General features: G+C 38.6%; 1 protein-coding gene across 1 annotated transcript; it reads right to left on the bottom strand.

Annotated features, from left to right (window-relative positions):
* Positions 1-34433: 34433 nt before the first annotated feature.
* On the bottom strand, positions 34434-132986 carry MDFIC2 (MyoD family inhibitor domain containing 2). The gene is made up of 4 exons (XM_065885892.1): positions 132899-132986; positions 77345-77383; positions 47266-47487; positions 34434-34693 (listed from the first exon to the last, which is right to left on the bottom strand). Exons 1-4 carry the CDS (start codon positions 132984-132986, stop codon positions 34434-34436), a joined length of 609 nt encoding a protein of 202 aa, XP_065741964.1.
* Positions 132987-144179: the final 11193 nt, after the last annotated feature.

Here is a 144179-nt window from a genome sequence, read left to right as displayed (position 1 = left end):
GTGTACTTCACAGGGGAGTAATGCGAGCAGAGCTTGTTTTAAGAACCTTCATCTGGTAGAGTTCTTGGTTGCCGGTTATCTTTCTGTTTGTTTGTTTGTTTCTGCGGTACGCGGGCCTCTCACTGTTGTGGCCCCTCCCGTTGCGGAGCACAGGCTCCGGATGCGCAGGCCCAGCGGCCAGGGCTCACGGGCCCAGCCGCTGCGTGCCATGTGGGATCCTCCCGGACCGGGGCACGAACCCGTGTTCCCTGCATCGGCAGGCGGACTCTTAGCCACTGCGCCACCAGGGAAGCTCGCTTGCCTTTTAGCACCCGATGGTAAGTCGTGCTGCTGTTCTTAACTTTGGCTTCAGTTTAGGTTCTTGGAGAGGGAGCACCCCAAAGGGGGAAAGTTCACACTGAAAAAGGAGTTTTTAAATACAGGCTGGAAGGAACCATGCATTGAAGAGACTGTATCCAAAGACTAGGGCTCACACCTGAGCCAGAATGGTGCTTTGGAATAGTCAAGGAGGTAATAGAAAGTAGGCGGCATGGACCCATCGGATCAGTTGATGGAATTCATTGATTAATTTTTAAAACTTTATTTTTATATAATTTTAGTGCTCAAACACGTTCTGGTGACTGTCTTGTATTAGCTTTCTTTTCTCTCAAGAAATGCTATACTACGTATCGGTATCTATAATCTCAGACATGTCACCTATCAGGGCCTCTTTTTCCTCATTTGCAAAGTGTAAAGTTTCAAGGACCTCTAAGGGCCTTTCATCATTGACTTTATGACTCTGGGGTTTGGGGTCTAGTCCTCTGGGTTGTGAAATCCCTTAGCTTGATGCGGAGCTCCAGAGGGGCCAACGGCTTGAGGAAGGAAGCTTTTTCCGGAAGATAATGTTAGCACATTAGAATCGGACAATAATGGAAGACGGAATCCTCATTCCTCTTCTTGTTGAGACAGGCCCTGGTGATCCATCTTTTGCCTCTGTCACCCTAATTTAGGTCATTCCTATTGTGAGGCTTCTCAAATAGTACCTGTCTTGGTATAAAATTTATGTTGAAGAAGCATTAATGCAAGCTCTTAATAAGATGAAGAACTTAACAGTATGCTTTTATCTGGGGATGATATATTTTATATACTCAAGACATGTTTAATTAGCTTTGCAAGAGTCAAATTGGTCTGGGCCGTAATGAAGCTTTCTTTTTACTCCTTTATCCCATACTCTGTTATAATAACAGACAAGTTATTCAAAAAATCGCATTTTGGGCTTCCCTGGTGGCGCAGTGGTTGAGAGTCTGCCTGCCCATGCAGGGGACACGGTTTCGTGGCCGGGTCCGGGAAGATCCCACATGCCGCGGAGCGGCTGGGCCCGTGAGCCATGGCCGCTGAGCCTGCGCGTCCGGAGCCTGTGCTCCGCAACGGGAGAGGCCACAACAGTGAGAGGCCCGGGTACCGCAAAAAAAATAATAAATTGCATTTTGGGTTGTGGGGGAGGGATAAATTGGGGGATTGGGACTGACATATCCACACTACTATATATAAAATAGATAACTAATAAGAACCTGCTGTGTAGCACGGGGAGCTCAACTCAATACTCTGTAATGGCCTATATGGGAAAAGAATCTGAAAAAAAAAAAGAGTGGATATATGTATTGATATATGTATAACTGATTCACTTTGCTGTACACCTGAAACTAACACAACATTGTAAATCAACTATACTCCAATAAAAAGTAAAAAAAAAAAGAAAAAAGAAATCACATTTCAATTTTGGTGTATTTGTAAATTTCTCTGTGTTCCTGCAAAACTAATCTGTTTTGAAAATTCACTTCTTGCTCAGAATAGAGCGCAGGGGAAAGCTTATTGAGAACTACACAGTGGAACAAACAATAAAGCTGATAGGTGTTAGAGCTCCTTAAATATTGAACATGCATCTTTTTGAAATAGTTACTAAATATTTAATAAGCATTTACATCTGAGTATCACTCAAGGGTTTTATGACCTTTGATACTCACTCCCGTTTTGCAGATGAGGGCGTTGACCAAAGTTCCAGTGATTTGCTCACAGCTTTAAGTATTGGATCCAAGATTCAAAATAAACACTTTGTCCCAAATCTATGCCTCCTTCCAAACAGAAAGATCCAAGTTTATGAATGCTGTTCCCCTACTTTTTTTTTATAGAATGTTTTTTTCCCCTACTTAATGAATAAAAGAAAAGATGAGATCTACTAACTCAGCAGTTCCTTTGAATTTCAGGGGACAGCTGGGGGTTTGTCTTTGGTGGGTCCACCCATTCAGAGCCAAGGAAGAAATGTAAGGAGCTTAATGATGATTTTGAATTTTATCCCAAATCACTGAAGTGTTTTCACACTTGTGGTCTCACTTATTTGCTCCACATGCCTTTGAGGTAAGTGGGTTAGGTATTTTGATCTCCACGTGTTTTTGAGAGGCTCTCACCTCAGGTCACACTCATGGTCAGTGTTGATGCAAGGCCAGGAGGCTGCTCCCAACCTCCAACTAATGCAACCAGGAAGTTTCACCAAAAATTTCAATAAGTGATATTTTGATAGAGACAAGACTAACAAATGAAGCAGAAAAGAGAAGATCCCATCAAAAGTGACAAAAAATGGAATGATGTAGGTTGTTATCTGTTCTAATGTATTTTTAAAAAAGGAAGGGGGCAATTTAGAAATCGTCTGAAGAATAAAAATCTTAGCAAGAGCTGTTATTTCCTTTGATAAAGACAGGTCTTTTGGTTGAAATTCTGATGTCTAAATTCCTGGAAAATGTCTGATTTTTTTTGTTTCAAAGAATATAGGAGGTAAAATAAGGGGAAAATTTTCTACAATGTATGTTTCTATTTTCGGAAATCAAGAGTTGCTAAGTTGTTAATAAGGGAGACCAATTGTGATGACAGTCATGCATTGCTTCATTCATAAAAGTGCTGCTGAATATTTGCAGTATATTGAGGGAGTTTGAGAACAGGGTGCTTGGCACTTCTTTATAAGTTAGGTATTTGACACACCTAAACTCCTGTGCTTGCCTGTTCCTACTGAGTTCATTTCTTGGGTGTTGAACATTTTAGAAAGCAGGGTAGGAAGAAAGAGGCTTGGGTCTCTGTCTAGCAGCCAAAGAAGATAGAACCATAACCTAGTTAAATTTTTGGAATGTATTTTGTAGGACTTTTATCTTTTGTTAAATGTATTTATTTATTCTGCAATCATTGAGCATTTCTTGGTGCAAATGTATTCTCGTAAAGATTTAATCGAGATGCAACGATAGGAAATAATATCAGACAGCATTCCACTCTGGCTATCTGGAATGGTGGTAAAGAAGGATTGACATTACATCTCAACTTGCCAGGCAAGAGTCCCATGATTTGATCATCTCCATGGCCTCAGGCAGCGGGGGAGTATGGTAGCACAGGAGTGAAATTATACACTCAAGAAAAGGTGGGTGGCAACCATGTGATTGTGTGCTTCTGAATCACGTGAGTGATATGTACATAGTAATATAGACAGGAGATACATATATATATATAAAGAGAGAGGAGTTTAAGAGAGAAGCATCCCTAGTGGAATGGAATGCTCTACAGGGATTAGTGGAGCTAGAAGAATAGGTACTTTTGGGGGGCAGGGGGGTTAGCGACCTTTGGTGAAGAAAATGATAATAGTGCAATATGCCAAATTAGGAATGCGTAGGGACAGTTCCTTAACCATTGGAGCTTGAAGCCAAGATCATTTTGGAAGAGCCTGGAAGTAATTTGGAGAGGTAGCTAATAATTCTAGCTAACAATCGGTGAGCACTTATTCTGTGCCTAACTTTGCTCAGTGCTTTGCATGCCTTGCCTCTAATGGTCACCATGATCTCACAGGGAGACACCATTATTAATTCTGTTTTATAGACGAAAAGTGTAAGTCTCAGAGAGGTGAAATCGCTCACTCAAGTCACACAGCTGGTAAGTGGTAGAGTCAGATTTGAAGCATATCAGGTAGTTCACCTTTTTCCAGGGTACTATTCCAAAAATTTTTAGTAAAATTGTGCAACCATCACTGTTCTAAACCAGGTTTACAACATGTTTTAGTATCCCTGTATGGTCACTCATGTGCATTTACTGTTAATTCCTCCTCTCTGCTCCCCCTCACATCCCTAGGGACCACTAATCTACTTTCTGTTTTTATACTTCTGTCTTTTCTGAGCATTTCACATAAATGACATCATATAATTTAATCATATCCTATAATATGTGGCCTTTTGTAGCAGATTTCTTTGATTGAGCATGTTTTTGAGGTTTGTCTGTGTTGTGACTTGTTTCCATGGTTCGTTCCTTTCTATTGCTGAATCGTTTTCCATTGTAAGGATAAACCACATTTTGCTTATTTATTTACCAGTTGATGAACATTTAGGTTATTTCTAAGTTTTGCCTATTAGGAATAATGCTGCTGAGAACTTTCATGTATAAGCTTTTGTGTGGGTATATGTTGTTGTCATTTCTCTTGGGTATATACTTAGGAGTGGAATTGCTGGGTTATCGGGTAACTCTATGTTGCCACATTGAGGAAGTTCTAAACTGTTTTCCAAAGTGACTGTACCATTTTACATTTATGTCAGCAGTGTATGAGGGTTCCAGCTTCTCCACACTTTTGCCAGTGTTTATTATTGTCTTTTTTTTTTTTTTTTTTTTTTTGCGGTACGCGGGCCTCTCACTGTTGTGGCCTCTCCCGTTGTGGAGCACAGGCTCCGGACGCGCAGGCTTAGCGGCCATGGCTCACGGGCCCAGCCGCTCTACGGCATGTGGGATCTTCCCGGACCGGGGCACGAACCCGTGTCCCCTGCATCGGCAGGAGGACTCTCAACCACTGTGCCACCAGGGAAGCCCTATTGTCTATTTTTATTATGGCCATTCTAGTGAGTATCTAGAATTGTATCTCATTATGGTTTCTATTTGTGTTTTTCTAATGACTAATAATGTTGAGCATTTTTTCATGTGCTTATTAGCCATCTGTATATCTTCTTTGGTGAAATGCCTATTTAAATCTTTTGCCCACTTTTGATAGAATTGTTTGTCTTATTTTTGAGTTCAAGAGTTCTTTGTATAAATATGTTCCGGATATAAGTCCTTGGTCAGATACGTATTTTGCAAATATTTTATCCCAGTCTGTTGCTTGTCTTTTCATTTTCTTAATGAAATCTCATGAAATGCAAACATTTTGAATTTTGGTGAAGTCCAATGTATCATTTTCTTTCTTTTACAGATTATGCTTCTGATGTCGTATCTAAGAATTTTTGCCTAATTCAAGGTCTTGAAGATATTCTCTTTTCTTCTAAAAATTATATTGTTTTAGCTCTTAAAGTTTCTGATACATTTGGACATTTCAAGTTAATTTTTGTATATGTCATGAAATAAAAGGTCTGCATTCTCTGCCCCCCCCCACCTTTTTTTTTGTAGGTGGATAGTTTATTGTACTAGCACCATTTGTTAAAAAGGCTATTATTTCTCCAGTGCACTTCCTTGGTATGTTTGATGAGTATCCATTATCCATAAATATAAAGATTCATTTCTGGATTCAACTGTGTTACTTTGATCTGTATGTCCATCCTTATGCCAGTTCCATACTGTCTTGATAACTGTAGTTATCAAGTTATAGTAAACTTCCAAATTGTGAAGTGAAAGCCCTCCAACTTTGTTTTTCTATTTCAAAATTGCTTTGGCTATTCTAGATCTTTCCCATTTCCATATAGATTTTAGTATCAGCTTGTCGATTTTGGAAATCTGATGATAATTTGAGAGTGATTGCATTGAATCTATAGATCACTTGGTGGATAATTTCCATCTTAACAGTGTTGAGTATCCTAGTCCATGAACATGGAATGTCCTTCCATTTATTTAGATTTTCTTCGATTTCTCTCAGCAGTATTTTGTAATTTTTAGTGTACAACTGTGGAACTTATTTTTGTTAAATTTATTCCTAAGCATTTTATTCTTTTTCATGCTGCAAAAAGAATAAAATTTATTGTGAAAGGTATTCTTAATTTTATTTTTGGATTGTTCATTGTATATGGAAATGTAATTAAGTTTTGTATATTGATCTTATATCTTGTGACCTTGCTGTATCTGTTTGTTAGCTCTAAAAGTATTGTTTTTGTGTGTGGATTCCTTCAGATTTTCTGTATGCAGGGCATATCATCTGCAAATACAGACATTTTACTTCTTCTTTCTAATCTGGAGGGCTTTAATTTCTTTTTCTTGACTGATTACACTGGCTAGAACGTCTAGTCAAAGAAGTGATGAGAAGGCATTTGAACCTTGTTCTCAGTCTTAGGGCACTTCCTTCATTCGTTCACAGTCAGGTATGATATCCATTGTAAGTTTTTCATACATGTCCTTTATCATGTTAAGGAAGTTTCCTTCCATTCCAAACTTGTCAAAATCAGCTGTGGCAATTTAAGAAGTGGCAATTTTCTTTTTGAATCTTCAACACTGAATATTCACCTAGAGCAAAAATTTAGTAAATTCTGGATCATTGAGGTCCAAAGGTTGTACAATAAATGTCTTAACAGATTTTCTCTTCCTTTTCCTCCAGGGAAAGAGAATATTGGAAATAAGTAAGGCTAGAAATTATTGTGTTTTATGGATATTACTTGCTTTAGTTGATCTCTAACCTAGCCTTATCTTCTATATAAACCCTGTCCAACAGAAATACAGGGTGAGTCTCAAGTGTGAACTATATATGTAGTGTAAAATTTTCTAGTAGTTACATTATAAAGGTGAAAAAAGTGCAGATAAAATTATTTTTAATAATGTATTTTATTTAACCCAATATATCCAAAATATTATCAAATTTACATGTAAAAAAAATTCTTTGTTTTTGTATTTAGTCTTTGAAATCTGGTGTGTATTTTACACTTACAGCATATCTCAAGTTGGAACCGCCACATTTCAAGTGCTCTGTAGTTACATGCGGCTATTGGCTACGGTATTGGAGAGTGCAGTTCTATATACTTGCATATAAAACTGTAGTTAGGTAACAATGTTAAATAAGAATATTGGTGGAAACATAAATGGCTTGTTATTTGCTACAGAGTAATAGGTATGGAATATATACTTGTTGATTTTTGCATTTAAATAACACTTGAGCAGAATTTTAGCATCATCTAATAGATAACCTTGTGACATGTTATACCTGAAAATAAAGACCATGCCTTAATACAGGATTTTCCAAAATGCATTTGAGTCTATATTTTCACAGTGTTTGGACATGGTGAGCAATACACTGTCTTTTGAACAATATAAATCTAGTAAGATTCCTATAAGAACCTGGTGACCGAGAGATTGACCTGAGAAAAATATGGCCAGTGTACTCCCTTCAACTTCCTCTTAGGAAACTCTGGATTTTCTCCTACTAGGAGATCTATATCTCTTGGATATTTGGTCAACGAAATGTATCAGCTTTCTTGCCAGCATAAAGAGCATCAGAGGAACAAATGGGCATCACAAAACCAGATGAACATCAGCACTGACTGCATTATGACACTCTAGCTGCTAAATCTTTCATGGTAATGGGTCATGCTGGAGATGGCTGCAGTGATAGACTTCATACTGGAAGAAGCCTGTGGTCATTGTAGGTGGTGCTAATGTCATCTTATCACTGAATTCAAAGGATCACTTGCATGGCTTGTAATGAGTATGGCTAAAGCTATTGATTTTGAACTCCATATGAATGTGAAAAAGACAATGGCTTTTGCCCTCCTGGGGAACAGTACCACCTTCACAGAGGCAGATTTAAGTAGTAAAAAATAAAGCTTTGTTTCTGTGCTCAAAGCTATGTTCCATGACAGACTCATATATTCTGAACTGAGGACAAAGAGTATTCTCATGCTTCCCTGTTCCATCTTTGGGTATCGTGGTTAGACCATTCGATACCAGGCTTAAAAAGTTCAAGGGCACAGGTTCAATCATCATACAGACTAGTGAACTTCAATATTTCCCAGCCACAGATCACCATCCTTCCTCTAGCTGCTGTCTTGAATGAGTGTGTACTTGGTCCCAAGGGAATTGGTCTAGTAATGGAAACTTTATAACAACAAGGTGGAGATTATCAAGGCCCCGTCCAGAAAGAGCTCAGCATCTAGCTGGGGAGAAAGATTCATTAAATAACTAAAATATAAAAGGAAAATTGCTATCACGAAAAGGGTTTTTGCACACATGTGTTTAATGTCACAGATCTGGGGGAGAAAAGAAAATTTAGATAAACTTTTGGTTTTGCTTATGTTGCTACCTATGAATAATCTTTCAAGGCAAAAATCCTTCTCACTTTTTAAGATGGAAAATATCATTTGAAGAAGCTTAAAATAAACATGAGTATCGGATACACTATGAAGTCATTGAGTGAAGGCTATTCAGCCACAGCTTACAGGATATCAAAAAAAAACATATGATGTTTTATACAAGGAGAATTTGTGGCTTAGACTTCAAAACTTCGTGGATTTAGGAAAATGTTTGTATTCTTATTTGGTTTGATTTAGGGAAATATTTCTTTAACATCTCCTTTTCATATTGTGCAATTCACAGTAGAGACATGTCTGTGAAATATTTACACATGATTTTTATTTGAAAAGAAGTAGCTGCTTGCTGCATGAAAGCTTCATGGCGAAGATTCCTTGCTCTCAAAAGAAAATTGAAGCAACATAAAAAGATTTCAAGGAGAGTTTAGAGAGGTCTTTTCTTTCTTTCTTTTTTTTCCTTTTCAAGAGGTAATTGATTTGCTCCCCAAAAGGGTCTTTCTAGAAGTCTAGGTAGACAATGCTCTAACCTTGTCAGAAGAGGATAATAAATTTAACGTTAGACTGGTTTGGAAGGAAAGACTTAGCATGAACTACATTTTATAGGAACAGAGCACTGAGGGTCTGTTGTTAGTTTATAGGGCCTTGATTAGATAGGTTATTGATTTTGGCTGCTGGTGATATGGTTCATGTTCAGAAGGTATCAAACTCATGCTGAATAAAATAGAAGCAAACGCTTAAAAAAAAAAAAAACAACAGAAAGTAGTGAGACACTGGCTAGCAGTCTAGTTTTTCTTCAGATGGAATGGGCAGCTGTGCCTTATTGCCTTTAGCCCCTCTGGAAGCAGTTATGTGTATTAAATACTGGAATAACTTGATATTTTAAAAGCTTATATGCTCATCCAAGTAAAATGGTTTTAGAAGACTACCGGGAGTTTCATGAGTTTATAGTTAAATCAATACCCAGATTTATGCCTTTTGGACAGAGAAACTTGAATTTAATTGAAAAAATGGATCTAATGAGGATAGACATATTTTGTACAGATGTAGGAGAGGTTTTTTCTCCCCCTTATTATCTGAAAAATGAAACAGGTACTTTTGGTATGATAGATGAATATAGCTTTATAGGAAAATGACAAATGTTCAGAAACTTTAAAAGAAGATTTGTGATATTATGTAGAGGTTCCTGAATGTATGGAATCTGGTGGAATAATGTTTTGCCTCTTTTAAATTCTTGAATTTAAGATTCATTAATTATACAGAAAAGCACATAATATTTTACTTTATACCGCACAGTTAACGGCCATTTGGTATTAAATTGGCAGCCATACTCTGAAAAATAACAATTTTAAGCAGAATCCCTTGCAGTCTAGATTTTCCTTTTTCTTGTTTTGCATTGACGATGCTTTACATAGAAATTTGTATTTTATTCACTAGCTAAATGGAGATAAAAACATTTTTAGAGAAAATTGTAAGGGACATTGTTAATTTTTTTTAGAGATACCTATAAATAAAAATTCTCTAGATATTCCTTTCTGTGTTCTCAGACGTCTTCCTGGCATTTTCCAAGTAAAAGGAGAAATCTTGTAAGAAAAACTAGCCAGTTCAGAGATGTTTTGATGATCCGCAGTTGATTTTCTACTAACCCTAATTCTTCACAGTCTTTGCCCACATCTTGCTTCGGGAAATATTCAAATACACTGTTCTTACACAAACAGAAATTCAATTTCATGGAGATTCTGTCTGTGTAATAACAGCAAGGTTAGACCTTGAAATGCAATGAAGCAAATTCAGCTTTTAGAAACATATGGACTCAAGTAAGTTTAAGAAAAATCATTTGAGGGCAGAATTTGGCTCTGTGATATTTTAATGCAGTGAAAGAGTTCCAGAAATAACTGCTTGCTTGCCTGCTGTCCAGAAAACACATGTTAAAAAAAATTCCCTTGTTACCTTTTCTCTCTTCTCTACTTCTCAGAAATGAAGAAATCTATTCTTACAGGCAGCTCTATGAACATCGTAATTTTAAAAGTGGAATTTGTATATCAAAGTGTCAAAGACTATCCTAAGTTTTTCACAAGTGTGCAGAATTGATCACTAGTAAATCTGGGAGTACCTAAGAGTTATGTCTAGAAGGTTAGCTGGAGTTTAACTTCATTGCCATATATTTCTCCTGGAAGATATTGTGAATATACGTTAAAAAAAAACCTTCAGACATATCAAACCCATACTGTTCAGAGCATTTATAGGTTTTATGTATAATGCTATAAATAAAAATACATTTTCAAAATGTGCCCTGTGGAAAATGGAAAATCTGAGTATTATTTTTGGCTAAAATAATTTTGAAAAAGTACCAAGAAACCGGACATTGGTGTAGGTTAAAAGGCACAGTCTTTTGGAAGAGTTTTACTCCCAGGTTTTTACTCAAATATGAATGATCTTCATTAAAAAAAAAAAAAAAAAAACATGAGGTACGTTTATATTCTTCTACTGTAACCTCATGTGGTGTGTTTAGAAATTTGTTCCGTTGTCCTTTAAACTTTCTCTACTTTTTTCAAAGTACATAATCATTATCCCAGAAAATCAAAATAATAATGAATGGATATTCAAAATGAACAAATCCTCTAATGCCCACCATGGATTCAGGAAGACACCTGGCAGATTAGACAAAGAGAGATACAGAATTAAGTTGAAGAAGCTTCAAGTTGCAGGTTTCTGTATTTTAAGGCTGTGTTGGAAGTGATTTAGTTGTGCTCATAAGTGATTTGAAAAGAAAGCAGTGACTTAGTTATTTTGTCGCTGGAATGTCATCAGACAAGGAGATACTATCTAAATGACAATAATTTAATCTAGACAGCTGATCTAATCCATTAGACATACGCTTCCCATTACAGAAAACTTTCTATTAAGCTTTGTTCAATTGTTTCATTTTTAAACATATTTTGCCTTTATCCAATAAGTAACCACAGGCCAGGTAAAATATTTTTAAATTCCCTACAGGCTGGTTAGTTATTGGAACCCAGACATATACCCCACCTCCCCAAGTTGTTAGTTTGCTTCATGTGTAGTCTTTTTTTTTTTTTTTTTTTTTTTTTAGGTGATAGTCTTGTTTTGGCTAGGGGAGTTCTCTGCATCAGACTAGAAAGAGTTTATGGTTCCACCTGCATCCGTGAGAAAGAGAAAACAAAGCTTCATTTTTAAGTCCTTGGAAATTCTGTGTCATTAAGATACTGCTACTGCCAGTTTTTTCGTGTTATTTAAAGGGGTAAAAAGTTTATTGCACTAGTTTGCTTATATGTGCTGGTTTATTTTCATGTAATTTGAAGAGACATCCTATTTCATAATAATAAATTACTTTTAAGATGTCAGAACCCTGTTTGGGTTTGGGATGGCTCTTGGCTGCAGGTAAGAAAACTCAAAAAAGAGTGGCTTGAACACAGTGGAGGGTTCAGGGCAAAGGCAGTACCTGTAAGACCTGCTCCTTTTAAAGATAACCATATTTTCCCCAAAAGCTCATTGAACAGAACGATTTCTCATGGCCCATTACAGCTAAATGTGAGGCTGGGAAATTCAGGATTTTAGCTGGGCACAAAATCTGAGTTCTTGATTTCAAATGGGAACCATATTAGGGAGATATATTTTCCAAAATAGTTATTTGTTTAATAAACATCAGTTCAGTTCACATCTGAGATTTACAACTAAATTTTTTCTTTATTAGAAATTTTATTCTCTATGAATGTTCTACCTTAGTTAAGTGTGTCTCATAGCATCTTTATAAATTAATGTCATATTGGTCCTTTCCTACCTAAGATGTTGAAACCGTCCCCATAAGATGATCCAGTTCTTTTCAGGGATTAGGAATACATATGAATTATTGCTTGCAAACTTAACCACCAACAGCCTACTGCATTTTTTTTCTCAGATAAATATAAGAGGCCTAAATTTATACTGATAGACATATTATTACCCTATCGTATTAATGCATTTAATAGATTGTAATACATGTTACTGTTTCTTCAACTGTTTATTTTTCAGCATGAATTACCTTTCAAATAGCCTCTGTTCTCTTTGTTACCTGGCCTGTGTAGTGCTGCATTGATCAATTCAGTTTATTCACTTTAATTCTTAGAAACATTTATTGAATGCCTACTCTTTGCTGTGGTTTTTCAAAATCCATTTTTAAAAATGGCTTTTGAGTATTTTGAGAAATGGTGTAAAATTTGCCCCAATTTTTCACAGCAGTAAAAAGCAAAATCTACTTTAACTAAAAAAGCAAGTATGTGTCATAACTTGTAAGTCACCTGTTCAGGCGTTATATTATCCTTGACACTCCTCCCTCCACCACTACTGTTATGTGTGCTTTTAATAAATACTAACATTTGTGTATGCTCACACTGGTTTATTCTTGCAAAAACTTTAAAAAATACTTTTCTCTGAAATGATTACTTGCAGTGACCATCCATCAAGATGACAAAACTTGATACTTCTTAAAATTTTGCCTACTTTGTTTTTACTATCTTGTTAATCACATTAGCCAGGTTAAAAACTGTCTCTCTTTAATTTTGTTCTCTGAGGATAATAAAAGGTGCGTTTCCCCCCCCCCCCCCCCCACCCAATACTCGTAAAATTTTCTCCTGGAAATGGTATTTTCTTTTCAGTATAAAAATAATTTTATACATTGAAATTTATAGGGGAATGATCCAGCTGTATCGTAACATGTTGTCAAGTTTCACATTTCTGTATCTGGGGAATGCAGAATGACTGGCAATCAGAATGGCTGATTAAAAAAAAAAAAGACAAAAAGTACAAAACAAAAACAAACTGCCCAGGAAAGTGACTCAGTGTGGGGACTTCTAAATTATACCTTCTCCTTAGTTATTTGGGTGTCTTTTTGAAGAGGCATCCTGTCCAGTTTAATTTCTTACACCTTAACTAGGTGCTGAATAAGGTGCTCTTTTTTTGACTGATTTTCCTATTCTTTGGATGATTGTATTGGTTTGTATTTGTTCTCAGGCTTAAACCCAGGACCCCTACACCCAAGTGTTTAATAAGATGGTTTGGTGCACGGTGAGAATAGCAATTGTTTATGCTAGGAAACTGCTGTTTCACCTTTTGGAAAAACTCTAAATGGTACATGTAATCGTGTTTTGATCTCTTTTTAACTCTGTTTTAAAGAGCTTAAGTAGCTGAGTAGACAAAGAAAGGTGTCAGTTGCTTTATGAAGTGGTTGTATCTGAAACTCAGGCTCAGAGTTGAGGCCAAAATAGAATAAACATGAAGGCATGTAGAGGCGAGGCGCTGAACAAGATATAATAGTGGAGATAGAGGATCCTGGAAGTGGCCAAGATATTTATTAAGTCTAGATTTAGGTAAATAGCCATTAATTATAAGAACAATTATGTGAGTTAGAGGTATTCATGATATCTAAAAAGAATTTTCTTTTCAACTCTTCTCAGTAGTCTATTTTTCTTGAAGGACCTAGTTTTATTGTGTTCATATGCCTACAAATGAAAAATCTAGAAAAGGTTAATCTTCTGTCCTTTCAATTATCTACTCAATTCATATCAGCAAGGTCTAAGAGTTTTTAGGCTGCTGTCTATGAAAGGGTAGCCACTGGCCTGAAACCACTTCTGATTATAGACCATAAATCCTAAGTGGACATTCTAATTTCAGAATCATGAATCAAGCCAATTCCAACGTATTTTTGTCTTATAGCTTGTCTCCAAAATTTTAATAAGTACTGCCCCTCACACTCCCATATACATTTTAATGTTTTCAAATTGAACTACATCTTAAAATCAATATGGACAGTTAATGCAGTAGTTCTTCTTTTATATCACAAAAGCGGGTATTTAAATGGCTTAAGTATAAGGAAATTTATCATACTTAACAGAAGGTCTAGAGTTGAACAGGTTTGCTTTTTAATTGTCATAGTGGGTTAACACTATTACGGAGCTTAGTTCTTTTCATCTCTTCTCTGCCAATGATATGAATGTAGATATGGCATTGATTTAATCATGGCCATCAGTTGGCCATCAATAGCAACCAAGACACTTTAGTTCCTTATTTATGCCAAATGAAAATGACAAAGGGCACCTCTCCCCTTAGCCTAATATTTAAGTCCTTCCTTTCAATCAGACTGGGTCAGTTTAGGTCACCTGGCCATCCTCGGACCAGTCAGATTCGTTTATTCTCATCAGGCTCTACCCGTGAAGCTTCACCTGTGTCCCATGAATTACATGAGCTATACGAGAGACAGGAGGTACATGACTAAAATTAGAGGGGTTTTTTTGGTGAGAGAAAGAAGAGATCTGGGTAGACAATTCATAGTGTCCATCTTAGGGAAGTGGATATGTATGAGCTGAGCCCAGTCCAGAAATCTGTGCTAAAAAAAAGAAAATAATGATGTTGATCTGTATTGAGACTTCATAGATATCATCCAGGGATCTGGATTTATCCTTCCCGTTCCCTCTGCAATCTCCTCCAGAAACTCTGCCGAATGACTGGATAATAAATTCCTGATGAGGTGATAATGGCTTAGAATAACTTCATTTGGTCAGCTTCTCAGGAGTATTGCATTATAACAAGGAACTCTTAGAATAAAACTCTTTCGATGATGGTAAAAAGTTGGGCTCTGTGACTCCCTAAGAGAAAGCTAGTGGAAAGGTGGGGTATCCTGACCATTCATGGTTGCTCTTTCCACTGGGCCACCAAAACACCTTTCCACATAGTCATTACACTTAATTTTTTATTGTTTGCCATTCAGGAGCACATTTCATCCAGAGATATTTCTGTCCATGCTCCAAGACTTAAATTTACCATACACATAGTATCTCCATGTGTTCGGTATTCACAGGTTAGATAAGGATTTGAATTCACCAAATTTACTAAGATACAAGATATAATGTCTGGAAGAGTTCTTCACATAGGTTTTTAAAAAGAGTCTCTGTGATCTTTGCTTTAAGATCTAAGGCTGAAATTTTAGGCTGTGCATTAAAGAGGTGGTATATGCAAGAAAAATGATGCAGGTCTTTATCAAACATCCACTTGTCCTTTGGCGTTATCCGAAAAGATGAGAGAAAATATGTACATTCATATATTCTCAGTGAAAGAAAATATCTGAAGAAAATAGTCTTTTTTTGAAAACACTCCTTTGCTTTATCTGGCCTTCTTTGTTTAAGAGATCAGCTTTTACTGTGATAATTTACATTTTACATCTCCCTGATGGGCTGAATCTGGCACTTCCCAGTTGCAGATCTTTCTGCATAGGATGTGTCATCTGTGAATAGTAGTTTGTTCAATCAGTATTTATTGAGCACCTACCATGAACTGGTTTCTGATCCACAGGCTGAGAAAACAAAGATGAAAAACCACACGGTTCCTGATTTCAAGATGGCCATAGGCTAGTGAGGGGAGAGAGCTGCCATAGGGTAAGTACAATGACAGACGCGTGCCTGGGATATAGTGAGAAACAGACAAGAGACGTCAAGCTGTTGAAGGCCCTAGATGGGCACTGTATAATATCTTGACATTTGTTTTGACTTCTCTTGATTCTGAAAGAAGTTTGGTGAGCACAACCTGGCTTGGTATCTAGAAGTAATACTGCCGACCTTTGTTGAGAATTTACCTTATGCTGGATGATGCGCTAAGTGTTTTACATGCATCAGCTCGAGTAGTTCTTACAGTTATCCTATGAGGAAGATCCCAGTATTATTCCCATTTTATAGAAGAGGTCAGGTCACATACCTGGCAAAGGTCAGGTTGGAGTTCAAGTCCACTTTTTTCGTCTTCAAAATACATGCTCCAAAGTGTTCACCGTGGTACCTTTTGCAACTTTTTGTGTAAAGAGATCTTTATTTGTTCATGATATAGCTTAAAAATTGTTTGAACATATGGACAATATATGTGCGTGTTTGTATGTCTGCAAAATATACAGTTGGATGGTCTCTATATGTACTTGCTGTGAAAAATGTATGGTGTATGTATATATCTATAAACACTCCCGCCCCATATGCTGAGCGTTATAGTTAGCAAGATGAACCAGTTGGCCGTTACACATGCTGGCAGGGCCATCCTAGGAGCAGTTGCTGGGGATGGATAGCACCCCATTCTCCAGGCCGCTTGTCTTATTGTCTTACGAGGGCTCTTCAAAACGGTTCCAGCCTCTTCTCCAATGCCAGCATTTCTGTAGCCAGTGGATATTTTCTGCTCCTCTCTTATGCTGGAGACGTGTGGAGGGGAGGCAGGGGCATTAAAATAATTCTCTGCTCGAGGCTCTGATACACTTAAGACAGCCCTCTTCCTGGAATATATAAATGCCTGCAAATCAGCGTTTCTTAAGATGCAGCATCCTTCCTGGAAATCCTGTTAAAGGACATACCCTGGCTACTTGTCTCAGCCTGAATGAGAATATAGTGAGGCTCATGATTTTCACTGCTGAGATATTAGCATAAATCTCCCACTAATGCACCTCTGCCTGTTAGTGGACAAGTTGCTGCAAGAAAATACGTTAAACTGAGAAGGGATGAATGTTTTGCAACTGGGGTGTGGTAGTGGGAAGCCAGCATGTGTGGGGCGTTTGCAGCTCGGCAAATACCGCTGGGGAGGCACTGAGGATCTTCCCGTGTGGGTTATGAGAAAGGATGCGATGCTTCATGAGGAAAAAGGATTTTTTTGTGGCTCATGGAGCAATCATAGGACCTTTATAATGGATAGAGCAGTTTCGTATTATGTTTTTTTCTCTGACATCATACAGCACAACTATCTCATGAAGCCTGAGGCAGGGTAGCTGTCCCCGTTTTAAAGATGGGGAAATTGAGCCACAAGAGGTTAAGGGAGTGTGAAACTTAGAATGTCGGGGCTGGAAGGCCTGCTGTGGTGCTCTGGCTTGCGGGAGCTCTCTGCCTTTTTTCCTTGTTCTTTCTCCTCCCCCCTTCTGAAGCGCCTGCTCCTCCACTTTTTAGAAGTGAAATTTGTAGCCACGTAAACATTGCCTAGAGCATAGTGCTCAATGAATGTTTGTTTTTGTTTTGTTTTGTTTTGTTTTTTTGCGGTACGCGGGCCTCTCACCGCTGTGGCCTCTCCCGTTGCGGAGCACAGGCTCTGGACACGCAGGCTCAGCGGCCATGGCTCACGGGTCCAGTCGCTCTGCGGCATGTGGGATCCTCCCGGACTGGGGCACGAACCCATGTACCTGCATCGGCAGACGGACTCTCAACCACTGCGCCACCAGGGAAGCCCAATAAATGTATTTTTGGTGTGTGTTGAATGAATGTTAGATGGGTGTCAGTGACATCATATGTAGGACCAAAATACCTAAGAGTTACAGTGGCTGCAGGGCAAGAGCAGGCCAGCATCTTGTCCAGTCATCTTCTCTTAGCAGCCACCCTGTCTCCATTGACCCCCCAAAGCAACATATCGAATATACTCCTAATGGTGTCCAATATCTCGTTTTACTGCGAGTCTTACTTGCTGAAGGCCAGTATCACTAGGATCTTTGTTGACAAGCCCCGAGCTTTGCTTCTAAGCCGGTCTTTACTTGTTGATGAGAATGCCTGTGTCTAGGGGTTGGAAGAAAACTTAGAGTTTACTTAAGCGCCTACTGCATGCTAGGATCCTTCCTGTTATAGCTGAATGGAGCCAGTAAACTTCTATGGGAGATCTTGGATTATAATGTCAGGCTTGCTATGTCCAGAAGTCTTTAGGGAAAAGTTCAGCTCAAAAGGAAGATGTCAAAAAAAAAAAAGTTGAGCAGGTGGATGGATGTGGTAGCAGGTTGTTCATGCAGTTTCAACTGTCCTGTGGGCTTCGTTTTCCTGCTCTGTTTCTTCTTTTCTCTTATCATGCGATGAGTTTTTGTTGTTCACTTAAGCTTGGGGGATGTGTGCTTGTGTGTGTGTGAAAAAAGAGAAAAATGGATAAAAGGGAGGGAGTTCTGATTTTTTTTTCTTTGAGTTTTTGAGTGATGGAATTATGAACTGGAAGTCAATTGTCCTTGAGGATAAATGGCTTTGAATAAACTTAGCTTTTAATCTTAGCTCTAAAAGATTCTTGGTCAGATGTCTTAACTGTTCTAAGCCCTAATTCTTCATATGTAAAATGAAGGTATTAATACCTTTTTATGGGTTTTTTTAATGAAGCTTGAACTAAATAATACATATAAATTGTTTAGGCCAGTATCTACCACATAGCAAGTTGTCGGGCCAGTGGGAGCTACTCTAATAATAACAAAATTATAATAATGACAAAATAGTAATCATGTTGATAGTTACTAATAAACCTGTATATTATATGTAATATACATACAGTATATATAACACCCATATACATACTAGCATATACGTGTATGGGTGTAATATATATTTACATATAACACCTAGACCTTAGAAAGTAGATATCTAAGACCTGAAACCTTTTTACAAAGCCAGGGTCTCTTTTATATACCTACGTAGTCAAGAATCTCCTTTAATTGCGTCAGTGTCCAATCAAGCACATGTTCAAGTCCTTGGCTGAACTTTCAGCGGTGCTTTTCCTTATAGAACAGTCAGGGAGTACCAAGGTAGATTGTGCTACCCTGTATCCATTCATTCTTCCACAAAATATTAAATCCGTGCCAACCGTGTACCAGGGAACAAACTAGTTATGGGGTGTACAGGGGTTTATAAAAGACATACTCCTGTTCTTACTGCGGAGTTACAAATTTAATTACGTAGCATGAAGGAAAAGAAAAGTGCTAAGGGATGATGAAACAAAGGCCTCCTAATTTAAATCTAGGTTTCAGAGGGAAAGAGTAAAAATCTGTGACCTGGAGGGCTAATTGAAGCTAGTCAGATGAAGGAACAGCCCACGCAAGTGGCCTGAGGTAGAAAAGAACACCTTAAGTTGGGAAACTGACTGTTTTTCCGCTAAGGCTGGAAGCTTTGTGCACGGATCGTGGTGGGGAGCTTGGAATTAATCAGAGAACAGTGGGAGATCACTGGAGGAGCAAGGAAGTGACAAGTTTTAGTTCCCATTCCATTTTTCAGAGACTTCTCCTCACCGTCTCCCTACCAGCAGCTGTTCTCTTCTTGCTCCTTTCCCATCTACAGCAGCCCAGTGATGTTTCTGCCCCTCTCTACCTAGTAAAACACGCCCAGAGAAAAGGATCTAATTTTCTCACTCCTGATAAGTTCAAGTGGCTGATGAAGCTGTATATTTTGTCTTGAGAGAACACTTACATCTTAACAGAGATCCAAGTTTAAGCCAAAGGAATGAATCTCTATGTGTGATCTTCTTTGCATCAACAACTCGATAAGCTGAAAGGGCTTCTTTTTCAGAAGAATGTGGCCTGCCTAACAGTGAGAGCTCAGAGGTAAAGAGACCAGGGATCAAGTCCAAGCCCTGCTTCCTAGGAGTGTGACGGGTGACTAAATCTTCTAACCCTCTGTTTCCTTAACTGTAAATGGGGAAAATAATTCATAGGGTTGTTGAATGAACTGAAAAAATGCATGGGAATCAATACACCATTGTGGAACTTTTTATCTTTAACACTACTGTGCAGGGTCCGAGAAGCACCTCCCTTCCCCTGAATTCTCCTTCTTTTGAAAACATTATCACAACGTTTCAGGATAATTTCAAATTGACTTTCTCATGATCTGTATCATGTCATCTATGTTTAGACATTTTCACACTTTCATCCGAAAACATTTTGGGTGTTCTTCCTTTAAGAAACATATACTTTCTTCCACACACATTTTTGCATATTACAAACTGTCTCAACGTGTAAATTATTTCCTTGAAATAATTGGCAATTTGGTGTCGGTGATGGGCAGGGGTGATTCAACTGAGAGCTCAAGAGAGAGATTTCAGGGAGGGGGCTGGGGAGGAGGTGGTCTTCGGAGTCCATGGTGATATATGATAGGATGAAATAAATGTCAAGTAGGCTCAAATGCTCAGAATTCCAGTACTAAGATTGGCTGGAGGTCCTCATTTTGCCTTCAGAGAAGGGACTGGGCAGGAAACAAGTATCCAATGGTGGTAACAAGTTTTTCAATTCCCATGGCATATGCCCTCCGAAAGCTTGCTTATCTCCCCAACCCCGCCCCATTCCACCAGCCCCCCTTCCAAAGAAAGGGGTAGGGGAGCTGCAAAACACTTGGCACAGGTGCAAGAAAGCTGAAAACGCCTGGCAGAGCTCTCAGGCGTCTTTTTCCACTCCGCACCAAATGTTTTACAGTCTTCGTGAGCCCATATAGATCCTGGCTTCTGCCCAGTCGTTTGTTTGAAACTGTAGGCTCCGAGAAAAGGCTCCACACTGCAGCTGGCCTTTAAACTGTATTTAATGGGGGAGAGCGTTCAGGGTACAGTTGGAATGAGGAGAGCTCGCCTTTGACGTTGGACATAAAACTAACAGATTGGAGTGGGGTGGAGCTAATGCCCAGGAACCTTTGGTCTGTTCATTTTCCCAGAGAAGACGAAGCTTTGGGAAATTTCACCTCAATCACAGGGATTTCACGGGCTAATTTATAGGGAGGCCCCCCAAATGTGACTTGAGCCCAGTTTAGCTCAATTTTACCCAAACATGAATCTAATAGTTCCAAGTAATGGAGATGGCAGAATCGTTCTTAGGGATGTAAATTTCTCACTAATTTAGGGCAACTGTGGCTTCGCTCCCACCTACATACAAGTTCATTATGAATGAACATTTACTAGTTAACGATTCGTCTTTCTCCTTCTCTGTAGCCTTTTTTGCCTCCTTACCACGCTTATGGCTCATGATTTCAAAGGATTAATGACTAATTAGATTTTTTGGTCACTATATATTAATGATGCAAAAGAAAAAGACTCCAACAGGAGGGTTAATCCAGAGTGAAATTTGAACATAAAAAGTCCCTCTTACTTAACAATTTAGGGAAAAGTAGGCATTTGCTTCCTCCTCAGACCTTTGGATTTACGTTAACTATTCTTTGTTGAATACTTGCTGTGTCAACCACTCTCCTAAAGACAGGTAATGTACTTTTTCACTATATCTTCACTCTGAGGTCTGAGTTTGATCTCCCTGTTCTAGGTGAGGAAACTGAGGCATAGGAACTTTAAGTGACTTGCCCAAAGAAATGACTATGAATGTACATTATGGACTTATTTGTCTGGTCCTTTTAAAAAGTTTTCAGTAACTATGACGAACAAAATATTCCCAGAGTAAATGTTGCACCCACTTCGCTATTGTCAATGGCTTGTGTGAAATGACTTACCCTGGCATGGAGTTAAAGAAAAATCCAATACTGCAGGAGCAGGGAGTTTCTCAGAGGTCAAGACATTTCTTTCTCAAACAGAGCAATCATGGAGTATGCAGCTGAATCTCCGAGTTAACTAATTAGTTAATCTGGAAGTTATAGTTTCTTTATTATTTTGGGAGCAGCTTTCTCTAAAAGCCAGCAGATACCCAATGTCCCCTGGGGTGCCAGAATTGTGACAAAAAGGTAGACCCTTCTTGAAATAAGCTAGTCATCACATACATGGCCTAATGTGAATCAGGGCCCCCGATGTGATTCTATCCTGTTCTTACGAACGACATCAATAAATAAAGGAGTGTTTTCCCAGTTATCAAACTGAGAGCAGGTGAAGAAAAAAAAATAATAAGAGCATGGATATCTATTTAGAGGGATGGTTAGACAGAGAAGGAGAGAGCACATCGCATACCGTGAAACAAAGAGAAAGATAAGAAGAGAGTGTGTCACTGCTTCCCCGTGGCAGAATCAAAATCTTCTTTTGGATGTCATGTTGAAAAGAATCCCAAATCTCAGTTCTGTAAAGCAGATGGATATTCCATGTTGGTGCAGATTCCTGTTTGAAGCAGTGTGGTTACAAAGATGGGGTGGGTCATTTGATTTTCTCTGAAGAACTGTCTTGTGCAGCTATCTAAAAGAATTATAATACCCCATGAAGTGCACCATCCATGATGCTTTTAAAAGTGTTAAATAAAGCCTTCAACCAATGGCTCAAATCTATTTGCCCTTATTAATAGACATGATTCTTTGGCTAATATATGTTTGGGAAATGCTGAGTTCAACACATATGTATAGGTGTTTTAACTGCAGGACTTCTCAGAGCCTTTAATCTGCCCTATGAGTCTCCAAGAAGGAGTAATATTATACCTCTTGATCTTAGAATGCTTATTCCACAAAGTATCTGCTTGAAACTACTGTGGTGCCCAACAACCTTAGGGAAATGCTGGGATACTGTCCCTTCGCTAAAGAAGGGTCTGACTTTTTCATTTTTAGGGTAATTGCGGCTAAGCCCCCATCTACCTAGACATTCATTGTGAATGAGTTTTCCACAGTTAAGTCTTCTTTCTCCCTCTCTTTAGTCCTTTTTGGTTTCTTATCATGCTTGGAGCACATAATTCCTAAGGATTAATAACTAATTAGATTTTCGACAACCATAAATTGAAGATGTAAAAGAAGAAGTGAAAGCAGTAGGGTAAGTCAGAACTGAAATTTGGAGTCTTGGCTGTCACTGAATAATTTAGCTGTAAGCCCTTGCTGGAATAACTGTGTGTTTATGTCACCTTTATGGGGAATCCTTGGGAAGAATCCTGAAATGGAGCCCTGGGTACCTCTTGGCACACTGTATTTTACTTCTCAAGCTGTCAGGTGAGACTAATGCATTGTGTACTGAGCTGAAGCATGATGGGCAGTTTGCTTTTCCCTTTTCCTGTAAGAAAGGACTGTCTACACCCAAAGAGAATGCTAGCGTATGTACATCCCCTGCTGAGGCCCTTTCCCATTAGGTGTGAAGTTGCTTGCCCTGTTGGTGTCTAGACCTCTGTCGTAGATTGCAGAAACGCTTATTCTGTTGGATCCCAAACAGAAGCAATTTTTATCTTGAAGCTAATGAAACATACGCTTCCAGGGTCCTCTCTTGCGCGGAGCCCCTTTTAACACATGACTGTGTTTTTATAACATTGCCCAAGTAAGATATGTTTGCAGTCTTGAGTCTTAAAATGATTCTCCCTAGTATTGAGCACCAAGCCCCAGAAAACGTGAATTTGCCTCCATTCCAAAGAAAACCTTAATTGGATTTTCCCACACAAGGAAGCGCCGTATTAAAATTTCATCCACGGTCACATCTAACCTCAGGCATCATAATAAAAAGGCTCGGAACACCCCTTCCTTGTGCTGGAGTGTTCACCTGAAGCTTCCGTACAGGTGCTCAGCTGTAGCTGTGAGTGTCCATTCTGTCTTTTCTCCCCCCAGTTATCAGACCATAGCAGCTTCAGGGCCTAGAACTCTTCAGTGATCGAAGTTTCCCACCAACCTCTGGGCAGAGTGTTGAAAACTTTGCAGAGAATATCCAGACATCGTATAAACGTTACAGGACAGCAGAGAGCATGACTAACCCTTGAGTTGCCTCTGATACTTTTGGAAACTCCTTTTCACGATGAGTAAAAGAATCCAGTTTGCCAGATCCAGAACATACCACCTAAAGTCATCTAACTTCTATTTTAAACTCTTCTGTGGACATTCAAATAGGTCATGCCATAGTCCTGACCCAGCGCTGCCAGGAGCTTGCAGTGTGACCTGCAAGACCCCTTCACTCCATCAGCATCTCAATACTCCCACCTGAAACACAGAAAGATCTTTTCCTCATCACATTGTATATTACCTAGAGCATCATAGGCTCTAATAACCAGAGGATTTCTTAAAAGTAGTTTCCCCTACCTTGTGTGACCATATATTCATCCATTGGAAGAGAAAATCAAACCCTGAAAATGTTCTCATATCCAATGGTGGAATTTTTATTTTGGAAAATAATTAACAGTTTTGTAATAGTGGAAAGGGGTTTGATTGCAATAGCGAGTTGGAGGGTGGTTATGCAGAGGATCAGAAACCAACCGTGTAGACCTTTCTTGGGTGAAATATGACATGATCAACACAGAAGAGCCCCCAAGAAGCTTTCATGTTGTGACTCTATTCCATGGGGTGATGAGAAATAAATGTTAACAGTATGTGTTGACCAAGCAGTACTCATGGAGTGTAGTCATAAAGGCAACTTTATATTTGTCTCTTACCATCTTTATATTTATTCAGCAAATGGAGTCCTTCCCTGGCCCTTGGATGTGAACTTAGGGAGGCCCCACGACATTCTGTTTAGTCTTCAGCAATAGACAGTCTTTAAGTCATAAACACAGCCTCAGTTCATAACTTAGCTTGAGCAATAATAGCCATAGTTCTGAATTTTATTCGGTCAATGTCTTCTTCTGCTCTAGTTGGTGACTGCCCTGTGGACTGGCTGCTGGAGGAGAGGGTGTGTGGGTCTTTTCTCTTTCTCCAGGCGCCACTTTTCCTTCTCGACTCGCTTACTCGCTCTGGTTTCTGATTCTACCAAGGTTGAACAGGTTGAGGGGAGAGAAGAAGGGTTGGGAGGGTAGAAAACAACTAATTTGATTGATACCCTCATAAGATGGTGTCACCTTTTCTGAAACTGTCATATGTATAAGATGCCAACTTCATTAATGGTGCCTTTTGTGGGTTCTTCAGAGAACCCATCATGGAGAACGTTCTCCCACTTGCAGTTCCTTTGACCTGGGAAAGTGAGCCCTATTTCCCCAGGTCTTGGTGCTATACACCTAATTGCCTTTCTGCCGACGTCTCATAGACACTTTGGGTGGCCCTGCGACACAGGATGTAAGGCAGTTCTTGAACCAACTCTTTCCCAGGTACCTCACCCATACGTAGTCCACCCACACAACTCCTTGCCCACACTCACTCATGTGGGGGGCTTTCTCGGGGTGATGGCCACTCTCTTTCACTCTGTTGACAAAGCAGCTCACCCTTCTGATTTCCTGGGTGGGAGTCGACACTGTTCACCTCCTCCCAGTAAAACAAGGGGAACACATCAAGCTCTCTGAGTGGTGACATTGAAGTCCCTCTCACCAGATTAAGAAGGAGGACAGACCCTCCCACTGCCTACCTTTTGAAATTGGCCAACCTGGACTTCAGCCATGGTCTTCTTACAGCTTAAGTGGCTAACAGCATGAGCTTTGGATTCAAACAGACTCCTGAGTTCAAATCTCCACTCTGCCATCATGTTCCCTTGGCATGAGAGAGTTATTTAAATACTGCAAGCCTCACTTTCCTCTTCAGTAAAATTCCTCAGAGTTTGTTGAGGAGATTCAATGAGAGAATACATGAAAGGCCATTCATACGGTGCTTGGCACATAATAAGCGCTTATTAAAGTTATCTGTTGTAATGAGTAGTATCCTAATCTTGGGAGAAAAGGGTACTGTATCATAGGAGAAGGGAAAATAAAGAGATATGGGAATTAGATACTGTGTTCGTTTCCTGGATAAGTAACAAGGGAATAATGAAAAAGATGGCATATGGCTAAGTCTCAAAAGATTGGTGTGATGTGGGCTATTACAGAAATAGAGCATAAACATCTCTCGTGTTATGGGAACAAATGAGCTGGGTAGTGCTGCTAATAATAATTAGAGCTGAAAATTTTAATGAATGTACTACATGTAGTAATCTACACTAAAGATGTTGCTGAATGATCTCTTTTTACCCCTTACAATGACCTATGGGGTAGGTGTTTATAGCCGCATTTTACTGATGTGAGACTCAGAGAGGTTTAGTTACTGATTTAATACATTTAGCCAGTAAGCAGTGGAGACAGAGCTGGTACCCACATCTATCTTTAGACCTCAACCTTCTTATCTACTGTTACATGGCTACTTGAAGTCATTTAATAGAAGATACTTGCATTATAATTGGGCATTCTGGAGCAGGGGTGTCCTGACAGCCCAAACACCCAGGGACCAGAAGGGAGGGCCCTTGGGACGGTGAACCTTTGGGATGCTCCTCTAACTGAGTGCCTAGGTAATATTCTGACCCCACCTACAGAAAAGGATCTAAGATCGCTTTAAACCAAAGGATGTCCTCCATCCTCCCAACTCCCTCATCCCCTAGAAGGAGACTTGAATTACTCATAATTGCTATGTTGGCAACAGATAACACCAGAAAAACTGACAGGGATTTTTTTTCTGCATCAGTGGTATTAGTTATAAAATTTCTGCTCCCTCTGGGCTTTCTTTCACAGGGCATCCTGATCATGGCATAGCTGTCTCCCTCATGCAGAAAGCCCCAGTGAGGGCAGAGAGAACTAGATTTCAAGCCTGACTAATAATAGAGACCCTGGGTTCTAAGCCAGTGCAAATGTGCTGAAAGTTCATCAGATGAGTTTTCACTGATTATTCCTACAGGACCAATCCAGCTATTGAGAAGTCACTTTCCATTATCCTTCCCCATGCGGCAGAACTTGCCAGGGGCCTGGAATACAGTTTAGGCTCTAGTCAGATGGGACTTGCACTTCGTCTAACCCTGAAAAGTCACTCCTTGGCTATTATTTTTCACTCTATTGTAAATAGAAAGAGGCAGACGAAAAAGTAAAAAATATGTTGGTTGGAAGATACTTATTCTCGCCTACCTAGGGCAATCAAAGAGGAGACATCAGCTCCAGATTTGGTAAGTAATAACTCACATTTGACTTTAATACACTGTGATAAACTTTGAGGAATATATCTTTTAAAACATAAAATGCTTTACCTCTGATTTAAAGTTTGGGGGATTGGTCCTGTGCCGTCAGCAGGTTAGATTTAGCATCTCTGGAAATTCCAGAGCAATTTTAAACTACTCTTTTTGATCACTTGCTGCAGCTCCAGCTTTCAAAGAGAATGAGATGTTTTGGGAATGAATTGTGATGGACTTATATGAAAATTTATATGACCAAGAATTGGATTTGTTCCCCTGGAATATTATAGATTATGTTTTATGTTGGAATGACATCAGTGTGCCGAGCAGCAGAAGGCTGGCTTAATGTAGCTAAAAATATACCTTGACTTTCCACTTGGAATAAAACTCTCCCCTCCCCGACCGGTTCCTTCCCTAATGAAAATAATGGCTTCATGACTCATAGACATGATAGACAGTAGGGAATATTTGAGTCTCAAACTGAGAAGAGTTTGAGAAAGGACTAATGGTCCTTTTCTAATTTCTTTCCCATCCATCTCTTCCATCTTGTTTTTCCTGTCACCATCCTATTTCGGGCCTTCAGCACCCCATGCCTCATTGCGATGGCTCCTTTGTCAGTCTCTAGTGTCTCCTTGCTTTAATTTGTCCTGTACATTGTGTCATGGTCCATCTTCCTCCTACACCACTTTAATCATGTAACTCCCTGCCATTCTTCAGTGGCTTTTCATTTGCCCCTAAGTACATCACAAAGTAACATCCAGCGCCCTTTCTAGATATGAACCTTGCCTCTTCCTCCTTTCCAAGCACTCACTTCCCAACCACCCACCTAGTACAGGCCTCTACTAAGTCTTACCTGGAGCTGGGCAATAACCTCCCAACTGGTCACCAAATTTCTCTCATTCTTGCTTTCATTGAACCTACTGTTGCCCAGTGTAAGTACCATTGGTGGCATGCAGGATGACTTTTGGTGCTACAGACACTTTTGTTCTCAAAATTATTTCTAATACCTGGCTAGTACATTATTGTAAAAGTGTTACTAGTAGATCAAGACCGTGAATTTATGCATATTATTGCTTAGAATGAGAGTCATCAAAAAAGTGAGCTAGGAGGTAACTTCATGAGGTCTGTGGATCTGTTGAGGCCCTTAGAACCCTATCTCTGCCTCATCTCTCCAAGAGCAGCTCCCCAGACTTGTCCCCTGAGCTAGGTGGTTTACTGCGTTGGCCACGTGAGCAGGTATTTGACTGTAACAATGGCGAAGTGACAGCACTGGCACAATCCTCCCTTCTTACCTTCCTGCCCCCTTGCAGGGGCCTGCACCTCATATTACAGAGCTGTACAGCCGTGATTTGAAACATTCGTGCAGCTTTCTGAAGAGCCTCAATTACAAATGATGAGTAGCTTATCTGCTGGGAGAATCTTGTTCAATATTATTATTATTTTTTAATATTTACGGGAACTTGATGTTCAGTGAAGACCCTTAGGCAGAAAGTGCTGAAAGAGGAAACAAAGAGGATGTTGGAGAGGGCTGAACCTAGTGAAAGCTCAGAATCCACAAAGTAAGTTGTGGCATTGTAAATTCACTGTAAGTGCATTTGAGGAACTATAAACCATAAAAGAGGTTACCGTGACCTTGGTTTCTGCATAGCTTTTGAGATAAAAGGTCTCAGAATCAGAATGCATTTGGTTGACATAGTGTTGTTGACTGATTAAAAACAATTCATGCTCTCATGGAATACTGATGAGGGCTGGCCTGGGTATGTGTACAGGATATGGACTCTGGAGGTAGAGATCAAAGTTGCTTTGCTAAAATGGAGCACTAAAATGTAAGGCTTCGTAACCAGAGATGATTGGGGCACAGCTACTGGCATAAAGATTAAATTGCAATACATTCATTTATTACTTATTGGGTACATATCTTAAAAGCATGTTAAAAAAAAGCATATTGAAGATGTTTCAGATTCTCACCATTGCACAGGATAACAGCTTGGAAAACATTTACTATCAGCGAATGGGTTTCTTTGAATAGTGTCGTATTTTTCTGATTGCTTTTGCTTTAGAAGTGAATACTTGAACTTTATTTTGATTTGGTCATTTTTCATATGGACAACTTTTAGGCTTAGTGATTAAAAGCATAAACTTTGGAATGAACAGACCTGGGTTCAAGCCTTGTGACAGTTGCTTATTTGGTATGGACCTTGGGCATGTTACTTAATTTCTTTAGGTCTCTGTTTTCCCTAGGAAAATACGGATGCTAGTAGGACCCGTGTCATAGGGCTGTTGAGAGAGTTGCGATAATGTATATAAAGCACTTAATCAAATATTTTTAACAGTAGGTCCTTGTTGGTTATCTATTTTAAATATAGCAGTGTGTCAATCTCAAACTCCCAGTCTATCCTTCTTCCCTTCCCCCCCCCAAATATTTTCTATTTGATATTTTTCTCATCCGTAAAATAAATAAGAATAATGTAGTAAAGGGAACACTTTCAGGCTCTCTGGTCTCCTCCTAACTATATACTAAGAGTGCATGGTGAAGTTCAGGTGTTAGTAGATGGTATTGCAATCCAGGTTTAAGAAATGCCTCAATTTTACCCTCCCACTCACCCTTTTTCCCTTACTGAATTTTGGCAGAGGGAGCTGTTGATCTAGAGATGCAAGCACTACTCAGGGCAGGTCTTTCTATCCAAGACTGAATCAGAAAATATGGTTTAGATTTGAAGGTGTAAGTGAAGGCCTCTGCTTACTACTTCTTGAATCAAGATAGCTCTTGGCTAAGGTGCTTCCTCAGTTGCCAACAGAGATGTGACATGACCAGCTTAGTCCAAGACAGGAACCTTAGACAGGAGGGAAAATGAGAGTGTGCTGTTTTAGAGGTGATCTTTAAACCAGGTTCCCCGACCTAAATTACACCACCAGGTAAAATGTGGCCCAGTGAATGTCCTGGCTTCTGACCAAAGCGGTCAACAATCATTCCTCGCTTGGAGTCAGGGAGGGAGCTGAAGGATCACCATTTCCCTACATTCCTTCTCAAAATGTGGAGTCTGTTGAACTAGGGCCGCTAGACTTAGCAAATAGAAATATAGGAAAACCACTTAAATTTGAATTTCAGATAAATGAGGAATCATTTCATAGTATAAGTGTGTCACATGCAATGTTTGGGACATGCTTATACTAAAATGTTCTTGTTATTTATCTGAAGTTTAAAGTTAACTGGGCATCCTGTCTTTTACCTGGCAAGTCTGTTTCCAACAGTTTTTTTTTTGTTTGTTTTTTGTTTTTTTGTGGTACGTGGGCCTCTCACTGTTGTGGCCTCTCCCGTTGTGGAGCACAGGCTCCGGACGCGCAGGCTCAGCGGCCATGGCTCACGGGCCTAGCCGTTCCGCGGCATGTGGGATCTTCCCGGACCGGGGCACGAACCCGTGTCCCCTGCATCGGCAGGCGGACTCTCAACCACTGCGCCATCAGGGAAGCCCCTCCAACAGTTTTTTTAAGGTCAGTTTGGTGATGGTTCATTGAGACTGATAGAAAGGCTCGCAGAGCTCTTTGGGGAGGTTATCCTGTGTGTTGTAGGATGTTTATTAGCATTCCTAGCCTCTAATCACTAAAGGCTAATCACATCCTTCCTCTTTCCATTGTGACAACCAAATATGTCTCCAGACATTGCCAAATGATTGCCAAATCACCCCTAATTGAGAACCACTGCTTTAGAGGTAGTGGCAAAAGTGAGGCTGTGAAGCATATCAAGATGGTAGACCTGGATAAAGGTGGTACTTTCATCCAATCAAGATGGTAGAGCAGAAGGTGGCACTTTTATCCAATCCAGATGGTAGGCCAGAAGGAGGCACTTTTATCCAATGCTGATACATGTCCTGTCCCTTCCTCCATTTTCATCCCTCCCCACATTCTGGACTTCTTCACAGTAATGTAAGGAGCTGTCTAGACATACGTAGAGGATCTCACTAATACAGTTTTGGTCCAGTGTTGATTATGATCACTGGAAAATTATGCTTTATTCACTCTGCCTTTCTAAACGGCTCACGTGAGGCTCTATATGGCAACTCTTCAGGTTTTAACTCAGATATATTTTTCAGAGAACATCCAACAAACTATTAAACCAAATACTTAAATTTTATAATTTTATCACAGGTCATCGGTTTCTGTACCCTTGGTGAACTTAGCATTTGATGGGCAAAATTCTTATAGTCAAAAGTGCCTCTCTTAAGTGTATGTATTATTCTTTTGCTTCATTTTGTAGAGGGAGAAATTTAGAGGCATTGGATAATGAATTCTGTCCTTCAAACGTTTCCACCTTCACATTTATCCTTGAAAAAATGCTGATATGCCTTCATGTGATGTTTCCTATTTGTAAAGGTTCCCTGACTGTGTTGTCTTACTTCTTTGGAAAAAACGGAAGCGACTTTTGCTTTATTAACTTTGATTGTCCAGCATTGATAATTAATTTTGTAGGCCTATCAGCTTATGTAGTGGGAAAATTTCATCAGCAAGTTAAATGTAACTTCTTTTTTTAATGGCTTTCCATGTTTTGTAGGCTTTTAGAGAAGCAATGGTTTTATAAAAATCCATTGAGCAAAGCAAAGACAATGTACTTATCTGGTTATATTGCTGTGGGAAAAAAAATTTCTCTTCTGGAATCCCTATAAAGGTTGTATGTTCTCACATCTCTCTTACCTAGTGTGCTTCCTTTCTGGAATCCCTATAAAGGTTGTATGTTCTCAGATCTCTCTTACCTAGTGTGCTTCCTTAAATCAGAATATTCTTTTCCCTTAAAAGCCCACCTTAAAGAACAACATTATCTTTATTTGTGATCACCGGCCTTCATCATTGCAGAGAAAAAAACCTGAGCCTTCTCAGATTCTGATATTTGTATTTAATCAATAACCACATTCCTTTTTCATCTGTCTTACCTCTGCAATTGTATTTTCCCAGCTGCGTATATTTTATTGTGCAAGAATTCAATTGAAAGAGCCATTCATGTTTGCAAGAAGGATGATGTTTTATTATTGGTGATAAAGAAAAGAAATTGCACACTTTGTATAACCGATCCTTTTTGTTAGAGCATGGAGCATGGTGAATTCTGAAAGTGAGGAATAAGTTAACAAACCGTGGTAAGAGAGGCCACAGAAAGATCTTGTAGTATTCTGACCACAGTATAAAATAAGACCTGACAATTCTTTTTTTTTTTTTGCGGTATGTGGGCCTCTCACTGTTGTGGCCTCTCCCGTTGCGGAGCACAGGCTCCGGACGCGCAGGCTTAACGGCCATGGCTCACGGGCCCAACCACTCCGTGGCATGTGGGATCCTCCCAGACCGGGGCACGAACCCGTGTCCCCTGCATCGGCAGGCGGACTCTCAACCACTGCGCCACCAGGGAAGCCCAAGACCTGACAATTCTTAACGTCTCTAATTGACAAGCGTTCAATTCACATTCGAAGTGGACCATCTTTGCCCAATTTGAGGGTATGTAGACTAGAAAGAATAAGGAGATGATGGTCAAACAAAATAACACCGGATATGACATGGCCTGATCAATGACACCAGGTACCATATTATTGGGACAGGATCCCAGAAACCCCCTGCAGGTCCAGGTGTTCTTCCTTGAGTGGCTGGATTGGGGGGAGGTGGGTGGGTGCTTGGAGAGGGGCCAGGTGGCTGGGGGTACAGGGAGAAGCCCTAAGGAGGTTCACGGTAGCAACTGTTTATGAGCCAGTCTAGTAGTAGTTTAATATTTGAACAGTTGGAGTAGCTGTATCACTGTGTAAAGCTGGACTAAGAAGTGGAGAATCCTGGGGTGGTACAGTGTCATTAGAAAATTAGACCACCGGTTTGAGTTCCCGACACTGCCATTAAATCACTGTATGGTCTTGGATAAGTCAGTTCTTGGGGTCCTCTATTTTCTCTTAAGAAAAATGGAAATACTGGGTAAGAACAGCTCCAAGTCCCCTTCTTAAGGGTTTCCAGTTTTCCCTCATAAAGATCTACAAGTTCTATGCGTAGAGAATAGAGTTGTCTCTGAGCTTCCGAAAAGCACTGAGACCAAAGTGTTCCGTAAGGGGTGGGCAATCACATGCTCTGTACTTTGTGGAAAACATGATGGTCAAACAGGGATGAAGCCTGCATTAACCATGCATGCTCTGTGCTATCAGGAACAAGACAAGAGCAGTTCAGTACCTTTTGATGGGAAGCTTAAAAATATTTTCAAAAGATTAAGAGTTTTCAGCGTTTTGAGGAAATTACTGCAGAGTAGAAGAATGTGCTAGTTGACTACAGAAACAAAACAACCGTAGCTTTTGTTCAAAATTACCTAAGTCAGGCAAAGGCAGGTATTTTGGAATTTGTTGTTGTTGTTTGCCTAAATCATAAAAAGTTCCTTCGACTCTCCATTTTACTTTTGTGTTCTTTGTACGGTTATTGATATAGTGTGCTTTTTTATATTCAGTGAAGTTGTCCATGGGAATATTTAAGCACATGTTTGTGAACAACGCCATGCCTACAGAAAGTAAAGAAAATTCCAAAGTAACTTCAACCTGCACAAATTGTTTTAATTCGTTGGAGTTGGAAGTCACTTTCTACGTTTGTATCACATCTTTAAAAAAATTTTTGTACGTGTGAGGAAGTGCTCAACATAATTATGAATCACTTGAATTATCAGAAAAAGAAAAAAAACATGGTTTGTGAAGCACGTGCTGTATTAGGAAACTTAGTGCTGAATAAGTGCCTACACATGTATTTCTTTCAGGTGCCTACACAACTCATCGTTCAGTAAAATGAAATGGTTCTGTTTTAATATCCTGCTGCTTATTGTACCTGACAAACAGGAATGAGGAAAATGGCAAGTTGATGATCTGGGGTCATTTTCTTGAAACTTGCACGTAATTCCCATTTCTGCTCATTAGAATAAAGAAAAGCCTTTCTGTAACAAATTAAGAACATGCATAACCTGTTATGACATAGTCATAGACATAATAATAATACGGTCTAGAATTACAGCACTCTCTCGAAGTACATCATATTCAAAATTCACTGGATATGTCTTGGAGACATCTGTAGTAATTATAGGAACGCGGTTTCTAATTCATTTAATTCCCTTTCCTACCTAAACTGAACATATAAGTGAATTTTAAGAGACTGTACAAATAAATTTTTAATTACAAAATGATGTTATGCAATGCATTATTAATAATAACCAACAATGCATAATGTTTATACATGAGTCCATTAGAAGGACAAGCTAATGTATGTCAGTTCTAAAAGAATGTGCTAATTTGTCCTGAATTTGTGAATGAAGTTGAATCCATGATGCAAGCCAGTGAGTGCAATAACAGAATGGTTTCACATGCTGTTTTACAGTTAAGAAACATCTTGTACCTATGGCATTTAAGAGGTATTTAAGATTTGTTCATCACATGTGATCAAGATCTGATTTTTCAGTGAGCCATGCGGTTGGGAAATTTGGAATAAGGCCATTGAGTTGACAATGCTAGCTTTTTCCCAGACAGGTGCAGAATAAAATGGTCTGGAGCATCCAAGAAATGTATACAGTCCTTACATTTCAGCGCATAGAAATCACAGTCTCATTGTAATGGAGTTTCCCCCTGGGGGCCAAAGGGTCTGCCGGCATGTGGTTCCTTTGTCGCGCTAGTGGTAACAGATTTCTGAAATCTCCATGGCCAGCTCCAGACACTCACTGGTCTCCTGGCAAGATTCAAAAAGGCTGCAGTCTATGTCACAGTTGCAGTTGCAGTCATTCCGGGAGTGGCTTTCATCTGAGGTGTGGCGATACCTGTGAGAGGGGCAGCACAAACTGGTGCACACCGTTTCACACGTATCCGGGAGCATCAGGAGACAGTCCAAAAACTGGCAAAACAGACAGGTGAGGATGAGGGAGGCACAGTCCTCTGTTTAAAGAAGAAGAAAGACAATTACAGGTGGCCCCTCTGGGGGCGCATATGAAGAGGAGGCATGTGCAGTGGTGTGCTTGATAACTTTATAGCCCGCTCTTAATTATTTATCCGTATTAGGGGCGATGTACACCAGTTTTCCTCTCAAGCTCCCCCTCCCCCATCCACTCTACTTAATTAATTGCTTCATTAACTTCCTGAGCATTTCCTATTGATTCCACGTAATCTGGTTATTTAAAGTGCTGTCACTTATCTAAAGTCCTTTATTTACGTTGCCTGCAGAGGTGCTGGGAAGCCGCACAATTAGCTGCCTATCTGGAAACCTTGCAGTGGTCTGAAAAACAGCAAGTCCTCCCCAAGCGCAGGGAGCTTGCAGCAGCAATTAGATCGGGGACAATGAGCGATCATACACATTTCTGGCTTCTGGTCACAAGGCTTTCTTGTTTGTTTGATGTGGACTCCAGTAAATCTGCAACACCCATATTCAAATGTGAGTGAAAAGCACATTTCAAAACCTAACATAAATGATTTTTTAAATAATCATAGTTGTTTCGGGTTGTCTTTTATTTTTAATCCCTGTCTTCTTTTTCCTCCATTTATGTAAAGCCTTGATTTTATATCAACTTAAATATGTCATCGTGTACACCTAAAATGGTGTAAATCTTATCAATCCTCTTTAAGAAAATTGGTTTAAAAATTTACCATGCAGACTTGTAAAAGTGTGAAAAGTATCTCTAAGGCATTGAAGGTAATTGGTAATTCTAGCCAAACAGCTGTGATGGGTTATAGATTATTGTATTTTTTGTTTCCATAAAGGGAATTAGTTAGAAGATGTAGCAGTTCTCTTGTTAAAATTATAACTTCTTAACATCTTCCTTCCTTCCTCCCTCCCTCCCTCCCTTCCTTCCTTTCTTTTTTTTAACATCTTTATTGGAGTATAATTGCTTTACATTGTGGTGTTAGTTTCTGCTATATAACAAAATGAATCAGCTATACGTATACATATATCCCCATATCCCCTCCCTTTTTCGTCCCCTCCCACCCTCCCTATCCCACCCCTCTAGGTGGTCACAAAGCACCGAGCTGATCTCCCTGTGCCATGTGGCTACTTCCCACTAGCTATCTATTTTACATTTGGTAGTGTATACATGTCCATGCCACTCTCTCACTTCGTCCCAGCTTACCCTTCCCCCTCCCTGTGTCCTCAAATCCATTATGTACATTTGTGTCTTTATTCCTCTCCTGCCCCTAGGTTCTTCAGGACTATTTTTTTTTCCTTTTAGATTCCATATATGTGTTACCATACAGTATTTGTTTTTCTCCTTCTGACTTACTTCACTCTGTGTGACAGATTCTAGGTCCATCCACCTCACTACAAATAACTCAATTTGGTTTCCTTTTACGGCTGAGTAATATTCCATTGTATATATGTGCCATATCTTCTTTATCCATTCATCTGTCGATGGACACTTAGGTTGCTTCCACGTCCTGTCTATTGTAAATAGTGCTGCAATGAACATTGTGGTACGTGACGTTTTTTTTTTTTTTTTTTTTTCCGGTATGCGGGCCTCTCACTGTTGTGGCCTCCTCCATTGCGGAGCACAGGCTCCGGACGCACAGGCTCAGCGGCCATGGCTCACAGGCTTAGCCGCTCCGCGGCATGTGGGATCTTCCCGGACCGGGGAACAAACCTATGTCCCCTGCATCGGCAGGCGGACTCTCAACCACTGCGCCACCAGGGAAGCCCACGTGACGCTTTTTGAATTACGGTTTCCTCAGGGTATATGCCCAATAGTGAGACTGCTGGGTCATGTGGTAGCTCTATTTTTAGTTTTTTAGGGAGCCTCCATACTGTTCTCCATAGTGGCTGTATCAATTTACATTCCGCCAACAGTGCAAGAGGGTTCCTTTTTCTCCACACCCTCTTCAGCATTTATCGTTTGTAGACCTTTTGAAGATGGCCATTCTGACTGGTGTGAGGTGATACCTCATTGTAGTTTAGATTTGCATTTCTCTAATGAATAATGATGTTGGAGCATCCTTTCATGTGTTTGTTGGCAATCTGTATATCTTCTTTGGAGAAATGTCTATTTAGGTCTTCTGCTCATTTCTGGATTGGGTTGTTTGTTTTTATGATATTGAGCTGCATGAGCTGCTTGTATATTTTGGAGATTAATCCTTTGTCAGTTGCTTCATTTGCAAATATTTTCTCCCATACTGAGGGTTGTCTTTTGGTCTTGTTTATAGTTTCCTTTGCTGTGCAAAAGCTTTGAAATTTCATTAGGTCCCATTTGTTTGTTTTTGTTTTTATTTCCATTTCTCTAGGAGGTGAGTCAAAAAGGATCTTGCTGTGATTTATGTCATAGAGTGTTCTGCTTATGCTTTCCTCTAGGAATTTGATAGTGTCTGGCCTTACATTTAGGTCGTTAATCCCTTTTGAGTTTATTTTTGTGTATGGTGTTAGGGAGTTTTCTACTTTCATTCTTTTACATGTAGCTGTCCAGTTTTTCCAGCACCACTTATTGAAGACACTGTCTTGTATATTCTTGCCTCCTTTATCAAAGATAAGGTGACCGGGCTTCCCTGGTGGCGCAGTGGTTGAGAGTCCGCCTGCTGATGCAGGGGACATGGGTTCGTGGCCCAGTCTGGGAAGATCCCACATGACGCGGAGTGGCTGGGCCTGTGAGCTATGGCCGCTGAGCCTGCACGTCCGGAGCCTGTGCTCTGCAACGGGAGAGGCCACAGCAGTGAGAGGCTCGCGTACCGCAAAAAAAAAAAAAAAAAAGATAAGGTGACCACAGGTGCGTGGGTTTCTCTCTGGGCTTTCTATCCTGTTGCATTGATCTATACTTCTGTTTTTGTGCCAGTAGCATACTGTCTTGATTACTGTAGCTTTCTAGTATAGTCTGAAGTCAGGGAGCCTGATTCCTCCAGCTCCATTTTTCTTTCTCAAGATTGCTTTGGCTATTAGTGGCCTTTTGTGTTTCCATACAAATTGTGAAATATTTTGTTCTAGTTCTGTGAAAAATGCCATTGGTAGTTTGATAGGGATTGCATTGAATCTGTAGATTGCTTTGGGTAGTATAGTCATTTTCACAATGTTGATTCTTCCAATCCAAGAACATGGTGTATCTCTCCGTTTGTATTATCTTTAATTTCTTTCATCAGTGCCTTACAGTTTTCTGCATACAGGTGTTTTGTCTCCTTAGGTAGGTTTATTCCTAGGTATTTTATTCTTTTTGTTGCAGTGGTAAATGGGAGTGTTTCCTTAATTTCTCTTTTAGATTTTTCATAATAAGTGTATAGGAATGCAAGAGATTTCTGTGCATTAATTTTGTATCCTGCTACTTTACCAGATTCATTGATTAGCTCTAGTAGTTTTCTGGTAGCATCTTTAGGATTCTCTATGTGTGGTATCACGTCATCTGCAAAAAATGACACTTTTACTACTTCTTTGACGATTTGGATTCTTTTTATTTCCTTTTCTTCTCTGATTGCTGTGGCTAAAACTTCCAAAACTATGTTGAGTAACAGTGGTGAGATTGGGCAAACTTGTCTTGTTCCTGATCTTAGTGGAAATGGTTTCAGTTTATCACCATTGAGAACGATGTTGGCTGTGGGTTTGTCATATATGGCCTTTATTATTATGTTGAGGTAAGTTCCCTCTATGCCTACTTTCTGGAGAGTTTTTATCATAAGTGGGTGTTGAAGTTTGTCAGAAGCTTTTTCTGCATCTGTTGAGATGATCCTATGGTTTTTCTCCTTCAGTTTGTTAACATGGTGTATCACATTGACTGATTTGCATTTACTGAAGAATCCTTGCATTCTGGGATAAACCCCACTTGATCATGGTGTTTGATCCTTTTAATGTGTTGCTGGATTCTGTTTGCTAGTTTCTGTTTCCTTCCTTTCTTTTTCTTTCTTTTTCCTTCCTTCCCTTCCTCCCTCCCTCCTTTCTTTCTTTGTCTGCCTCCCTCCCTCCCTCCCTCCCTTCCTTCCTTCCTTCCTTCCTTTCTTCCTTTTTTTAGTTAAGAAAGTCTCAACAACATGTGAGGGTTTTGAAAAAGGATAGGTAAGTGTTCATGTGATACAGCATCTAATTAATTAAAATCAGCGTCCTGAAGACTTGATGGTTGAAAGTAGCATTCCAGCATGAATTGGAGAAAAATTCATTCCTCCTGATGGGCTTATCTATCAGTTAACATTAGACTTTTTGTAATCTATTTTTCCCCCATTAACAATGTTAATAACCTTTGGTTTTCAGACTTCAGTTGACTGTAACTGTACAAGTCTGCAGGAGAGATTTCGCTCTTTGCCTCACCTGTCAGAGCGATCTAAGTGTTCCTAGAGCTCCCTTCATTGAATTCAAACAGTGTTTTCCAGAAAACTTTTTTCTTTTCTTATTCATGTACTTCTTAGTGTTTAAGAGAAGGGAGAACATGGAAACTTGCTCTGAGAGGGAACAAATATTTTAAAGAAAACCATTCTTATTTCTTTTAAAAACATCTATAAAGGTCTAAAGTGAGTTCTGCATACAGGTAAACAGAAATCTCCCTTCATCCCTGTGTTCCTTCCCCTCCTCCCGCCTCTCACCGTCCATTTCTTTCTTCCCCATAAGACAGTGGTAAAGAACCACACCATGACTTTTATGACCACTTTAATTGCCATATATTGTTGCAGGTGCTGTGGCCATTACTCAATATTTGTAGTTTAGGTGGACTATTCCATAGTATGTCTGTGGTGTGTGTACTCATCTCTTTGCCAGACTGGGAGTATTTTTGTTCACTCAGAGCCAGTTTCTAGCATGTGGCCAACTCACCCGTAACTCATAAGTCACTATAAATCTCCCGCAGAAATTCAGGAGTGAGTGAGTGCCGTACATAGACTCTGTTCTGTGTATACATTTCTGAAGAGGGCGTGTTGGTGGTCAAAGATTTCAGGCATAAAACCTCGTCACGTTTTTGCAATTCCAAGACTGCTGCTATAGCAGCCCCTGGCAAAGAAGAAGTTCTCAGGAGAAAATATTCCAAGCAAATGCTCCCTGATCTTTTAGGCTAGAGACTCAGGTCCATGACCATATACAAATGATTTTCCCACTAGGTCCTGTCCTTTGTAGGTGCGAAACTGAAAGTTTGGCTTGGAAGTAAGTCAGGTTGGGTGTAGGGTGTTCTGTGGGGATGGGAGCTGGTGTTTCCTATCAGAGTGTGAAAACCTGTTTGTAAAATGGCCTTATAATTTCCTGTGGGCGTATAACCGTTTGGTTCAAATCCTCTTGCCAACGTCTCCTCAAATTGGCAGACTCCAGAGGTCTCCGCTTCTGATGTATACTATAGATTTTATTTATAAAAAATATATGTTGGCCTAATCCTTTGGTCAAGTTGGCATTTGTTTCCTTCCATCTCTCTATTTTGCACTTGAGAATAGAGCCCATTTTTTTCTGTTTATAAGTCAGTCCTTTTTATTTGGTTGTAAAGGGCAGAGCCTCTTGTCTAGAGAAACACGGCAACATTAATGAATTGAAAACAGATTGTTCCCTACTTTCAAGTGTGTTCCACACTGTTCCTAAAAGACATATTAAATAATTATACACGAGCAGGCAAACCTGTTTCGCATATGGCCAGTTTATGTTTGTACAAAGGTAGCGTAAGCAGTTCGGAGGAAAACTGAAAATGGCACTGTTTGAAAAGTGAGTTGGACTTTCCGTTCTCCTGAATGGGTATATTTTCCTTTGCCTGCGGTATTCCTTGGGACTTTAATGTTTAATAAACTTGATGTTCAGAGTCATAGCCTATGATTAGTTCTCCTCTCGGCCCATCCAAAACATCATCCCTGAATCCAGCTACCTGCTTCCCATCTCTTCTGCTCTGTGCTCAGAACATCTCACACTTACCAAGGCCGCATTACATCATGGGTGTCCCTCTTTCCCGCATCCCACAAACCTGTCTCTCCCCTCGTTTTCTCTTGTGAATGGCTCCCGAACACGCAGATGAATTGGCACAAATCTGGGACTCATTCTTGTCACTTTCCCTTTCCTCATCATACCCTTCCCAGCCAGTTCTTTCCTGAGTTCTGCTGATTCTCTCTCAAATTCCTGTTTGAAACCCATCAGCCTCTATCCACCATCCTAGCTGTAGCCACCGTCAGCCATCATCAGGTCAACAGAAACAGCCTCCTGTCCTGACACTGCTTCCACATGAGCCCACCTCAAATTCATCAGCCCCTGTGATACTGTTAATCATTAATTAGAACGTCTCACTCTCCCTTTAGAGTCAAGTCCTAAATCCTTGGCATAGCCTGCAAGCTCCTGTGTGATCAGATTCCTGCCTATTTCTCTGCCTTCCAGTTCTAGTGTCCTCCTTACTCACTGCACTCCAGCCACACTGGTTAAATTTCAGTTCCTGGGATGCACCTAGCTCAGGGCCTTTGTACATGCTCTGTCTCTGGCCTGTGTTGCACACTTTCCCCTCACAACTTTACCCAACTCGTACTCAACCTTTGGGTCTTTAGCTTAAAACACCTTCCCTGTAAATCACATCCTTGCAGAAACTCTCGAAGCACCCTGCTTTGTTGTTTTCTTCATAGCACTGACCACAGGATAGTATACTAATTCGTTTATTGATTAATTCCCCCCCTACTAAAACCTAAGTCACAAGAATGGCTTATCTCTTGTTGAATGAATGAATAAATGAACAATAAGAGATAAACAACATGGTCCCCACTTTTTAGATGTAAGGGCTAATGCTTAGGGATTGTCACTGACTGTCCTAGAACTTTCACCTGTATGGTGGTGGAGCAAGGAAATAATCTAACTCTGGATCCAAAATCTGTGCTCTCTTTCTCACTGTTAGATGTGTCAGCTGGTTCGTGTAAAGCAAATTTGCAGTCCTGTACACTTTACAGACATCTCACATGGGTCTTGAGATAACTCTCAATTGAGTACTACTACCGTTCTATAGATGAGGAAACTGTGGCTCAGAGAATTGAAGAAATACAGGGAGTGGTGGGGCTGTCATGTGAACCTAGATTGTCTCCTCCAGAGCCCTTAACTCTGAAGCTGACCTGCCCTTCATAACACACACGCTTGCTTCTGTCACGTTCAAGCCTGGCACCAGATGCTCTAGGCCTCCTGGTGACCTGTTCTCCCTTCCATTCCCCTCTCACCCTACTCCCCTCTGTATTCCCAAGACTGGTAAGGTGTGTTTTGCACGTTCTGCCAGGTGGCTTCTGGCTAGCTCCAGCCAATAGGAGGCAGCTATAGGAAATGGGAGGGTGGGAGAAAGGAAAGCCTGGGGTATATCTCCTTTCTCTCTGCTTTGTATCTTCCCTTTGGTTTTATCTTTTTCCGAATGCCCTTCTCTTTGTGACTTCTGCTAATGCCACTTACTAGTGGTCTGTCTAGTAATAGTTAGTCGCTAGTGGCCAATGAGCTAATGCCAGTAGTAGTGATTTACTAGTGCCCTAGAGAGACCAAGGGAGGAGGTGGCAGAGCTTTCCTGTTGTCGGTAATTTCCTCACGTAGCTTTTCACCTCTCCCTATACCTTTGTAACACATTCCCAAGTATTAAATTTCTTTTATTGGACTACCTGGCATCATGGCATAGGCTCTAGTTGCTGCTGTCATAGTACCCATCTCATTTCCTACTTCTTCCTTCCTTAAACCTGGATTAAAGGAGGTTTAAGATGTATCCAAGACCTGCAGGCCATTCAGCTGGAAGTGGTATTTGCCTTTGAGCAAGAAGCCATGATAAAAACCCTCTCTTAAGTTGGTTCCATTTCCTCTTTACACCCCTAGGGTACATTGAGGATGTGGAGGCTATAACATGCTAAGTGATATCCTCACGACCCTGAAGGACTACTGCAGCTTCTAAAGGTGCTAAATGTTAACTGGATAGTGGCTACTTATATAGTGTTTGTCTTTCTCTGTCTGATTTACTTCACTAAGCAGAATATTCTCTAGGATACTCCACGCTGCTGCAAGTGGAAGTGTTTCGTTCTTTTTTATGGCTGAGTAATATTCCCTTGTATATGTATACCACATCTTAATGTGGTTACCAAAGGGGTGATGGAAGGGGGCCACAAATTAGAGGTATAGGCTTCACAGATACAAACTACTACGTATAAAATAGATAACAAGAATATACTGTACAGCATAGAGAATTATACCCATTAACTTGTAATAACCTATAATGGGATATAATCTACAAAAATACTGAATCACTATGCCGTACACCTGAAAGTAACACAATATTGTAAATCAAGTATACGTCAATTTAAAAAAGAACAAAAAAGAGGGTAATAAAGAGAGGAAGAATCTGCCTCATAAGAATGGATCATGTTTAATCATGGTGGAAAAGGTAACAGTGCGAAGGAGTTTCCACTCATATACCTGAGGTCGGCCCCACGTTCACGGTCCTGTAATCTCTGAGTTTGTCTTTCCAGCTTTCAGTGTTCTTGCCACCATGATTCCCCAGGATCAGGAGGAGGGAGGAACAAGAGGTAGCTGTAGCTGCCCTCTGCAGTCCCTGGTGCATTCCTCAACTCCAGAAACATGCTTCCTGCATCTTTGGGAATCATTTTCCGAAGTGGCAAGAACATGATTCTTCCAGAAGTGACCCCAGATAAACAACAGTCTCCCTTCCTCTCCCCCCAAAACAAAGTAAGAAAAAAAAAGACAAGATACCCCCAGTATTCTCATACGTTAATGGTTAATGTGCTGTCTCTGAGAGAATTTGGCATAATAACAAGATTCATGACACCTGTCTCCAACTGATCACTAAAAGTTTTTGGTCAAAGAGTATCAAAATTGGGACTTCCCTGGTGGTGCAGTGATTAAGAATCCGCCTGCCAATGCAGGGGACACGGGTCCGAGCCCTGGTCTGGGAAGATCCCACATGCCGCGGAGCAACTAAGCCCATGAGCCACGACTACTGAGCCTGCGCTCTAGAGCCCGTGAGCTGCAACTACTGAGCCCGCGTTCTGCAACTACTGAAGCCCGTGCACCTAGAGCCCATGCTCCGCAACGAGAGAAGCCGCCACAATGAGAAGCCCGCGCACCGCAAGGAAGAGTAGCCCCGCTGTCCGCAACTAGAGAAAGCCCGCACGCAGCAACAAAGACCCAATGCAGCCAGATAAATAAATAAATAAATAAATAAACCAAAAAGGTATAAAAATTGGTTCCCACCCCCCCAACATTTAGTTCTTTAAAAAAATGTAATACAGAATGGGAATAAATAAAGTGTGACTGCCTTTCTCTAGCTGGGGTATCATTCCTGATGTTATCAATTTTAATAGCTACTTAAATATGTCAAGATCTATTTAAGTTCAGACAAGCACAACTAACATTCAAGTCAGTTCTTTAGAACTAGAATGACTAGATTTGGGTGATACTTAGTAAATTTTTGCTTATGTTTTTTTCTGAGCAAATGAACTGAAATAATTATAAAATTGAAACATTTTATAAGATGACACTATTGCATTTAATTGTATGAAATTTACAGTGTAGAAAATGTAATCATTTTTTTCAGTAGTCCATGGTGTAATTAAGACTGTTCTTTTGAGGTATCTTGTATTTATGATTTTCCCCTTCCACCTGGATGAGACATCTCAAATTCAAAACTATACATCAATTAGGTTTATTCTCAAGATCCTTTTTAAGGAGCCTGTTTTCTCATATCATGTGTATCCCTGGTTTTATCATCCACGGAGATGCTTTTGCAATCTGAACATAGAAGCAGAAGCAGAGACACAGATAGTGCTCTGTACTTGTTCCATTTCCTTCAGGAAAGGGACCACACAGGATGAGGCACAATTTAATAATCATGTTGCAGCACATAGTGTGTGGTGCGCAGTAAAGATCATTTTAAATTCCCATCAGAGCACACACCATGAACTGTGCTAATGGATGTAACACATTTTACAGAATCTGCATGTGTGAGGCTTCTCCATCCTGTTTTAAGTGGGGCAATGTATATAAATAATAGATATTAGCAATTAAGCATCCATTCCTATGCACTCATTTATATATTTGAAAATAAATTAACCACAAACTACATAAAAGTGGATGCAATCTTCTCTTTTCCCTTCTGTTTCCCCTGCTGTTCCTGAAAGATATTTCTGTATTTATCTCAGTATGAACAGTGACCCCAGCTCTCAATTTCTGCATCCTTAAATTAATTACTATCAAAATTTTCCTAAAATGCAATGAGTCTGACTTAACTCTTTATTTCCTTGATGTTTGCTATCTAGGATAATGAGAGGTTCTTAGCACTATTTGTGGGCCCTAGTCTAGGTGTTTTACTCTCTTTTTTAACCAGGTACCAAAAACTCTTACCTCAGTGGGGGGATTTTTTTTTTTTTTTTTTTTTTTTTGCAGTGTGAGAAATGAGGATGAGCTATTACCTGTGTTGTCAGCTTAATACTGGAATTTTCTGGGTCATAATAGCCTCTCTCCAGGGCCTAAGAAACCAGTCTAATTCAATGGTCTTCATGAATCTCCTTTGCGCTTTTGAAGAAAGAGTAGTTGGTTCTTTTCCTACATGAGGCTCCTGAGTATGTGTTGCCATTTTAATGGAGTAGTCATTTTGGTCTTCCCTGAGAATACAGGGGTTCAGGTATCACGCTAGCTGCATTGGTCCTTCTCATTCTGCCAAGATACCTGATAAGACAGATCAGAGTGGTTCCGGAGGGGCACTCTCCTGTATTGTGTGGATACATATAATGGTAATTCGTAATTCTGGGATCATTACAACCAAGATCCATTACAAGTAAAAATCCATGCATCCCTTACATGATCTGATAAAATTCTCTATTGTCAAAATGTAGAGAACTCTCCTCTGTTGCCTGTTTTCTTTTTTTTTTTTTTTTTTTTTGTTGCGGTACGCGGGCCTCTCACTGTTGTGGCCTCTCCCGTTGCGGAGCACAGGCTCCGGATGCGCAGGCTCAGCGGCCATGGCTCACGGGCCCAGCCGCTCCGTGGCATGTGGGATCTTCCCGGACCAGGGCACGAACCCGTGTCCCCTACATTGGCAGGCGGACTCTCAACCACTGCACCACCAGGGAAGCCCTTGCCTGTTTTCTTGATTAGCATCAAGCTCTAACAAAACCAGAAACTTGGACATCATCTTGGACTCAAGGTCATACCTGGCAGCCTATTGGCCAAAGTTAGCTGAAAGCTGTGTATTGTTAGGAGTGTCTGGGGCTTCATAGAAGAAATAGAACTATTGCCAACACTTAAAAATTGGGAGATTTCCTGTAACACTCTAGTTCTGGCAGGTCTGAACCTCTTTTTCCTTCTGGCAACAATTAGTTGGAGCTGAGTAGAGGCAGTGTTCTTCTCCTTGCCACAGTCCTCACCCATCCCTATCATACATCTGGAGGTACTTCTTATTCGCGCTGTCTCCTGGCAACTGCAGGCAATTGTGTCTTCTAGTCTAAAGCCTCCATGGCAATGTTTTCACGAGATCATATATAACGTGTGTTAGAAATCTCTCCCCTTACTTTTTAAAACCATAATCATAATAAAAGCAGAAGTCGAACATCTGTTCTGTGAGAAGTTGTCTACTGGATGTTTTACCCATGTTATTTCATTTGATCTTCAAAACACCCTATTGCGTGTTACTAGCTCCATTATATAACAGAGTCTGAGATTTAGAGATGGTAAAAAACTTAATCCAGTCTTACAGTGAATAAATTTCAGAGCCAGGAATTAAACTGATGTGATTTCAAAGTTCCTGTTATGCAAAGTTTATTTCACTTTTTTATCTTATTTTAAAAAAGTAAATATGAATTTAAATATGGACCAGAAACTGTACCTTTTTATGTTTTCCTTTGAGAAACTTCAAGGTTTCTTTAAATGCAATTGTCAAAATGGAACATTACACAATTCCTGAGTGGTTTATGTCTCCTATGAAGGTCAGTGCAAAGTTAACATGAGTAAAATTCCATATGTCTTGGTGTGGAGTCCATGACCTTGAACTTGACTGTGCTGATCATTTAGCATAAATTCAATTTGCAATTGGTTTTGCAAATGCAACAGGCCTCTTATGTCATATATAGAGGTGGTTTGGTGTAGCTTTGCACTGATTCGAATGCCTAGGAGGTGATGTTACCTAGAGGAACCAACCCTTTTCCACAGGCTGCTGGTGTAAGCATCCTTGTATTTTGCTGCAGTCTATATTTATACTTTTCCAGCTTTGCAATGCTATTCCACCCTATCTTCTTCTCCTCTCAGCCTAGAGTCGCGGGTTGAATAGTCCCAGATGCAAGAAGAGAAAAAAATTGGCCATTTTTTAGTCTACTTCATAGCTCCATAGCGAGAATGATTTTACCTCACTCTAGCTATTTAAAACACTTTGCCTCAAACTCCCAGCTTTGAGAGCAAACAACCTGCCAAGCACCTCATAATTGCCAGGTGACCTTGACATGTGTCATTCATCAGAGTTTTCAAATTGAAGCCTTCCTGTTTAATATTCATGAAGACTTTTTTTTTTCTAACAGCATATATGATGGTTTTCCAGGGGCTGGGGTTTGGGGAGCTTTATTTAGAGATGGGTTGATTGTGAGAAACATACCATCAGTGTCTCTTGGATGAACTGAAGGATGAGTTTGGAGGTAGGAAAATTTCGTTTGGCATTCTTCAAGGGAGGTCAGTGATATGCTGGATTCTGACAGTTTTTTCTCACTGGGGGTTTCCTTGGCTGGTCCATCTGTGATTTTGAATTCGGATACTGAGTTTATAACGATGGTATTAATGGCTTTCTCGTCTGCCTGCTTTCCGTTTGTGAGTTGCGTATCTAGAGGAAAAAAGAAAACACACATACACAGACCCGCTTATAGTTGACGTGACCTCCCGATCCAAGAAGGGACGTTGGCAGAAAAATTCACATTCTAGGCTTTTATAAGATTAAAATCTTATTTAGAAGCATGAAGCATTATTGGACAGGATTATCTTGAATGAAAATATATGTAAGAATAAAAGTTCAGTAATTATAAAATCTTACCCATATTACAAGTTTCACCTATCACAGTAATTTGTACCACTTATTTCAGAAACACAGTGGTTTTTATAGTGATGGGTGGGGAGAATCAAGGCATTCATTCACTAGGATTAACAAAACCTCATAGAATGTTGTCAGCTTATTGTCATAATGTTTTATGGATCTCAGAAGTATTAAAAGTGTCCTAAATGCTGTTAAGTAATGTATGTGATCTCAATCAAGTTGTTTTATTTCTTTGTGTCTTCAAACCTCAGTTTCCTGCCCTGTATAAGAAAAGTGGTCACACATAACCATCCTATAAGCCCATTTCTACATCTGCCCTTAAAGACTCTTACTTTGCCAGTCTTTTCTCTGCCTTGCCATTTGTTAGGTGTCTATGAAGGTGATAGTCTTTGTGGCTTTGGGGGTGTACTTCTTGGGAACAGGCTTTTATTTCCATGTAACCACCTGGCAGGGAACCTAGAGCAAAGTCCTTGACTGAGATTCTGGTTTGGAGAGGCACAGAGAAGACTGAAAAGACCTAGGTGCTTCATGTATTTCAGAACTCCCATACTCATTTACTGGTTCCCGCAGAATAATTGAGGGTCTGTTACATAACAAGCACTGGTCTCGAAACTGAGGATTAAGTGCTGACTAAGACAGGCATGGTCCCTGGCTTTCAGAAACATCCAGACGGGGTAGTGATGCAGGCAGTGTATAGCTTCATCCTAAGATGGAGAGAAGAGTTAACAGAAGGTATTCTCAGACCTGCGTCCAGGATGACACCCGGGGACTTCTTCAGACCTAAACAAGCGTCAGTCCTGGTGATTTGGCAGCACTATTGGGAGATAGTGAAGATGCCTTCTAGAGAATTGCCTTTTCCGTCACTAGCCCAATGCCTGATTCAGTGATGCTCACAGAGTGACTGAAATCAATAAAGCAGTTGGCAACCTGGTTTAATTTTACTGTGCTTAGGCAGCTCTGTGCAAGAAATACATTCTTGCCAAGTCCGTTTTCATTGTCCTTCCAGAAGTTGCTTCTTAGTCTGAGGTAGATGGAAATCTCTGCTTGATCCTGCCTCCTAGGACAGTGGTAGATGTGTCTACAGGGTAGAATCATCTAGGAAACCTTCTAAAAATTTGGAATTTTTTTAAAGCTCAGGCAATCCCTCCTCCCCCTCAACAGATTAGATCACATTTCCTGAGGGATTTTCAAAGCTCCCTGAGTGATTCCAACATGCAGAAAAGTTTGGGAACCACTGCCACAGGGGCCTTCTGCTTTTGAGAGTGGAGAAAGGAGAGGACAGCCACTGATACATACATCAGTGATTTTCAGAAGCTAATCACGAGGCAGTTGCTCTCCAAAGGCTCCTAACTGGCACGAGAGCTGACAGTATTGCACGCACAATTGTCTTAGGCCATTTTTGTTGCTTTCTGAGCCTCCAAACAGCTTTGGCTTTCAACAGTGTTTAATTTTTATTCCCTACCTCTTAGGCTGCTAGCTTTAAATCTCTTGGTTGCAGAAATAGGGGTTCAGAAAAACATCTGTTGTTGATAGCAGTTAGTGTAATATTGAATAGATAGAATTAGTTCAACAGATTGGGAAGCTCTTGGGTTCCTTTAACCCAAGAGAGATTCACCAAATTAATGGTATAGTGATGATAACGATGACGATGACGATGATGACAAAAATCATAGTTTATTTTTCTTGCTTGGATATCAAAGTGTCAAGTAACCAGCTTTAATCACAAATAGTCATTCAAATTATGCCTTCAGTACTTAGAGAAGCACCGATATTTGGGGCCAGATAATTCTTTGTCACAGGGAGATTGTAGGATGTTTAGCAGCATCCCTGTCTTCTACCTACTTGATGCCAGTAACACCAGTTGCCCTAGGACATGGCAAACAAAAGGCCTGTGGATATTGCCACATTTGCTCCATGGGACAAAACCACCAATTTTGAATATCAAACCACTGCTTTATACACGCACACGCACACACACACACACACACACACACACACACACACACACACAGCACACAGAATTGTATACCTTGTATGTCAAGTTCTGTGTTACCACTATGTACCTTATTTAATTTAAGCATCACAAAGACTCTAGGAGGTAATACTGGCAGCCTCCCAGGACAGATGGGAAATGTATAAATTGGTACCCCAAGTTAACAGATGAATGAGTGTAACCAAGGCTTAGTTTATTTAGATAAGTTCCCTGAGGCTTCCTTGTTAGTAAATGGTAGAGCTAGGATTTGAACCCAGGCTGTTTGGATTCCAAAGGCTTTGCTCTTGTCCCTGTCTCTTTATATTATTCAACATTTTCTCCAATTTGTTCTTAGCTTTTATCTCTGCTTCCTCACTATTGGGACTGCACATCAGCAAAACCCTCTTCACTCTCAATCCCGTGATGTGTCACCTACCTGAAATCAAGCCTTGCAAATAACGTTGCTTTACAGACATACCTAAGCAGTCTTTGCAAAGCTAAGACTACTTTCTCGCACACTTAGGGAATCCTGCCTCTTTAGTTACAGCTGCTGTATCCCGTACATTAAAGAGCATTTCAGGAAGAGTTGATAGATAAGAAAACCTTGATGAGTACAGAGATTACAGCAGCTATTTACTACAGAATTAATTGACAGTCAGTTCAAATTATCACACGTAGTCAGGCTGCATGTAATGTAAATTGCTTTTGCACAAAGTAATTCAGTAACAAAAAAAAAGTTGGATAGAGGTTACTGGAATATAAGAACATGCGGAGAATACAGTATACAGCCAAGTGGTATATGATTCTCTTTTTAATTTCTCGACACTTTTAAGTATAGCATTTTGAATCTAAGTGGTGTGCTACATTAAGCAACCATTTGGAGACACTGGGCTTGTACTGAGAGAATTTTATGGAGAAGTTAAACTGCCATTCATAAAGTTATTTTAATTCTATAATCTCTGTTTATATTTTTATTTTTTTTTCATTCCCCACTGGGAACTATCTGTTACTCATTAGAAAATCATCTGACAAACACACATTTCAGAACCCAGTCTGTTCAACCCAGAATTCTGACATCTGAAATGAGTCACAATTTTTGGGTGAATGTTACTGACATCTTCCATCTTTTATAGATGGAATGCTAACAGTAATTTCCCCAGATTCCTTCTTTTGTGGTGTTATTTGACTTTGTACCCAAAGTATTATAAAGTAGCATAAGCTAAAAGGAGAAACACATAAAAAGTGGTATCACATCTTCTGCAGAGAAAACTATTTTGGAATTAAATAAGGAACTCGTGAAACTAAATCTGGGATGTTATACATAGTTCTTGACATTAACTTAGAGAAAATAATTTTTTTCAACAGGAAAAAATCACCAAAATTAGGACAAAAATTAGAAGTTCAACTGTATTTCTTGGGAAAGAAAGTGTGTACTGAAAGTCAGGGAAATAGAAAATTTCTCTTTGGGCTAGAAGTAATTGCAGAAGCAATGGGCATAAACTTAAGTAACAGAGACGACAGACAGTAAATTAATTTTTTATTACCACTGAGCAAATGTTATTAATTTAATTCAATTAACATTTATTGAGTGCCCACATACAATGGATGAATCAATGTGACAGGAGCTGTTAATTTATTTACTTTAAGTCATTAATGAAACATTTTAATGATTTTCATTTTTGCTCACTAAGTGTGACTTTAGAATTTTTGCATTGGTGCATCTTCTGAGTCTCTATATATATATGAATTCAAATCATGAATAAGTAACATCTCTTCTCCCCCCACCCCCCACCCCCCCACTTCTCCCATCCCATTCTTGTTTTCCCCCTCCCTTCCCTTCCCATTTCTCTGTCTGGGTTTACTTCTTTGACCTTTCCTATCTTGATTATTGGTTTCTTTTTTCCCTCCCATTCCTTCCATGTAGTTTTTTCTCAAACTTTGTTCTCTTGGCTTCTTTCTTTGTTCCTTGGTCTTAAAGTCTGTATTCGTTCACACTCACAACTTATTTTCTTTGTGCACTTGGGCCCCAAATCTCTATGCAGTTAGCCAGCCAGCCACAAAAGCTATGTGTCTAGCTGTACTAGGTGCTTGGGAATTCAAAGACTAAGAGCAAATAGTCCTCAAGAGACCCAGAGTCATCACAAATTGCAGTCTCAAACTTGCAACTGACTATTGGATGTTTTATTTGAATTACTGGCCAAATCCTTACAATTACTGTGTCTCTTTCTATTGGCCCCTCATTCTCCTCCCCAAACTTGGTAATCCTGGATATCCCTGGAGAATTCACAGTTCGATTTCTTTTCATAGTATTGTCATTTTGCCAGTTTCATAAGCTTAAAAATATTTGATTCGCCCCATCTCTCCGTTCAGTGACCTTCCAGTTTTTCTTTCTTATTCCTTCTAAATATCTCACAAGTCCATCTCTGTTTTTTCATTTGAAATACTACCACTCAGGTTTACTCTTCTGTGCCCTCAAATCTGGACTCCAAGGCATACCTCAGAGATACTGTTGGTTCTGTTGCAGATGGCCACAATAAAGGAAATACCGCGATAAAGCAAGTCACACGAATTTTTTGCTCTCCCAGTGCATATAAAAGTTCAGTTTACCCTATAGTGTAGTCTACTAAGTGTGCAGCAGCGTTATGTCTAAAAGCACAAGGTACATACGTTACTTAAAAATGCTTCACTGCTGAAAAATGCTAACCGTCAGTGAGTTGTTGTCTTTTTGCCATAGTCACAGCAAAGATCATTGATCCCAGATCACCATGACAAATACAGTAATAATGAAAAAGTTGGAAATATTGTGAGAATTATCAAAATGTGGCACAGAGACACGAAGTGAGACAATGCTGTTGGAAGAAATGACTCTGATAGACTTGCTTGATGCAGGGTTGCCACAAACCGTCAATTTATAAAAAACACAGTATCTGTGGAGCACTATACGGCAAAGCACAATGAAACAAGGTCAGCCTGTGTTTCAGTAATCATTGATCTCAACTATAATAGCAACTCTCCTAAGACATCTTACTCACTGTAATCAAAATGATGTCGTGAGCAGTACTCTTCTGGTCATATTACTCGTGAAAAAGCAAAACGAAACAAAGCAGACGCACATCATGCATACACACAAAATGTCAGTAGCTCGCTCTTTCCCGTTCTCTCATTCTCAATTAACTTATCCATTCTACCGACAAATTGCCTTTGACAAAAGTTGCTTGTTGTTAAGTTTTCCTTGTGAATGCTAAACTCCAGAAGGCTCTATGAACATTATTAGATAAGATGATAAGGCAGGGTGATTTTAATTTTAATTCTAGACCAAAACGTTTAAGGCGAGTGTGCATTTCAAGTGTTTGGACCATTTTTAAAGCTGTAATGGTGAATTCTATTTTCCTTTGGATTTAAACTATAGTCTAGCTTAGAGTCCAGTACTGTGATTATCCGTGGTTGAAATCAGATCAAAACAGACAAGTGACATTTCAAAGTGTAAGCTACTAAACCATTAATAAATAAGTATGGTTAGTAAGCTGACACGGTAGAGATAAAAAAAAGTTCTTTCCTTTGTATGTAAAGTTTTTAAAGTTCACACAAATGTCAGAAATGATATTTTGTTGTTATTGTTAGACTACGTGGACTTTCTTCTCCACAGCTTGGTAGGTAATGACACAATACACAAAGTAGAGAAAAGCATACAACATGATCACACATGATGAAAATTATTAGAACGAGCTAGAATCATTTTCTGTATGTATAGAGCATTATTTTTCTTACATTGAGTTAAATTTGAGATTTGATAGTATGGCTAAAGACAGAACAAATTGAGGACGATGAGGGTTCCCTAGTAGTCACAAAAGCATAATAAAAGGTAACTGATACTCAAAGAAGGTGTTTTTTTTTTTTTTTTGAAAAAAAACACATTTTCTTTTTTGGAAGCTGAGTGGGATCATTTTCTCAAGGTGAGCGTTGAAGGCCTCCTAAAATGTTCTCACCTTTTGAAATGAATGGCAGTAAGTAATTCATGGAGCATTCCATTGTTATATCCTGTTAGTTAGATTGAACAAAAAATCTTGGGTTCATTACATCTATTTTTTGATGGGGGAGGGATAAATGAACTAAGAATATTACACTGGACCTTCTTTTTCTTTAATATTTCAAATGCCAGCTCTGGTTAGATGTCTTTTAAAGACATTCAGGTTTTTTGTTTGTTTGTTTTGTCTTTTAAGACATTCAGGTTAAAGCAGCAGTTTTACATATCATTGTTTTGCTTTGACTTCTGCAGCACTTCAACTGAAACTCTGCTTCAGAAAACATTAGATAAAATGTTTATCAAGGGCCGTGACAAGAGGACATTTTAAGCCTTTTCAGTCAGCCTTAGTAAATCTTGTTTTTTAGAGGGAGAAAAAGCAAAAGAATATTATTCCTCCAGATGTCATAGCAATGAGTGTTCAAGGTAAAAAGGATTCATGGAGAAGAAGGTTCTAAGAGAAAGTTGAATGTGGCCCCCTCCTCAGGCTTCCCTGATACCTGCAAAGCAACTTCAGTCTTTTGGGGCCGAAGTGGGCTTTTTGGGTGGGTTTCTAGATAATTACCTCCGTTTTCTACTTGCCACTATACTTTGCACCGGTAGGCAGACATAGGCTAAGTGATATACTTTTATAGCTTGATCTTAAACTTTAGCAAGGAGCAATTCAGTCCTAGGAAGTGGTTGAATCTTCTTTAGACATGAAAACAGTTTGCAATTATGAGTCTCCATTTCATTTTCATGCAGTTAGCTTCAGTTTAACGTTAGTATAAAGTGTCTCAAGAAACAGAGATTATGTTATCTTAGGAAAAAAATAATTGGTTAGCAGTTTTTATAGCGTGATGCACTTGGATTAGTAATAGGTTAAGAGCTTTGAAAAAATAAATGAAGCCAATCAGGCTATAAACTCATGTATAATTGGTGTTGTGTATAGATTTGATTTCTTTTTTTACTGTTATGTTTGAATATAAATGTTAAAAATTAAATTATAATTATTCACGATCGTCTCTATTATGTTAAAACCATCACAGTTTATCATCCCAACTATTTGAATGTCACTGAAAGTCTCTTACTTGCATTATCTCATTTGACGCTCACAACAGTATTGCAAAGTATTATTATCACCATTATATGAATGAGGAAGTAGATGGAGTGTCAGAGATTTTAATGGTTTGCCCAAGATTACCCGGCTGGTAAGGGGCAGGGCTAGTACTTGAACTTATGCCTTCTAATTCCTATGACAGTCAAACTTTCACAAATTGCTTTATGGAACCAGGCACTCTGATATGAGATCAAGACACTTTTCTGAAGTGTAACTCCTTCGTCCTTTCTGATTTTCCTTTCTCTAGGCTAAGCGATTTTGCTGGTGTTTGATTAGGAAGCACGTTCTGTGTTTGCTCAGAACCAGAATTCTTACAAATGATTGCATTTTCCAAACTTATCCCTCAAAGACCATTGCAAGTGTCATCTCCTAGGTGAAGCTTCCTACACTGCCCCCCACTCCAACTGAAATTGTTACCTTTGAGAGCCCCCAGAGACCTGGGTTGGTCCTCATTATAGCCTATACCGTTTATTGTACTGTGGCTAATTGTGGATGTATTTCTCTTCCCTTTTCTGTTGTGAGCTCCTTGAAGAAATGTGACCTCCATTCATCTTTGATTTTCCAGCACCTAGCACAGTGTCTGGCAGAAAGCAAGTGTTAAGTAAATTTCAGATGACTGATGAACTGACTGACAGATTGAACGTGGGGTGTCTCAGCTTTCAGTTGACAATTGACTCATTTTCCCTGGGACAGGTGTTTCTGAGCACATCTTCCATTGGTCTTCCTCGCCCACTCTCGCTATGCCAGTTGATCCTGGTGAAAGTCTAAAAATTCTCTTTTGTGCTAAAATACATATTGATTTTTATTTTGATGTGAAAGCAACATTTGCATTTGTATCTATAGAAGTGTGAAGAATATAAAAAGACACAAAGAAAATAAAATCCCCTGTAATTCTACCATTATTAACACATTATTTCATTTGTTTCACAAAGAGACAATGGAGAAATCTGGTGTATATATATCTACATATATGTCAGACTTATAATATATAAAATATTAAAATTAGAATGTTTATCTAATTTTAATATATTATTATATATGCAATATATATGTATATATTATTTATAGTGTTTCCAAGATGTGCCACTCACTCTTCTAGGAACTTTGCATGTATTAACTCATTTAATACTCCCAGAAACCTTATGTGTTAAGTACTACTAGTGTCATCCCCATTTTTTGGATGAGGACCCAAGAGCACAGGGGTATAAAGTAACTTACCCAAGGTCACCCAACTAAAAAGTGATGGAGTTGGGATTATAATTAAGGCAGCCTGGCTACAGGTTTGTGCTTCTAACCATCATGCTATATTGTCTGTCTAGATAGAGGTTTAAAAAGAAAATCAATATTGCGATTTTATTGAATATATTGTATTATATATGTTACAGTTATTTCATGAATGTTTCCCTATATCCTAAAGATTATTTAAAAACATACATCTCAGCTCAAATGTTACCTCCTCAAAGAAGCCTTCCCTACACTAAATCTAAAGCAACGGTTCTCAATTGGGGTAGATTTTGCCACCCAGGGGACATTTGGCAATGGTTGGGGATGTGTTTTACTGTCATGATTGGGATGAGTGTTTTTAGTGACTAATGGCCAGGGATGCTGCTAAACATCCTGCAATGCACAGGAATCCTCCCTGCCTCCCCCCGACAAAAAAAAAAAAAGCCTACACAAAGAATATGGTTTCCTCTGAATTTGAGAAATCCTTATATAAACTAATCTCAAGCCCTCACCACCAGCCATTTCTACTACATCACAATTTCATTGTCTTCATACTGCTTTCCATTATTCTGAAAATGTTTTGTTTATGTATTTGTTTACTTGATTATGGAGTATATATCTCTTCTACCCTTGACTAAAATATCACCTTTATGAAAGCTTTGTCTATATTAATTAATTGCAATCTCCTAGAAGGGTGCCTGGAACATAATAGGTACTTAATAAATAAGAAGTCAAATAATGCATAACATTTCTTGCATGACATATCATAAATTATTTAACATTCCACCATTCAATAAAACTGTAAATTGTTGCCAATTTTTGCTATTATAAATATTCTTAAACGCTATTTTCATGAATCTTTTCCTATATCTATTCATTTATGCAGGTTTAATTCATAAGTAAGGACTTAATTGGATTAATGGCCAAATTTCTAAAGCTTTTCGTATAATTTACTAATTGCCTTCCAAAAGGATCATGTCAATTTATACCCACATCAGTAGTGATTGGGGGAAGTTTGCATACTCTTTTCTGGCTGACTCTAGGTTGTACCAATAAAATAATTTATTTTTATCAATTCAAACAGAACTTTGAGCCAAGTCTTCAGTTTTCTATATCTGAAAAGACCGTCTTTCACTATCATGAGAAGTGCGAGGTTTTTTTCATATCCACTGCCTTTCTGAAGAATTTTTGTTCCACAACTAGATTCATGGGTAATTCTGAGCTCTGCTGTATTATATGGAATTAGACAGTGAAAGACATTCATTTTGGGTTTATAGATCTATACGTTTTTGTTCAAAAATATTTATTGGATGATTGACGTTTGGATTTCGTTTATTTAGCTGGTTCTTGCTTTTGTGTCCTGAGGGCTCTGAGGTGACATGTCTGTTGACAGACTATGCAAGATCCCTGTTGGCTTGTAGGTCTTGACAGGTTCATACCCATTCGTAACATGCCTATCTAAATGTAGGATAGGGATGAGATCTAAACAGAGAGCCTGGAGGCTAGAAGTCAAGCCACTCTAGGAGGAAGGGCAAGAGGTAACAAGATGGAGTAAGTAGAGAAGCAAAGCACGTGCTCATTTACAACTCCTTTGGCCCATTGTATGTGCCCAGTGTATTATGGCATCTATCAGAAGCCTAACTGGGCTTTATGATCTATTTTCCTGGTGGCCCATCTGGTGGAAGTGTACTCCAATGGCCTCCCTCCTAGGGAAGGTACAAGTCTATCCAATGCGGGTTAGAGCAGCTACTGACATTTTTTTTTAAGAAAATTATCATATAATAGTTATTTTGGTATATTTTATGACATACATAGCAGTTAATGTGGCAACTTATATATCCATTGCATGCGCACGTGTGTGTGTGTGTGTGTGTGTGTGTGTGTGTGTATGTGTGTATGTATACACATACCTACCTAAAGTGCGTCTTGCTGTTTTCCCCCCTTTTTTACTAATAAAGGTTTACAAGAAAAACTTTGGAGACCGCTGGTCTAAGTAATAGACTGAGGTCAGCCCTCTACATCCCTCTCCACCTGAAGGAAAATCCATTTTCTTAGGCTTCCTTCTGGTACCGAGGGTGTGGCACACTGGAAGACTGACAGCCACAGCAGCTGCAGTAGTGGCCTGAGTAGACTTTTCCTCTGAGTTTCTATAGTGGTAACAGGATTAACAGACTCTATTCTGGAAGTACTTGGGTGGCATAACACCTCCCAGCAGAACTATTCCTGACAAGGACGTGCAGATGGAAATGCATATTTATGTCACTTAAAGCCTACCAGAGACACAAGGATTTCAGCTATAACAATAAATAGAAAAAAAAAAATTCTCCAGAGTTTTTGGTAACCCATACTCAAGTGCACTGACAGTGCTTGGCGAAAGACCTACGGTTTGCTCCTTGTCCGAGCGTAAAATATTCAGTATTCCAGCATGTGAAGGTAGACTATTCTGAATATATTTTAGAATGCTTAAAGCAGGCTAGCACAAAGTTAGGTTACATTTTCAGGTCTTAAAAATAACAGAACAATTCTATGAAGTGTTTGGATCATTTCAAGGAAAAAACAAGTCTCCTTTAAAAAAGTATCCACTTGTTCCATGTATTAATCATGATAGGTTTTAAAAAGTTATTTCCACAGGCCTAATAGTCACTGTAGTCACAGCTTCCAAGTTTAAAATATTGTCTTTATAGAAATCCTTGACAAAATTTCTCCTAGCTTCCTTCTTAAACACCTCTGACAATATAGAAAAAGAAAAATGCTCACGTCCACAAAATATGGGCTTGCTTATTCTGGGAAGAATTAACACAACATATCTACTCATTAGAATTGAACTAAAGAATCCAATCCGTCTGGCGCTTCGGCTAGCTCAGCTGAGAGGGCAGTGAACAACCTCTGTCTCCCCACCGTGCCCCCAACACCTTGCCTGGTCCAGTAATGAATATTCTGTATCATTTGGAAAATTGAGCTGCCCTCTCCTTTGAAGACCTGTGCTTTTTGATCTGACCAGCGAGCTGTAGTTCTTTGTCACTCTAACCAATCCAGGTATGATTTTTTACAATAAACAGAATATTTTCAAAAATTGAGATTCTGATTAGATTGCCTGAAGAAATCTGTGAAGAAAAGAGAAGAAAATATTAAGGAGCAAACAAATGGAGGTGAAAAGCCTGCAGGATAGATCCAGAGGGACACAGTGAATTAAGAGATTCTGAAGAAGTCAAGATTATAATGACAGAATTAAATCTGCGTCTGGGCGGTAAAACAGAGAATTGACCCTACAGAGAATATCAGTAGTCATGTAGAGAGTAAATATGAACAACTTTCCCATAGTTTAAAAGTAAAGGATAAAGGACTGAACTTATGATGATAAACATGGTGTTAGATATAGAGGTCAGAGCACACAGATCTCACCCAAGCGTTAATAGTTTCCTAAAGAAGAAACCAAAACAATTTAAATATAAGCTTTGTTTAAGGATAATCTTGATGTGTATGTCTTCAGTAGAAACAGTTTATGAGTGTGTACCTCACTGTCTAAAATTTACTAAAAAAGAGACCAATAATCCTACAAAGTATTTTAAATTATAAAAATAAAGATATTTTTCAAGCACCCAGACGAGAAAACTGGATCATATAAGAAAGAATTGTTCTGAGGTTGTCCCCAAATCATTTTTGCCAAAGCTACGTGCCAAAAAACAGTGGTGCAACATTTCTTAAATTTTGAGGAAAGATTAGGCCTTGACAGTTTTATCCTCAATCAATTTGTCTTTTCTGTGGGAAGGTATGCTAAGGTATTCTCCTAATACATTATCAGAAGAAAATATTCTACTCTAAAGAAAACTAACAAAACCTTTTCTGAAAACATTATTTAAAGTTATATTTTCGCTTCCAGAGAAAGCAAAAGCAAAGGTAGGAACTCAGGTTTTGAGATGCTGAGGCAAGGAAAGAATGACAGTTGTCTTGAGGAACGATCAACGGTTATTACAAAATTAAAATTACAATGAAAATATTGAGGTGAATGTCCTTATTCAAAACTGGCACTGATTGGAGGTGACAGAGCCAGAAACCAGGAAGTGTGTAGAACTCTTTGGTCTCCTTATCAGATGGTATCTGGGTGTAATTATAAAGCAACCTTTGCAGGATTCATTTTTATTCTTCATTATGGCAGTTACCTGGAAATTATACGTAAGAAAGATTCTCAGATAAAACCTCCACTCACAAAAGTGTTTTCTGAATTTTCCAAATGCCTGTAACGAGCGTGAGTTTTCCAAAGTTTCAGAATCTTTCACGTTTTCTTAAATGAGCATTTTGACACAAAAGGCCTTTGTAAAAACTAAGAAAAATATATTTCTTCATCGAAAAAAAATTCCTTTTCAAAATGACCAATTAAAAATGGGGAACTTTAAAATGAATGCTATAAAATACTGATGCAACGATATGGATTAGAAACCAAGATAGTCAAATAGAAACGTTAGTGTCTGGAGTGGTCAGTTGTGTACACGTCAATAATTTTACTCTTTGGAAAGTATTAGTATAAGTATTTCCTTTGTTTAATGAAAGGAATGGTGAAGGCAAGTATTATACGTCTTTATTCTTTAGTGATTCTCTAAAATATTTTTATAAAGAAAGGCGGAAGAGAGAATTCAGGCATTTTGGAGAAGATCCTGGAGCTAGTGAATGTTGAGATGAGGAGCCCATCTCAGAACCCTGTGCGATGCCAAAAAGGTCAGAATCAGGACAGCAAGCAGCACAGTAGTCATGCAGCTGTCGGGGGCTTTCAGTTCACGCAGTGTGTTCACAGCCACTGTCTCTCTTTTTTTTTTTTCCCACTGTCTCTTTTGATCTGCAAATCCTTTCCTCCCAACAGCATCCTCTCCACACATAGACATTTGTGACTCCCAATTTTGCGAATGCCCTTTACAAGTGCCATTCTCTCTGCTTAGAGTTCCCTTCCCTCCTTCCCCACCTTACTCAGCTCCTCATTCCTCAGACCTGGAGGACATGGTACTTTATTTATTTAACAGCTATCTGTCATCTGCTCCTGTACTTAGAAACCCTGCCAGATACGGGGAATATGGGGATTAATGAAACCCATTTCCCATCCTCAATGGGCATTTCACCTTCTCTGAAGCCTTTCTTGACTTGTGACAAAGGTTCTTTCTGTGCTTCCAAGACATTCTGTTATGCGTGTGTCTTTCCGTTCTGTGAGGAAAGGGGTCCATGCCTCGGTATTCCTGACCTTAGCAGAGCATTTGGCATAAAGGTTGCATGAATGTAGATCAGTGTCTGCTTACTAAGTGGTAGGCAATGAAATGTTTAAATTCTGGTTCCCCTGGCCTCTAGTCTCTTTCTCTTTCCGCTATATTATATTGCATCCAAACCAGGTACAGTAATAGCCAGGACAGGTGACATATTTACAGGTAAGTTTACAGATATGAAATTCTTTGGAAACTGAGTCAAATTATAGAATTTTAGATGTTGGATAAATCATAGATGTCAGTTTCATCTTCCAGACACCAGTTCATCCATCCATTCATTCACTTAGCACCTGCTGTAATAATGAAAATCGGGACACCTAACAGTCGCTCCACACCGTGAGAAGCTTTGGCTAAGTGCTTTAAATGAATCCTCCTTTAATCCTCACAATAACCCAACGAGGAGGTTGTTATAAGCACAGTTTTCCTAGCGAGGAAAGTGCAGTCTAAGGGGAAGGGGGCTGTGCTTTATTCGCTGGTGTGTTCCTAAGCTGGTAGAGACCGGAGTAGGAATTTGAATTTAGGCATTTGGAAGCTACGGTCCTTCCTCTTAACAAAGATGCAGGAGGCACAAAGATGAATGTGGCATGGTTGCGCCTTTGGGGTCTTTATGGTCTATTTATAGGAGGCAAACTTGTCAACAGATAGATTGCCCACAGGTATCCCTTCTCTGCCATCTGTAACCTGCTTTTTGTACCAGTGAAATTCCCCTTAATGACTAATAGCTGGCCAGAAATCCCCAGTGAGGCCAAGGTTCAAATGAAGGGGCAGAAAGGACAATGTATGATGGAAGATAAGGCAGTTTGGCTCTTGTCCCACTCCCTGGGACTCTGATGCATATGATCATGTTTGGCTATCATTGTTAAGGAGATCTTGCATATTTACAGGGCATTACGAAATTAGATGATGAGTGTTGGGCCTCATCCTATCAGTTGGGTAGATTAATCTCCTGATTCTCTTTAAGAGCCTCTATCAATTAGGTTGTCATAGAAAAAGGACCCCTGAGCCTGGCGGAAATCCTTTGTGTCTAGCAGGTGAGCGCTCTGACTCTCACTTAGAAAATAACAGTAGTATTAACCATGATGTCATCCACCCTTTATGCTTTAGATTGCTGTAGGTGCTTTTATGGTCCACCCGCTCCCCCCAAGTTTATAGGACAAAGAAGCACTGCCGGTCTCTTTCTTTGGAAATGTAAGAACTCAAGTAGGGGAACAGTCATAGCCATGGAGAGTTGGAGGTTTGGGTAAAATTTGAGTTGTTCTTGGTAATTGGAGATGAAGACTCTGAGATTCTAGGTCCTCAGCATCTGAAATGCTTTTATGTTTCCATAAAGATAAAACTAGGCATTTTAGCTCTTTGTTAAGAGCGCATTGGCATTTGTATTTTTGTCAAATGAGTTATATGAAACTATGCATTTTAAATCACTTTAAAGAATTGATATTTGTGGATTTGTTTGTGTCTATGTGCTTATAATTTAGTACTTTGGATGGGTAGGCTTTCAACAAAGCAATTGTTTACTAGTACTACTACTACCACTAGTACTACTACATCTGTTTTGGATTAATCTCACTTTAATTGAATGCCAAATACATTTGCAAGAGCTCAAAAGGTTGAAAACAGTAACAGAAACTCTAAAGGAATAATACTTTAGGTGGAACCACAGGGCCTCCTGGGTTACGTGAACTTCCGTACAACTTAGCTAATGGGATATTTAAACCTGAAATGAGCCAGCTATACTTTGAGTTTGTCCCTTGGTGATACACCAACAGGTATAAATGTACAAGGTGTTTCCAATTCAATAATTGTGGCAGACTGGAACGAGGATTTTTTGTTTCTCTAGGAGAGCTCTGTAAGTCATCAGAAGATACTGCTGATGTGTTAAAGGAAGTACCTTTGCTCCTGTCAAGGTTGCTCGGAAAGGAATACCTTTATAGGTGATCACCTTGTTGAGTCCAGCTGGTAACTGTGCAATAGTTTATACATCATGTTAGCATGAGCCCACCTAGATCTTGTTTTCTAATACCTAGGAGAGTGGTCCCCAATATTTTTGTGTAGCTATTATGAGCCCCAAGGCAACTGAAATTCAGAGAGATGAAGCAACTTGTCCAAGGTCACACAGCCAAGGCTCAAACCCAGTTTGTTCTGATTCCAAAGTCCTCTCTCTTGTTACCATCTATCTCTGCACAGATTCCTTCAGATCAGCTGAGATGAGTGCAGAGTGCCGATAATAAACACTCGCATCCAATACTTCGGGCACACATATGTTTAAGAAGATGTTTGAGTTAGAATTAGAAATGATCCTCTCTTTTCCTTTCCGAGCAAAAGTTACTTTTCTAGATTTCAAAGAGACTAGTTGCCATGCATCAATTAGGAAAGATTGAAATTCTCTTCTAGAAAATGAGTAATCTATTAAATTCTCGTACTGTCCGAATGAGACTTAAAGGCCGGTGCCCTGTCCTAGGTTCATCACCAGAACTTAACTCTGAGATATTTCTTTTTCCAACCTACTCCCCGATTTTAAGAACATCCTAGGACAGAACCAGGTCAACATGATTACAGGCGGTCAATTTAATTCACATACAAATGAGGAGATGACGCTGGGCTTCTTTGGGTTCTTTTGGTGTTTTTTGTTTTTTTTCTTCTCAGAGGTGAATTTACTTTTATCACTTTTTGGGACCCAATCTTTGACCCTCTTTTACTGTGCTCTTTCTGTGGTACCCGTTAGTCTATCTGACTTTTGTAACTTCTCCCCCCGGCCCCCCTCCCCAGTCCTTGTGGTGTCCTTTCTTTCTTGACTTAGCTGATATGCTCTCTGCGTTGGATATGTACAAGAGTGCAATATCTCTAGTCGTTATCTATTTCCTCATGTACCTTAATGTTTATTCCTTTATCACAACAGGCATTGTAGAAAACCCCAGGTTCATGTAAAAGCCAAATCCTCATGTGCATCCTTATCACTAACAAGCAGAGGCAAAATATTGAGTGTGGATGAAATGGTATTAGTAAACTGCAAGGAATAGCCAAAATATGTTTTCTTCTAAGTTTGTAAGTGGGCTTTTTGCTTACTGGTTCAGTGGGCCTTGAGTTGAACTCTACATGGACCAGATACCCTGCGTTCTTCCTTGGTCTCACGAGTATTTATGATGGTGGATGAATAACCCTGGTACGTGTGCAGAAATGACTCTAGCCCTCAATGGCTGAGGTGTTTTGCTTTATTACGTTCTTGCATCTATTCTGGAGGCCCTTTGGATGAGCTCCAGATGTTTCATAAAAGGTGGCACTTTTTCTAAAGACAAACGCTTAGTTTTCTCGTTGGCAGCATTTCATGAGTGTTCTCTGAAGATAGGAAGGCACCCTGCAGAGGATGCGTTTAACACAACGCTATAATTTCCACGATGCTCACTCAGGGTCTGACTTTACAACTGCCCCTTTGCCTTCCCAGTGCCCAAGGCAGTAATGGGGTCAGTTAGAGAGCTTCCTTCAACACTTGGGAGTCTTCCCTCTAAGACTTCAGTGGAGATAAACACCAGGAGAAAATTCATCCCTGTGGGTTTTTTTTTTTCCATTCATTTAGAGGTTCACTCAGCAAAATGCCTTTTCCAATTCTGTTCTCTATTGAAACACTGCGGTTGATAACATCACTGTAATTTTTGTAGTATTTTTTCCCCTCTTACACCATCCAACAAAGAAAGGAGATGGATGAAAATGTATGTTAAGTGAAAACATAATATTATATCTTCTTTGACTTTCGCAAAGGGTGTTAAAACAGATTCATTAGTTTTGCCTAAATGTGAAGTTTCCATGAGGATTTTGCATAAGTGACATGACAGAGTTGATACGTGTGCTCAAGACAATGGAGGTTAAAACTGTTTTGAAAATGTATTTCTCTAATATATCTCGCATGTTGAGCAAGTTACAGAATAAATACATGGTAGATAGTTTTCAACGTAAGAAGAGAATTTTCAAGGCAGGTCTCTCTTTTCATGAGATGCCTTTAGTGCCATGATGAGCTAGCCAACAAAAGAATTTTGGGGGGGTAGGTCAATAAGAGAAAGTAATTTATAATACTAATATGTCAATATGTGTTTCAATAAATTTTTCCCCAGATTTTCTTAAATTCTCGTCATTGTAAGAATTATAATTATATGTCTTCCTCCCACTTTCAAAGTGGCACAAGGCCCCCCGTATGCAGTTCTGCTGTCGTTGTCACTAGAATAGAAATGTCAGGACTCAGTTAACAATGCTTTATTATTCACATGGATCTTTTTTTTTTTTTTACAGTGTTCTTTATCTCAGAAACATTGTAAATCAGATATCTACCTCCCACTCTTTTGTTCACTTGCAAATTTGTATTATTCTAGTTGAAGAAAGCAATGGTGTGTCAGGAGTCAATGTGTACTGTTGATGTTCTTCCTGCTTCAAAATCCTGTTCTCCACAAAAAGGGAAGATGCCAGAAGCATGCCTAATTCTAACTTCTTTATACATGTTTGTAAGAAAACTTTCTCTTGTGGATCAAACGAAGTTTGGTGTTTCTGTAATCCATGAAGATGAAACAATGGAAGGAAAATATATTTATCATAGAAAGAAAAAAGTACTTTAGATGTATGTCTTTTAAAAATATGTCATTTGCTTCTATCTCAGTGTCTCCCTTTGGAGCTATGTATGTGGCTTTTACTGCAGCACTGCTGTGTTCAGTTCAAGATGTATGGTGGTGCTTTTATCGAAATAACTTCAAACTGTCCCTTTTAGACAAAAGTTACTAGTGGAAAGAGTGTTGGCCTCCTAGGACTTAAAAATCATGCTATCAAATCTTTGTTTCATCACCAACTATCAAGGGTTTTTTTTCTTTTTTGATACGATACTTAACACGATTTAAAACAATTTAAGGAGTGTGAAACATAGCACCTTATTCCTGAATTCAGAAGTATGGTATTTATGTGGATTAACCACACGGATTAAAAAAAAAGATCCCTCAGAAAATGTCACGCAATATCCACCTAACAGATGAATTTGAAGCAAGACAACGATCAGTAATTCACTCATTCATCTGTGAAACATTCATGGATTCTTTACGTAGTACTTAGCAGTATGCTCACTGCTGGTAGATACACAAAGGTAAATAAGACCTGCTCCCTGTCTTCTGAGTTTACCCTTCAGTGTGGTGATAGGCACTCAGATGACTTCAGTAGCATATGATAAACGGATAATAAGGTTAGGTGGTACATAGTTCCCTGGGTGTGAAATTCAGGAATTTCTAATAATGTTTGGTGTATTGTAGCAGATAGAAGTCTAAAAAGAGATGACGTTTTCACTGGATCTCAAAAAATTAGTATTCAGCTGCCAGGTGGCCGCTGATATTCAAGAAAGAAGAAAAAGTTTGTAAAACATGGAAGTGTGAAAAACAGTACTTAGTAGAGCATGGGGGGAAAAGGGAAAAGAGAGAAGAAGGACTGTGAGAGTTAAGGTGGAGTTTTTTATGTATATCTGTGGATTTTAGACTTTAGCCACTGGGGCAGTGGTTCTTGATTTAGGGGGAGTGGACCCCAAGGAAGTATATGAACTCTTTCCTTGGAAAAATGCACCGTACACAAACATATAATACAGACTACTGACCCCTTGCCCCCCCTAACACGCAAACTATATCCAAGTTCCCTTAACTTATTTAAGAGCCTGAAAGAAATGTTTTAAGCAGAAATAAAACAAGATCATATATTTGTCTTAGGAAGTCCAATATGGAGGATGAACCATAGAGAAAGTAAACTGGAGTTCAGGATTCTAGCTATTCTTATTTGACTACTTTCCATCACATTACCTGTAAACCAATTACAACCTTTTCCTTACACTATTTTTTCTGGGGCCAAAACTATAATATCAGTCTCTCTGAATTTTTCTGTGCCTCTTCTTGCCCGAGAGATGAGAACATTTCCAAAAAATGTGTGATTAAAAGGGCAAATGTTGTAAAGAAGGCAAGGATACTTCAGGATGGAAAACAAACTGCTGAGTTTGGTAATTCGGTGACAATTTGCTAGAGGAATTTCAATAGATGGGTGAAGCTAGAAGACAGATTAAAGTAGGATGAATGGGGGAAAACAGAAACAAGAAATTTAGAAAAATGGAACATATAGTACTCTCTCAGTAAGTAATAATAGCTAAATATTTCTAGAGGCTTTTGATGTGCCAGAAGATGTTCTAAGACTTTTCATGTGTAAGCTTATATGATCCTCACCAACCCTATGGGCTAAGGACTATTACTATCCACATTTTATATATGAGGAGGCTGAGGCACAGATAGGTAATATAAGTTATGAATTGTAATTGCAGATAGTGAATGGCAGCGCTGGGACTTATACTCAGGAAGTCTGGTTCCAGAAGAGAAGATGAGCTTTTAATTATCATGGTGCCCTGCCTATGATAAAGTAGACTTAATAGGCAAGAAATAACATTCTTAGTATGTATAATATAATAAGTAATATTGATAATACAGTGGTATTATAATGGTAATAGAATATGCAGTATACGTGAAATGCAAAGGAGAAACTTTAATATCAGTTTGAATAGGTCACCACAATTATTAGGATTCAGTGTGCAATGTTTTAATATCTGGCACTGAATCAGGTGCTAACAGTAGTCTTCACTACCCTTAAGTTTAAGAAGTTTTGTTATAAAGGAAGACATTTTTTAGAGGTGAATATTTATAGTAAGATGTAAAATAGACAATAATGCCAAAATACTGAAGAAAATGTAACACTATATATTTTCACAGTGAATGAATGGAAAAACCTTGATAAAAAATCTTGTAATCAAAGTTTAACTTGAAAAGTCACCCACCTTTAGCATAAGTATTTTTCTTGTATCTTAGAAGGAACTATTTGTCTTGTAATTATATTAGGCTGCCAAAAGAAAAGTTTCACTAATAGAGATTCAGAGATGGACTTTTTTTTTTTTTTTTTTTTTTTTTTAACATAGCTTGCAAGTTTGGGGAGAAGGCTCTTTGACAGGCTTGTTCTAAGTTGTCTTTTCTCTTCAAGTGACAGTATATGAATACATGAAGGAAAGAAAAATATTTCCAAAGTCAATTTACTGGAAACTGGTGCAACATTCAAGATTGTTTGCTTTTTAAAAGGTATGGTGTTAAATGTTGAAAATTGAAAAAAAAAAAGATTTTTATACTTTTATAAAGGTAAATATATTCCTTCCATTTATTTTTTTCATGACTCATTTTTTCTTTGATAGCAGTGAAGTTCCAGTTGTATTTTGGTTTTCTTTATTGACTAAGATGTACAGATGGATTTACCTCGAAATTCCTTAATTCATTCAGTGAATGGTATTGTCTGCTATGTGGTAGATACTATTATACTAGGGGAGGAGAAACTCAGATAAAAGACATAAGTCAGTTTTCAAATCACTTCCAAGGAGCAGACTCCGCTGAGGAGACACTGAGAATTCCATGTAACAAATGCTCTGACAGGGGTTACAGGGCTGCTGGTGAGGGGCACCCAGCTCAGTCTCCATCATAGAAGAGGTCTTCCCAGAGAAGGTGAATCAAGAGCGGAATCTGAGGAAGAGTAGGAAGAATACACATTTTCTTTTGTTAAAAAAAAGAAAAAGAAAAAAAAAAGAAAAAGAAGAAAAAAAAAGTAAAACTTTTTATGAAAAAAGAGTTCAGTTATCAGCATTCTGGTACATATGTGAGACAGGGAATCAGCAAGGAAGAGTGAGGAGGAATAGTCAGAGGGTAGAAGAAAAACCCAGAGGCAGCCACGGAAGGTGAGTGTATAAAAGAATTTAGTGGTCAACAGCGCCAGTGCGTCTAAGAAGGACATTATATATTCAGAAAGCTCCTAATTTGCATAAATTGGCATACGCAGTGCTTCAAATATGGCTAAGGAAACTACTCTCAATTATACTGACTTTAGCTAATAAAGATTTATGTTGGTGACAGAGACTGGCTGTCTACTGAGCCGAATCTTCTTCTTCTTTCTGGATACACAGTAAACGTACATTTTTTGGCCTCCTTGCATCTAGGTGGGATCATGTACATAGTTCTGTGCAAAGGAATGCGGGCAAAAATAATGTGCCTCACTTCCAGTTTATCCCCTAAAATACGCCCTGTGATTCTCCACATTTTGTTCTTTACTTCTTGGACAGAGATAAGCAAAGAATACAGTAGAAAACTCTGAGGGGGCTTCTAGGGATGGCAGAGCCACAAGAGAAAAAATGCTTGGCTCTCTGAGTCACCATGTGGTAGGAGACAACTGAGAAGTGTTTATCTGCATTGAACTTTGGGTGGCCACGAGTGAACGTTTATTAAGTTAGGCCATGGAAACTTGGGGGTTGTTTACAGCAGCTGCTGTTAATCAATCTGGTTAATAATGGGTTAATTTGGAATACAACTCATAAGTAATCAATAAATATGTTTCAGTAATTATTATAGAATAATAACGATTTACTATTTATAGGGTTACAGGATTGATACAAAATACAATATATTTATTACTTAATTTTCAACTATAAGGAATGTACTTAGTAGATACTGTAACAGTAGTACTATGTAGTTGTATAATAGTAGGTACTATTACTTCCCTCACACAGTAATGGTTAAGAAACTGAGAGTTGGAGACATTTTACTTAAGATCATAGAATTAACAATATCGTGGCCAGGATTTGAATCCATACTGTCAGATATGGGAGCTGTCCTCTTAACTGTATATTGTCTCCCATTGGTAGATACCGTAATACATGTTGAGCAACTAATATCACCTATTATTTCTTTCCTGAAGGGGAACATAGTTTAATGACACCCAGTTCCCTTTGTCCTGCAGAATAATGCAGAAGATCCATTTCTCCCTTAGGATGACAACAGAAATTCTTCTCACCAGTATGTCCCTTCATAAAAATATGTATTTATTTGTGGGCTAGTATCAAAATCTTTATTTTTGACCACTAGAACTATTATTTGGTTCTCAAAATCTCTGTCAACTTGTTACCGTTATGCAAATAATAGATGACTCATATATATATATTTTAAACTCTAGCCAAATGGATGTTTGAATGACAACAGAAATCTCTCTAGAAATTGGCTGATAGACGTTCTCTATTGATTATTTATTATTTATCTGGTTTCATTTAACGAAACAAACCTGAGCTGTGATCACAGCAAACTATAGTTTATAACTCGAGGATTCTAGTTTTGGGGTGAAAATCTCTTTTAAGTGGAGGTTTATCTATGGAACAATTCATCTTGCTTGAGTTTTAAAGACAGTGCTCCATGGTGAATCCAAGGGCCAAATGTATATTCAAATATAAGGATGCTGCAACGCCCACCACCTACCTGGCTTGTGTTACCATCCAAGAGGATCTGAACAAACAAAGGTCTTTATTAGAAAAGTGAACTTCACTTTGGAGAACAGTATGGAGGTTCCTTAAAAAACTAAAAATAGAACTACCATATGACCCAGCAATCCCACTACTGGGCATATATCCAGAGAAAACCATAATTCAAAAAGAGTCATGTACCACAATGTTCATTGCAGCTCTATTCACAATAGCCAGGACATGGAAGTAACCTAAGTGTCCATCAACAGATGAATGGATAAGGAAGATGTGACACATATATACAATGAAATATTACTCAGCCATAAAAAGAAACGAAATTGAGTTATTTGTAGTGAGGTGGATGGACCTAGAGTCTGTCATACAGAGTGAAGTAAGTCAGAAAGAGAAAAACAAATACTGTATGCTAACACATATATATGGAATCTAAAAAAAAAAAAGGTTCTGATGAACCTAGGGGCAGGACAGGAGTAAAGACGCAGACGTAGAGAATGGACTTGAGGACATGGCGAGGGGGAAGGGTAAGCTGGGACGAAGTGAGAGAGTGGCATGGACATATATACACTACCAAATGTAAAAGAGATAGCTAGTGGGAAGCAGCCGCATAGCACAGGGAGATCAGCTCGGTGCTTTGTGACCACCTAGAGGGGTGGGATAGGGACGGTGAGAGGGAGACACAAGAGGGAGGAGATATGGGGATATGTGTATATGTATAGCTGATTCACTTTGTTCTAAAGCAGAAACTAACACACCATTGTAAAGCAATTATACTCTAATAATTAAAGATGTTAAAAAGAATTGAGCATTGAGGATGAAATGTAAGATCTTTTTATTTCTTCACATTTCTGCTCTTATAAGAGTCATCTAAAGTGAGTATTTCTACAAGTCCCCATTCTGACCAGGGCATGTATTCTGGATAATGTCTCTATACATATATCTACTATATAGTTGTATAACTTACAATTGATTTAGCATTTATTTAAATGTAAGCAATAAAGTACTTTAAATTGTTATAGACAAAAGAAAATCAATAAGTAATCACCAAAGAAGAATATGTTCTACTCCGTGAAATAATATATTGTCTATAAAATGTATTTATGTTAGAAAAAAAACAAAGGTGAATTTCAATTTGAATAAAAAGACCACACCCTGATCACATTTTGCTCCTTTTCCCTGCTCTCCGGCAGCTGGATTGACACTTAGGAGGGACCAGCAGCCACCACGCACAGCAACACTGGTCCAATCCTGTCTTGCCATTGCTCTGCATTTGTAACTACTTTTCTTTTACCTTTCCTGACAAAACAGCCCTATTGTTATCAACTGTAAATGTATTAAAAGCTCACAAGGGCATTTTAGTAAGTGTATCACGCCTGAAAAATACTATTGCCTGACAGGTTCCCATTGGCAAGTGAAAAGAGGTTTTATTGAAGGAAACAGCAGTAGCAAACAGCGAGCAGTGCACAGGAAGGTAATTGTTCTTTTAATATTGGAGGCGCACGTTCACTTAAGACGAGGGCTCCTACCCGTGCCTCATCCACACCCAGAGGACCCGCCAGACAAGCAGCCCCGCAGCCTCTCTCTGGGATCAAGCTGTCAATGCAAACTTGCATTCTTTCCCTTTTTCTGAGCTAAGTAAGCTCTACCCCCAGAGCTCCCGATGCCTTCCTGAGTGAAAGCTCTGAAAGAGCTCCCTTCTAAATTGCATCACTCGCCCAGCGCTCTTCAAACTGACAGAACAAAAGAGCCAAATTCCAAAAGTCTGGTCTGAGTGACTTGTTAGTTGCGTTGGTTGATTACCTCTTAATGGGCTCTGAGAATGGGCTGTGGTCGTTTTGACGCTGCTTAAGGAAACCTTGCAGAGTTCTTTTCTACTTAGTTCCTAATTAAGGTCGATTTGCTTAATCAGCAAAACACACACTAAGCGGGGGGGGGGGGGGGGGGGGGGGGGAGACACGCCAGAAGGAAGTTCTTACTACCATCCCCCTCCCCTTCCAATCAGTGGCAATAAAATTACTTGGACCAGGAGTTACAAAAATAAATTCTCATTGGAAAGGACTAAACAGGACTGCTGTGATGTGTGATGTCTGTGTGTGTATCTTTTTCCCTTCCAGAACTGATGCAACACCAAATAATAGTGTTTCCTTGCCGGCTATTTAGCGCTGTGAGTTCCCAAAGCCTTATTGTCTGCTCCTTCCGCCTGCTTCCCACCCCCCACCCCCAGCCATTAATGAATACATTCAGCCAGCCGGGGTCACTTTATTATTCTGACACATTGAACTGGGGATGTGATTTCCAAGTTCTGAGGCTGACACTGGCAGGGTGAAACTTTCACCTCGAGGTTCCGCAACTGTATACTTGACACACTTGGAAGAATAAATATTGATCTCCTTTCCGAGGATGTGTGGTCATGTGAAATGTTAATGCTTTTAAACGGCTTTGGACATACAAAGCAGCTATTATTACCACTATTATTATAAGGTATAAAATCTCAGAGAGTATCTCATCTTTACCCTTTATCCTCATGATTAGTGCGTCTGTGTTGAGTGCCCGCTGTATTCACATCACTGCTCATGTGACTGGATACGATGATGACATTCACAGACAAAGACACTAATTTTGAGACGCCCCAATAAACAAGGTAAGGATTATTCTCAACAGTAATGTGTATACGTATTCCGTGGACTTCCAATGACGAATGTTTATTCCCTCACGGGGCCTCATTTATTGTTGGGTTGGGGATTTTCCATTTGTCCTCCCAGGATGATTCATTCTTTTGTATGGAAGGAAGGAAAAGGCCATTTAAAGTCATAATTGGCTATGGACGTTTGGGGCCCTAAAAAGGTTGGGGTCAATATCTAACCTTTGGTTTGGCAAAAGCACTTCTGGGAAAGTTTAGGTACTAAAAGTGAGATCCCCTCAAGCCTCTGTGTAGGAGATAGTCATAGTGAAACTACTCTGCATAAGAAAAGGTGAAATTTGTGGTTTGGGTGGTACTGGTGAAGCTTGACGGAAATAAGAGTGCAGCAAGATGGCAGGAGGCAAGGGCTCAGCATGGAATAAGGGCCAATGAGAAAGGCCAAGTGACATAGTTAACACTATGGCTGTCTAATAGCTAATTTTAAATTGCTTGCTGGCTGGTGTTTTGCTGATAAAGCCCTCCTCCCCATTGTTTTCTCAGTTCTGTAAAACTTTAGTAAAAATCGATTACCCACATAACCTATTGTTGATGGCATGAAGAATAAAGAGGTTGAAATCATATCCCCTGAAACCAGCTGAGGCCCCATGTAGATCTGAGATGTGAGAAGTATTTGCAGTGAGTGACTTGGGATTGCGTATGAGACGATTCCACCGTTCTCAAGGATTCTAGATACTTGAAGAGAGGGCTGGGCTGCCACCTGAGTTATACATTTGTTTTTCTATTAAGTTACTCATTCAACTAATGTTTATTGAGTATCCACTGTATGCCAGGGACTCTGATGCAGATTGATTGGGAATGCAAAAGAGAGTAGTACTGTTAAGACCCGTGCTTAGTACAGCTTATGGTCGTAAGTAATGGGACGCACGTGTATCTACTTTGCAGCAATTTGGAAATTTATAAGGATCCTTTGTCATCTCCCCACATACTAATGTTTCTATTTTCTTGCCCACTTCTTCCTTCCTTCCTTCCTTTATTTTAGGCAAATTCATTTCTTTATTGGATCCTAGTTTTTCAGATTTTACTCAAGTTGTTATCACATGTAACCTCCCCCCTAGTCACACCTCGCCAAGTCCTCTTTACAGCCTTGGATATCCTCAGCCTGAAGAAACCTCACATTTTTCTGATTTAATTGGACTGGAGTTCAGTCGAAGCATCAGTTTGTAACAACTGCCAAGATGATTCTAGTGTGTAGCCAGGGTCGAGAACCAATGTCTAGAAGTGTGCACATAAAATCTTATTGGTACAGTTTCCTATGATTGCATTTTGCAGCAGCATTTCTCAGTTCCTTTATATTTTCTTCTACCCCCTATCAGAGGAAAAGGGACCCTCCTCCTTTTAAAGATAACCTTCTGCCTCAGGAGTTTGCGTCTCCTTCTGTTTCTCCATCCATAGGAAGCATCTGTATTCACCATCATCCTCTTTCCGTTTTTTCACTCTCTCTACTGACTCCATCCTGCCTCTGCGCGCTTGCTTAGGTACACCATAGCCTGAAAATCCTTCTTAAGCTAATTTTTCCATCACCCAATTCCTCAGAGGAGTCCTTAACGCAAGCGATTTTACCATCTACTCATTCCTTAATCCTTCACAATTGACTTCCATCCCCACAGAAGTAAAACTGATCTTTCAAAGCCCATGCGGTAATACATGCTGGCTGCTTAATACATATTGGTTGAGTGACTAAATGAATGAATATATGACTTTCTAATCATCAAATCAGTGGTCTTGCATCAGTTTCCCTCCTCCTTGATAACATGGCTTAGCAGGCCCATGACTCTGTCCCTGTCTTCTTCAGCATAGAATGCTGTTGTTTTTTTTTTCTCTTTCTGTTCTCATGTTTCTTCTATGACCCCTTGGTTGGCCACTTGGCAGCATTACACAGGCTTATGAGTTGTGGTGGTAGATAAACTTGGCGTTCAAATCAAGTCCCTGCCACTTCATAGCTGTATGACTTGGGACACATTGCCCACCTCACTAAGCCTCATGTCTTCATCCATAGAGAGGAGATGGTAATAACATTGTTTTAAGGTTGATGTGATGCTTCAGTGCCATTGCAAAGTCACGAAGCGTTCAGTTAATGTTAGTGGGTGTTCTCATTCCAGTGGTTATAAGTCCCTCTGGGCAGTCACCATGCCATTTTTTCCACCGCTCTATTCTGTCCTCAAAACCTACAGTGTTTGGCTCAGGGTCCTTGAAAAAAATTAGTTGCGAATGAATGAGCCAGTGCATTGCTTCTCTTCTCTTAATGGATGATCCTTCTCAAAGCTTTGCCTTAGGCTCTCTTCACTCTTTCCCTTGCTGACCTCATTTATTCCCTGATGACCTTTTGACCTCATTCATTACTTCACTTCTCGTCTTCATGTAGATGACTGCCACATCTCACCTGAAATCCGACTCTGCTTGTTGTGATCTCCATATCCAGATGTGTTGTCTTTAAGACACTTTGCAAGCAAACATCCCTAAAGGCATTTCTTTGATATCTTAAAATCCCTCATACTCAGAAAAGAACTTGTCTTTCTTCTCTCTCCCTAACTCTTATTGTTCATTTATATATATTCATTATTATATATGTTCATTATATGTATTTCGAATAACCTCCTATATAAAATATATTTATTTAGGCTATATATTTGTTTAATTTATATATACATTTACACCTACAAAATATAAGTATTTATCTATGTAACGACCTCCAAAGAGTTCTACCTGCCTATTTGTTTATTGGCTTGAAGATAATCCCACCCACCTGCAAAATGTTATTCTTCCTAACGTCTCGCTCAGGGTATTGGCTCTCTACCCCACTGACAACCAAAAATAACAAGAACATTAATTTTTTAAAGTTCACACTCCTTATCCTGCCAGTGTTATTTGGGTCCTTATTTTGATCAAAAACTTCCTTCTATGTAAACAATATTTATTTATTAGACAAGCAACATGTAGATAAAATTTTATTGTGGAAAAAAAAAGAGCTTAAGTGATACGGAAGTGTAAAAGCAAAGGAAAATTCCCACCTCACTCCTGCTGCTTGCTTCATTCTTACTACTCTTTATGGAGGTTGTTCCTATTTTCTTTTTTTCTTTTTTTAACATCTTTATTGGGGTATAATTGCTTTACAATAGTGTGTTAGTTTCTGATTTATAACAAAGTGAATCAGCTATACATATACATGTGCTCCCATGTGTCTTCCCTCTTGCGTCTCCCAACCACCCACTCTCCCCCTCCCACCCCTCCAGGCTGTCCCAAAGCCCCAAACTAAGGTTGTTCCTATTTTCAGTTTGGGATAACTCATTTCTAGACCTTTTATCTACATTAACGAACATACGCATGTCTGATTTTTACTTAATGTAAATGGGCCGTACTGTATTTGTCAATGTGACGCTGGATTTTTTTTTTTCCCCTCATTAATGCGTCTTGCTCATTTAGCCCTGCCTCTTCCTGAAGAACTGGACCACAGTATTGCCTCCTACCGGAGAACCATGATGTATTTAGGCAGACTTTCATTGCTGAATGCTTAAAAGCTACCTTGCTATTTATTCCCCATTCTTCTGTGTCATCTTTTCACTAAGCGAGAAAGCACATTTCAACTTTTCTGTCTTGGCCTCTTTGTACATGCCTAACAGTGAAACTTCTACTTATGCCCCCAAACCCAGCTCAGATGTTAATTATACATGGAGTCCTCTTTGCAAATTCCAGCTTCAAGTGATATCTTTGAGAGATTCCTTGGTCCTTCGAGGACAGAGACTGAGGTTTTTGTCATCCCTCAAAGCTGAACATAGGCTCCTAAACATAGACTCTGAATCCATGTATTGTATAAATGAATACATGATTTTTAAACTTTTGTTGACCTAACATGTATGCAGAGATAGGGTATAAGCACCTTCAAGGTAAAAACTGATTGCAGTATGCCTTGAATAATGCAGATGTGTGATGATGTGTGTGCCAGTGCTGTGGCCACTATACTGTGGATGTAGACAAAGATGGAGTCCTTCCCTTATCATATTGCACCAAAAGTACCCATTAGCCAGTATAGGAAGCTATTACAAAGAAATAAAATGAACCTACCAGGGTCTTCCAGAGGATTTTGAATTGAGCTGGATGGTCCTAAAAGAAGGGAAATTAAAAATAATTATTTGAGTGGATATCCATTTTTTTGCCTTTCCAGGATCCCTTTACTCCCCTTTTCAGGAAAGAGAAACCCACTTTCCAACGGAGGACCTATTCCATGTAGCTTGAGTGGAATGGTCTTGTCTATCAGTGTTCCATGTACAGAGACATGGTAACCCATGTCCTCTGTTTCCCAGCCATAGAGGTTTGTTGTGGGATGGCTCTAAGAACCAGGCAGTACCAATCAGGTTGCTCCCTGAGACTTGAGATTAGCCTGCTGGAAGTGAGGGTTCTCTCCTCCTTTGTGGGGTAGAAAGATAATGTAGGCTTGTGACTGACAGAAGCCATCTTTCCTGCCTTGTGTAAAAAGCCTGAGAATAAAGCCAAAACAGGGAGCCAAACAGCCAAGAAAAAGTAAAGGCAAGGTGCTGAATTCCTCATTTGGGTCCCTGGATTCACTTACATCTGAAGCTCATCTACTCCTGGACATCCTAGATACGGGAATCTACAAATTCCCTTTACCTATGCTAGTTGGCTTTCTGTGTTCTATAATGGAAAGAGGCCCACGACATTATATAGGAGGCTTTATTCATTTTAAATATTTCTTCTGACTGTTGTTTCCTTCCCATCTCTCTTTAGAGGATGTATGCTGATGAAATTCTCTAAATTCAGTTGTTTAATCTCTGCTTTCTAACTCGCAAAACGTTCACAGAGTAGAAATGTTAAATTATGTGGAGGTATGCCAAAAATGACCTACGAAAATGGATTAAAATTGGAGGCTGGATCTTATGCTAAAATAACTGGTAAGAAATAAACTGAGGTGTGGTTTCTGCTAACCTGGTCTTTCAGTCAGTTCTGTTCAATTTATATGAGTGAGAAGAGGGGACAAAAATTTATGTGTATTGTTTCTACTCAATTTCTTTCATGAAATTTACCCCTTTCATGTAGATATTGTGATCCTGACTTGGAAGATTTTTTTAAAATCCAGATGATTTTCAGAGTTTCATTCTTCTCCAATGTCACTAGTTAGTTAGGCATGGTCGATTTAAGGTTAGGATCCAGTTGGGTCTGACCTCTGAGCCCTCCCTCTCCACCATCGGGAATGCCGTACAATTAGGAAGAATGTTGACCCTTTGATCTCAAAGCATATTTCCAACAAGTCAACTGCTTTGACATTCATAGCTTGGCATTATTGTTTTCAGGAAAATTATGTTCTGGGGAGGAGTGTATTGCTATATAGGGAGTTTGAGATTTGAATTTGGAGACATGAATTCTAGTCTTGTGATTTGTTTCCAGTAAAGAGCTCTGGGATTATGCAACTCAATCTTTTTAGATCTTAGTTTCCTCCTCTGTCAAATAAAAGATATGAGGACTGATCATCTCTCAAGTCTATCCTAGTCCACTTGTACTGGTAAGCGCTTTCCAGAACCCTGTACCTCCAATAGGAGAGATGGTAACACCTTGTGTTATGATTATATGCTATATGCAGTGATGTCTTGTTTAGTTCAGTATTTCCCAGCAATGAGCCCAGTGTATGGCAAATAATAGATGATCAATAAATATCTGTTGAATAAATAAATGAGGGAAGGAAGTCTATTTGTGTACAGAATACTACTTTTTATATATTTTTTTCAACTGACCAAAGGAGTGATCTTTGAAATTGCAGAAAATACCTCTAATTTTGCTGGTGAGAAGTAAAAATAAGCTAATGGTAGATTTGAGTACTACAACGTTCGATCCATCACTGTGGATTTTAAAGAGGACTTTCCTTTAATTCAAAGCTCAACATAAGCAAAGAGTTAACTGAAATTTTTCAAATGGAGACGTACTTTAAAGTATAGAATGGTCATTTTAGGTGGCCATTGTAATTCAGCTTTTAAGGCTTGGTAACTGAGCCATCTTGGTGAACCTTCTGTGTGAGTGAAGTTTTCCTTAATCGGCTTTTCCTATATTATTTCATCCTGGGAAAGAAAAGCAGTAGCTGAGCCAGAAACAAGCAGGATAACAAAAAAAGGAGTCTGTGGCCAAAGCAACAGAATTACTTTTCTTTTCTTTTCTCTCTCTCTCTCTCTCTTTTTTTTCCTTTCACTTGTGTTTATAAAGGAGAAGTAAGAAACATAATTTTTTGTCTTTGTTTAGACATTGGACAATACAAATCACAAGAACATTTATTTTTGGCATCCTATTTTTTAGGTGTTCTTTGGGATTTGGACCCTACTTTAAAAATATGTGTTTCCTAGCCCTTCTTACTGTGAAACTCCTTGGCAATGTAAACAGATGCACTGGTTGGCTTTTAATTCTGACACCAGACTGTCTGAAATAATAGCTCTAAGAAAGTGTGAATTCTTCATTCCTCAGTCTTTAATTATAAGTACTTAATTTGTTTCTCTTTCTACTGCTGACTATCATACCAATCTGGTTTATTTTTTATCTGGCTAAACATGGTACACCTTAGAAGCCCCTCATTTTGAAAAGTTTATTCTGCATGGGAAGACAAAAACAAGCTAAAAGTTTGAGTTATTTTCATATTCCAGGTCACATCACTGTGACAACTAAGATGTTAAGTGGTGTTCTAAAATTTTGAGTAATATAGGCCTTTAAGATGACAGAATTAGGAACTTGATAAGCAGTTTGAAAACACTGAATGTTTCTCATAAAAATTGACTCATCATTTGAAAAATGAGCCAAGTTAATAGCTAACTCATCTTGACCTTTCACAGTCAAAGATATTCTTCATTTTTGTGTCCACCATTTTTTACATCTTATAACCAATTTGCCGTCACATCATTTTTAGCCATGGGACTGACTGTGGTGATACTGACTTCTGTAATTAGATGAGGTACCATATATGGCACATTAGCCAAAAAAGTCATCAGTTGCTGGAAGTGGGAACATTTTTGAAGAATTGCTAGGTCTGAGCTTTCTGAATATTGTCATATTTCCACTTTTAAAAGTTCACTGTGTTGAGATGTGTTTTTATTTTTCTAAGGGCAAAAATAAGATCAAAGAAAGACAGATCCTTGCTGGAACTCATGATAAACATAATGAAGAAAGTCTTACGTTGTTCCTCCAGTTGGTTTCTTTCCAAGTTTATCTCTATATATGCATTTACATTTTGAGATACTTTCATCATTTATTTTGGAGCCTAATACTAAAGATGTTAAATCTCCTTTGTAAATATGATGGAAAGAATGATTATGGTTAAAATGTAATGTGCTTTAATTTAGGTTAGGAATTGTCAAGCCATTATTATTATTATGTCACTTTCATTCTCGTAACAATCCTGTAAGCTATTATTATTACTATCCTCATTTTAGAGGTGAGGAAACTGAGATTTTATCCAAGTTCACAGAGCCAGGAAGCTGTGGAAGCAGGGATTTGAACCCAGGAAGGGTTCCTGCTTCTGCTAGACTTTACTACTATTAATTTACCTAATGTTTTACACACATGGCCCCATTTAATCCTTCCCCAAAACCATTAATATAAGGACTATTATACACCCATTTTATGGATGGAGAAAGTGAAACTCTGATAACAGAATTTGCTCAGTCACTCAGTTTGCCCATCTCACTAAGTAGGCGAGATCAGCTTGGAAGTGAGGTCTGCCTGATTGCAGTAAGCCTGTGCTCAAAACCTTTATTCTAAGTTGCATAATAACGTTTATCTAGGGCTTCAGAGTTTACTCTCTAAATCTAGTAGAAAGCACCACAAAATTCTTTGGTGTGCAGTGATTGAGGTAAACTATTTTAGGTGCCAGAAAGACTTTAAGATAAAGGTAAGGGCCAGTGAAGTAACTGCTGTTTTTGATTTTTTTTTTTTTAACAGTGATGAAAAGGAGTCTTGGGGGATACGTATTTCCGGTGGTAAAAGCAGAGGCTGGGGATTTGGGCTCCTGGGTTATCTTCCTAATTCCCTTTCACATGACACATCATCTAATTCATTTGCCTCCAATTTATCTCCCCTAAAATCAAGTTGGTCATGATAACATCTCTTCAGGAACTGTGGGAAAAAATGATGGTGACGTTCTCTTGACCTTTTTGCGAAAAATGCAACCACTCTTTTGTCCATTTTTTACTTTTTTCCCATGAGTCAAAAATTTGTTTATGTGGAATTAGAGTTTTGAGAATATGAAGTCTCAGTGGCCATTGGGTTCATGACCATGCTTTAGGGCAATAGCTCGCACAGCCATGATAGCTTCTAAGTTGTTTCCTGTTTCCCTTGGTCTTACTGCAATCCTTGCCAAAGCTTCCCTTCTCCTCTGCTGCATTAGTAATGCAAAATGAAATTCATTGTGCCCATTATATCTGTTAAATGGTTTCCATTTTAACTTGAGAAAAATGTATTGACGTTCATGTGTTTGGCATGGAAAGTGTGTGTATCTATCGAAGATAGCAACTTGTCTGTTGGAATTACAGTGCATTATGTATAATGCTGCTTTTAGCTGTGCATGTACATTTCCTGGAATCTTATTGTGTCAGAGCTTGGAAAGTTTACACAAGCATTGGTAATCTAATTTTTGTCTGGTGGGTGGCTGTGGAAATATGGAGTATTTAAAAAAGCAAATGTCTTGGCCATCTGTGCCAGGCAGGGGTGTCTAGTCAGGTGGGGTAAAAGCACTCATCAAAAAAAGGTTTTAAAAATATTGCCCCAGGTCTAACCTAAATATTAATTTCCCAAGAGCAGAAAGATGTAACAGTTACTGTAACATGGTTTTGAGCATATTTCTGGTTATTCTTTTTAGGCGTTCTAAATTGTAAGGTGGAGGAATCTGTTTTATCTTCCTCCTGCCTCTTAACAATAATCCTTCTCTAGACTATATTGTTTCCTATGTCTTTTGTCTTCTGCAGACATGAGTCTTTGGCTCATGAACATCTTGTTAAGGTCTGTTGAGGATTAGGGGCTGTGATACAATTTTCTCGCGGAGTCTTTTGATTGGAGATTTTTCAGTTGGTTTCTCTTGGAGGTCTTTGAAATGTCTTCTCTCAAGCCATGATTTTCATTTTTCTTTGTTCTCCTCAAAATTGGGGTTGTATTTTGCTCCACTGTTCCTGGGGTCTAGGTAAATGAATTGTATTATTTAATAGGCGAGTGTGAAATCCTGTGTGCAGTCGCTGGACTGCTCTCTGCCTCTCAGAGTTGCTAAAATCCTGCTCACTGCCCTGCTGCTGTACTGTGATGTAGTTTTTGTTTTTTAGCGTTACGTGTATTTCAGTCAGCCATCGAAAGCCGGGTTTCTTAACTTCAGCACTATTGTCATTTGGGGTGGGTAGCTCTTTGTCGTGGAGGGTGTCTGTGCACAGTGTGGTGTGTAGCAGCGTAGCTGGCCTCTACTCACCAGGTGATAGTAACACCTTCCCCCAATGCCTGCAGGTATTTCTGATGTCCCCTGGGGGGCGTGAAATCACCCCATTTGAGAATCACTGATCTAAAGCAAGGTTGAAAGACAAGGCTGGCGTGATGTAAAGGAATTTCCATAAAAAGCACTGAACTCAGGCAACGCAGTGACAATGCTGAGAGAGCTTTGTGTCTTGGAGGATATGTGGAGAAACTGTATCACACATCCCTGGAGAAAATACTGTAATAATTGTCTATAGTTTCTTAGACTGAGTAACAGAGGAGGTAAGGGTCACCTTTTAAACTGCTTTGCTTCTGATCTGCTAATTATCTCCTCACCCTGTGATGCCTTTTATCTCCTCTCTAAGCAACTTGACTCACACAAGGAAGATTCTAATTCTTTGCAGATTTTCACCTTAACTACTTTTCTACCCTAACCTCCCTGCTCTTCTGTTTCCCCCACTGGTTTTCTTTGGCTCCAGTGGGAACATGGTGCCCATTTATTTCTTTAATCCACTTCACCACCTAATAGTACATTCTCTTCTCAGGATGAATTTTAACAAGATGCTTTTTACTCCATAATACACTCCAGTAAAGAACTAATGTTTACCACAATGAGTATCCTCTATTCCAACTGAAAAGCGGAGATGCCGCCGACCACTGCCGTTGTTCACTTTTTTCTCCCGTTTAACTTTTTCTCAGTGCCGCTTTGAGTGAGTTACATCTGTTATATTTAATGGCAATCTCATGGGCTTGTCCAAAGGGCATCTATTTGCTACTGAAATAGCACTGAAGATAACATGCGAACGAATGAAGTCATCAGATGTATCTGATGATAATATGGAGGTTATTTTTTTATTTTTTTAAATGCTGTGAAAGCTGTGGAGGGATGCTAACAAATCTATTTGATCAATATATGGGATGTGAAAAAGAAGAGGAGACAAGATTGACTGATGAATAAAATGAAACTGACACAAACAGGCTGACAGCCAGCTGTAAGTCTCTTTAGGGCAAATGCAATTAACTTAGAATAATAGACTCAAATTTGATGGTTAGAAATGCATTTTTATTAACAATCACAGGCTGAATCATTATGCTCTTATGAATAAAATGGTACTTACATTTCGTGCATGTGTGTGCATGCATATATAAATATATATACATATGTCTCTCTACGTATATATCCGTGCCTCTCACATTCCTATGTGCTCTGCTTACAATTTGGGTGGAAAAGTTGATTTTTAGAATAATGTACTTTAAAAAGGAAATTCATTCATAAATTGTCTCCGGGACTATAAATTCTGAATATTCTCCCAAATTACATATATAAAAATCATGCTACTTATCTGGTGCTATTAGACATAAAGCCAGTGAGCCCTGGTCCCAGAACTGCTGGTCCTTTGGGGATTTGGAATTGCAATCAGGGATTTACAGATTTCATTTTGAAGAGGAGAAGTCATTACTAGAAACCTAAGCTCATTTCCTCTCCTTTAATAGCTATTTTAAATCATTCATTTAGAAAATACATTAACTATTTAGGGTACTTGCAATGCGTTTCTCTTGGCATTGTCTGCATTTTTTAAAGAGTTTTTTTTTTCTAAAATTATTTCAAAAAAAGATGAGAATTAGAAGAAAAAGACCAGATGACTTTTGGGTGATATAAAATTACTTTTGCATAATATTTCCCTCTCTCATTGCCTAAGAGGAAACAACTTTAACAAAATATTAGAATATTATAAGCAAACTTTTTAATGCCATAGAGATGAAAAAAAGGTGTGTGATCCTTGGAAACTTACAAACTGGATTTTAAATATGGTTAAGGAATGGCATATGGTTGATGGCCTCTTTAAATGAACTTGTTAATTTAAATCAAAAGCAGCTTTAATTCTGTACTACTTGCTTAATATTGATTCCCACCTTAACTAGGAAGTGGATAAAAACGGATATGAGATTACAGGAAAAAATAAGGGACCTTAATTTCTACAAAGAATTCAGAATGTGGAGTCTTGCATAACCCTGCAAACTCCTTTAGATACATATTTTTCAAATGCAAAATAAAGCTCCCTGAGTTATGTAATTGCTATTCTTCAAAAGGACATCATGAAGGTTGACAATTTAAAATGTACTCTTCCTGTCACCATCCAATTTTGTAAAATGTCTGCTGATGGTGTAAAAAACAATCTCTGCAGAAGAGGGCTGCCACTGCCAGTTTAGGACACTGGCTTTGTTATTAGCGTAGGCATATTAGATCATCCTCTTGCTCTTCCTGCCTGCTTTGTTCTTTTGATATGGCAGGGAACTGAAATTGACAACAGCCTACATTTATATAACAATAACTTGCATTGTTAAATATATATGTGTAGATAGACAGATAGAGAGTTCTTTTATTCCCCAAAGATATCAAAGTTCACTACACACCATGAAGAAAACCACAGAAATATGCAGATGCTTCTGGGGTGAACCATGGCAACTATTTAAAAGCATAGAGTATTGACAGCCTCAAGATTCTGGAATAGTTCATAGTCTTTTTTAATTTCGGCTATTTTTACCCCTTTAGAAAATTTCTGTTTTCTTCAGGAGAAGAGAAGGATAAAGGTCACATTTTGTTACTTGTGTGACAAACCAGAAATAGTTTAGGAAAGTGAGCTGGGAACTCAGCTGTCCAAGCCTGCAGGCTTGAGAAACAATGTTGTGGTAAACACAAGGCCGAGGAGACTGCTTTGTATCTCAGTCACTGTGTGATCCACTGCGTTCGTTAAGACCGCATACAGTGCACTCAAAGTGGGGAGTCTGAAGATTGGATGGGCACCCCTATAAATAGGGTTACCATGTTAAATTAAAAAATACCAAATAAAAATACAGGATGGCCAGTGAAATTTGCATTTCTGGTAGATGATGCAAAAATTTTAGGAGAAGGAGGTCCCACGCAATATGTGGGACATACTTAATACTCAAATCGTATGCATCATTTAGCTGAAATTTAAATTTAACTAGGCATCCTGCATTTAATCTGGCTATCTTCACCATAAAAGCAAGGCTTCGTGTACTGTTTAGAAAGCAGATTATAATTGGGCAAAGAAGGTTTTAGAGAAAAGCCGGTAGAACTTTAACTTTTTCTTATCCTTACAACAGCCTTACCATCTTAAAGATTGTAAATCTCTTTCCTCCTCACAGAATAGTAATGCACAATATTATGTTGAGACATGACTCTCCGCTCAAAAATTTATAATTGTAGGTCCTGGGCAGAATATTCTTGAACAGTGTAAGGCTTAGGTCCTATCATAATAATTGGTGTCTGTCTGTCTCCCTAACTGCCATAAAGGATAGATAATTTTTTTAAAATGTGTTTTCCTGGGTACCAAATATGGAGCCAAGCAAATCGTAGGAGTTTAATCCACACTGCTTGAATGAATTTATTCCCTCACCATTGAATTGATTTTCTCTTTCCTTCTAATTTTTTGTCATTTCCCTCCTTTTTCCGACATAATGATAATATTTCCTCTATAGTTGAATTTCCATTTTGAGATATCCTTTAGCCTGCATAGGGTGAAATGTCATACCATCTTAGCAGTAGGGTATAGGCAATATTTCTTACAAGGATGGAACTAGATTAGATCTGGAAGGTTGAGGGTGACTTTCATGGTGATGGGAGACTTAGTGAAGTAATTTTTTAAGGCCACCAGGAAAGTTGTATTATAGAAACATTTAAGTTCAGATATTCAACTATACTCTTGGGCACTTCGTACGTATTCTTTATTACGAAAAGTATATTATCTGTTGTGTGAATGAATGAAGAATTTTCTTAGAGGACTTTTTTTTTTTTTTTGATGTGGACCATTTTTAAAGTCTTTATTGAACTTGTTACAATATCGCTTCTGTTTTATGTGTTTTGTTTTTTTGGCCACAAGGCATCTTAGCTCCTCGACCAGGGATGGAACCCACACCCCCTGCATCGGAAAGCAAAGGCTTAACCACTGGACCTCCAGGGAAGTTCCTCTTAGGGGACTTTAAGTATATAGAATTTTTATCTTAGGCACTGTACCAAGTTCTGAACCACAGACCCAAGCAGCAACTCCATTGTATTAGAATTTTGATATATAACATTATGTCTCTTAAAACTCAGAATTTTGTGACTCTTTAATAGCAAAAGGTAAATCTTTTTATCCCCATCATCATTATCATTGGTTTTGTTCCTATTGTATACACGCTATGGGCTCTTGCCAAGGAAGTATAAAGTGAAAGAAGTGTGGGGTGAGGGAAGCAAGAAGTAGAATGAGTTAGAGCCTTAAGAAAGATTCAAGGTCACAAGCATGCAAAATGGAATTATGGTCATCAAGAAAACAGAAACTGGAAGTTCAACAAGAACAAAAATAACATCAACATTTTTTTTCTTAAATGTAAGTTTCCATCTCTTTTCTGTGATAAAGAGATGCTTACTCGTCTTTTAGATTAGGTTAGACATTACATTAACAAATAAAGTAGAATTTTCAGTTAACTTCTTCAAAATAAAAGTCCAAACAAGCCAGTTTAATCCATCTTTATACTATCTGAAGGGTAGGGAGGAGAGTGCTAGAGGACATAGGCTAACATTTACTAACATCTACTGCATGCAGGCACTGTGCCAGGCAGTGGGAATGCTAAACCATAATCTCTGACCTCAGGACTCTTTAACTCGTGATCTAGTGGCAGAGATACCCAAGGAAGTGAATGATTGCAGTGTACCGTAATTAAGTGCTATAAAGACAGAGTATATTGTCCAGACATGGTCCCGTGTAGAATCTTATCAACCTTCTAAAGCAATTGCAGGAATGTCTTCACTGGGGAGATAATGCTTGAGATGGGTTCTGAAGAATTACCACCTGGCCAAAAAAAGTGAAAAGACATTTTATGTAGAGGGCACAACAGTTGCCAAAGTGTTGAGTCTGAAGCAGCATTAGAAGCAGACTGGTTTCACTGGAGTATAGAAGTAATTCCAGGAAATGAGACTTAAGAAATAGGCATAGCTCAGAACTTGGAGGCCCCATAAAGTTTAATATGGTCAAATTTAGAAAGAGAATGCTGGCCGCAGGTTGGAAGAGACAAGGTTAGGTTAGAAGAGCAGTGTTTGAGCTCTTGCAGTCAGTAGTTCAGGTGAGAGGTAATGAAGGCTTAAACAAGATGTCAGTTTCTAACTGGAGGTGCACAAGATGTAAGAAGCCAAAGAACTAAACATTCTGAGGAGTGGAGATAACCCTGCTCAGCATCAAACAGGATGACATTGAGGAGGCTGCCGTATGTGATAAGTTTGCTGATGGGGGCCTATGTGACTCAGAGGAAACGATACCAAGAGAAGGAAAGTGAGTCTCCTTTGTTGATGGTAAAATCGGTCACCTTTAAAGGAAATGGGATAGGTAGCTTCACATGCATTATTCTAAGTGACAGCTTCACAGCCATCTTTCCCCCCCCCGCCCCCCCCCCCCCGGAGTTTTATCCCATTTGGCTGAAGAAGAACCTGAAGGTCAGAGATGTTAGATGTAATATTGTAAACTCACAGAGCTAGGAAATGATGGTGTGGAGCTCCCTGCTCAAGTCCATCCAATCACAAAGTCCCTGATCTCTCCTTTCAATTGCACAGGCTCGGGTTCACTTCAGAGTGATGCGCGTGTTTGGACCACGTTGAACAAGCATTTAATTCCACATCAGAGACACTTTAAGTAATCTCTGCAGGAGTTTGAAGTGCTTTCAAGAGGTTTGTGTCTCTACTATTTCCTAACCAGTTTGAGAGGCCAGAAATGGATTCATTCATTCTTTCACTCAATATTTATTGAGTGCCTTCTTTCTTATTTTAAGTCATAATTCGGAGCTACCTCAGGTTTTAGTGTCTAAGGGAAGGAACTGCTCATACTGTGCAAATATGAGCATTGGTTTGGATACAGTTGAGGAGATGCCGCCATTGTTGTGACCCCCAAGTTCCAGGAGAAAAGGGAACAGAAAATAATTACGTTTCACATTTTCCCTTCGTATCTTTCTTTTTGGATGAATCATCCTTTTCCCCTCCCTCTTTCATGACTGCCCCTTTAGGTCTTAGTGAAATTTTCCCTAAAATATAGTATTGTAGGTGCCCCTGCTGTGAAAATGTAAAGAAATGTAGTGTTTTTGGCGATGGGAGAGTTGCCAAGTCCAGAGTACCAGCACGGTGAGAGTCATCCTCTGTTGATTTCCCCCTTCGCGTTTTTTGGATGGTGATGAGACACTCGTGTGGCATGAAGCCTGTTTGCTCCTTGCTGTATTTATTTTGTTAAGATTAGAGTTGCTAAGATACGGTAGTCATTTCAAATTGTAACTGCTGATGCCAGTGGTCATAAGATAAAGAACTAAAATTCCTTTATTTGCTAAGCCTAATAAAAAACATTCTTGAGGGGGTGAAGGAGTTTTCTGGCAAAAAAGTGAGCAGTATGCCAAGTGGCCTAAGTTTTAGCACATAAAATTAGATCTTCTAGTCCAGCTGATGTTGAGCTATTTCCATCAGAAATCAAGAAAGAACTTCTGCCTTCGGGTTGTTTATTAAATTATTGTTTTTAAACAAAGGAATGGTCAGGTTGTGCACATTTTGTGTCCCCTCTTCTATTTAGTGGTTTAAGCCAAGGGATTTCTTTTTCGGCCTGTTGGTAGTTATTCTTCTCTGTTCAATAAATATCGTGAGGGATTTGAAGTTTCAACATTTTCTCGCAACTTCTTGAGTCGGGCCCCTTAATTCTTCTCATTTCGTGTAGCTAACGCCCTAAATCTCTCTTATTGTATTTATTAATTCTGCTCTCGTAGTACATAATTTATAAGTCGCTTGTAGCTTTATTGTTGTCAATGACATTATTTAGGTAACTGAGAAGGTACCACACCCTGTGTTTCAGATTTAATCATTATTGACAAGAAAGCATTCTGTGTTTTTCTTCATAATGAATAACTTTTTTAAAAACTCAGAATGTTTTCCAACCGAATTCAGTCAATTCTGGGACATTCCTCTGAGCTTCTAGGTAAATATTTTCAACTAATACTTAAAAGAAAAACCATTAAACTGTTTGGGTGGAAAAATAGTCTCAGAGCAGCCAGTTTGGCTAGGTTTATTCTATGAATGTGTGTAATTTCAAATTACTGTATGTTTTTATTTCACAAAAATTTCCAGCTTCCCCAGAACACTTCAAATGCTAATATCCAGCGTTTCCACTGGCAATCCTTTGTTTGTCCTGGAAGCATCTTGCAATTTGGGACCAAGAAAATACTGTGTTCCCTTTGGATTTATAGACATAAACATATGTATTTCCTCTTCAGCACACAGTTCTTTTCAGGGGAAGCCAGGTTTAATGGGCAGGTTGTCAAATAATAAGGATTCACCAAAACTACATAGCACGTTTGGCTGAAGAAGTGATCTTTGATAAAATTTAATCTATTTAGAGAAAGATAAACTATAAAATAGTGACTCATCCCGATGTGATTTGATTAAAAGTAATATTTTGTGAACTCACCATTTAAATGCCTTTCCAGAGAGACCTAGAAACTGTGTTGTGTACTGTGGAATGTATTCACTAGGCCGAACTTCTAATACCCAGTGGAGCCTTATTCCACAACAAGCCTGTGGTTAATTGTAATTCCATTAGAGAAATTGCAGAAAGGTGGTTTCTGCCCACATCTTTGGAGACGGACTGACTCTTCAGGTTCTGTGGTTATTGCTGTCTCAGGATTTTGAGATGCCAGCCCTTTGTAGTTTCAGTTCTAACATCTGAGTTCTTAGAACTTAATGTCCAGAAGGTACAGTCATTTACCACAGTCTTCAGCCTTCATATTCTAAGTTGGTGGCTCATCTTTGCCGTAATAAGGGCACCATCTGAAATTTTATTTTATCTGTGTATACTGAGGTCTCAGATTATAGATATACCGTGTCTCTACTTTCATATAATAGTGGGTGTATTTAGATTGATTTATTGGTCTAAAATTTTCACTCCCCTAAAAAAGTATTTTCCCTGCAGAACATTGCTCTGGCTCATGATGGGTGGTGGAGTGTACATCGAGAGTTTAGTACTGTGACTTGACTGGGCAAAGATAAGGAATGAGATGTGAGCAGCGTGCTTGCAAATGCGGGCTCCTGCCTTTTGCATTGAGAATAACATGCCTAAAAGTTGCTGGTCCACGAATGATGAGAGGCATGTGGGGCAAAACGGGACCCAGCGTGCAGCTTTGAGCCAAGCCCTACTGTACCCAGCCTACATTAGCCAAACTGTAGCTGACTCATAGATACACAAGCAAGAAATAAATGCTCATTGACATTTGACCCTGATATGTGGGGTAGTTTGTTACATAGTATTATTATGGCAGTGTCTGACTGAGACACTATGTCCGATTATAGTTCCTTAACCTGTGTCTTCAAAACAACATTCTGCATAGGTGACCGGGTGAAGGAAGACATCTACTCTTAAGTCTTTTGGTTCTGTGCTACCTTTAAAGCTGTTTGACTTCAGCTCCATACAGATTTGAAACATTTCAATAAATTTATGAGTTATGTGTAAATGATCAATGCCCAAACCTCTTTCTTGGTGAAATAGAACAAAAGTGAAGATTTTTACAGGCTCAAAATAATTTTTGAAATGGAGCTACACACAGTCTGGGTGTAATTCTTACCCAGTATACCACATAGGTTTAAAGTATATGCTGTAATTGTCTACTGGATTATGGTGGCACGTACCAGTGGTCCATAAGCCTTTCACAGGTACTTCTACTTCATTTGCATGAATGTGTGACCTTTTTTTTTAATGGGTAGTAGAGGAGGGGACAAGTCTTAACTGAGGGTATAAGCTATTATAGTAATAGCTGGCAAATGGATTATTGAACTAAGTAGTTCGCTTAAGGTAGATTAGGGAGTAATAGGTTGGAAGTATAATTCAAGTGTTTCAATCTCAAAACTTAAGCAAAGACAGGCAAAGAACGTAAATCAATAAAGTGGGCCAGGTGATAGGAATGGGACGTGCCTGGTAAACTGGAGAACATGTACCCCATTTATAGGAGGTGGGTATTTGGCTCTAACTAGTTTTGTCATGCAGGCACTGCGTTGTCTTTGAACACCTACTACGTGTCCAAAACTATTCTAGATTCTACAGATACAATAGTAAACAAAACAAACAAATCTTCATGGGATTAATATTCTGGTTCATGAAACAGACCATAAAAAATTAAATAAGTAAAATGAAAAATATTTTGGATGGGTATAAGTGCTAAGGAGAAAAAAAAAAAACCAGCAGAAAAGTGAGGCAACATAAAACATCCGACAACACTATGCCATAACCCATTTTAGAGAAATTTGAAATTCTTGCATCAAATAAACCTAAAAGGAAGCATTCTGTTCCATGAGATGAAAATATTTAAATATATTAAAATCACATCTAAAAACAAAACAAAATCCAGAAGCTTTTCTGTTTTGCTCATTGGTAAAATGGAGCTAGTTCAGTAGAATTAAAGAAGAGGGTTAACAAATACAGAGGTAAGATTCATTATGAATCTGTATAGTTTGATTCAAATAGCAGGAATTTAGTAGGCATGTTTATATTTTTAATATTCTTTTCAGAACATTAAAATTTTTTGGTAATTATACATAACAAAACCTAGTTCCAATTACACACAAAAAATTGTATGCTAAATAGTGATGATAAAACATTAGTGTCAATTGCATGATTTTAACAGCTGTAATGCCTGTTTTTGAATTCTCTTGGATTTAATGGATAAATTAAAGTCATATTTTAAGACTACTTAAAAGAATCCTTTTTTAAAAAGCTCAACCCCAAACATTCAAAAATTGCTTATTTTTATTCAGTCTGTGCAATTATTCTCAAGTATTATTTTGTTTTATACAAGTTTTACATTATTATAAACAGATGTGAGTATGACCTGAAATAATATAATCCATCTTAGATACAAAGGATATAGAACAAAAATAAACTCTTTTGGGGCTTTCCTTCTGCTAAACATTGGAGAAAATTAATTTTCACGTAGAAGTCTTTGGAACAATAAATACAAGTCTATTTTCCCCAATGGTGAAGTGGCAAAGGTAGTTGCACTTAAAAACTAAAATGTGGAAAGCAATTTTCTTCTATGAAATCAGTAATTACGAAGAAGTTCATTACTTAAGTTTATCACAGTGATAGAAAAAGATAGTCTGTTTTTTGAGATTACAAAGTGAAAATTAGAAGTCTTATCATCACTCAATCACTCTACCCCAATGGTGATGTTCAGTCACTTCCTGCCCCATAGTAGTTAAATTGTGGGTAGTTTCTTGTGTTTTTCTTTACATGATTTCTGCATATATAGCAGTTCCCTTTTTTTTTTTTGCGGTACGCGGGCCCTTCACTGCTGTGGCCTCTCCCATTGCGGAGAACAGGCTCCGGACGCACAGGCCCAGCGGCCATGGCCCACGGACCCAGCCGCTCCGCGGCACGCGGGATTCCCCCCACCCCCCGCCCGCCCCCTCCCCGGACCGGGGCACGAACCCGCGCTCCCTGCATCGGCAGGCGGACTCTCAACCACTGGGCCACCAGGGAAGCCCTAGCACTTCCCATTTTTATTTTATTTTATTTTTTATTGATTTATTTATTTACTTATAAATGAATTTATTTTTGGCTGTGTTGGGTCTTTGTTGCTGTGCGCGGGCTTTTCTCTAGTTGCGGTGAGCGGGGGCAACTCTTCATTTCAGTACACGGACTTCTTGTTGCGGTGGCTTCTCTTGTTGCGGAGCACGGGCTCTAGGTGTGTGGGCTTCAGTAGTTGTGGCTCGGCTCGCGGGCTCTAGAGTGCAGGCTTAGTAGTTGTGGCACATGGGCTTAGTTGCTCCACGGCATGTGGGATCTTCCTGGAACAGGGCTGGAACCTGTGTGCCCTGTATAGCCAGGCAGATTCTCAACCACTGCGCCACCAGGGAAGCCCTCATTTTTATTTTAAAAATGAGAGCTTATTATATGCAGTGGTCTTTATTTTACCCTTTTTCTACTTTAACATTTTCTTTAATGATTTTATAATATTCCTCTGCATTTGACCAGTAATATGGCATTTAGCTTGTTTCCTATAGTTTTATAATACAGTCAGCCCTCTGTATTTATGAGTTTCGCATCTTCGGACTCAAACAGCCGTGAGTTGGAAATATTTGGGAAAAAAATTCCAGAACTTTTCAAAAAGCAAAACTTGAATTATGTAGAGTTTACACTGTATTTACAACTATTTACATAGCATTTACATTGTGTTAGGTATTATAAGTAATCTAGACATGATTTAAAGTATATGGGAGGACGTACATAGGTTGGTTATATGCAAATACTATGCCATTTTGTATAAGGGACGTTAGCATTGGCAGGTTTTGGTGTCTGCCGGGCCCCTGAAACCAATCCCCTGTTAATACTGAGGGAGGACTGTAGTAATTTTTGGAATGATTGGGGAACCAGCTTGAAGAAGAAAGAAGTGCAGATGAAAGTAATGGACCAATTAAAGGGAAATAGTTCAATTAACAAAATAGTAAACTGGTTCTTAAACCATGCTGCGTCTTTGGTATCAAGGAAGTTATTTTGAGATATGTCATTACAAGAAAAGTAAAAGAAATTTAAAAATTTTACTAAACTACAGGATAAAGAGTAGATTATACTAATGACTGATACATTTTTTTATAAAACAAAACTATGAAAAATACTTTGTGATTTTATGGGTGTCACCAGGCACACAAATAAAAGGGCCATAGATGAGTCTAAGCTGTTCTTGACATTTGGTTCATAATAAGCAGATATGGAACAAGTGTGTTGGTTCTGTGATTCAGGAATAAATAAGCAGTCCTATTCCTCAACTTGCCTTAGGTACCCTCTGAACACTGGGAACTGGGACAAACACACACCAATTGGCGGAAGCCTCTGTCGCTTTGGGAATTGCTTTAACTCCTTGGTTATGTGTAAATTGTGGATCCTGAACATGTTGTGGAAAAAAAATCTTAATTACATGGAGAATTGGTAAAAATTGTAAATATGTGATTTAAAATAAGGATCTATCCCTTTCTCTCCCCATTAGAATTGAACCAATTTACAGGTAATAATACCTCCTGGAATTCATTTTTAGTGCGAATAGTAATGAGAATTCAGGGTTCTAGGTGATGGGGCAAGAACCAACAAGGTCAAAGAAATTTATCTATTAGTTTCCCCTAGTGTAAGGAACAACTTTTTGAGGCGGGTCCTTGTAATTCAGATGGCAGTGTTAAAGCAATTATATTATAAACTGTTTGCTGCTGGTAAAAATAAAGCCACTTTCTGGGAATCAAGATAACATGTGTCAAGGAGGCAAGGATATACAATGGAGAAAAGACAGTCTCTTCCATAAGTGGTGCTGGGAAAACTGGACAGTTACGTGTAAAGGAATGAAATTAGAACAGTCCCTAACACCATACATGAAAATAAACTCAAAATGGATTCAAGACCTAAATGTAAGACTGGAGACTATAAAACTCTTAGAGCAAAACACAGGAAGAATGCTCTTTGACATAAATCACGGCAAGATCTTTTTTGACCCACCTCCTAGAGTCATGGAAATAAAAACAAAAATAAATAAATGGGACCTAATGAAACTTAAAAGCCTTTGCACAGCAAGGGAAACTATAAACAAGATGAAAAGACAAGCCTCAGAATGCGAGAAAATATTTGCAAACGAATCAATGGACAAAAGATGAATCTCCAAAATACATAAACAGCTCATGCAGCTCAATATTAAAGAAACAAACAATGCAATCCAAAAATGGGCAGAAGACCTAAATAGACATTTCTCCAAAGAGGACATACAGATGGCCAAGAAGCACATGGAAAGCTGCTCAGCATCACTAATTATTAGAGAAACGCAAATCAAAACTACAATGAGGTATCGCCTCACACCAGTTAGAATGGGCATCATCAGAAAATCTACAAACAAGAAATGCTGGAGAGGGTGTGGAGAAAAGGGAACCCTCTTGCACTGTTGGTGAGAATGTAAGTTGATACAGCCACTGTGGAGAACAGTATGGAGGTTCCTTAAAAAACGAAAAATAGAGCTACCACATGATCCAGCAATCCCACTGCTGGGCATATACCCAGAGAAAACAATCATTCAAAAAGACACATGCACCCCCGTGTTCATTGCAGCACTATTTACAATAGCCAGGTCATGGAAGCAACCTAAATGCCCATCGACAGACGAATGGATAAAGAAGATGTGGTACATGTATACAATGGAATATTATGCAGCCATAAAAGGAACGAAATTGGGTCCTTTGTAGCGACGTGGATGGACATAGAGACTGTCATGCAGAGTGAAGTCAGAAAGAGAAGAACAAATATCGTATATTAACGCATATATGTGGAATGTAGAAAAGTGGTACAGAGGAACCGGTTTGCAAGGCAGAAATAGAGACGCAGATGCAGAGAGCAAATGTATGGACACCCATCGGGGAAAGCGGCAGGAGGGGGATGGGAGTGGTGGTGGGATGAATTGGGAGATTAGGATTGACATATATACACTAATATGTATAAAATAGATAACTAATAAGAACCTGATGTATAAAAAAATAAATGAAATTCAAAAAAAGAGGATAACATGTATCTCTGTTACAGGTTCTCTGAGTCATATAGAAATGTGCTCATCATTTGAGAGACATGGTTTGGACTTCTTATTAACCCTCTCTATAATGATCCAGTGTATAAACTAATCTCTAAGGTTTTTTTAAGATAGGATACTGGACTTCCTTGGTGGCGCAGTGGTGAAGAATCTGCTTACCAATGCAGGGGACACGGGTTCGAGCCCTGGTCCGGGAAGATCCCACATGCTGCGGAGCAGCTAAGCCCGTGCACCACAACTACTGAGGCTGTGCTCTAGAGCCCACGAGCCACAACTACTGAGCCCGCGTGCCACACCTACTGAAGCCCGTGCACCTAGAGCCCGTGCTCCACAACAAGAGAAGCCACTGCAAGAGAAGCCCACGCACCGCAACGAAGAGTAGCTCTCGCTCGCCGCAACTAGAGAAAGCCTGCTTGCAGCAACGAAGACCCAACGCAGCCAAAAAAAATAAATAAATTTATTAAAAAAAAAAAAAAAGATAGGATGCTGATGGTAAACTGTAACTATTAAAAGCTTGTAATCCCAATTCTAATTTAGGGTGGTATACTCACTCTTTGAGGGTCTCAGGACCCCATTGTTCAATTAGTTCTTCTAAATGTTGGAAACCTAGTGACTAATGACATTAATATAACATTGGAAAATTGCTGCCATTTTCTGTTCCATCAGTAAAGTAAACTATGCCTTATTCAGTAGGGCCTAAAGTTGTGAAATATGTCCCTCCTTTTCCAGAAGTAGGGGGAGGCAATGGAAAGGGTGGAATGATATTATTGGTATTGGTCCTCTAGTTTATTCTGACTGTGAGAAATTTCCCTATTACTCACTTACTTTCAAGTTGAGAGCTTCTAAACATGTTTTATCACACTGACACTGCAATTCAGAGTAGATAGGCTATTTCCCCTATGTTGGCAACTGGAAACTTAAATGAACTTCTGTAGATGGATACTTGGAATTTAGCAGTTGCTTTCAGTTTCTTGGGAAATGGATTAAAGTTTGTCCCCACTGTGAAGCCCAAGGAAAAGCCAGACTTTGTGATTAAGCAAATGAGAGAAGGACACGGCCAGTGGTGGGCAGAGTATCTGGTCAGTATTATAAAATTCACAGATGTGATGGTGAAAAATCAACATTAAAGCATAGAATGAAAAAGGAAAGAGGATATTTGTACAGTGTTTATGGTAGGGCAAACCAGCACAACTTTCCTTGAAGGTAATTTGATAACATACGTTATGATTATTGTTAGGAATCGGTTAACTCTGCTTTTTGTCTTCTGAATACCCCTCCCCCCGTACCCCCGCCACTCAGTATTGGAAAGGGGTTTCCTTGGCAGACTCTTCCTAATCTCTTAAAACCTGTTGCGTTTGGTCACTCAGGGCAGTTCAAGAATAGACTTCCTGGGGAATTTCTTGATGGAATCAACAGGGAAGAATCTTTTCCTTTGGGACCATGACCTTTAAGGAATTAGGTTTAGCAATGCCAGTGGCCATTTTCCTCCTAGAGAGAACCTGTTTGTGGCAGGAGAGAGTATCCCTAAGAGGAAAAAGGAATCGTAGACGAGCTGTAAAATGGAGGTAGGGAGGTAGAGGCAGAGGGGGGGAGAGAGAAGGAAGGAGTGGAGAGAGAGAAAGAATTGGAAAATGAATTTGAAGAAAATACCACTTACAATAGCATCAAAAGCCATAGAATACTGAGGAATGAAGTTAAGGACATATGTGTATGACCTGTACACTAAAATCTACAAAACAATAGATTTTTGATAATAATTTTAGACTATCAAAACAATCTATTGTTTTGATAATCTAAACAATAGATTTTAGTTCAACTTCTGAAAAGTAGACTTGGGAATTTGAGCTTTGGTTCTAATTTCTAAGCATTCTTTTTCAAACGATTAAATTCTCAGTGTCTGTCCCAGCTCCTCTGCAGCCAATTGAAAAAAAAGTTATTGATTCTAGTAACTCCTTTAGAGAATATCTCAATGTAGTATCCACTTTACATGTGATAATTTGCTTCAGAAATGTTTTTCTCTCATTTACCAAAGAAATTAAGGTATTATTACCAAATATTTTGTATCAATGGATTTATAAACTCTCAATATATGAGAATTATTTTTTCTGAAGCACATATCATGTATGCCTACTATTAATAATTTACAATGGAAGTGATTAAAACATGGTGCTCTCTTTTGAACCAGAAGACTTCAGCTTCCTGTATATTACAAAGCTCAAAGAGAAATTGAGAAAAATACTTTTATAGTGGGAGATCATAATATCCTTTTATCAGTCTGTCACAGTTTAAAAAATACATATATTTTTGCATAAAAAGGAAATAAAGGATGGAGTAATAAAACTTACATATTCTTTTTAAACATTTGTGGAATATTTGTTTGAAATATCCACATTCAGTATTTCAAAAAATTAAAAGGTAGTCCCCTATCACATGATAGGTCATAAGAAAATACCAATAAATTCCTCAAGTAGAAAACGTACAGGTCATATTTTACTATAGTGAAATAAAATTAGAAATTAATGCCAATTTAAAAAAGATATGCCTAACCAATTGGAAGTTTAAATATTATTCTCCAAATTGTTATTAGGACAAAGAAGAAATCAAAACACAATTATATTGTGTTCAGAAACAAAGGCAGTGATACTAAATATCCAAGTTTAAAGCATGAGTCAAATATAAACTTAAGGAAAATTACTACTCTTAAGTGACAGTTACTTATGTAAGTATACAACTCAAGAAAATTTAAAAAGAAAATGATCCTGAGGAAAAGAGAAGAAACGGGAAACAGGTTGAATGAGAAATAAGAATTGGACAAGAATGCAAGGATAAATGAATCAGAGAGTTTATTTTTCCTCCAGGGAAGGAAAGACACCGAGAACACAAAGTTCTGAGAAATATAGTAATGCAAACCACACAGTTATACAAATAAATTAGAAATTTTAGATTATTTTAAAATTTGGAAAACGTAGACAAACAGAATAGACTAAGAGCTTTGGAAAAAATGGTTGAAGTCTCAACTATTAGTTGATTTTAAGGATGATTCCTTTCAAATTTCTAAGGTACAACTATTAATTCCAGCACTTTATAAAATATTTAAAGCAGGGAAAATAAATAAGAACAGCTCCAATAATTTTATAAAGAATATATAGTCCTGAACCCCAAATGATAAATTAAACAAGCAGACAAACCAAAAAAAGAAAAACGCAAAGCAGTCCCATATAAATGCAGGCTCTGTTTCAGGGCTAAATGTTTGTTTCAGTCACTAGTAGATCAGTGGCTGATTATCGTAGTGTAGGTCTTGGGCTATTTTAATTATTGAAACTTTCTCTGGTACATGTAGGCTGCTACCTTAGTCCTACTCCAGTGTTTGAAAAAGGTTGCCTGGAATTTCACAGCTTGTGAATGTTTTCTCTTTGTGTATACCTGAGTGAGTGGCTTTGCAGGGCCAATTTTTAATACATTGCAATTTTATTCCTAAAATTAGATCATAGGTCATTTCTCAGAGCTGGGAAGTTGTTCACACCTTGAGGGCACCAGTTATTCATCCTTAATCTAGCCTAGGATTTCCAAACTCAACATGACCAGGGGACATGAAAAGGGCCTGGGAGAAAGCAAGGCGAACTGGAGAGTATTATGCATGGCTAAATGGAGTTGTGGTTAATCCTTTCCAGCTAACTGGTGCCATTTGGGGTGCAGATTAAGTGTCATCAGATACTTGCTCTTCAAAGAAGCCAGAAGTCTGAAATTTCTATGAAAAGTTCCTGATGTTTAAATATTGGTAATTAATTCAAATATTTAACAAGAATTACACTGCAAAAATTACATTGCACTGGACTTGCAAATTTGATCAAATGTGGCCCGTAGCCCATCATTTTGCAAATTCTGGCCTAGTCCATTACCTTCATTTTACAGCTGAGAAAACTGAGACCTTTGTAAGTAACTGACCCATCTAAGAAGGCCTCACAGAGAGTTGGGGGCAGGGGTGACCCTTGAATCTCAGCCTCTTGACTCACACTCGCCGAAGCTGTGTTGTAGTGAGAATCCTATCAAAAGGCACAAAAGAGTGCCATGCTACCTCTGCATGACATTGGTTAAAATTGTAATGGTTTGATCACATTTTTTAAAGGAAGAATGACAGTCCCCATCACAAGCCAAGGGTTGTTCCGCACATTTATTTTGGTCAAGTTTGTTTAAGTATAATTTACATATAATACAAGGTACCTCTTCTATGTGTGTGTTGGGATCTTGGCAAATGAAAACACCGCCACGATGGAGATGCAGAACATTTCCATCTCCCCCAAAGCTCCCCCATTCCCCTTTGTAGTTCCCATGCCCCCCACCAGCCAGCCCCAGGGAACCACTAGTCTGTTTTCTGTCCGTATAGATTAAATCTACCTTTTCCTGAACTTAATGTAAGTGGAGCCATACAGTGTGTACTCTTTTGTGTCTGTTTTCTTTTGCTCACCATAATGTTTCTGAGATTGATCCCTTTTGCTGAGTTCATTCATTTGTAATGCTGAGGTGTGTAGTCCATTGTATGAATAAAACACAATTCATTTATCTATTCTACTCTGATGGTCACTTGTATGTTTCCTGTTTGGAGCTAATATGAAGAAAGTTACTGTGGGCACATATCTTCATTTCTTCTCTTGGGTAAATACCTAGGGGTGGAATTGCTGGGTTGTATGGTAAGTTTATGTTCAACTTTGTAAAAAACTTCTCAGCACATTGTGAGTTTAGATTATGTAGCAATGCTGAAATACCAAAACCCTATTATCCTTCCTCTAAATTCTTGCGTGCTTCCCTCCAAGTTTTCACTGAAAAGCACAAATGAATGTTTCCTGGGTCACTGAGTTAGAATTTTCTTTCAGCAAGATTTTGGGAAGGAAAGGAAATGCAAAAGAGATCAGAGGAGATCACTCAAAGAAATAACTAAAAGAGACAGCCGGCAGGTGACATTCTGCAATAGCTCTCCAAAGCGCCCTTCCTGGTCACGTGCCTTCTAATTGGTGCCATTAAGGCCTCCATCCAGGTCACATAGTAACCTCCCTCCTCATTTAGCTTCATAGATTCTTTGTCACACTCCTGACTACCTTTTGCCAAAGGGAGTCCAGCCTGAGTTTTGTATGAGAAAGGTTGTGTGTAAAAGGAAGATGAATAAAATCCTAAGAGAACTGCCAAGTCTAAGATTTACCCTGGTGATCAGGGAGCCATGAAAGGTATGCATGAGGTTTCATGCAGATGTGAATGCTTGTCCCAGAGGTAAAATAACAAGTGTGCTAAACCCGGCGAGTTCATTAAAACTTACTCAACTCCAAAATTTCTCTGAAGATTACTCTCAAGAAAATATGTGTTTGTATAGTACTCATCACCTCGCTTTTCTTAAAGATGAGATGCTAAGACCTTTAATCCGAAGGGAAGTCTTAAAAGCTTCAGGATGAGATCACAGAATTGTTTCTCTCCAGGAGTATTTTAGGATGATTGCCATCACCCGGGAGATGCTCCAGAAAAATCCTCCCTAAAACAGTGAACTCCAGATAATACAATAGTATCATCTAATTGGGAAAAAGTCAATCCTTGTGTAAAGTCTGTGTTATGAGGATCTTTTTTTTTTTAAAAGAAGTGAGGTGTCTTGTTTTTGGTTATAAGAGCATTTTGCTAGTGTCAGGGGAGAAAGGCAAGCCTTAGAAATACTTGGCACACATATGTTGCCATTCTCCATCTATTGTGCCAATGGCAGGCATTATGAATTGATTATAGTTTTTTTTTTTTTTTTGATCATAGTTTTTTAAAGGGTAGCTTTTTCAGAGTTGGTTAGTAGTCACCTTTGCAGAGCGGTCCAGAATTTGCTTTTTGATACCAAAATTTATTGGCCTTTTCAGAGCAAGAGGTTGGTATAAATATTATAATTAAAATGAAGAAATAGCTGCATGTGGGGTGTGTGTATGTGTGTAGTGAGAGAGAGAGAGAGCTGATTATTTAAATCTCAGGGAGTTCAATTAGGCAATTCAGGTTATAATATTTTGGTGCTTTTGATTGCAGGTAAATTATGATCGATGAAAATGAAACAAGGTTTAGAGTCATCATATTCAACAAAGTAAATTTAACTCTTGGAAAACAGTGAATATCTGACAGAAATGAGCATAGATATATAATTTTTCGATGACATTATTCATCAGCTTGGTGTTATAAGATACATTTGCAAAGTATTTGGAAATAATTAATGTTAAACTGAGTAAAGAACTTAGGAACTTCCAAATTGAATATGCATTAAGGAATGTTATAAAAATTATTAGATGTTGCTAGTGATTTAACTTTAAAACCCAATTATTTTTTACTATTCCTCCTGTAAGCTCTGGGTTAGTTTCGTTCAAGATTTTTGCCTGTTCTGCAATATAAGTTATATAAAAAGGGAGAATAAAATCTATTACCATTTGTCTGTAAGGAGGAAGAATCTCAGTACTTTGTCTTCCAAAGCAAACTGCAAAAATAAGCTGCCTCTTCAGGGTGATATAAGTCTGCAGCTGTCACTCATAACTTCCAAACAAAAATTCCCATAGTTAACAGACATGCCTCATCATTCTAACTGATCTTATTATATCAATGTTAGAAATTTTAACTTACAAAGAAAGTGGATATTAAAAAATTATTACCTATTTTATATATTGCGTTTCCAAATAGTATTCATGATGATTAAAACTACAGGCCTTGGAATGGTACAGCCTGCGTTTAAACCCTGGGCTTGCCATTGGTTAGTTTTGTGACCTTGGGTAAGTCGCTTACCGCACCTCCCATACGTCAGTGTCCTCACCTGTCAATTAGGGATAATAATAATACTTACCTCATAGGGTTGTTACAAGGATTAAATAAGTTTATATTTGTGAAGTACTTAGAGCAGTGTCTAGCATAAGATATGTATGTATGTGTGTGTATATATACACGCTATATGAGGGCTTGGTGAATAAAATAAATTTCATTCAAAATAGGTACTTTTCTGCTAAAAAATTCTAGAAGTTATGTCTTACCCCATCAGTGTTTAATTAGGCAATAATTACTTGAAATCAGGTTATTTATTATTGGTACCATTCATGTTAAGTAATCAGCTTTGTTTAGTATTCTTAATCAAAATGTCATAGATAAAATTACTCAGGAGTTTATTCCCCGACAATTAATTTTAAAAAATATTTTGATGAAGAACATTTCAAAATTAAAAATATTATATGTACTTTTTTTTGATAGTACAACCATACTTATTTAAGATAATATGTCCTCTGTGGACAGGATTTTTGCTGGTTTTGTTCCTCCTGTATTTCAGTGTCTAAGAATAGTGTTTGGTATATAGTAGGTGTTCAATAAATATTTAATGAAAAATACTTTTTTCTAATAAATTTTTTTACTTCATGCATTTGAAGATATTTAAAAAATGTTAAATATTGTTCTTTCAAATCATCATTTTTAATGAGTAATTAACATTCCATCTTATTAATATTTTTCCATCCACTCCCCTATTGGTTATTTGTGTTATTCTGTTATCTTGTTATTGTAAACAAATATTGTGACAAGTACGCATAGCAAAATATTTATACTCACCTCTGATTATTTTCTTAGGGTAATGTCTAGAGGTGGTTGGTGAATGAATTATATGGAATTTTAAGGCTTATGGTTCATTCAATATTTATTTAATAAATATTTACCAAATATCTAATTTGTGCTCTTCTCAACACCCACTTGGAGATACTATGGTGAATAAAGCAGGTTTAGCCCTATGACAGGGATCTTACAGTCTAGTGCAGAGGTTGGTAAACTATGGACCAGGGGTCAAATGCAGCCTCTTTTTTTTTTTTTTAATAAAGTTTTATTGGAACATGGTGACACTAATTTATATACTGTCTATGGTGTCACACTATAATGGCAGTTGAATAGCTGTGACATAGACTATATGGTCTGCAAATTTGAAAATATTGACTGTCTGGCCCATTATGGAAAAATTTCACCAACCCCTGATCTGGTGGATGGTAATTTTGTCAGATTATCCTCCAGAAAGTTTATGTCCTCAACTGTAATCCAGAAGTTCTCACATGAACAAGCTAAACATAGCTTGGTTTTTGCTGGACTTATTTATTTTTTCTTAAGAAACTCCTTAGAAGCAAGTTATTTTGAGCATAGCATGCATGAATAATCACCAAATCTGAAATTTAGTGGAATCAGAAATATTGAAATTTACTTAAAATGAGACGTGAGAAATATTGGCTGAGCCACTGTGACTGACTGAGCCCTCAGCAGTTTTATTGAACTTCCTTCTGTCCTCATAAGGCCTGAGAAGGCTTCAACAACTTAAGTAGCCCATGTCTTCAAGTGCCTGGAAATAAGATTTTTAAAAATACTGGAATTGTTGAAAGCAGTAGTATATGACTTTACATATGAAATCCATTTTGTTTATTCCGAAACTAATCAAAATTACCTTAATGACTTCTGTAAACGGGAGTGTCAGTTGCTGACTTTTTTCCCTCAGTCCTGGCCTCACACAAGCACGCTGATGATTATTTGTCAGATTGCTTACAAGGTATGAAGGCTTTTTAGACACTGGAATGGCGGCTCTTGATTCACTTGATAATATTTAGAATAAGCCATAAGAGCTGATCTCGGAACGAACAGAACGCTTTTATCAGCTTTTAGTGCTATTACTGCTGTCATAAGTGGAAAATTGGCCTAATGCGAGCAATACTGCTGTGTCATACTGCAAAACTGCTGCTTGGTTTTATGGTTTGTTTCTTCTGATGAAGGTATGACCAGGTTTGGGGATTGATCCCACCACCTCCTGAGCTGCAGAGCCCGATGCCACCACAGTCTGTGGTTTACCTGAGGAACGGAGAGGGATGTACTTAATGGTGGGTGGGAACTTGCCTATTGCCCTAGGCATGTGCTCATTTGTTACAGAAATGCTTGTTGAGTTCTACTACTGTGTGCCAGGTGTAGGGGATGCAAGGGTGAGACAGATCTGATTAATACAGAACTGGATTTGATCAGAGGTTGATGATTGAGGGCCTGCTGGCTGGTTTCATTGGCCTCCTTAAGGTTTTAAATTAAAATTTCATTGAGATATAACTTGTATAGAATAAAGTACACAAATCTTAAGTGTACAGATTGTTTTAAGTTTTTATGTACACCCATGTAACCACTGTCCATCAAGATAAAGAACACTTTCAGCACCCTAGACAGTTCCCATGTGACCCACTCCCAGTTGGCACCTTTGCCCCCAAGAGTAACTGTTATCCTGACATCTGTCACCACAGATTACTTTTGCCTGTTCTACCTATAAATGGGATTATGTGATGTATATTCTTCTATACCTAACTTTATTTGCTCACCATCCTGTTTGGTAAGATTCATTCATGTTTTTATGTGTACAAGCAGTTCATTCTTTTTGCTGATGTGTAGTGTTCCATTGCGGGACTACACCAGAATTTATTTACCCATGTTATTGTTGGACTTGGAGGCTATTCCAAGTGATTGGTTGTTTTGAATAAAGCTGCTTTGAACACTCTTGTGTATGATTTTGGTGGACGTAAACACTCAGTTCTACTGGTTATAAATCTAGGAGTAGAGTTGCTACGTTGTAGAATGAGCATATTTTTAGCTTTAGGTAAATAAAGCTTAGCAGTTTTCCTAAAATAGTTCCAGTTTGTACATCCGTCAGCGGCATATGAGAATGCTAGTTGCCCTGTGTTGTTGTCAGTACTTGATATTGTCAGTTGCAATATTTTAATAGATGTGAATGCCTTTATATGCTGCATGTGTAGAAAATTCAAGAAAAAATATACTTGGCTTGGGAATATGTTTTCTAAGTATACTTGAGCATGTGTGTGGAATATCATGGGGCATGGGGGAGGTGGTAAGAACACCAGTTTTGGGATCAGAGGAATTTAGGTTGACATCTTTGTCTCTACCTATTTATAAATGAGTGGCTGGGGTAAAATAACTTATGTTCCCTATGCCTCAGATTTCTTTTTTTGTAAAGCATAGCAAAACACCCTAAATCAAAGGGTTGTCATGAAGACAAGTGAAATAACACATGTAAAGTAGTGAGATAGTGCCCGACACATAGCTGGGACTCAATGAATAGTTCCTTTCCCCTCTTCTTAGTGGTCTGGGTGGTCAAGCAAAACAGTGAAGCTGCTCCAGGAAGATCCATCTATATATAGCTGTCTGTCACCTTCTCATTTTCTACCTTGTCAAGCTTTCTCTCCTCCCTAACATCCTCAGTTGCCCAAGCCAGACTCCTGAATGTCCTCCTATGTTCTTTCCTCTGCCTCACTCACTCCATGCAATAATGACAACGAGTATCATTCCACTTTTTAATTTACCAAGTGCTTTGTGCCAAACCCTGTGATAAATGCTTTACACATATTGCTTCATTAGAACCTTGCATAGTGCATATTATTCTTTCCATTTCACAGATGGGAAGAAACTGACAGTTTGAAAGATCGAATTATCCTTAATAATTTGAGTAGGTGGTAGAACTAGGATTTGAAACCATATCTCCTTGACTCAGATGCTCATTTGATTAACTACAATTCAATATAGCAAACTAGTTAGAAAGTCCTCTTGACTGTATCTACAATACATCCCCGAATATATAAGTTCATCTTTATACCCCTTATCACGTGCAGATTTTGCACACATTCTCAGCTTCCGTTGACAATGTTCTTCTTGCCAAATGCGTCACCGTGCCGTCACCTTTACTGGCACCGCCTGCTGAGCTCCCAGTTCAGACAGAATCAGAGTTGAAGGCTGAGATTTGCATGGGTCTCTTGCACCGCATGCTGAGTCCTATTTACATCAAGCAGCTCTTCCGTTTCTGCATTTACATGAAATGCACACCATGAGGTGTGGAATGGGGGTTTCCAAATAGTTGTCAACGGGCTGGATTATGCATACAGGCAGATAAATTCCTCACCCTTTGTCCTTAAGTGGGCTGCTCTGGAGTATTGTTTCTCCTTCTATACCTTCTCCAGAAGTCCTGTGGGCTGCATGGCAACCCGCCTGTTATGACATGATGTGGTTGTTTGTGAAGTGGTGACCAGCACAGTAAGGCATCGTAATACATCACATTGCCTTGCATCCTTTCTTTCCTTGCTTACTGGATTAGTTTCCTAGGGCTGCTATAACAAATTACAACCTTGGTGGCTTAAAACCACAGAAATTTATTCCCTCCTAGTTCTTGAGGCCAGAAGTCTGAAATCAGTTTCACTGCAACAGAGTTGGGTCAGCACGGTTTTACTCCCTCTGGAGGCTCTAGGGGAGCATCAGTTTATTGCCTCTTTCAGCTTGTGGTGGTGACTGACTGTAGCCCTTAACTTGTGACTGCTTCACTCCCATCTCTGTCTCTGTGGTTGCATCCCCTCCTTCTCTTCTGCATGTGTCACATCTCCCTCTGCCTGTCTCTTATAAAGACACTTATGATTGACTTTAGGGCCCACTCAGGTAATCCAAGATAATCTCTACTGGTTAATATCCTTAACTTAATCACATCTGAAAATATCCTCTTTTCCTTACAAGGTAACATTTACAAGGTTTCAGGGATTAGGATCTGATATTGTTGGGTGGTCATTATTCAGTCTCCTACACTTAACCTTATTTCTTCACCTTCACCACCATAGGTATGCACCTCTCAAGTAAGCCATCAGCACTTTACCCTTGCCTCAAGCTCTGATTTCTAGAGCATTTGAGTGAAGGCATTATCTTTGCCATTAACTTGATTCCAGCCATCACTACTTCTTGCCTATATTCTTGCTGCCAAAAATCACATGCCAAAACTCACATCTGATTACATCATTCCCTTGCATAAATTTCTTCAAGGCAACCCTCCGTGGATTTTGTGTCAACATTCAAACACTTTGGCTTATACAAAGGCATTCACGGGCATCCTGATCTGTTCTATTATCTCTCATACTTTGTTTTGAGTCTCCCCAGTCTAATGGCTAAGATCACATGCTTCAGTTAAATATCATTTGCCTCAATTCTGCCTTTACCATTTACTAACTGAGTAATCTTGAATAGGTCCGTTCATTTCTCTGGTCCTCACTTTCCTTAAAGTTCCTTTCATGGTGATTGGGGTCATAAAATGAGATCACATATATGCCTGGCACAGGATAAATGTTGAAAAAAAGTTGCTTTGGTTATGTCATATTGCATGTGGGAGTCTAAAAGTCAGGTAATATGTATCTAGGTATTTATTCATAATGGTTTCTCTCCCTGAGGGATCCTTACCACCATTGCTCTCTGCCCCTCCCCCACAAGTTAACTCTTTCTTTATTTTGGAACTCAGTTCAAGAATCATCTTCTCTGCCAAGCTTTCCCTGACCCCATTAGCTTTCCAAAATTCTCGTATATGTAAGCCACTAGGGTACCTTGTTTGAAATGCAGATTCTTTAGCCCTGGCCACAGAAATTCTGGTTCATCATATCTGAGCTAGCCTCATGGAATCTTCAATTTTATAAAGCACTTTGGTTGATTTCACCGTGTGTGGCTCCTTGACCTACTTTAACACCGTGTGTACCACACATGGCGAGTCCCAGCTTGTGTGGAAGCCCTCTTGGACAGACACACCGTTCAGGAAGATGTGTCCAACCCCGTGGAATCTGTTATGTTCTCCCACCAAATTCCGAAATGCCCACGTCCTATCCTGACAACCGAAGTTTTGTAAGTCAGATCATGATACTTACACATACTAATGACTGCTCGTTCCTTCCGAGCTAAAATTTAAAGGCTGCTATGATCTGACCTCTGCTCCTCTCTGACCTTAGCTCTTAGCACTCAGCCTGGCTCATCCTACTTCACTGGCCTTGAACACGTTGAGAATTCTCTTGACTCAGAGATTTTGCACTTGTTATTTACCATGATGGAAATTCTTTTCCTCCAAATACAAACGTGGCTCTTGCCCTCATTTCATTCTAGTCCCTGCTGGGGTGTTACCTAATCAGAGAGTCCTTCCTTGACTACTCTATTTATACCCTACCTGCTTCTACTCCTTAACCATTTTATCACCAGAAATACCATATCCTTGTTTGCTTATTGTCTGCCATTCTCCACTAAAATACAAACATCATGGCTATTTTGTTTGTTCCTTCCGCAGTGCCTAGAATAGTGTCAGGGAAATGGAGGGCATTCAGTAAATATTTGTAAAATAAACGAACCTGCCAACATTGTCTCACCAGTACAAAATAGGGAAAGGGGGAATTAGAAGATGAGTCTTATAACAATTGGGTGTTCAGGACAGGCCTGTTGACAAGACTAATTCTGGTAACAAGACAGAATGGAGCAGGAGATGGAAGAAACAGTTGAATATATCCTGATCATCAAAGCTTTTGAGGTTCATGGCTTGGGAACCTCGGTAGAATTCTCTCCACCAGTGGCTTTTGGGGTGATTAATAATCAAGGAATAGAATCCATTTTGCCTGGCACAGAGAGTAGCACTAGATGGCTGGGAGCATAAGTGATCCTGTGGCAGGAGATGCCCGTGAATCCCAGCTTTATTAAGGAAGGAAGACACTGGAATAGATTTGCAGAAGCCTTGTAAAATCAGCAGTGCTCTGACTGATTCTTTTTTGGTTGGCCTGCGTTTTTAATCCACTGTGCCTGGAGCATAGTAAATGCTCAATAACCACAGTATAAATAGGCCTAGATTTGGCAGAAGCTGGGACGGAATGGTTACTGTTGAGACTGATGGATATCATTATTATTCCTGGGAACTGTAGGCACATGCAAAGAATAGGGACCTTGAAGACAGAGCTCAGTTCAAATCCCACATGCGTCACTTACTAGCTAGCAAATCTCAGTCTCTCCTATCGCTGGTTACCTCTTCTGTACGATGGACATGATTGTGTCACCCATCTCCATGGTGTTTGCACGGGATTGATGCTCGGGTTAGACCTTTTGTAGCTATGATCATAATAAAAGTTAGGGTTTGAATGTCTGAATCTCCAGGGGGATTCAGGTTAGAATCCTGATTTCATACAGAGTAAGAGAGATTAAAGAGTGTGTGGTACTTAGTTTTTAAAAGAAAAAAGAAAAAGGATCTGAGGCAGAGATGGCCATATGTTAACATCTGTTCAATCTGGGTGGTGAGTAAATAATATGTTTTTAAAAGAATGTGTAAAATGTTAAAAATCAAGTAGTTAATATACGTGCTGTTAATAATCTTACATGATGATTCCAAGATTAACAAGTCTGCTTCTGATCCCTGATCTGTGTAGTCTTCCTACCCTCATATAAAAGGCCTTTACAGGTTTTTGGGTGGCAGTGATACTGGCTAGTGGCTTTTTAAAATCCTGAATAAAACTTGGATTTAAAGCCCAATTAGACTGGTTTTCATGAGTCTGACTCTTAAAACCGTTACCTTGTTGTTAACGTTCCATGAAAGCTAGAGTCATGTTGTGCTTATAGTTTTTATTTCATTAGACGGGCTTAATGAACATTAAGCAGCAGGAAAAGTGACAAGGCCAGGATATCTGTACTTGTTAATCCCTGTGATTTATTTCCGTAATCCTGCCCTACAATTTTATAGAATTTTATAGAGTTGTATTTGGAATTTGCAATTCCAATTGGTAAACTATCAGAATCGGTATTTGACTCTTCGTATGTTTCCTTGCAAAACTCTGTTAACCTATGTGAAAACAAAAACAAAAACAAACAAAAAAAGAATTCCTTGAAGAGTGACAAACATCAAGAGTTAATGAATTGGTATAGCTGATCCATGTTTTTGAAGTTTCATTGACAATGTTAAGTGGGTTAAACTTAAATCACTGTGGTTCCAAATTACTTGCTTCTTACTAAGGAAAAGAATATTCTTGAAGTAATTTTACTTATCTCTGGAGGAAACACACCCAGTGCCAAAAAAAAAAAAAGTATTTTTCACATATTTTAATGGGTACCGTCTTGGGCTCTGGACCATGTGAGGTTTGCACTCCGGTTCCCCACCTGCCATGTATTGATTTTGGGCAGGTTAATTATATTATCTAGAGTTCAGTTTTCTCAACTGTTTCTCAGTTTTTTGCGGATAATAATAGCAGCCATCTCACATGAATTTTGAGAGAATTTGGTGACTTAAGACATGTAAGTAGTTAGTACGGTGCTGGACAGATTGTGCGCTTGCAATATATTACACTGTTATTGTTATTATAACTAATAAATCAAGTTACTAATAACTACAGGCAGAACTCCAATCTCCCTTCTCGGGACTGACCTAGAATCTTGAACACAGATCTGTTCCTGCACTTGTCACAGTGTCCTGTGCTTTTTCTCTTTCTTTGAGCTTATCTCCTTCTACACTCTGAGATTCTCCTGAGAAAGGACAGTTCCCTTAGCACAGTATCACAACATCAGTAGCCAGGAATGGCAAATCGTTGGCAAGCATCCTGTCATTCTCCCCTCCTCCAGTGCAGCATTGCTACCCTTACGCCACTCAGAATACTCTTCAGCACAGCCCTCCTAGGAGTTACTGACAGCCAGTTAGAACCAAAGAGTTCAAGATCAATGTATTTGTTACCCGAATAGTAGATGCTCATCAGATATTAAATAATATGTAATATGTCCCTTGTCTATTTATTCATTGTTCATTGTGGGAAAAAAAATGTAAAGAGACTTTTTTAGAGCAGGTTTAGGTTCACAACAAAATTGAGAGGGCGGACAGAGATTTCCCACCTACCCCTGTCCCTCCGCATGCATAGCTTGCTCCGTTACAAACCTCACTCACTAGAGTAGTACCTTTTTTCTGTTTTTTAACCGAAGGTGAACGTAACCTTCTTCCAAAATGTACAGTTGGCAGATCTTGTCTTTGGCTTCCTGGGAGAATGTAGGAGTGTAATACTTTGTGTTCTCCCATTCTTTACCTCTTAAATTTTGTCCAGTGATTTATTTTTATTGTCATTCAGTTAAGTTTTACCTATCACGTACAAGACATGATGGTTTCAAAGCTGAATAAATAATCACTGTCTTCCCTCAGAAAGCTAAACACCACTGTAATATAAAGCTATTAGTCTACAATTAAATTTGTATGTTTCAGCCTCTCCTGTTACGCTTGTATCTTTGTGGCCCCCTTTTGACATGGGGGAAGTTACTCCATGTCTCTGAATTTAAGCTTCTTTTCATGAAACGAAGATAATAATAACCTATCTCACACAGTTGTTTTAAGAATTAAGTGAGATAATACACAATATGATTTTCCTTCATAATATTAACAATTGTATTTAACCGATTATTTACATTATATAATACCTGCCTTACTAAACCAGAGTCTCTCAGTGTAGTCACTGTGCCTGCTTTGTTTCCTTTTATAGCTACAGTTTGAACTAGTGTGCCTGACACCTTGTAAATGCAATTACTCTTACTTTACTGTTAATCACTATTAACTATAATAAGGGTGAATCTGGAAGCAATTGCAGAGGTGGAGTTCAAGCTATGTTTGCCTGGCTCCTTTAATTTGAGAGACATTGAGAAAAGAAAGTTCACAAACTTGTGATTTCTTTTTTATGTAGGAGTCTTTCATATCTGTTATGTATTTTTTATGTGGGAATATCTTGTATTGGGATGAATTTTCTTCTCTTTGAGCAATAGCACTTTTAAACCACCTTAAAATTTGACAAAATCAAAATTCATTTCCAGTATTTTCGCCTATGAAATGTCCTCTTTAATGATGTGCAGACGTTTAAAAGTACATATTTGATGATGTATATACTACATATATATCTACATATAGATATATGTATTATCTATCTATAATTTGCAGATAAAAAACCATTACTTTCCTTTCCGTGGTTACACATCGGAATTGTAATTTAAAAATAGAAGTTTTGGGCCTCCCTGGTGGCGCAGTGGTTGAGAGTCCGCCTGCCGATGCAGGGGATGCGGGTTCGTGCCCCGGTCCGGGAAGATCCCACATGCCACAGAGCAGCTAGGCCCGTGAGCCATGGCCGCTGAGCCTGCGCGTCCGGAGCCTGTGCTCCACAACAGGAGAGGCCGCAACAGTGAGAGGCCCAGGTACCGCAAAAGAAAATAATAATAATAAATAAATAAAAATAGAAGTTTTGTTCAAAAATTTTCTTTTGAAGGTAGAATTACCCTGGTGGGTATAAGTCTGATATAATTAACTTTTCCAAAATAAGCTTAGAATATTTTTGATTCAAAATTATCAAACATATGCAGGAGAAACATATGCACAATGGATTTCTGAAAATGTAAGAATTTATCTTTTTGAAAGAAGTAAAAGCTGTTTGTGGAAAGTGTAATCAACTTTGATTTTTGTTGTTTGAGAAGAAATAAGTAGCATATTGTATGATGGGAGGGGCAGAGGTTCAGTCTTAGCTGATTCTGCTTCCGCCCCCTTTACTTTTTAAATTTCTGGAAGTGTTCTGCTCATTTGCATTTCCTTAGTTCAGGGGTCCTTAACATTTTTTTTTGAGCCATGGAAGTCTGGTGAAGGCTATAAACCACTTCTCAGAGTCATGTTTTAAATGCATAAAAATAAAATCCATAGGATTATAAGGAAACCAATTACATATAGTTATCAAAATATTTAAAAATTGTTGATATAGTAATAGATGTGCATCTTTATCACATAAATTCAATAAGTACAGAGATCGAATAACTAATGATGGGATAAAAATAAACAACATTTTGAGATATCAGTTACAATTGTAAGGTGATGTGAAAATATCCATGATTTCTGTTGTTCACATAATCACAGTTGTTGCCAATTATTGTGATGTTGCCTTTATGATTGAAGGGAATTCTAAAGTTTAGTTAGAGGTTAGTGAAAACAAAACATTTCTGCTTTAGTTGGATGTTACAGTGATATAAAACTGTGTTAGCTTGGGATTTGTCCCCAGATAAGATTTTTCTGGTAGACTTGATCCTTTTCTTCCCATTTTCTCTTTTCAGCACAAGACTAGACTTCACTAGAAGTTAATAGGATTTCTTTTTTTATGACATTAATATTCATCCAGAAAGTCTTAAGAAAGAAAAAAAGATGAATGAATATCTGACTCTTACTGAAAAGAGAGGGAAAAAAGGCCTCCTTATGAGCTTGCTTATATTTGCTAATTGGTAAAATTAACTGTGCTGTTTTCTATTTTGTCATTTTATTTACTTTTGTGTTACACATTGAGGCCTAAAGAGACTCTTGGAGCCAGAAAGAAAGAGTGGAGTTATCTGATGAAAGAGGGAGCATAAAAACATAAAAAGCGCAAGCTATCACTCAGGAATATGAATATAAGATCAAGGATGGTACTTTGGGCAACAGTTGAATGAGTCTTTAATATTTATAAATTTTTATTAAGAGTACGGCTTGCTTTTACAAAGACATTGTCATGTTTTAAGTTTTCTCATCTGAGTTTCTTTTTCTCGGTGCTTTAGAAATGTCACTTGTTCAAAATAGTATTGCTCTAGCATTTGAAACTTGGTTCATGGAAATTTATATTTTCTCTTTAGAATGAAAAATATATCATTCTTTAGAATAAAAAGTACATTGATTTGTCTCATGCTGTTCTTTATAAAATACACCCTCTTTTGCTAATGAAATCTGTCTACTCTAGTTCATTAATAGACCCTACAGTACAATGTGTGAAAATGCTTTGATTCAGTTCTATTTCATTTTGACAATATTTGTAAGCAGTTACTGTTGATAAACACTGTTGTAGGTATGTAGGGGAATATAGAAAGGAATAAGAAACTACACATTCCCTGATGGTTTCCATAGGGTCAAGAAAAGGGAGAAAAAGACCTAGAAAGTGACTGTGAGAAAAAAAGATTAAAGTAATAATGACAGTAGTTATTATTGGGTGCTCAGTACTTTTCATTCATTATTATTCATTCTGCAAAGTAGCCTTCAGCTGCAAATAACAGAAAATTCCAACTAAAACTTGCCTAAAAAAAAAGGTAATTTATTTCTCACATATCAATTTCAGAGGTAGGTTGGCTCAAGGGTTGATTAAATCAACTGCTTGACAACACTCATAAGATTTTTGTTTCCTTTTTTTCCCCTGTGTTAATTTATTAGGTCAGATGCATGGCTTTATTATTAGGCTAACTTCCCTTTAGGACCATAAGGTGGCTTCCCACTTTCAGGCGTCACATAAAGACTCGACAGCATCCAAAAGTGGAAAGAACTTTACTTGTAAACTTCCTTAGGATCCCCCAAAACCTAAAACCTAAATAAAAGTGAATAAATAAATAAACAAACAAAAAAACAAACAAAGCAATCAACTCACCTTTCCTTATACAAAATAAAACAAAACGAAAACCTGTACCAAAAGTCTCCAGCAGATTCACGTCTCATTGTCCTGAATTATTTCACAAACTTGTCTAAAACGATTACCGGTAAGGGCAATTGGAACCACCATGATTGGGTTAAACCAATCAGAATTCATTTCACTCCTGGGACTGTTGATGGAGCCAGCCTCCCTGGAAATGCGTGGCTGTAATGAAATAGGTGGGTTTCTGAACAAAATTGAGGTTCCTTAAGAACAAGGGGAAAACGGATGTTGGGTAGGTAATCCACTGTATATGCAGCCTTTATTATTTTTGATTTATAGCTTTGGAAACTGAAGCTCAAGAATGTTAAGTGATTTGGCTAAGATTACTGTTTAATTAGGAGTAGAACCAGATTTAAAATACAGGTCAGTGTGGTTCCAAGGACTTGGCTCTTGACCATATCATTCCCAATGGTATAAATACTGCAATGGAAATATTTTAAAGTGCTGTATTTTTGATCCATGATACCTCTTGATTCATGTTGGATATCTCAGTTGTTGTATTTTTGTTGTTGATATGGGCCTTACTTAATGAAACTGAAGTATGGTTTGATAAAAGAACACATGCCCCCTATTTATTTTCTCTTTGCTTCTCATGCCTGCTCCTTATATTCTTTCACCTTTATGGAAACAACAAAGGTAAATTATGTGTAAAAATAGAAACAAGCTTGATTTGCAAACCTCACAGCCTCTGTGTACCCCACTTAAGACTGTGTTTAATGTGTGAATCACCTTGTTAAAGACATCAGCAGAATTCTAGGTCTGTTTTACATGTTACATTTCATTCCAAGCAGCAGTATTTTTACTCGTGGGGAAAGGGTGAAAGCCTTGTTTATCAAAACATTTTCTTTACTTTGTAATAAGGTGAAGAGAAAATGAATGAGTCGTTTATACCTACTACGAGCCTTAGATTTCCTTTCCCCATAAGCCCCCAAACAACTTGAAATTTAAAACATAAAAGACCACGAAGCTTCATTTAAACCCTATGCTTGTTTTCCCTCTCCAGATCTTCAGCTTACTGTCTCCCTAAGAGACTGAAAGAACTCTGAATATGCTGCTTCCTCCCTATTAACTTCTGCACCCAGAGCCCACCAGAAAATATGATGGAATTCATGTTAGTTAACCGAAGTCCAAGAAATACTCAACTCCAATTTCTAGAACCCAACACTTCTAACACGTCCACATTGGTTGACATACTTCTTCAATTAAGGTAATTAAAAAAAAACCAAACCCATTTAGTTATGTAACTCACAGCAAGTGAAGGATACACTACAGTTCCTGTGTTTCCACCTGAGCAAAGAGCTTGGTAATTGACCCAGCAAGTTGCATTCTGTCTTTGACATCTGTCTCCTTCATCCCCAGAACCAAGTTACCAGGAAGTCCTGACAATTGTAAATTTCAACGAATCCTCACATTTTCTCTTCTCATTCATATTGTCATTTAAAAAATTTCTACTTCGGCTACTGCAGAACCCTTCTATCTGCTTTCCGCCTCTCCCATCCACACTGCTGCCAGAGTGGTCTTTAAAAAAGGCAAATCTAATAATGGTCTCTCTGTGTTTAAGGCCGTTTAATGTTTTCCATTGCCCTTCAAGTAACGTCTTTCACATGGTTAATAAGTACACTATGATCTGCCTCTCTGGTCTAGCCTATTGCCAGGCTTTGGTCCAATACCCTCCTCTCCAACCCCTACCCCCAGTATATTATGGTTTTGCCAATGATTTTTGATTGACTAATTAGTGTATATATTATTCCTTATGGAAATCTGAAATGATACAAACCTATTTCTCTCTGATCTCTGCTTATTTTAAAAAAGAGAACAAATAAAATTTACATTTAAGCACAGTTCTCTCCTTGTTGAATTTAATATTGGACAATTTAAATAATTGTGCAAATTATTTTGTCTGACTCTGAGTAGTTGGTTATTGTAAAATGAGTCCTTACAGAAACAAAGCAAAAGAACCAAAGAGCCAACCTGTTTACTTGAATATGGTAGGCAAAGTTTAGATAAAGGTTGTAAGAAAATTGCTTCAGACCACAGAGACTAGATGTCTTGGTGAAAATGAACAGTTTAGATATTTGAGCCACTGGAGGGCTGTAATTAGACTCTACTTCTGTTTAACCCTCAAGTTATTCATTTAGCTTCTCTTATTACTAATGCCAATTTCATATAATCACTGTAGTTTCAATTGGTTAGACAGAAATAAGAATGCTTTTCATTGCGTATGTCTGGGTGCCTTGTGGAGCAGTAGGTATATTTGTGTAATTAGAATTCTTGGAGTTGCATTAAACTTCTTAGAGGGTGGAAAAATATTTGACTCACTTTCCTCCATTATGTGAAGTGAGAAATTAAAATTCTCCCCTAAGCATTTTGTTATTGTTGTTGTTTTCCGTTGGTGGTGTAGATGGTAAGAATTCAGGTAATTTGTTAAGTGTCATTTGATTACCTAAAAAAATAGCTTTATTTATAATTTTAACTAAAAATATTATTATTGTAAACTAGCAGGCTTCTGATCACCAAAGTACAATTGAATTTAATTTATGGTTAAAACATACAATGGATGAAGTATCCATCATGTCTGCAATACATTGTGTTTGTTTCTGGCTTCAAGCTTTTGCAGAATGGTGTCTTTTATTCTTTGCTAAATCCTACTATTTAAAGATTTAAGGGGACAAATTTTTTAAAGTTCTGAATATAACAAGGAAAATTAAGGTCACGTCTAAGGTTGACCGTGGGATGCTACTTGCTGAATATGAGAAAGCAGGGCTATGTGTAATGTAATTTTCTTGCTGGAGAGATGGTAAGACCAGATAAGGCTATTTGAAAATTAAAGTTAGATTTGGCATCCAAATATCCTTAGGTCTGCAGGTTTTTGATCTGTTTATTAGCCATGCAAAAATATATTGCTGTTTCTTAATCTGATCATGGTTGATTCTGCCGCTGGAGTTATTTTTCCCCCACACTTTGATGTGATATGTTTTATTTTCAAGTGCTCGTTTCAGAAAGATCAGCAAACAAAATAAGATTCCCACTTCCCTCCTCCATCAGCCATATTTTTTTCTTTAGTTAGCCAACATCAGTGGGAAGATATTAACATGATTAACTCTCTTGTGTCTTAAATGACTGGATATTATGGGAACTGAACTCCAACTTTTATCTCTTAAATATGAATGCAGCAATATTACAATGTTGTAATTCATTCTGAACTATTTAATCACTACAATCTGTAGATAAGTTGGCTTCTGAATCTTTGCCTAATGTCATAACTAAGTCCTCTTTCCCACTTAAATCACCATGTCTTTGCTGAAGACAGGTGTTTAGAGAATCCAACTACGTGAATTAGAGGTTTAAAGATGCATTATCGGGCTTCCCTGGTGGCACAGTGGTTAAGAATCTGCCTGCCAATGCAGGAGACACGGGTTCGAGCCCTGTTCCAGGAAGATCCCACATGCCGCAGAGCAACTAAGCCCATGTGCCACAACTACTGAGCCTGCGCTCTAGAGCCCGTGAGCCACAATTACTGAGCCCGTGTGCCACAACTACTGAAGGCTGCGCGCCTAGAGCCTGTGCTCCACAACAAGAGAAGCCACTGCAGTGAGAAGCCCATGCCCCACAACGAAGAGTAGCCCCCGCTCACCGCAACTAGAGAAAGCCCGCATGCAGCAAAGACCCAACGCAGCCAAAAGTAAATTAAAAATAAATAAATAAATATACACTATCCCCAAGGCTTCCCCAAACTTTTTCAGTTTCCTTTAATTTTATTTGTCATAATGAGTGCAGGTGTGGGGTTATTGGTTATCTACCTTCAAGTATATTTCAGAGCAGAGTCTATGGTGAACAGGCCGTGGATTTAGGATCAGCATGCCTGGCTTGAGATCTGGCTCTGTGATCTGTTACCTGTGTGACTTTAGACCTCATTTTTAAAATTTCTCTGACCTTTACTTTCTTCCTGAGCATGGCTGTTATGAACATAAAGTGAAGCACTGATGTGCAGTATGTCGCATACGGTTCCCTGACAACCAAAGATAAGGTGTGAGGATGCACAAGATGCTTCTGGTCAATGCGTTTGAAAGGAAATCGCAAGAGGTGCTGTAGTGTATTCTTTTGCGATTTCAAAGCAAGAAATTGGAAACAACCTAAATATCCGAAAGTAAGGAAATGATGACATATATTTTATGACTTCAGTAGTGGAGTACTGTGTGTATAGCCATTGACATGGTGCTTTAAATCTGTATTTGTTAACCTGAAAAGGTATTGACATTCATTTATGAGTAAGAAAAGCACATTATTGATTATATTGCATAATCAAATTTCATTAAATTTACTAGTGTGTGTATATACACTTTGGTACACATATAAAACATATAAGGAAAGATGTACAGTGGCTACCCCTAAGTGTTAAGATTTGGAGTAATTTTTTGCCATTTGCGTTTTCTAATTTTCTGAAACAGATTATTTACATAAGGGGAAACACACACACACACACACACACACACACACACACACAGAGGCATTCCAGTTTCAACCCTGAGGTTTTCTAGAATCTCTGACAACTCCTCCTTCTCTTACCCTCTAACATCTAGTCCATGGCCAAGGCGTTGGGGCCAGCACTCTCTTGGGTGCCAGCCCCTTTGTTCCCATTGTCCTGGCAACCAGTAGCCCAGTGCAGAAGTCATTCTTTCTCATCTGTGGATGCAACACTCTGTTTCTACCCTTCCCCTCAGTTTATATGCTTCTAATCCATTTAAATAAAGATGCTCAAATCACAAATGTTTTCTAAAGCACAGAGTTTTCTGCCATCTTTAGGTCCTGTCTGCCTTCCCAACCCCCAGCCCAGATACATTTGATAATTTGATAGCTTCTCTTTGTCCTAGAACTTTCCAAATATGCTCTTCAGCCTAGTATTAACAGTCCATCATGATAGAGCCAGTGTTTATTTCCTACTGTCACATACATACCCTTTACCCAGGAAAACATAACTACTGTTCTCTGAACACCCCAGACTTCTCTGTCTCCACTTTAGACCATAGTATTCCATCAGTTTGTAATGCTACTGCCTACTCTACTTATGATTTATAGCCCAGCCACATCCCCGATTTTTCTGAATTGTAGATGTGTTCTTTCTTATATCATATATCACTTCTGAATATCATATCATCTTCGGAATTTACTTACGTATTCTTTCATTTATTCATATCGTTTTTGAGCATCTGCTCTGTTCCAGGGACTATCTGGATGCTCAAATATAGAAGTAAGTAAGCTGGATACACCCATGCCCTTGAGCAATTAGCAATCTAATACTTAACATTTCTGCTTTATTAAATCTGGTGGCTTATGGTGAAGTTTCCTTAACTACTACCGGCCTCTGTAATATCACATATACACTGATTGTGGGCACCTAGAGTGTTATTTATGTCTGATTCTCTCCTAAGAAGCTACTGTGTTGTCTTACAAAGAGAAGAAAGTCTATAAATGTATTGTTAGAAGGCCAGAGAGAAGGATGGAATAAAATATTTTGTTCCATATACATATGTGTTATATATAGCTATGTATATTATATGTATGTAATATATAATTATATATATAATTTTTAACCATGTAACTTTTCCCTGTTCAGGATTTTTACAAATTAAATTCGATTTCCAGTTAGCATTGTTAACTTGTGAAGTGAGGAGAACAAGTTACTTCTAGCTGCTAGGGGACTACAAGACAAGACTGATGTCCTTAAGTAAAACTGAAGCAACGAGTACATTCTTCTATTAGAGAGGAAGTGATGCATTGAGTTTAGAACTCAGACTTGGTAATTTGTCCTAGAATCCAGAGGCCTGAGGGTAGCTTCTTAATTAATGGTTGTTGGCCTACAGAATTTAGAGGTTTAACAGTATATTGGACACCCCAGTGTATTCATGACCTATGAATATATTTTGCCTCCAAGTTGTGGTGTTATTTTTGTTTTTTTAAAGTCCTTAATGCAGTTTTCCCTCTTCACTAAATAAGTCATTCACATTAGAACTTCCCCTGGAAAAATGAACTCCCTTACTATTTATTAAGTATCTTTATCTCTTCATGTTATAGTTTTTCCTCATTTTAAAATATGGACATCAGTTGTTTTTCTTTTCTTTTTTCTTTTAAGAGAAAAGGCTGGGTAATAATTAAAGAATATTTACAGAAAGTTCTTTTCTTTTAAGAGACTATGTAAGAAATCTAAGTTAATATTTTTAAATGAATCCTGTTTTCAAGGGAATCTTTAGTGCAGTTGTTTCAGCCGAAATCTGCTAAATCCATTAAAAATATAGCAAAGCAACGAGCTCTGTTTTAATCCTAAGAGAAATCCTTATCTGAGGAATTAGGTATACCCGTATGGTTTGGTGTGTGAGAGATTGATACTGAAAAGTTCCATCCAAATCGGTTGTGCACATTGTACTATATTTCATATAAAGTTGAAAAGCTTGCTCTTGTCTGAATCCTCTGGCACACAGGATGTGTTGTTGATATTTTGTTTCTCCAACTGAATTATAAGTTCCTTGGGCACAAGAATCATGACATATTATTTGTGTTAAGTCTTTGCGTTTCAGGAAATCAAAACGTTCGTTGATTTGGTTTACTTGTTTATTATTTTATAAAACAAATGCCTCTTTTCTGGTATGAATACTTTGTCTTATCAATCTGAGTTTTCATACAGTGGTCTAAGAAATTAGTTTTAAGACACATGTATAGAGTGGAATCTTTCTTTTTTTTGTTGAATGTAGATGGAATATGATTTTTGATGAATTTTTTCTTCAGAAGAGTTTATTTGTAGAAACTTTACATATTTTAATGAAATTTACATTCAGGATGTTTTAGTGTTGACGTATATCTTTTGTCAACTCTGGGAGAAATTTGGCTTCCAATCTATAATGCTGAATATTCTAAATATAATAAAGAAAATAAAATCAGCAACTGAAGGAGCTAAAATGCACATCTTCCTCTCCTATTGTCAGTTGTTTGAGATTAGACATCATGAAGCACCTTTCTTACCTTCTGCAAGGTAGCTGTTTCTTTTCAAGTCCATAGTGGTGTGGAAATTCAGCTCAAGCGGAGAAATTGTCTGATGTCTTATTTAATACTACGCCTCTAGGAGTTATTATCCCTTCTCTTTTTTCTGGAAGTTATACGCTGGCAAAACTACCGTCGTTGCCCTTGCTTTTTGTCTTCGCTGTACATTTACATTCCGACAGGCTTAAATAATGGCTAAAACGGTTGAAGTGATTTATGTCTGCAGACTGATGTCTTCATTTCTTCTCTTCACATTCCTGTTTGTACTAATGGTCTGGTGCACACCTAGCGCAGGTACGTTTTATTAGAGAGTGTATTCCCTCTAAATGCTGTTCCTGAGCTGAAAGACATGGGCCATAATCATATAAAAATAAAGTATCTCTTTGTGGAATTTACAAGAAATGGGATGTCCTTATTCCTGAGCCATAGAACATGGGGGACTTTTCCTCTCCCTATGAGATTGCTCTTTATACTAATGTTGATTAAGTGAATCACACCAACAGCTGTTGTGACATAGAGGAAAAGGAGTCTCCTGAAAAATCTCAGTTGAAACAAGTAAGTCTCTTGAACTTTCTAGTTAGCTACAACTTTCATTGTCCTGATGAGACAGGAAAGATTGGTTCACAGTTTCTACAGATGGCTTCACTCCTAGTTCATAAAATTGCAGTTAATAATGGTGAGCTAAGATCATTCTGGATTTGATGTACTGCCCTATCATCATTGAAAGAGAGTGCTTAAATCTGCTATTTAATAACTTATAGGGACTTTGCCCTGATTAATTCATCTGGTTATAGTCTCAAGGCTGACATGGCATCCTGTAGGCCTTCCATTCCATTGGGATCAACATCATCATTTTGTAAGAAATGAACTTACCACTTTATAGGCTTAGTTGGAAAGAAATTTCAACCGTCAGCTGTAGGACGTGCCATGTGAATTTAATTTGTTGACCTGTGAGAACACAGATCTCATCTTTTACTGGACTTTCTCAACATAAAATAAGGTTATCAGAGAAACAAAATGATTCTGACTTCTGAACTTCGGTAGAACGCCAATACATTTAAAGTAAATACTCTCCTTCCCGAAATGTTCAGTGTTCCATCAGCAGCACATGTCAGGTTCTTAAGAAAATATTATCCCTGTGGAGCAAAGCACTGAAAATCGTGGGTACTGTCTCTTAGAGTAGACATTATTTGGAAGCCACACAGCATCTGTTCTCCTTTCATTCTGGTGCTAGCATACTGAATTTCATCTGAAGAAGCATCTCTCCCCCATTACGCGTAGCCTTGTGGTGCTGTCAGTCACGGTTTCCTGCCCTGCCTAGCCAGGATGGGGTCTCATGGACAAATCTGTTGAGCTTTCTTCCTTGAGATTTGGAGTCTCGAGTACAGGGGGATGAGAGGACAGGAAAAGTGCGTGGAGGTAATGTTTTAGGAATGGTGACCTGAATGTATCGTTAAATCTTGCTATCTGGATCACCAGAGCTAGATTACTTCCTGTCCATCCTGGACCTGAATTTTCCCTGTAGACTGCAAACTGACTCCCAGCCTTCCAATAAATACCACTTTTCATTAATTTAACTAGAAAAATTATCTGTTACTTTCCTCTCAAAAACTATGTGATGATTAATTTTATGTGTCAACCTGGCTGGGCTAAGGGATATCCAGGGAGCTGGTAGAACATTATTTATGGGTGTGTACATGAAGTTATTTCAGGGGGTAGATTGGCCCTTGAATTGATAGTCTGATTAGAGAAAATCTCTTTCCAGAGTGGGTTAAAGGATAAGTAGAACAAAAAGAAAGAGGAAGGGCATATTTTCTGTCTCCACTGGAGCTAGGACATCCATCTCCTGCCCTTGGACATCTGCACCCGTAGTTCTCTGAACTTCTTACTTGGACCAGGATTTACACCACTGGCTCTTAGAACTTGGGGCTTGGCCTGGAACTACTCCACCTGCTTTCCTGAGCCTCCAGCTTCCAGACAGCAGATCGTGGGACTGCTCAGCCTCCATAATTGTATAAACAGGTGCCTCATAATAAATCCTTTATTATCTATCTATCCATCCATTCATCTTTCTTCTGTCTATCTATCTGTCTATCTATCAACCTATCCTATTGGTTCTGATTCTCTGGAGAACTAATACAAACTATTAAAGCTTCATTTTATCATTGTTAGATCTTGAAAGTAGTATGTTATCCTTTCATAGTCCTTTACCTAATTTTTTTTTGAGAATAAAATGCAGTGGGTTATATTTTACGACAAGATAAAATATATCTCTAGTAGGCATTTCCAGGGAAAAGGGTTCATTGGAATCCAAGATGCTGACTGACCAAGGTCTCTGAAAGGCTTGAGGCTCGGTTCCTGGGCAAACTCCCCACACGCATCAAACGCCACCCTTCCTTTGGGTCAAGATGCTCCAGCCCTTCTTGTTTTTGTTCACTTCATGGAACATGACATGTTCTTTCCTCCCTTGAAAGAAATTGTGTTTCTACTTGAAATTGTATCTCATTTCCTGTGCTCTCCCATCGGTAGATGCTTTCTCAATCTTCGGGTCTAAAGCAAAATCTCTAGCCAGCTTTCCCTGTCAGCGTTACTTAAACTGGGCACTGATCTCATATATCCTCTTGCCCAATTGATAGTCTTCATGGGGATTATCTTCAGCATTTCACACTTAACTTGACCCACCCAGATCTTCTGATTCTCCCATCTCCAGCCAGTTTCTCTCTTATTCTTCATGCAGCATTACCATCATGCAGTGTCTCAAGCCAGGAGTCAGCCTTGCCTCCTTTCTTTCTGTCGGCCCACACCAGGGCACCAGCCAGTTCAGTTGGCTCTACCTCCAAAATAGGTCCCGAATCCTATTCTACCTCTCTCACCTTCACAGTTTTATCCTATCCCACTTACCATCTTTTGCTTGGTTAACTGCAGTGTCTTCTGTTTTATTTCCGAGTACACTCTTTACCACATCCAATATAAATGAGTCCTTTTATTCCCCTGCTTAGAATCTGCAGTGGCTTCTAATTCAAATTAAGGAAAAACACCTGAATTCCTGACTGCGACCAGCGAGGTTCTACATTATTTGCAACTTGAGCCCTTTTTTTTCCCCTTTCCCTTCCTTACTCCCTCATTTCCTTCTTTTCTTCCTTTCCTTTCTTCCTCCTTCCTTCCTTCCCATCCAGCCATTCTGAGCCATACTATCTTTAAACAGGATCTTTTTCCTGTTGGAATGCTCTTCCCAGATTTTTGCACAGCTGGCTTCTTCTTGTCATTTAAGTCTCCACTCAAATCTCTCTCCTTCAGAATTTCTCTGACCACTGATTCTCAAGGACAGTTCCCCACACCAATTTCTATCACATCATCTTGTTTTAAAGCTTCAAAACAATTTCCCTGTGAAATTATCTTGTGCTTATTTTACTTCTTTATATGACTTGCAAGGACATATTTTCACATATAATTTCTCCTTTCAGCTCTGGTTAAAAACAGCACAACATTCTATTTGACTATTACCTTCTCCTTCACCTGTATTTTGGTTATCAGGTAACACATTTTCACGAGTTCATGGAGACCTCAGAAACAAGAGCTAATGATTCTGTTTCCTGTGTGTACACAGTAAAAGGAAACTAAGATACGCTATTGGTGGAAATTAACAATTTAAAATAGGCGTTAATGTGGCTTAATTTTTAAGCTAGGCACAAAAAAGTAGCCCTTCTAAAAATGAAAAGTATCTGAATGAGCGAATTAGCATGGATTAATATTTAGTCATTATAATAAAGCACTGAAATACATGAGTTCCTTGAGGGCAAAACCTGTGGCGTTTTCATTTTTTTGACATCTTTGTTTCTTCGCCTAATATGTTATCTGTGAGTTCAAGAGGAACCTCATCAAATGCTTGTGGAATTGTATAAAGTATGCATTTTGGAATTGTCTTAATGCTCAAGATCTAAAATTATTTTTCTGAGCAAATGAAGTGAACTGTCTTCGCTTGGAATTAAGGGAAGTTGAGTGAATTTATGAATGTCAGTAAATGTAAGATTTATACTTTCTCTATCTCATTTGCAAACAAACCTTAATCAGGAATGAACTGGGGGCTTCCCTGGTGGTGCAGTGGTTGAGGGTCCGCCTGCTGATGCGGGGGACGCGGGTTCATGCCCCGGTCCTGGAAGATTCCACATGCCGCGGAGCGGCTGGGCCCGTGAGCCATGGCCGCTGAGCCTGCGCGTCCGGAGCCTGTGCTCCGCAATGGGAGAGGCCACAGCAGCAGGAGGCCCACGTACCGCAAAAAAAAAATTAAAAAGAAGAATGAGCTGGGATTTTTGTGTTATGGATTTGAGGTTTTGCATTATATCGAGAAGGAAATTTGTGTAACATGGCTTTTTGGACCTCTCGGATGTTTTCCAGTGTCTTGGAATATTAGTCTCTAATACTCCTGAATTTTGTTTAAATAATAACCACTGTATTCAAGATGCCAACTCATTGGTGACTTGACTCCTCTACATCAATACTAAATAAGTTTAGGGAAGTTTCCTTTAAAATATCTCTAAATAATAATTTTGAAATCACCAAAGATGGTAGTCACCATGTGACTGCTTACAGAAAAGGATCTGTAGTTTGTTCAGAGTTACTACAGAATTCTCATCTCCCAGGCTCTTTTCTTCCTGGCATGTTTGGACAGTGAGAGAAAGCTTATTCATTGCCCTCTCCCTGTGCCCACCCCCTGGCCATTTTTTACAAATCAGGTATTTTCTATAATATGAATTTTCCCTCTGGGGCCCACCCAGTGTAGCAGGTATGGGACCGAGTCAGCATCAGGTTAGAAGATTATAAAACTATGCTTCATACATTGAGGGCAGACTTGTAACTTGGGATAATTTTATTCTTCCCTCTATTTATTACACTCATAAAGAGACTGCTCCACTAAAACCGTTAGAGAGAGCTAGTCTTCTGAAGGGCAAACAGTTTTATTTCGATCTTCTTAACTTCACATTTTTTAGGTCACACCATTGTTTTGACTTTGTGTGTGTGTATATATATATATATATATATTTATGGAAAATCAGTTTTTAGGAAATTGTACTAGATTTTGTTAAGAGATACAAGCTCTTAGAACAGAAGTTACACACTGGTAGCCCATGGGCTGAAATAGACTCACAGAACCTGGTTTCATTTGTTCTGCATGGCTCTTTCTTGAAAGTGTTGTTTGTTGTTGTTAATTGTTATTATTTAACCTTTAGAAATCAGGAGATTTCATACAGAAATCCACTTTCTCCTGAAAATTCAGGAGACACTCTAAGGAATCGTATGCAGCTCAAACACTGGTGATGCTGTGATTTTTAAACTGCAAATGGCAACAATTTAAAAGCTTCCAGCCCTTCATTCTGATGTTTCTCTTCCCCATTAAATAGTGTAAGGAGCGAGCACTGAAATGCTTACCCAGAATGCTCCCTGGTTTAATGGGGTGTTACATGCCATCTTGCTCCACCTGTAATTTCCCCCCCAGTTTCTATGTTATATCAGTTTTTCCTTTGTAACCTTTTTCACGTTTGGGCCTATTTTCTTCTCCTTGTTATGACTTTCATGCTGGTCGTGTTGTCCTCTCTTCAGGGCTACTGAATGCATTGCTGTCTTAGCCATCAACATCCCCCTTGCCTTAAAGTTTCCTCTGCCTGCCTCATCCCACTTTGCACTCCAGTTACAGATTTAAATGACGCTTCAGTATATTAGTCCCTGACCTCAGACCTGCAGTGACAACTTAGAACCCATGTCCAACTAACTACTTAACTTATAGTTGGAACTCAGTCTTTCTGTCCTCCTTGTTTTGTGTTGATCCATACACAGGTAACTGGCCCAAATGCCCATTTCCCTAGCGCCAAAGCGGGCATCATGCAGCCTGTGATTTGCACCCTGCATTACTCCTCTTCACCTGTGCAAATAGAGGATGACCACCTTCAAGACTGGCCTTTCTAGACCACCTTGGTGCACAGTTACACAGTACATCTTGCCTGGTGCATATTTCACAATCATATTTTGTTTCTCTGATTGTCTTAAAACAGGGTTTCCCCAAGTATGGTCCCTGAACATGTTACTTCATGTTAACTTGCTCTTAAGCATATATTTCTGGCCTCCACCTATATCCTCCTGAATTCCTTAAGTTGGGACCCAGGAATTTGATCAATCTAAAGTTTGAGAAGTCAGGAATTTAAAGGCAAGATGACGAATAATGGTACAAGATTGCCAGGTAGTTTGATAGAAGGTAAAATAGGATTCAGTTAACTTGACTCCGAGTGCATTTTCAGGTTTATTGGTGTGTTTCTTAAACGCTATTTACCCTTATTGTTAATAAAAGCTCTGGATGTTGCTTTAAGCAGCTCTGACACCATTGCCGAGGCCATCAGGCCCATGGTCCATAGGAGAGAAAGTAGAAGGCAAATAAGAACCTCTTCACCTTTCAGGGGAAAGCAGGACAATTAGATAAAATTCCTGAGTGCAGGACTGTGTGTCTGTCCTTCTTTCATTTTTTAAAATTGTTCTCTGTTATGCTCACGCCTTGTCTCCAGTGATACCGCTGTTAATAAATGTTGACTCGAATTGGATAAATTGACTGAATGTTTGAAGATGAGAAGTTAGAGCATCAGTACTCAGGTTGGCAGTGATGGTGCTAACGCCTGTTGGTCCCATGCCCACTCTGAGGTCAGGTGCTGTGCTCAGTGATTTATGTAGATTATGCCAGTGAGTGCTTGCTGCAACCCTAATAGGGCAGTGCTGTGATTCCCTATGTTTTAAACGTGGCCAGTACTAGCTGGAATTGCAGAGGGAGGCAAGAGGCACTGTGATGGGAGAAGCAATTACTTTTGCTATTCATGAAAAAAACTTTTGAACCACTTTCAAGTCTCTTCAGTCAGTCCTCCCTATCTATGGGTTCTGCAACTGTGGGTACAGGGGGCTGACTGTACCATGCAATTTTGTGTAAGACTTGAGCATCCTTGGATTTTGGTATCTGCAAAAGGTCCTGGAACCAATCCTCCTGCAGATACCGAGGGATGACTGTATTTCTTTTTCTTTTTTAAGGGGGATGGGGTTTGATAAATTTCAAATACTGATAACTGTTGGAGAAGGCATTGTGACAAAGTGGTTTAAGGCAAAGAACAGAATTTGGACATTGAGAGATTTGGGTTCAAGGTTCAGTTTGCCACTTAACAGCTCTGTCAGTTTGAGCAAGATCTAGTTTCTCTGAGCCTCGGTCTTTTAATCTGTAAAATGAGACAATACTACTGCACACCAAATCGTTGTAGGGACCACGGGAAGGAATTTATATAAAATGCTGTGAGAGAAACAGTGGCAGGAATGACTGAAGTGTCAAGAAGGACCTCCGTGTTTGCTGTCCATGCTGAACTTTGGCTGAACACTCAAAAATAAAGCTGCTGAGTAGTTGCTGAATTGCCAAAAGGAAACAATAATGCTGAGAACTGGACTTTCTTTGGACCAAGGAAACCCTACCTTTCCCTAGTAAGGGATGAGACGTGCTTGATAACCCAGTTGTATATATGGAACATATTTACCCTCCAATCCAAATCTTTGGTAAACAACTTGTCTAAGCCTGCATGGACTTCCTCCTTTTTTCCATAAAACCCCCTGCCCGTTTTCCCCTGTTGAGACACTATTCTGGGTTCCTCCGGAATCTGTGATTCCCCAAATTGCAATTCTAAGATCCCAAATAAACTGCCTCTTTGCGTCTTTATAGAGGTCCTTTCTGTTGACAAAGCTATTAAAATATACAGCGCCGGTACTAGTGCAGATTGTTCCAAGTGTGAACCAGGATCTCAAAAAAAACATTGTATTATTTTGAATCATGCTTTAAAGAGGGAAAAAAGACACAAATGTAATGAGATCTCTCTCCCATAATTTCACAAAGTAGGTGTTATAGTCCTTGGCTGAGGAATCTGAAGCTCAGAGAGGTTAAGCAACATGGCACAGCCAAACAGCTAGTAAACAGCCGAGCTGAAATTTTAAACCTTCACCTGCCTGACTTTAAATCCTCTGCTCTTTCCATTGCACCAGGTTGCTTTAAAAAGAAAAAAAGGGCTTCCCTGGTGGCGCAGTGGTTGAGAGTCCGCCTGCCGATGCGGGGGACACGGGTTCGTGCCCCGGTCCGGGAAGATCCCACGTGCCGTGGAGCGGCTGGGCCCGTGAGCCATGGCCGCTGAGCCTGTGCGTCCGGAGCCTGTGCTCCGCAACGGGAGAGGCCACAACAGTGAGAGGCCCGCGTACCGCAAAAAAAAAGAAAAAAAAGCCAACATAGATCCTTTTTCTTAACATTAAAACAAACAAAAAAAGACATTTGTGTTCAAAAACTAACTCATCCTGGTAATTCCCAATTAAGATGTTGTCATCTTGCATTTGGCTCGAATCCCTTTTATGATACAGTAAACATAATTTGAGTGTAGCTTAAGTGAAGTGTCCAAATGGGCTAAAACAGGTCACGTAGGAAGTTAGATTTTGTAGATTATAAAAATTTAATCCTAAGTTGTACTTAATGGAGACAATTTTTTAAAATGGAAATTCTTCAGGAAGCAAATGACTGGTATAGCAATTTTTGTCATTATTTCTCTGTGAGACATCTATAGCATGGGCAATTGAAGCAAAAGAAATAAGATAAACTACACTCTAAGTCACAGTGAAGAACTTCTCTGTCTTTGCGGGCTTGGTCTTCTCAAGAAAAACACAGAGGGATCTTTGGCCTGAGTTCAGTTTTTTTACTTCTATATTGTTTTTTTAAAGATTCTATTTAAAAGATTGTTTAATAAAAAAGAAGTTAGAGAATTTCTTAGCTCTGTGGCTTTTTGAAGGGAATGATTCTGAGAATACATGTCTGTACCCACTTTTATCCTGAAATAAAGTCTTCGCTGGAGATGAGTTCCAGCTATTCAATTTGATTATGGGGCCCTGGGGCAGAAGGATAATCTTTTTTTAAAAAAGTGAACAGTTAAAAAATGAGGATGGGGGTAAAGCAGGATTAAGAATAAGAGTGGATAGAAGAGTACGTGTGAAGGTGGAGGTGTTGATTTAAACACTTTAGGACAACTTTCTGAGCACAGATCATGTCCTGACAAGTAACTTAAACATCTTTTCTATGAAACAGCGTGTAAGGTGGTAGTTCAGTTTATATGCTATGGAGTCACATAGTCTGGGATCAAATCCCCGCTCTGTTACTTCCTCATTTTGTAATTTTAGGCAATTTACTTAAACTCTTTGAGACTCTATTTTCTTACCTGAATATTAGGAGCGATGAATGCTTCCTAGGTGGTTGTGGTGATTTAGCATACTCGCTAACGCACGTTGTCATCGTGTTTGATGTCATGATTGTTATTATTATTATTATTGGTGGTGTAGAACTTACTTGACATATATATTAAAGTCTCCTGTGACCTTAGAAAACAATTTTGAGACATGGCAACTACTTAAGAGCCGTCTTTTAACAACAGAGCAGATTCAGGAAATGAAGTAAAAGACACAACTTATCTAGTTAGATAGAATATCAAGTTGGTTTCCTTTTAAAGATGTTCATAAAAAGATTAAAGACCTTAAAGATGTTCATAAAAAGGAAAGATTATGAAACCAAACCTTCTAGTAAATAATCATGAGTTTACACGAATTTTAGAAAGTGCGCATATTTGTACTTCTCCTAGGAGGACGTATCGATTTGTGTGTGTATTTCAAGCCAGCATCTTAAGCACGGGGTGCTTGTGGCTGACAGTGCTCTCCCGGGGGAAGGTGGCTTCTGTAATTGCAGTGAATGGCGATTCTATTCGTAGACATGACTTCCTACAGCCTGCACTCCTTTCTGTGATTATTATTTAAAAAATACTTGTCCTCAAATTATTTCATCTTCCTGGCTACAAGGGAGAAAATTCTCCAGCACAACAAGAACCTCACAGGTAACGTGTATTTGAATTGAAAATGTATATCCTCTTACCCATAAAGTCATCTGAGTGACCTCTGCAGTCTAAGGAATACAAAAAGCATTTCAATACTAAACACCTTCAAACTACCACTTAGGCCAAAAAAAGAAAGAAAGAAAGAAAGAAAATCTGAAGTATTCCTGTCATTTGAAATGCTGGGACATTTTTCTTCTTTCTTCCACACTCTTTTTTGCTTATAAACAAAAGCACAATTCTCACATTGATAGAAAATCAACAGCAAGAGGACTTACCTTCCTTCAACCAAGAAATGTTATTTTTGTCATTTTCAAAATGCTCAGCTGTTCTGACTTTTATCTTTTCCAGCTCAGTTTCTGACATCTAAGTGGAAACAGAATTGGTTATATAAAAAATTCATTAAGAACCCAAATTTATAACATGGAACCTTATATTTAGAGACGACTCTCATATTATAGGAACATTTTATCTCTGTAGTTTTTCAGCTCCCTGTCTAACGTTAAGTCTTACATTTTATCCATGTATAGTATTTTACAACACTGACATTGAAAACGAAACTTTAGATGATATTTCACTTTTCAGCAGTCAAGCTTGCTGTAAGCTCTGATTTCTGAATACGAAAGAAAAACAGATGAACAAGTAGCCCCAGATTTGTCAAAACCCAAACATTCAGTGGCTGTTTTAATGCATTTCTTAATAGCCTAGAGAAAAGCATGCTGCAAAGTGACGTGCAAAGCTAGAAAGACTAATAAACACCAAAGGACTTTCCAGCAATGTACTGGGTAGAATGAGAACCTTATGACCTCAGCCAGGCCAAGCTGAGCTTCCTGAAGGTGTTGAGACCTATTAGGTATTCTCAGGACATTGCACTTGACTTCCTCCATGGCTTGGTTGCAGTGAGCTAGGATGCCCCACTTGCATCAGCACCTCGATGTACTTACCTGTTTGTTCCTAAGGGAGGAGGCCCAAGGCGTGGGACGGGGTAGCAGCAGCGTGCCGATGCTCTGGGCAGCCTCCCTTCTTGTCTCTCAGTGTCCAGCATTCCTCTGCCCTGCCAGAAGTGAGCGAAGAAGCAAATACGCTCCCTCCCGGGTGGTGCTAGATTTGTATTGCTGCCAGAAGCATCCAACTTGCGGCTGAGAGGGTTTTTTATTTAAGGTAATGTAAAGCCTGTGGTTCAAAACAATAAAAACCTTCTCCAGGCCAGCACTTATTTAAAATGACACTCTGCAAAATAGGGTGAGAAGAATGAACTCTTTTCAAATGGACGGAGTTTCTCCAGTCTCCTTCTTTCCACACCCGCCATTCATCACTTACAGTTAATATTAAGGATGTAGAAAGAAGAGATTGAAAAATATACGTAGGCTATTTGGGTTAAAAGAAAAGGAAGAGAAACCTCTCGGGGTTTATTTTCTAGAAGTTCACCCTGCAGCTGCTGTTTCAAAAGGCGTTTTTCTAACGTTTTATAGACAACAAGAAAACATTTCACGTTCTTTTGAGAGTCTGCAGGTATTCCCAAAAGAATTTGGAATCACATTCCAAAGAGGATTTGTCATTAGATTCTTAGGCAAAGATAAGTACTGTTTTCAACAGAAGGTTAACAGCAGAGAGCATAACCCATAGCCCTTAGGAATGCATGATAATAAATAGTCCAACATTCCTAAATGTTGTTTTTTATTTTTATTGGAGTACAGTTGCTTTACAATGTTGTGTTAGTTTCTACTGTAAAGCCAAGTGAATCAGCTATACCTATACACATATCCCCGCTTTTCACCATAAAAAATAATCTTTATTTTTTTAACCCAAAGTGTTTTGCCTCCTCCAATGTCTTTACCTGGAAACTGTCTGTTATCTGATCGACTTGTATCCATTTCACCTCTTTTCCCAACTTCATTCCTTCTTCTACTTTGCTCCCAGTTTCGCGTGAAAGTTGACGGATCAACGTAGTTTTTAAAAACAATAAAACTGGGAGCAAAAGATAAATTTCAGATTCCTTAAATAGCCAAGGAAGACCTTGACTGGTCAGAATCTATAACATCATTTTCAAACTGTGGCTTAAAGTTTTAAGATTTCTCCAAGGTGCCTATCCTTTCCCTTTAACCTAATTGCAATGCTGCTGTTCTTGAACTCACCTGCTTTTGTTATGAACGTTTCAGAAATGTTGCCTCAAAATCCCACCTCCACCCCCATCTTGAAGCCTACTTAATGTCTAGAAACAATCTTTCCCTTCTCTGATCCCCTTTGGGACTCCTGGCGTCCTCATCATCTCCATTGTGGTCTTCTGTAAACCTGTCTTATCTTCCTGGCAAGGTTAGAAACACCTCCACCCCAACCCCCCAGGGCTCTACCTCTGTCTCTGCATTTTATGCATCTTGCTCAGTGTAAGACATGATCACCTACAGATTAACAATGGTTGGATAAACAAAACCAGTATATCAAAAACCAGTGGTGTTTTCCTTGTCCCAAAGTCATCGGCAACACCTGATTACGATGTTTCCTTAGGTTGTCTCTTTTCTCTAGTTATAGCACTTTATGTCCCTTCATCATAAATTGGAGACTTAATCTAATGCCCTTAAGAGTTCCAGCATTGTCCTTTGGAAAAGCAAATTATCTAAATTTTATGTATTCCTGGGTTCAGGAAGATGTTTGGTAAATGACAATCACCGTGATCTTAAAACAATAGAGCTAAAGAAACCTAAGATGCAAACACTGTCCAGATGAGAAGAAGTAGCCAAGCGTTCAGGCGAGAATGAGTGAGCCAGAACACTGCTGATCATATTATTCCTCCTAGTTTATTTTCAGTTGTATTTTAATCATAGACCATATGAGTATCCATGTTATTCCTCAACAGAAACTATTTTTTTTAAGATTCAAAATGGTTTTAGTTCTCTGTAAGTTTACAAATTGTATAACCTGTTCTTCCATGCAATTTCTAAGGCAGAGAATCCATTCCTACCTTGAGTGTGTGATGATGAAGCCTCTCCTTGGATTCTGTGATTATGTTTACATATTTTATTTATGTTCAACTAAACTAGTTTCTAATTATCTATCCCCAGAGCACGTATAACTCAAATCCTGTCCACATTTCTTACTTTGGAGGTTATGGTTTACTCTTGATTTTTCTTGATTTATGCTTTGATTTTTCTTGATTTATACATAGTTTTCCACTTGTTTTATACATATTTTTCTACTTGTTTTACTTTTGAAATTACTGTGATACACTTATTTGTATTTGTTAAGTAAATTGCAAACTTTAAAATCCTTTGGAAGAATAGTTCTGAGGGAATTTTTATGAAGATAACATTCATTTCTAATTTGGAAATATCCAGTTTTGACTGATATATTTTATTTTATTTTATTTTATTTATTTATTTTTACATCTTTTTTGGAGTATAATTGCTGTACAATGTTGTGTTAGTTTCTGCTTTATAACAAAGTGAATCAGCTATACATATACCCCAATAACCCCTCCCTCTTGCATCTCCCTCCCACCCTCTCTATCCCACCCCTCTAGGTGGTCACAAAGCACCGAGCTGATCTCCCTGTGCTATGCACCTGCTTCCCACTAGCTATCTATTTTATGTTTGGTAGTGTATGTATGTCCATGCCACTCTCTCACTTTGTCACAGCTTACCCTTCCCCCTCCCCGTGTCCTCAAGTCCATTCTCTAGTAGGTCTGTGTATTTATTCCCGTCTTACCCCCAGGTTCTTCATGACCTTTTTTTTTTTTTCTTAGATTCCATATATATATGTTAGCATATGGTATTTGTTTTTCTCTTTCTGACTTACTTCACTCTGTATGACAGACTCTAGGTCCATCCACCTCACTACAAATAACTCAATTTCGTTTCTTTTTATGGCTGAGTAATATTCCATTGTATATTTGTGCCACATCTTCTTTATCCATTCATCTGATGGTGGACACTTAGGTTGCTTCCATCTCCTGGCTATTGTAAATAGTGCTGCAGTGAACATTGTGGTACATGTCTCTTGTTGAAATATGCCCAGTAGTGGGATTGCTGGGTCATATGGTAATTCTATTTGTAGTTTTTTAAGGAACCTCCATACTGTTCTCCATAGTGGCTGAACCAATTCACATTCCCACCAGCAGTGCAAGAGTGTTCCCTTTTCTCCACACCCTCTCCAGCATTTATTGTTTCTAGATTTTTGATGATGGCCATTCTGACTGGTGTGAGATGATATCTCATTGTAGTTTTGATTTGCATTTCTCTAATGATTAATGATGTTGAGCATTCTTTCATGTGTTTGTTGGCAATCTGTATATCTTCTTTGGAGACTGACTGATATATTTTAAACATGTCCTAACAGTTAAAATTTCTCTGTTGTTCTATTTTATCATTTTTCTCTGCTTAGACTTTCACTGCCCTTTGATTTCACTTTTGCTCTTTGAATTGGCTTTTGTCTTGAAGAGTGGGTGATGTTATTTGAATTTTCTATATGGAATTTTTATTTTCATCTTGAAGATGCCATTTTTTGAAGTTAGACAGCTCATTTTAAATTCCTTTCCTGTCTTTGTTTTAGCAATCATTTAAAATGAGAACGGTAGACATTAATAAGCATGGTATTTGCATTTTTTCATCTACTTCATCAGGAAAGATGATAAGAGTAAGCATCAAGTACTTTATCCTGAACCAGTTGTGTATCACTAGTGTCCCTGTTGGTTGGACATTGCAGTAAGGGTATTCCATACTGATGCCAACCTTTAAATCATTCATTCACCCACCTAGAGATGTACTTGGGTCACAGAATTCTCCATTTGGGTGATGGAGTCTGATTTGGACCGGGTTTTAGTCTCTTGAGCTAGACTGGGCCTTGGGATGAAAAAGATAAGCCACAGTGGATGATAGGAAGTAAAAAGGAGTTAAGTCCAGTGGGTCCCAGGCAGAGCAGACTTGGAAATAGATGGTCCAAAATAAAGCCCAGAAGTGACTGGCCAGCCTCAGAGGTCAGACTGGTCTGACTAAGCTACAAGGAGAATAAACATATTATTGAAAGGATCCCCTGTCCAAATTATGTTTGTTGTGCTCATTTCAAATAGCGAGCTAAATAATCCAGACCCAGGAGTGTGGTCTCCAGGCTCAAGTTTTCTTTTTAAATTCTTTTTTTGTTTTCTTTTCTAAAAGGAGATAATTTGAATTACCCATTTCCCTTTATTTTGACTCATGCAGCAGTATTTCTAGTTCCTAATCAAAATCCTATCCAGAAATAGAATCTTTAAGGGCACACTATCCAGCATAAAGCTATCTTTGCCAAAAAAAAAAAAAAAAAAAAAAATCCCTGCAAGATCGTCATATGTTTCATCTTCTTGTTTCTTTTAAAATAAAATTGAATGTGTGAAACTAGAGCCTTCTTTAACAAATAATTATGTGCTATCACATTAGTCTTTTGTGATTGTCTTCAAAATCATTGCATTGTCCCTTGCCATTGTTTGTATAACAGTGACATTATATGTATAATGCACAAAATGATATTAATCAGTGTGTAGAGAGGTCACCAACTTGGATTATTGGATTTGTGGACTCTTGTAAAGTACATCTTTCTGAAGGATTGGTGGATTGGGTCCAGATGGAAACGGTATAGGATGAGTGCTTACCCTCCAAAAGTATGTTTTCTCCTACAGAATGGAATCTCTATATTATTTAGTATAGTTAATGAAAAAGTTTTCAGTAGCCATTCTAATGACCAATGTATGCCATCACGTTTTTTTACATTTTAAAATTCTCTTTGAGGTTATGTGGCCTTGATACAAAAATACACATGGAGTAAATAAACATTGGTGTAAAGTATCCGTGGTAAAGACAAATAAAACAAGACGAAAATTCCTTATTTGTAACACAGGCTCTCCCAGCGGAAAGTTACAGCTAACACCACAAGGCATACCAGTTCAAGGATTTATTAGATGTTAGATCTCATCAGAAGTTTAGGTTTAAGAAATAACACTCAGGGATATAAAATGCATTAAGTTTTATCTGTGTTTCATGCCAAACCATTAAAGAAGCTGTTTACCTTGACCAAATTATTTTTATACCTTACAGAGTTTCTGTTACTGACATAGACCTTGGTTGGCACTGAGGAAAGATATAAGAATAAACATGTGAATGACACTTGCTAGTGGGTTATGAAGATTTTTGTTTCCTCGGGATTACAGTATAAATCCTTTAATTTACTACTGTCCCATTAGTGTAAATATTGTTCCACTTCATGTTAAAAGTAGTAACTTTATAACTATATAATGCAATTAACACACTCACCTTTGTACTATTATTTCTATGTGCTGTACATTTACAAATGTTATAATCTGATGGGCAGTGTTCCTGTGTGTATGTGTGTGCGTGTGTGTGTGAGTGTGTGTATTTAAATAGTCAACTGTCTTTTAAATAAATTAGGAAAAGAAAAAATAGATATTTTAAAAAACGTTTACCCACACAGTTGCCATTTCTGGTTTTCTTCAATTCCTTCTAGTAGACCTGAATTTTCATTTGATTTCATTCCTCTTCAGCCTAAAGAACTTTCTTTACCATTTCTTGAAGTTCGGGACTGCTGGTGACAAACTCTTTCAGCTTTTGTTTATCTAAAGATATCTTGAGTTCATTCTCCTTAGTAAAGGATATTTACCCTGAGTGTAGAATTCTTGTTTGCTAGTTTCCTTCTCTCCTTCCCTCGTCCTTTCCTCCCTTCCTCCCTCCCTCCCTCCCTTCCTCCCTCCCTCCCTCCATTTCTCCCTCCTTTCCTTCCTTCATTTTAATATCCTTCCTGTTATTGTACCCCTATATCTAACATGCCTTTTTTCCTGTCTGATCACTTTAATTTTATTTTTTAATCTTTGGTTTTCAACAGCTTGTCTATCATGTGTTTAGATGTAGTTTAAAAAAAAATGTTTTCTTCTTAGATTTTGCTGAGATTCTAGATTCTGCAAGTTGACGTTTTTCTCCAAGTTCAAGACATTTGGGGCCATCATTTCTTCAAATATGTTTTCTCTTCCCTTCTCTGTCTTCTCTTCCAACAGCATTCCAATTACACATGTGTTAGACCACTTAATATTTTCACAAAGGTCACAGAGGCTCGACTTATTTTTTCCCCATCCTCTTGTCTCTCTTCAGATTGAATAATCTTTGTAGAATTGCTTTTTTTTTTTTGCGGTACGTGGGCCTCTCACTGTTGTGGCCTCTCTCCTGTTGCGGAGCACAGGCTCCGGACGCGCAGGCTCAGCGGCCATGGCTCACGGGCCCAGCCGCCCCGTGGCACGTGGGATCTTCCCGGACCAGGGCACGAACCCGTGTCCCCCGCATCGGCAGGCAGACTCTCAACCACTGCGCCACCAGGGAAGCCCTAGAATTGCTTTTGATGTCACTAGCCTTTTCTTCTATACTCCCCAATCTACTACTACTAAAGCAATCTTGTATATTTTTCATTTTAAACATACTTTAAGTTCCAGAATTTACATTATATTTGGTTCTTTCTAATAGTTCCTACTTTTTTGCTGATAATACTCATTTATTATCACCATTTTTTCCTTTAATTTCTTGATCATATTATTGTAGCTAGCTTAAAGTCAGCATTTGGTAACCCCAACATTTGGATATTCTATTGACTGCTTGCTTTCTTGGTTATTCAAATGGCTAATAATCTTTTATTGTATATTAAATACTTTGGATGATACATTATGGAGATTCTGGGCAACACCGCATTCTTTTAAAGGGTAATGAATTTTGTTCTAGCTAACGGTTAAACTACTGGTATATACTTTGGATCCTGTCAGGCTTGGTTTTATGTTTTGTTAGGGTTGAGTCAATTTCAGTTTTTTTCTTAGTCTTACGATGTAGCTCAGGCTAAAATATCTGGTTATTATGGCTGAGGCATGTCCTTTTTCAGGGCTCAGTTAAATGCCCAGGTGCTCAGTGAGATATCTCTAGTCTAGTTGGACCAGAGTGTGCTCTAACACTGTATTAACCCTCATACATGCATTCATTGCTCAGTCCCGCAGAAGCTAATTTTTGCAAGATACTTCAAGTCTCTTCCTATGCATGCACAACCCAGCCCCTAGCCAGGAATGCTAGGGTGAACTCTGACCCTTACCTTCTTCGTGCAGCTCCCTCTTCTCCAGAACCCTGCACTGAACATTCTAGCCACTTCAATAGCCCAAACCCCAGTCTGTGCCTCTTCACTTCAACAACTTTGCTACTCTACTTTGGCCCCATCTGTTCAGTACTTGCACTTTGGTAGGGAAAGTGTTGCCAAGTCAAGAGCTGGAGCAAATATGTAGTTCGTCTTTTGTTTTTACCTTCTCTCAAGAATTATCAGGTTTTATAACTATAAATGAAGACATGCAAGTCCAGTATCATTTATTCCATTGATACCAAAAGTTAAAGAAATTTTGCACATTCCTTTATCCCTATCCTTCCAGTCAATCAGACATCAGAGACAGGTTTCAACATCCCCTGGTGTGGGGCAGATGAGTCTAGAACAAAGGGTGGCTCCTTTTTGAGATTCAAATTTCATTTTATTTTAAGTTCATAGAAGAATCAGTAGTTTTGAAAGCAAGTCCTTTTTATGATAAGTACCAAAGAACTGAGATCACATTTAAACCATAAATCATATGTTAGGTAAGACTACAAAATTGCTTTAAAGTTTAGTGTTTGAGCTAATCACCCCACCCAATTAAATTTTGACAAGTGAGTAGGAAGGGAATTTGAAGGGGATGGGTGACTGTGGTTTAGATGCTGGATGTTCGTTAAATAGGAATTTGGTGCATTATTGTCTTAGTTAATTCTTGAAAGATTGGGACAGTAGGATCCCTGGATAATCTGGGGATTACTAGGGCAGAATAGTTCTTTGCCCGGTTTCCTAGAAGTACCTTAGTAGTTTTCAAGACTTAGAGAAAAATCTTTGCATCCAGCGTGACATCTAAATATCAATAGCAGATGGAAAGACTAGGTGAAAAGATTGGAGTATTTCCATAATACAGTGTATTCTGAGAACACCTGGGGAGAATTCCAAACTTCGTCCAAGTTTGAGAGAAGTGCTGAGGGCCAGTAAACAGAAACAAGGCTCTCGGTCTCAATAAGAGATGCCATTCGTGGGTGCTGCATAGTAGACAATCCACGCTAGCAGCAATGGAAGGGTTATGGATTTTGGGAGAAGAAATTGTGGGGAAAGAGATGATCCCTAAAGGCTGTCAGGAAGTGTTCTCTCTAAGTGAAGACCAGCAATGACAGAGAATTATCATGTATTAGATTTGCTATCCAAGGGGAAGTTACGGGGGGATTGTATATAGCCTGAAAGCCTCTCTTTGAAGCTGGAAGAGATTGAATTAACTTGAATTTGTAAGTTTTTTTTCAACTATCAGTAGGAATGTTGGCACAAATGCTAAGTTAATATCAGTTAAAGAGAAATCAAAACACCATATGTTTTGTTGATCTGAAGACATAGCCTTGCTTTATACTTCCATTCCCACTACTCTCCCGAGATCTCTAAAGATGAGTTCACCAATGTAGGCAACATTTAGAAGTGCTTTTTAGGAGTCTGTTTAGAAAGGCTTCCTTCTTAGATAATGACCACCATCACTCACAGAGGTGGGTCCAGCACCCTATTCCTTGGCCATAACAGGTGGTATCAGAAATAGGTGGTTCAAGCTGACCAATCCAATATCCTCTCTCCCAAAATTTGGAATTGGGATCCAATCATTAGGGTTTAACACAGGATGGCCTGTTTGGGTTGTGAGAAAGTGGAAAAATTGGGCAATCAGGAGAGCAAAGTGGGCAGCTTATTTGTTCCAGTTTCTTCATCTTTAAAGTAGATATAATAATTATGGTATCTACTTTGAAGTTGTTGGGGGTGGTGGTTAAATATTGGAAAAGAGCCTGAATATACATTAAACACTCAGTAAAGACTTAGAAATTATGTTTATTATGAGTGAATTATTTTTCAACTCCATTGAGGTATAGTTGAAACACAAAAAGTGACACATATTTAAAGCATGTGGTTTGGTCAGATTTGACACGTGTATGAACCCATTAAACGATCACTGTAATCAAGATAACAAACATCCCCGTCACTCCAAAGGTCTCCTCATCCCTTGGTAATCCAACCTTCTCTCCACCCACATTCTCAGACAAATACAAATCCTCTTTTTGTTATTCTCTATAGATTAGTTTGCATTTTCTAGAATTAAATCTAAATGGAATCATATACTATGGTTTGTGGGTTTTTTTTTTTTTTTGGTTTTTTTTGCTAGATTTTTGAATTCAGCACAATGATCTTGAGATTCATCTATATTGTTGTGTCAGTAGTGCACTTTTACTGCATTCCATTGTATGGGCATACCACAATTTGTTTATCTGCTCACCTGTTGATGGGTGTTTGAGTAGTTTCCTGTTACAGCTATTACAAATAAAACTGTTGTAAACACTTATGTATCAATACAAGTCTGTGGTTTTACTTTTTGTTTGGTTTTAGTATTTATCAAATTAAAAAATTTTAAGGGGAAAATGAGAAAACCCCTCAATAAATAAAATTGTGATTAGAAAATAGTTTTAAAAATAGCGTTCATTAGCTTGCAAATTAATTTTACCCTAGAATATAGAACTTTACTTTTAAGAGACTAGTTGACATCCAAATGGAGTTTACAACTGTCTCATCTTTATATTTGACTACTGTGAGGTCTTTGTTGAACTACCGTCTGCTAGGAAACCTTCTAAGAGGAAAAAGGTGGCTTATAAAATTGAAGACAATAAGACCAGACACTGCCCCTTAACCCCTCAAAATTGTATTATAGAAATGAAGAGGCATATTGTCTTCCCAGAAATGTGCACTATTGTTTTTTTAAAAGATAATTGAACTTTTCATACAGTTAGAACATTTAGTGCAATTTATTTTAAAAGTAAATTGCAGAAATAGCAACTTTGCTTTCTCACTGGAAACCTAGATATTTTGAAATATTTGGATGATAGCAATTACAGCCATATAGAACATTGCTTACTGAGTTTGTATTACAAATTACTTAAAAATTATTTATTAATGAGAAGGGATTGATTTATTGGATTCTTACATTACAGTACCTTTTTCTAAATTCTTAATAATTATTTTAAATAATTATGTAAACTACTGGATATTACTGGTGGAGGTATGATAATGCTTAAAGCAAAGTCCTCTTTAATCAGTACATTATGTCATTCAAATGTACTCTTGAAATGTTAACATCTGGAAATTTCTGTCTCTTTGGGGGAGAGACATTTCTTGACTACATGTAGTTATTTCCCTCCTATTTGAGTCTCGCCATTGTCAAGTTCTTTGTCATATTCTTGGCTGTGTCTTGGCTTTTTTAGTTCCAAGATCTCCTTTGGAGATGGTGGTCATTATTAAGTAGGATGGACAACCGTGATTTCTTTCATACAGTACCTGGTTTTCTACCTACATCAGTGAGGAATACTGGTTTCTTTTGTAATCCCTGGAGAGAAAGAAAAAAATATGTTATCTTGATCAGTCTTTTCTCCAGACCACCTCTCCTGGGTCAGTCTTAAAGCAGGACATTTAAAT

Source organism: Phocoena phocoena, chromosome 10 (assembly GCF_963924675.1).
Source record: "Phocoena phocoena chromosome 10, mPhoPho1.1, whole genome shotgun sequence".
Lineage (NCBI taxonomy): Eukaryota > Metazoa > Chordata > Mammalia > Artiodactyla > Phocoenidae > Phocoena > Phocoena phocoena.
Note: the sequence above shows the minus strand (reverse complement) of the source record. Positions and strands in the feature narration are given on the sequence as shown.

Excerpts from the sequence above, each read along its gene's own strand:
- MDFIC2 (XM_065885892.1), bottom strand. The coding sequence starts at position 132,986 with ATGTCAGAAACTGAGCTGGAAAAGATAAAAGTCAGAACAGCTGAGCAT. Across the intron at positions 47,488-77,344 it reads AAATCCTCTGGAAGACCCTG|ATACGCAACTCACAAACGGA; the intron begins GTAGGTTCATTT and ends TTTTTCCTCTAG. Across the intron at positions 34,694-47,265 it reads TCATCCAAGAGACACTGATG|AGGACTGTGCCTCCCTCATC; the intron begins GTATGTTTCTCA and ends TTCTTTAAACAG.